Source organism: Hippopotamus amphibius, chromosome 7, assembly GCF_030028045.1.
Source record: "Hippopotamus amphibius kiboko isolate mHipAmp2 chromosome 7, mHipAmp2.hap2, whole genome shotgun sequence".
NCBI lineage: Eukaryota > Metazoa > Chordata > Mammalia > Artiodactyla > Hippopotamidae > Hippopotamus > Hippopotamus amphibius.
The window spans coordinates 22,775,531-22,919,709 of record NC_080192.1 but is presented as its reverse complement, the minus strand read 5'-3'; the positions used below and the strand labels follow the sequence as shown (position 1 = coordinate 22,919,709).

General features: G+C 39.1%; 1 protein-coding gene, 1 long non-coding RNA gene and 4 other non-coding genes across 11 annotated transcripts; 4 read left to right on the top strand and 2 right to left on the bottom strand.

Moving 5' to 3' along the window:
• Window positions 1-52,089: 52,089 nt before the first annotated feature.
• LOC130857016 (uncharacterized) lies at window positions 52,090-99,681 on the bottom strand. 3 transcript variants are annotated; one of them, XR_009054739.1, is made up of 5 exons: window positions 99,581-99,681; window positions 97,878-97,987; window positions 79,795-79,904; window positions 77,311-77,442; window positions 52,090-53,229 (listed from the first exon to the last, which is right to left on the bottom strand). It is a non-coding gene; the product is annotated as an uncharacterized LOC130857016 (long non-coding RNA). The 3 variants fall into 3 exon arrangements; XR_009054738.1 differs by lacking the exon at window positions 99,581-99,681 and adding an exon at window positions 99,080-99,217; XR_009054740.1 differs by lacking the exons at window positions 97,878-97,987; window positions 99,581-99,681 and adding exons at window positions 80,215-80,267; window positions 81,944-82,321.
• On the top strand, window positions 64,025-64,155 carry LOC130857931 (small nucleolar RNA SNORA18). The gene has a single exon (XR_009054925.1). It is a non-coding gene; the product is annotated as a small nucleolar RNA SNORA18 (small nucleolar RNA).
• Window positions 99,376-99,447, top strand: TRNAD-GUC (transfer RNA aspartic acid (anticodon GUC)). The gene has a single exon. It is a non-coding gene; the product is annotated as a tRNA-Asp (tRNA).
• Window positions 99,682-100,104: 423 nt separating the features above from the next.
• Window positions 100,105-100,176, top strand: TRNAW-CCA (transfer RNA tryptophan (anticodon CCA)). The gene has a single exon. It is a non-coding gene; the product is annotated as a tRNA-Trp (tRNA).
• Window positions 100,177-109,260: 9,084 nt separating this feature from the next.
• Window positions 109,261-137,083, top strand: TMPO (thymopoietin). 4 transcript variants are annotated; one of them, XM_057741850.1, is made up of 9 exons: window positions 109,323-109,843; window positions 116,523-116,649; window positions 119,327-119,485; window positions 124,965-125,062; window positions 131,882-132,001; window positions 132,101-132,196; window positions 132,611-132,721; window positions 133,725-133,813; window positions 134,804-137,083. In XM_057741850.1, exons 1-9 carry the CDS (start codon window positions 109,565-109,567, stop codon window positions 135,087-135,089), a joined length of 1,365 nt encoding a protein of 454 aa, XP_057597833.1. In that variant the 5' UTR covers window positions 109,323-109,564; the 3' UTR covers window positions 135,090-137,083. The 4 variants fall into 4 exon arrangements, with proteins under 4 accessions (XP_057597835.1, XP_057597833.1, XP_057597834.1 ...); XM_057741851.1 differs by lacking the exons at window positions 131,882-132,001; window positions 132,101-132,196 and having other exon boundaries at window positions 109,407-109,843; XM_057741852.1 differs by lacking the exons at window positions 131,882-132,001; window positions 132,101-132,196; window positions 132,611-132,721 and having other exon boundaries at window positions 109,261-109,843.
• On the bottom strand, window positions 134,130-134,233 carry LOC130857978 (U6 spliceosomal RNA). Its single transcript, XR_009054961.1, has one exon. It is a non-coding gene; the product is annotated as a U6 spliceosomal RNA (small nuclear RNA).
• Window positions 137,084-144,179: the final 7,096 nt, after the last annotated feature.

The following is a 144,179-nucleotide window of genomic DNA, read 5'->3' as shown; positions in this document are numbered from 1 at the left end:
GGTGAAGTTATCAGGCCTGAGTTTCCAAGGAATACTGGTAATGCTCTGGCTTTTTCAGAATCTCTCTCTCCTTAGCTTCCACACTTCACTCCTGCTGCCCTGAAAACACGAGCCACGCTTTTCATTGCTTTGTGCCTCTGCAGACACTCATACCCGCTCTGCCTGAACTTCCCCAGCTTCCATATTTCGAGGTGATCACCCCCTACTCTCTGTTTTCATGATCTTCCACCAGCTTATAGTACTATATTATAATGACTTATTTATGTCCCGGGCTCTCTCAATGAGGCTGGTTGTTCCCTGGGTCAGCAAGAATGTCTTATTCATCCCTACATCCTTAGCCTCTTTCAGATTTCCTGATATTAGAAATGCATTGACTGAAGAAATGAATGCATGAAAATATACAAGAAATCTAGTAAAAATGTGTGTTATAGGGAGACTAAAAATTATTATACCATATATCTAGTGCACTAACAACTGGTTTTGTCTCCATTCAAACATCATGGGCAATTTTAATTAATGGTTGAACATGTAAGGGTGAGATCTGCCTTTAACCAAGTCTGGGGACTTCCTAGGTGGTGCCACGCTCTGGGGCCACGCTCTGGGGACTTCCTAGGTGGTGCAGTGGTTAAGAATCTGCCTGCCAATACAGGGGACACAGGTTCGAGCCCTGCCCCAGGAAGATACCATATGCCACAGAGCAACTAAGCCCATGTGCCACAGCTATTGAGCCTGCGCTCTAGAGCCCATAAGCCACAACGATTTAGCCCATGTGTCCCAGCTACTGAAGCCCACATGTCTAGAGCCTGTGCTCTGCAACAAGAGAAGCCACCACAATGAGGAGCCCACACACCACAATGAAAAGTAGCCCCCGCTCACCGCAATTACAGAAAGCCCACGTGCAGCAACGAAGACCCAACACAGCCAGTAAATAAATAAATCCAATACATAAAGAAATAAATAAATTTAAAGCCACCTTCTGCCTCTCTTGTTCTTTCTTGCCTTTTGTTTCTTTACACCCCAGAAATAATCACAATTCATAACAATTTCCTTTTGTTACTATTTTTTTCTTGATGGCAGGGATTTGTCTGTGTTGCTCACTGCTGAGACATAGCTCCTGAAACACAGTCGATTTTTTTTTTAATTTGTTCAGGAAATGAGTGAAGCCAGAAAGTATGGAACAAACTATCATATAGAATCTCTGCATTCTATCAAGTTATTAAGTTTTCAAGATGATTAAGGAGAGTCATAATTTCAGCTTTGTTGGGACCTAACGAGAACCAAATAAATAGCACCCTTTCCCCTTTCTGAGCCAGTTAAGAATTAAAACAAAGGAGGCTGACAGCGTCAAAATTTTACTTTTATTAACAATCAAGCTAAAATTTAAACATCTGGCAAATGACCCCACGGTAGTAAACCTCAGAATCATATAAATTCAACCCCTAATCTCTCAGCAGTCTCTGCTTGGGGGTAGGGGAGCATCCCTGAAAAAATGATGTCATAGGCTACAACATGGATGAGTCTTGAGGACATTGTGCTGAGGGAAATAAGCCAGTCATAAAAAGACAAATAGTATGACATACAATAGAATACAAATGAGGAAATCCTACCATTTGCAACAACGTGGATGGACCTTGAGGGAACTGTGCTCGGTGAAATAAGTCAGACAGAGAAAGACAAACTGTATGATCACTTATATGTGGAATTTAAAACAAAGCAGAAAAAAGCAAACTCATTAAAAAAAAGAGAGATTAGGTATATGGATACCAGAGGAAGGCGTGGCGGGGCGGGTGGAGGGGAGGGAGAGTTGGAGGAAAGTGGTCAAAAGGTACAAACTCCCGTTCATAAGACAAATAAGTACTAGGGATGTAATGTAAACATGATGACTATAGCTGACACTGCTGAATGATATATAGGAAAGTTGTGAAGAAAGTAAATCCTATGAATTCTCATCACAAGGAGAAAAGTTTTTCTTTCTTTCTTTCCTTTTTATTGGATCTATATGAGAAGATGGATGTTAGCTGAATCTCTTGTGGTAATTATTTCATAATAAATGTAAATCAAACCATCATGCTGCACACCTTAAACTTATACAGTGATGTCAATTATTTCTCAATAAAACTGGGGAAAAAAGAATTTTAAAAAATGGCAAATTCTGTACAAGTCCACTTATATGAGGAAACTCTAAGAGTCAAAACCATAGAAAAGGGAAGTAAAATGGTGGTTGCAGAGGCTGGGGAGGAAGGGGAGTGAGGAGTTACTGTTTAATAGGCGTGGAGTTTCAGTTTTACCAGATGAAAGAGCTCTAGAGAGGTGGCGATGGTTGGGCATGAATATATTTAAGATCACTGACCTGTACACTTAGGATGGTAAATTTCTTGTTATGTGCACTTTACCACAATAAAAATATATGGGGCACTTCCCTGGTTGCACAGTGGTTAAGAATCTGCCTGCCAATTCAGGGGACACGGGTTCGAGCCCTGGTCTGGGAAGATCCCACGTGCTGTGGAGCAGCTAAGCCCATGCACCACGACTACAGAGCCTACGTTCTACATCCTGTGAGCCACAACTATTGAGCCCATGCACCACGACTGAAGCACACGTGCCTAGAGTCCATGCTCCTCAACAAGAGAAGCCACCCCAATGAGAAGCCTGCTCACCGCAACAAAGAGTAGCCCCCACTTGCCACAAGTAGTGAAAGCCCGTGCACAGCAACAAAGACCCAATGCAGCCAATAACTAAATAACTAAATAAATAAATTTATTTTTTTTAATGGGGGAAATTATGGTAGAAAATTGCAGAAGAGAACACAGGTTCCCTGTGGACAATTAATTCCCAAGAGCAAGGGTGGAAGAGTTTGGGCCCCAAATGCAGAGTTTCTTCATCCACTCACTGCTCAGAGGCAGCTCTCTGCCTCCCACAGGCAAAGGGAGCCAGGAAACAGAAAGGCCGGTAAACAAATGGGGCTCCCGGTCACTCCCATGGAGGAAGACACTAGAAATGGAGACGTCTCCCCATTCCACCCCAACTAGCCTTGACTCCAAATACACCTGTTTTCAGATGCTCTCTGCCAAGATTCTGAATTTGGTCTCGTGCATTGTCAACCAGGTCAGTGTTAATGGTTAGAAGAGACAGCAGACAGCATCACTCTCAAGTCAACCAAGTAAACAGAGACTCAGGCATCCCAGTTAATTTAGTCATTTTCCATCAGTTTTGGGATCCACAAAACTCCTGGGCAGTAATATAACTAAGAGGGGGAAAAACTTACAAAATAATACTATCACCTATTGTCAATCCAGCTTTGGTTTCATGGCTTGTTCTACAGCCTCCCAGCCAGTTTGCTCCCTGACTTGATCCAAAACACTCCCAGCCACTGAGCTGCCAGTGAAGATAAGAACCTTGCCTTTGTGTGCAGAAGCCACCTAGGATAGCCTTTTCTTAAATATTCGAGATGCCCTGTATTGAAGTCACTCTTTCCCCGGATGCCTAAAGGGCCTAAGGAATTCTCTGGAAGCAGTGCTCTCCAACTGGGAAAGCCAGATGGAGAAAGGCAGGTGGAGACCAAGGAAGAGACTCTTAACACTTTTCAAGAATACTTCTACGGGGATTTCCCTGGTGGCGCAGTGGTTAAGAATCCGAGTGCCTCAAATGGGTGAAAGACCTAAAGAGACATTTCTCCAAAGAAGACATATGGATGGCCAACAAACACATGAAAAGCTGCTCAACATCACTAATCATTAGAGAAATGCAAGTCAAAGCCACAATGAGGTATCACCTCACACCGGTCAGAATGTCCATCATCCAAAAATCTAGAAACAATAAACATTGGAGAGGCTGTGGAGAAAAGGGAACTCTTCTGCACTGTTGGTGGGAATGTAAGTTGGTAGAGCCACTATGAAAAACAGTTTGAAGATTCTTTAAAAAACTAAAAACAGAACTACCATATGATCCAGTAATCCCACTCCTGGGCATGTACCCAGAGAAAACCATAATCCAAAAAGAAACATGTACCATAATGTTCATTGTAGCACTATTTACAATAGCCAGGACATGGAAGCAACCTAAATGGCCATCAACAGATGAATGGATAAAGAAGATGTGGTACACATATACAATAGAATATCACTCAGCTGTAAAAAGCAATGAAACTGGGACATTTGTAGAGACATGGATGGACCTAGAGACTGTCATACAGAGTGAAGTGAGTCAGAAAGAGAAAAACAAATATCGTATATTAACACATATATGCGGACTATAGAAAAATGGTACAAATCCACCAGTTTGCAAGGCAGAAATAGAGACACAGATGTAGAGAACAAACATATGGACACCAAGTGGGGAAAGCGGGGAGGGTTGAGAGGGAATGAACTGGGAGATTGGGAAACCAAATTGTACGCTCTAAATATATGCAGTTTATTGTCTGTTAACTGTATCTCAATAAAAGTTCTTTAAAAAAAAGAAAGAAATATGTTAAATATAAAAAAAAAGATGTGGCATGTATATAAAATGGAATATTACTCAGCCATAAAAAGGAATGAAATGGAGCTATACATGATGAGGTGGATAGACCTAGAGTCTGTCATACAGAGTGAAGTAAGCCAGAAAGAGAAAAACAAATACTGTATGCTAACTCATATATACAGAATCTAAAAAAAATATGGTACTGATGAACCCAGTGACAGGACAAGAATAAGGATGCAGATGCAGAGAATGGACTGGAGGACGCAGAGTTAGGGGGGCAGGGGGCGAAGGGGAAGCTGGGACGAACTGAGAGAGTAGCATAGACATATATACACTACCAACTGTAAAATAGATAGTTAGTGGGAAGTTGCTGTATAACAAAGGGAGATCAACTCCATGGTGGGTGATACTTTAGAGGGCCAGGACAGGGAGGGTGGGAAGGAGTTGTGGGAAGGAGGGGATATGGGGATATATGTATAAATATAGCTGATTCACTTTGGTGTACTTCAAAATCTGGTACAACAGTGTAAAGCGATTATATTCCAACAAAGAGCTTAAAAAATAGAAAAAATAAAATAAAATAAATAAAATAATAAAATAAAATAAAGTAAAATAAAAAAGAATCCTAGTGCCTGCGGGGGGACACGGATTCGATCCCTGGGCCGGGAAGATCCCACATGCCACAGACTAAGCCCATGCGCCACAACTACTGAGCCTGCACTCCAGAGCCCATGAGCCACAACTACTGAGCCCACATGCCACAACTACTGAAGCCCGCGTGACTAGAGCCCATGCTCCACAACAAAAGAAGCCACCTCAATGAAAAGCCTGTGCACCGCCACAAAGAGTAGCCCCCACTTCTTCAAGATGCCAAAAAGGAGAAACTCTGAACAGCATTTTCCCCAGACAGTTCAGGCTACTGGGAGCAGAGCTTCTGTGGAGAGGTTGGAGAGAATTTATCACAAAACAGAGAGAAGGCCCCAAATGTAAATGTTTGAAGATTTGGTCTAATGCCTGCCTTTTGAGCTCAAAGAGGGAAAAGTACATGGGGGAAAAGGCCCTTAAAACTACTAAGTAATTTTTTTTTTCTGCTTTGCTTCTCCCTTGCGTAGAGCAAACTCTTGTGTTACCTCCTAGCCTGGAATAAATCTTCTGGGCTGAATGATAAATCAGGGATTGTAATGGAAATCACTATTGACCTTTAAAAGGGCACTGTCTTTATATTTTCACACTGTGCTGTTTGAAATGTCGACTCAGAATCAGGAAAATAATATGCCATCGATTTCTCTCCCTACCTCTTATAACAGAGCTTGAAATTGACCTGGGAAACATTGGTATGGGTTTTCTCATTACAGTTTCAGCATCATCGGAAATGGTGATTAATGATTCAGTCTTGGGAACAGCATTGTTAGGCCTTGTAATTACTTTGCGAATTGTGTCCAAACAGCAACCAGTTTAGCCTGTTCATACCACCCCCCAGAAATGGATGCATTTCAACCCTCATGTGGCAAAACTTTGTGGTTCTTGATTAAAAGCCTACATAAAAAAAAAAAAAAGCCTACATAAGATGGGAACACTATTTTCTTATATTATTATTTATCTTGTTTACTGTCTTCTTTTCCAATTATTTTTTTCATTTCTCCTCCCATTTCTTAATGTATTAGGCCTCTTCAGCAATTCATTAGCTTTTCATTCTTCATTCTTTTCATCTTTTACTTCCCTTTTTATTTTTCCTCCAATTTCATAATCTCTCTCTCTCTCTCTCCATATATATATATATAATTAATTGGTTTTATCTGCTCCTTTTTCATTTTTTCTATCTGATTTATTCATTCCATTTCTCATTTGCTCCAGAAGAAGCTTTTAAAGCCCTCCAGATTCTCTTAGCTTTGTCTATTTGGGCTGACAGCATGGAATGTCTTCCCTCACCTACTTTTAATCTTCACATGACCCGGCCCACAGAGGATGATGGCTGAGCTGCACACAGCCGGCCCTTACTGCCAGCTCTCTTAGCAAACTGCCGTGGAGAGGAATCTATAGACTTTCAATTAAACACAGAAGCTGGTGTGCATAAGCTCTCTTCATTTTAAAAATACGTAGGTAAAAATGACCAATATTTTTCTGTTAAAAAATTTAAATAGGTTTTAGATGACATGGCTCAGCTGAGTTGTTCTGAGGGTCTGTTGTAGCCTCTCTACAGAAGCAGGAGGGAACTGCACTCAAAATTTAGTTTGGATGTCAAGACTGAGAATGTCACACATATACCGAAAGGCTACGAAAAGGCTTATTATGTACGTAATCGAGGCTTTTCTGGGGAGATCAGGGCAGACCTCCCAATCAGGTCCAAAAAGGCTTGGAGACACAAGGAAAGGAATCTGGATTGGGTTATAGGTTGTAGACAGGGAATAGGGCCAGAGTGAGGGTATCCACATGCTGGCAGGGGCTAGCATCCTTTAAATCTCCCACCAGGACCAAAGGAGAGACCACTGTGGCTTTCTTACCAGCTTGACCAGACTTGGGGCAGAGAGGCAGAGAAGAGGTGAGGCTTAAAGGCTGTTAACAGTGGAGCATCAAATACAGAGTCAGACTCCTGGTGAGATTTCTGACCCAAGAAAACTTAAAGCAAGGTGACAGTCCCAGACCTAAACCACAACTGGGGAAGCCCAGGGAGAGAGGGAGAGAGAGTTCTACAGAGAATTTCTGGGGCTTGGAAAAGAGAAACATCACCCAGGCATGGGGAGCTCCTTCATGCAATCTCTTTGGCCAAAGGACCCACAGGAACCTAAAGTCTTAGCCAAATTAAGAAGCAAAGAAGAAAAACTCACCCTGTGTTTAGATGCAGACGTGGCCACCCACAGAATGTGATATGAACTTCACAAAAAAATATTCCCTTGCCCCAAAAGTCTTCTATCTCAGGGACTCCCTAAAGTCAGACACATTTCATCAGCCTTCCTTTAAACTCAGGGGTCAAAGACTCCCATAACATTCAGAATAACGTTGAAGAACAGATGGCCAACAAACACATGAAAAGATGCTCAACATCACTAATCATCAGAGAAATGCAAGTCAAAGCCACAATGAGGTATCACCTCACACCAGTCAGAATGGCCATCATCTCAAAATCTGGAAACAACAAATGTTGGAGAGGGTGTGGAGAAAAGGGAACTCTCCTGCACTGTTGGTGGGACTGTAAGTTGGTACAGCCACTATGGAAAACAATTTGGAGGTTCCTTAAAAAACTATAAATAGAACTTCCATATGATCCAGTAATCCCACTACTGGGCATATACCCAAAGAAAACCATAATCCCAAAAGAAACTTGTACCATAATGTTTACTGCAGCACTATTTACAATAGCCAGGACATGGAAGCAACCTAAATGCCCATCAACAAATGAATGGGAAAAAAAAGATGGCGGCGAAGTAGAGAGACATGGAGTGCATCCCTCTCCACAGATGCATTGGGAATGCACGGAAGGACACAGTCATTCCCACAGAGAACCAGCTGAACACCAGCAGACGGCCTCGGACACCAGAAAGGGCTGCGGGGAGCCTGACATAGCTGGTAGGGAGGCATCTACGAGGGCTCAAAGAGGGTGAAGCGGCGGAGCTGTGGCAGATGGGAGGGAGTGAAAAACATACAGAGGGTCCGCAGCACAGCTCAGCGTTCCCGGACCAAGACGTCAATCCGCGGCTGAACAGAGGGTCCGGGAGCGGGAGCGTGGGAACTGGAGAGCTGGTTCAGGGTGAGAAACATTGTTGCCGGTAGGGTGACGGACTGAGAGGACAGGAGGGAGGAGGTCCATGGAGAGGAGTGCCCATCCCTGAGAGCTGCCCGGCCATGATGGCGGCTGGAGGCTGCAGGCTCACGGGCGGGGGGGAGGAGCCGCCCGCTTAGTCTCTCCCTCTCTTTCGTGCCTCTGCAACAGGCAGTGGAGAGACGCCCTGTGGGCCACCTAAGGCGCTCAGGGATAACAAGCACCCTCAGGCACTCGGGTGGGGCTAGATTAAAACCCCTTGCAACGCCAGCAGCAGGGAGGCTGACGAGAGAAAAAAAAAAAAAAAAAAAAAAAAACAGCATCAAAAAGAAAAAAACCCCGAGAGAGGCCCAACTCTAAGACTTTCTGTTTACACCTGAGCCACCAGCGCCCTCTGCAACAGGCACCTCCAAGCCTGACTGAAACAACAGTGCGCCACTGCTCACTCACTCCCAGGAGAAGGAGGCACTATTGTACCCTCTCCCTCTCCACACACCGACGCTTACAGACGAACAATAAAGGAACCTCTGCTGGTCACAGAATAACGCAAAAAAAACCCAAGGCAAGGAGAAGGACACTTACAGCTGAGATGATAAGGAAACAGAAATAGTAGTATCAATACCTATTGAACTGGTCCATTCTGGAATCAGTTCTGGATTTTTTTTTTCTTTCTCTCTCTCTCTCTTTTTTTTTTTTTTTTTTTTTTTGATTTATTAAATATGATCTTAGCCCTAAGGGATCTACAAGTTTTATAACATACTTTTTTAATGATATTTTTTATTCTTTTTTTTTTTTTTTTGCCTTTTTATATACTTCTATATCTAGCTAAGTTTTTGGTAGTACGGACAAAATATCTCTCATACTTTCCTTTCATCTCTATCTTTTATACATTTCTATTCCTTTCTTTTTATTTGCATATTTCCAACCACATTACGCTCTTCTGTTCCCCTTTCTTCCAGCCTTTTTAAGTTTATTTTATCTTAACATACTTATAAGCAACACTATTGGTCTGCTCAGACTCCTTGCTCTATTCTCCAGATGACGCACTGCCTTGGTATTTAATATTAGGCTTTTGTCTTTATCTTAGTTCTTAGTACAGTTGTCTAATTACATTCTGAGAATCTCCATTCTCTCTGGTGGTACTCCAGCTCTTTTCTATATTTGATCCTAGCTTACAAAATCTCCCTGGATTGATGTTTGTATGTGTAAGGTGTTATTTGTTGTTTGTTTGCTTTTGCTTTTGTCTCTGATTTCTTCTGTTTCAGTTGTCAATTTCTGCTGGGTTTCTCTTTGAATATCTGATAGCACACTGGGGTTCTGTCAGGTCTTTCTAGAGCCTTATGTCCTAACGGATTCAGTAATTGTGTGTCTTATACATGTATGTGTTTCCTAGACTTAATATTCGTTTAATCCAATACTTGGACATTAGTCTGAGGCTTGGACAGTCTTCTATAAACACCTCTATCGCCAGGACAAGCAACCCCAAAAGTTTGGACAACCATGAGGAAACAAAGAAACACCATGCAGGCAAAGGAGCAGGAAAAAAACCCACAAGACCAAATAAATGAAGAGGAAATAGGAAAAATGCCTGAAAAAGAATTCAGAGTAATGATAGTAAAAATGATAGAAAATCTCGATAACAAAATAGAGAAAGTACAAGAAACAGTTCATAAGAACTCAGAAAAACAAACAGCAATGGATAACAAAATAACTGAAATTAAAAATACTCTAGATGCTTTAACCAGCAGAATGACTGAGGCAGCAGAACGAATAAGTGAGTTGGAAGATAGAATGGGGGACATAACTGCCACAGAACAGGAAAAAGAAAAAAGAATAAAAAGAATAGAAGACAGTCTCAGAGACCTCAGTGATAACATTAAGCTTACCAACATTCAAATTATAGGCATCCCAGAAGAAGAAGAAAACAAGAAAGGGTCTGAGAAAATATTTGAAGAGGTTCTAGTGGAAAACTTCCCCAACATGGGAAAGGAAATAATTCACCAAGTCCAAGAAGCACAGAGAGTCCCATACAGAATAAACCCAAGGAGAAATACACCAAGACACATATTAATTAAACTAACCACAATTAAACACAAAGAAAAAATATTAAAAGCGGCAAGAGAAAAGCAACAAACAACATATAAGGGAAAACCCATCAGGATAACAGCTGACCTTTCGACAGAAACTCTGCAGGCCAGAAGGGAATGGCAGGATATACTGAAAGTCCTGAAAGAGAGAAACCTACAGCCAAGAATACTCTACCCAGCAAGAATCTCATTCAGATTTGAGGGAGAAATCAAAAGCTTTCCAGACAAGCGACAGTTCAGAGAATTCAGCACCACCAAACCAGCCTTACAACAAGTGCTAAAGGAACTTCTCTAAGTAGGAAACACAAGAAAAGGAAAACACCTACAAATACAAACCCAAAACAATTCAGAAAATGGTCATTGGAACACACATGTCAATAATCACTTTAAATGTCAATGGATTAAATGCTCCAACCAAAAGACACAGACTGGCTGAATGGATACAAAAACAAGACCCTTCTATATGCTGCCTACAAGAAACCCACTTCAGACCAAGGGATACATATAGACTGAAAGTAAAGGGATGGAAAAAGATATTCCATGCAAATGGAAGTCAAAAGAAAGCTGGAGTAGCAATACTCATATCAGACAAATTAGACTTGAAAGTAAAGACTATTAAAAGAGACAAGGAAGGACACTACATAATGATCAAGGGATCCATTCAAGAAGAACATATCACAATGGTAAATATCTATGCCCCCAATATAGGAGCACCTCAATACATAAGGCAAATGCTAACAGCTATAAAAGGGGACATCGACAGTAACACAATAATAGTGGGAGACTTGAACACCCCACTTACATCAATGGACAGATCATCCAAACAGAAAATAAATAAAGACACACAAGCTTTAAATGACACATTAGACCATCTCGACTTAATTGATATCTATAGGACATTCCATCCAAAAACGACAGAATTCACGTTCTTCTCAAGTGCACACGGAACATTTTCCAGGATAGATCACATCTTGGGTCACAAATCAAACCTCAGCAAATTCAAGAAAATTGAAATCATATCAAGCATCTTCTCAGACCACAACGCCATGAGACTACATATCAATTACAGGAAAAAAACTGCAAAAAATACAAACACATGGAGGCTAAACAATTCACTCTTAAACAACCAAGGAATCACTACAGAAATCAAAGAGGAAATCAAAAAATATCTAGAAACAAATGACAACGAAAACACAACAACCCAAAACCTATGGGATGCAGCAAAAGCAGTTCTAAGAGGGAAGTTTATAGCAATACAGTCCTACCTTAAGAAACAAGAAAATGATCAAATAAACAACCTAACCTTACACCTAAAACAACTAGAGAAAGAAGAACAAAAAAACCCCAAAGTGAGCAGAAGGAAAGAAATCATAAAGATCAGAGCAGAATTAAATGAAAAAGAAAGGAAAGAAACCATAAGAAAAATAAATAAAACTAAAAGCTGGTTCTTTGAGAAGATTAACAAAATTGATAAACCATTAGCCAGACTCATCAAGAAAAAAAGGGAGAAGATGCAAATCAACAGAATTAGAAATGACACAGGAGAAGTAACAACGGACACCTCAGAAATACAAAAGATCATGAGACACTACTACAAGTAACTATATGCCAATCAATTGGATAACCTGGAAGAAATGGATACATTCTTAGAAAAATACAATCTTCCAAGACTGAACCAGGAAGAAATAGAAACCATGAACAGACCAATCACAAGTATGGAAATTGAGGCAGTGATTAAAAATCTCCCAACACACAAAAGCCCAGGACCAGATGGGTTCACGGGTGAATTCTATCAAACATTTTGAGAAGAGTTAACACCTATCTTTCTCAAACACCTCCAAAATATTGCAGAAGGCGGAGCACTCCCAAACTCATTCTACGAGGCCACCATCACCCTGATACCAAAACCAGGCAAAGATGTCACAAAAAAAGAACATTACAGACCAATATCACTGATGAATATAGATGCAAAAATCCTCAACAAAATACTAGCTAACAGAATCCAACAGCACATTAAAAAAATCATACACCATGATCAAGTGGGGTTTATCCCTGGGATGCAAGGATTCTTCAATATATGCAAATCAATCAACGTGATACATCATATCAACAAATTGAAGGATAAAAACCATATGATCATTTCAATAGATGCAGAAAAAGCTTTTGACAAAGTTCAACATCCATTTATGATAAAAGCTCTCCAGAAAATGGGCACAAAAGGAAATTACCTCAACATAATAAAAGCCATATATGACAAACCAAAAGCCAACATCGTTCTCAATGGGGAAAAACTGGAAGAATTCCCTCTAACAACAGGAACAAGAGAAGGGTGTCCACTGTCACCACTATTATTCAACATAGTTTTGGAAGTTTTAGCCACAGCAATCAGAGAAGAAAAAGAAATAAAAGGAATCCACATTGGAAAAGAAGAAGTAAAATTGTCACTCTTTGCAGATGACATGATATTATATATAGAAAACCCTAAAGACTCTACCAGAAAAGTGCTAGCACTAATTGATGAGTTTAGTAAAGTAGCAAGATACAAAATTAATGCACAGAAATCTCTTGCATTCCTATACACTAACAACGGAAGAGCAGAAAGAGAAATTAAGGAAACTCTCCCATTCACCATGGCAACAAAAAGAATAAAATACCTAGGAATAAACCTGCCTAAGGAGGCAAAAGATCTGTATGCAGAAAACTTTAAGACATTGATGAAAGAAATCAAAGACGACACAAACAGATGGAAGGATATACCATGTTCCTGGATTGGAAAAATCAACATCGTGAAAATGCCTGTACTGCCCAAAGCAATTTACAGATTCAATGCAATCCCGATCAAATTACCAATGGCATTTTTCACAGAACTAGAGCAAGAAATCTTACGATTTGTATGGAAACGCAAAAGACCCCGAGTAGCCAAAGCAATCTTGAGAAGGAAAAATGGAGTTGGTGAATCAGGCTTCCTGACTTCAAAGTATACTACAAGCCCATAGTGATCAAGACAGTATGGTACTGGCACAAAAACAGAAAGGACGATCAATGGAATAGAATAGAGAACTCAGAAGTAAGCCCAAACACATATGGGCACCTTATCTTTGACAAAGGAGGCACGAATATACAATGGAAAAAAGACAGCCTCTTCAAGAAGTGGTGCTGGGAAAATTGGACAGCTACATGTAAAAGAATGAAATTAGAACACTTCTTAACACCATACACAAAAATAAACTCCAAATGGATTAAAGACCTACATTCAAGGCCAGACACTATAAAACTCCTAGAGGAAAACATAGGCAGAACACTCTATGACATACATCAAAGCAACATCCTTTTTGATCCACCTCCTAGAATCAGGGAAATAAAATCAAGAATAAATGAATGGGACCTCATGAAACTTAAAAGCTTTTGCACAGCGAAAGAAACCATAAACAAGACTAAAAGGCAACCCTCAGAATGGGAAAAAATAATTGCCTATGAAACAACGGACAAAGGATTAACCTCCAAAATATACAAGCAGCTCATGAAGCTTCATACCAAAAAAGCAAATAACCCAATCCACAAATGGGCAGAAGACCTAAATAGACATTTCTCCAAAGAAGACATACAGATGGCCAACAAACACATGAAAAGATGCTCAACATCACTCATCATCAGAGAAATGCAAGTCAAAGCCACAATGAGGTATCACCTCACACCGGTCAGAATGTCCATCATCCAAAAATCTAGAAACAATAAACATTGGAGAGGCTGTGGAGAAAAGGGAACTCTTCTGCACTGTTGGTGGGAATGTAAGTTGGTAGAGCCACTATGAAAAACAGTTTGAAGATTCTTTAAAAAACTAAAAACAGAACTACCATATGATCCAGTAATCCCACTCCTGGGCATGTACCCAGAGAAAACCATAATCCAAAAAGAAACATGTACCATAATGTTCATTGTAGCACTATTTACAATAGCCAGGACATGGAAGCAACCTAAATGGCCATCAACAGATGAATGGATAAAGAAGATGTGGTACACATATACAATAGAATATCACTCAGCTGTAAAAAGCAATGAAACTGGGACATTTGTAGAGACATGGATGGACCTAGAGACTGTCATACAGAGTGAAGTGAGTCAGAAAGAGAAAAACAAATATCGTATATTAACACATATATGCGGACTATAGAAAAATGGTACAAATCCACCAGTTTGCAAGGCAGAAATAGAGACACAGATGTAGAGAACAAACATATGGACACCAAGTGGGGAAAGCGGGGAGGGTTGAGAGGGAATGAACTGGGAGATTGGGAAACCAAATTGTACGCTCTAAATATATGCAGTTTATTGTCTGTTAACTGTATCTCAATAAAAGTTCTTTAAAAAAAAGAAAGAAATATGTTAAATATAAAAAAAAAGATGTGGCATGTATATAAAATGGAATATTACTCAGCCATAAAAAGGAATGAAATGGAGCTATACATGATGAGGTGGATAGACCTAGAGTCTGTCATACAGAGTGAAGTAAGCCAGAAAGAGAAAAACAAATACTGTATGCTAACTCATATATACAGAATCTAAAAAAAATATGGTACTGATGAACCCAGTGACAGGACAAGAATAAGGATGCAGATGCAGAGAATGGACTGGAGGACGCAGAGTTAGGGGGGCAGGGGGCGAAGGGGAAGCTGGGACGAACTGAGAGAGTAGCATAGACATATATACACTACCAACTGTAAAATAGATAGTTAGTGGGAAGTTGCTGTATAACAAAGGGAGATCAACTCCATGGTGGGTGATACTTTAGAGGGCCAGGACAGGGAGGGTGGGAAGGAGTTGTGGGAAGGAGGGGATATGGGGATATATGTATAAATATAGCTGATTCACTTTGGTGTACTTCAAAATCTGGTACAACAGTGTAAAGCGATTATATTCCAACAAAGAGCTTAAAAAATAGAAAAAATAAAATAAAATAAATAAAATAATAAAATAAAATAAAGTAAAATAAAAAAGAATCCTAGTGCCTGCGGGGGGACACGGATTCGATCCCTGGGCCGGGAAGATCCCACATGCCACAGACTAAGCCCATGCGCCACAACTACTGAGCCTGCACTCCAGAGCCCATGAGCCACAACTACTGAGCCCACATGCCACAACTACTGAAGCCCGCGTGACTAGAGCCCATGCTCCACAACAAAAGAAGCCACCTCAATGAAAAGCCTGTGCACCGCCACAAAGAGTAGCCCCCACTTCTTCAAGATGCCAAAAAGGAGAAACTCTGAACAGCATTTTCCCCAGACAGTTCAGGCTACTGGGAGCAGAGCTTCTGTGGAGAGGTTGGAGAGAATTTATCACAAAACAGAGAGAAGGCCCCAAATGTAAATGTTTGAAGATTTGGTCTAATGCCTGCCTTTTGAGCTCAAAGAGGGAAAAGTACATGGGGGAAAAGGCCCTTAAAACTACTAAGTAATTTTTTTTTTCTGCTTTGCTTCTCCCTTGCGTAGAGCAAACTCTTGTGTTACCTCCTAGCCTGGAATAAATCTTCTGGGCTGAATGATAAATCAGGGATTGTAATGGAAATCACTATTGACCTTTAAAAGGGCACTGTCTTTATATTTTCACACTGTGCTGTTTGAAATGTCGACTCAGAATCAGGAAAATAATATGCCATCGATTTCTCTCCCTACCTCTTATAACAGAGCTTGAAATTGACCTGGGAAACATTGGTATGGGTTTTCTCATTACAGTTTCAGCATCATCGGAAATGGTGATTAATGATTCAGTCTTGGGAACAGCATTGTTAGGCCTTGTAATTACTTTGCGAATTGTGTCCAAACAGCAACCAGTTTAGCCTGTTCATACCACCCCCCAGAAATGGATGCATTTCAACCCTCATGTGGCAAAACTTTGTGGTTCTTGATTAAAAGCCTACATAAAAAAAAAAAAAAGCCTACATAAGATGGGAACACTATTTTCTTATATTATTATTTATCTTGTTTACTGTCTTCTTTTCCAATTATTTTTTTCATTTCTCCTCCCATTTCTTAATGTATTAGGCCTCTTCAGCAATTCATTAGCTTTTCATTCTTCATTCTTTTCATCTTTTACTTCCCTTTTTATTTTTCCTCCAATTTCATAATCTCTCTCTCTCTCTCTCCATATATATATATATAATTAATTGGTTTTATCTGCTCCTTTTTCATTTTTTCTATCTGATTTATTCATTCCATTTCTCATTTGCTCCAGAAGAAGCTTTTAAAGCCCTCCAGATTCTCTTAGCTTTGTCTATTTGGGCTGACAGCATGGAATGTCTTCCCTCACCTACTTTTAATCTTCACATGACCCGGCCCACAGAGGATGATGGCTGAGCTGCACACAGCCGGCCCTTACTGCCAGCTCTCTTAGCAAACTGCCGTGGAGAGGAATCTATAGACTTTCAATTAAACACAGAAGCTGGTGTGCATAAGCTCTCTTCATTTTAAAAATACGTAGGTAAAAATGACCAATATTTTTCTGTTAAAAAATTTAAATAGGTTTTAGATGACATGGCTCAGCTGAGTTGTTCTGAGGGTCTGTTGTAGCCTCTCTACAGAAGCAGGAGGGAACTGCACTCAAAATTTAGTTTGGATGTCAAGACTGAGAATGTCACACATATACCGAAAGGCTACGAAAAGGCTTATTATGTACGTAATCGAGGCTTTTCTGGGGAGATCAGGGCAGACCTCCCAATCAGGTCCAAAAAGGCTTGGAGACACAAGGAAAGGAATCTGGATTGGGTTATAGGTTGTAGACAGGGAATAGGGCCAGAGTGAGGGTATCCACATGCTGGCAGGGGCTAGCATCCTTTAAATCTCCCACCAGGACCAAAGGAGAGACCACTGTGGCTTTCTTACCAGCTTGACCAGACTTGGGGCAGAGAGGCAGAGAAGAGGTGAGGCTTAAAGGCTGTTAACAGTGGAGCATCAAATACAGAGTCAGACTCCTGGTGAGATTTCTGACCCAAGAAAACTTAAAGCAAGGTGACAGTCCCAGACCTAAACCACAACTGGGGAAGCCCAGGGAGAGAGGGAGAGAGAGTTCTACAGAGAATTTCTGGGGCTTGGAAAAGAGAAACATCACCCAGGCATGGGGAGCTCCTTCATGCAATCTCTTTGGCCAAAGGACCCACAGGAACCTAAAGTCTTAGCCAAATTAAGAAGCAAAGAAGAAAAACTCACCCTGTGTTTAGATGCAGACGTGGCCACCCACAGAATGTGATATGAACTTCACAAAAAAATATTCCCTTGCCCCAAAAGTCTTCTATCTCAGGGACTCCCTAAAGTCAGACACATTTCATCAGCCTTCCTTTAAACTCAGGGGTCAAAGACTCCCATAACATTCAGAATAACGTTGAAGAACAGATGGCCAACAAACACATGAAAAGATGCTCAACATCACTAATCATCAGAGAAATGCAAGTCAAAGCCACAATGAGGTATCACCTCACACCAGTCAGAATGGCCATCATCTCAAAATCTGGAAACAACAAATGTTGGAGAGGGTGTGGAGAAAAGGGAACTCTCCTGCACTGTTGGTGGGACTGTAAGTTGGTACAGCCACTATGGAAAACAATTTGGAGGTTCCTTAAAAAACTATAAATAGAACTTCCATATGATCCAGTAATCCCACTACTGGGCATATACCCAAAGAAAACCATAATCCCAAAAGAAACTTGTACCATAATGTTTACTGCAGCACTATTTACAATAGCCAGGACATGGAAGCAACCTAAATGCCCATCAACAAATGAATGGGAAAAAAAAGATGGCGGCGAAGTAGAGAGACATGGAGTGCATCCCTCTCCACAGATGCATTGGGAATGCACGGAAGGACACAGTCATTCCCACAGAGAACCAGCTGAACACCAGCAGACGGCCTCGGACACCAGAAAGGGCTGCGGGGAGCCTGACATAGCTGGTAGGGAGGCATCTACGAGGGCTCAAAGAGGGTGAAGCGGCGGAGCTGTGGCAGATGGGAGGGAGTGAAAAACATACAGAGGGTCCGCAGCACAGCTCAGCGTTCCCGGACCAAGACGTCAATCCGCGGCTGAACAGAGGGTCCGGGAGCGGGAGCGTGGGAACTGGAGAGCTGGTTCAGGGTGAGAAACATTGTTGCCGGTAGGGTGACGGACTGAGAGGACAGGAGGGAGGAGGTCCATGGAGAGGAGTGCCCATCCCTGAGAGCTGCCCGGCCATGATGGCGGCTGGAGGCTGCAGGCTCACGGGCGGGGGGGAGGAGCCGCCCGCTTAGTCTCTCCCTCTCTTTCGTGCCTCTGCAACAGGCAGTGGAGAGACGCCCTGTGGGCCACCTAAGGCGCTCAGGGATAACAAGCACCCTCAGGCACTCGGGTGGGGCTAGATTAAAACCCCTTGCAACGCCAGCAGCAGGGAGGCTGACGAGAGAAAAAAAAAAAAAAAAAAAAAAAAACAGCATCAAAAAGAAAAAAACCCCGAGAGAGGCCCAACTCTAAGACTTTCTGTTTACACCTGAGCCACCAGCGCCCTCTGCAACAGGCACCTCCAAGCCTGACTGAAACAACAGTGCGCCACTGCTCACTCACTCCCAGGAGAAGGAGGCACTATTGTACCCTCTCCCTCTCCACACACCGACGCTTACAGACGAACAATAAAGGAACCTCTGCTGGTCACAGAATAACGCAAAAAAAACCCAAGGCAAGGAGAAGGACACTTACAGCTGAGATGATAAGGAAACAGAAATAGTAGTATCAATACCTATTGAACTGGTCCATTCTGGAATCAGTTCTGGATTTTTTTTTTCTTTCTCTCTCTCTCTCTTTTTTTTTTTTTTTTTTTTTTTGATTTATTAAATATGATCTTAGCCCTAAGGGATCTACAAGTTTTATAACATACTTTTTTAATGATATTTTTTATTCTTTTTTTTTTTTTTTTGCCTTTTTATATACTTCTATATCTAGCTAAGTTTTTGGTAGTACGGACAAAATATCTCTCATACTTTCCTTTCATCTCTATCTTTTATACATTTCTATTCCTTTCTTTTTATTTGCATATTTCCAACCACATTACGCTCTTCTGTTCCCCTTTCTTCCAGCCTTTTTAAGTTTATTTTATCTTAACATACTTATAAGCAACACTATTGGTCTGCTCAGACTCCTTGCTCTATTCTCCAGATGACGCACTGCCTTGGTATTTAATATTAGGCTTTTGTCTTTATCTTAGTTCTTAGTACAGTTGTCTAATTACATTCTGAGAATCTCCATTCTCTCTGGTGGTACTCCAGCTCTTTTCTATATTTGATCCTAGCTTACAAAATCTCCCTGGATTGATGTTTGTATGTGTAAGGTGTTATTTGTTGTTTGTTTGCTTTTGCTTTTGTCTCTGATTTCTTCTGTTTCAGTTGTCAATTTCTGCTGGGTTTCTCTTTGAATATCTGATAGCACACTGGGGTTCTGTCAGGTCTTTCTAGAGCCTTATGTCCTAACGGATTCAGTAATTGTGTGTCTTATACATGTATGTGTTTCCTAGACTTAATATTCGTTTAATCCAATACTTGGACATTAGTCTGAGGCTTGGACAGTCTTCTATAAACACCTCTATCGCCAGGACAAGCAACCCCAAAAGTTTGGACAACCATGAGGAAACAAAGAAACACCATGCAGGCAAAGGAGCAGGAAAAAAACCCACAAGACCAAATAAATGAAGAGGAAATAGGAAAAATGCCTGAAAAAGAATTCAGAGTAATGATAGTAAAAATGATAGAAAATCTCGATAACAAAATAGAGAAAGTACAAGAAACAGTTCATAAGAACTCAGAAAAACAAACAGCAATGGATAACAAAATAACTGAAATTAAAAATACTCTAGATGCTTTAACCAGCAGAATGACTGAGGCAGCAGAACGAATAAGTGAGTTGGAAGATAGAATGGGGGACATAACTGCCACAGAACAGGAAAAAGAAAAAAGAATAAAAAGAATAGAAGACAGTCTCAGAGACCTCAGTGATAACATTAAGCTTACCAACATTCAAATTATAGGCATCCCAGAAGAAGAAGAAAACAAGAAAGGGTCTGAGAAAATATTTGAAGAGGTTCTAGTGGAAAACTTCCCCAACATGGGAAAGGAAATAATTCACCAAGTCCAAGAAGCACAGAGAGTCCCATACAGAATAAACCCAAGGAGAAATACACCAAGACACATATTAATTAAACTAACCACAATTAAACACAAAGAAAAAATATTAAAAGCGGCAAGAGAAAAGCAACAAACAACATATAAGGGAAAACCCATCAGGATAACAGCTGACCTTTCGACAGAAACTCTGCAGGCCAGAAGGGAATGGCAGGATATACTGAAAGTCCTGAAAGAGAGAAACCTACAGCCAAGAATACTCTACCCAGCAAGAATCTCATTCAGATTTGAGGGAGAAATCAAAAGCTTTCCAGACAAGCGACAGTTCAGAGAATTCAGCACCACCAAACCAGCCTTACAACAAGTGCTAAAGGAACTTCTCTAAGTAGGAAACACAAGAAAAGGAAAACACCTACAAATACAAACCCAAAACAATTCAGAAAATGGTCATTGGAACACACATGTCAATAATCACTTTAAATGTCAATGGATTAAATGCTCCAACCAAAAGACACAGACTGGCTGAATGGATACAAAAACAAGACCCTTCTATATGCTGCCTACAAGAAACCCACTTCAGACCAAGGGATACATATAGACTGAAAGTAAAGGGATGGAAAAAGATATTCCATGCAAATGGAAGTCAAAAGAAAGCTGGAGTAGCAATACTCATATCAGACAAATTAGACTTGAAAGTAAAGACTATTAAAAGAGACAAGGAAGGACACTACATAATGATCAAGGGATCCATTCAAGAAGAACATATCACAATGGTAAATATCTATGCCCCCAATATAGGAGCACCTCAATACATAAGGCAAATGCTAACAGCTATAAAAGGGGACATCGACAGTAACACAATAATAGTGGGAGACTTGAACACCCCACTTACATCAATGGACAGATCATCCAAACAGAAAATAAATAAAGACACACAAGCTTTAAATGACACATTAGACCATCTCGACTTAATTGATATCTATAGGACATTCCATCCAAAAACGACAGAATTCACGTTCTTCTCAAGTGCACACGGAACATTTTCCAGGATAGATCACATCTTGGGTCACAAATCAAACCTCAGCAAATTCAAGAAAATTGAAATCATATCAAGCATCTTCTCAGACCACAACGCCATGAGACTACATATCAATTACAGGAAAAAAACTGCAAAAAATACAAACACATGGAGGCTAAACAATTCACTCTTAAACAACCAAGGAATCACTACAGAAATCAAAGAGGAAATCAAAAAATATCTAGAAACAAATGACAACGAAAACACAACAACCCAAAACCTATGGGATGCAGCAAAAGCAGTTCTAAGAGGGAAGTTTATAGCAATACAGTCCTACCTTAAGAAACAAGAAAATGATCAAATAAACAACCTAACCTTACACCTAAAACAACTAGAGAAAGAAGAACAAAAAAACCCCAAAGTGAGCAGAAGGAAAGAAATCATAAAGATCAGAGCAGAATTAAATGAAAAAGAAAGGAAAGAAACCATAAGAAAAATAAATAAAACTAAAAGCTGGTTCTTTGAGAAGATTAACAAAATTGATAAACCATTAGCCAGACTCATCAAGAAAAAAAGGGAGAAGATGCAAATCAACAGAATTAGAAATGACACAGGAGAAGTAACAACGGACACCTCAGAAATACAAAAGATCATGAGACACTACTACAAGTAACTATATGCCAATCAATTGGATAACCTGGAAGAAATGGATACATTCTTAGAAAAATACAATCTTCCAAGACTGAACCAGGAAGAAATAGAAACCATGAACAGACCAATCACAAGTATGGAAATTGAGGCAGTGATTAAAAATCTCCCAACACACAAAAGCCCAGGACCAGATGGGTTCACGGGTGAATTCTATCAAACATTTTGAGAAGAGTTAACACCTATCTTTCTCAAACACCTCCAAAATATTGCAGAAGGCGGAGCACTCCCAAACTCATTCTACGAGGCCACCATCACCCTGATACCAAAACCAGGCAAAGATGTCACAAAAAAAGAACATTACAGACCAATATCACTGATGAATATAGATGCAAAAATCCTCAACAAAATACTAGCTAACAGAATCCAACAGCACATTAAAAAAATCATACACCATGATCAAGTGGGGTTTATCCCTGGGATGCAAGGATTCTTCAATATATGCAAATCAATCAACGTGATACATCATATCAACAAATTGAAGGATAAAAACCATATGATCATTTCAATAGATGCAGAAAAAGCTTTTGACAAAGTTCAACATCCATTTATGATAAAAGCTCTCCAGAAAATGGGCACAAAAGGAAATTACCTCAACATAATAAAAGCCATATATGACAAACCAAAAGCCAACATCGTTCTCAATGGGGAAAAACTGGAAGAATTCCCTCTAACAACAGGAACAAGAGAAGGGTGTCCACTGTCACCACTATTATTCAACATAGTTTTGGAAGTTTTAGCCACAGCAATCAGAGAAGAAAAAGAAATAAAAGGAATCCACATTGGAAAAGAAGAAGTAAAATTGTCACTCTTTGCAGATGACATGATATTATATATAGAAAACCCTAAAGACTCTACCAGAAAAGTGCTAGCACTAATTGATGAGTTTAGTAAAGTAGCAAGATACAAAATTAATGCACAGAAATCTCTTGCATTCCTATACACTAACAACGGAAGAGCAGAAAGAGAAATTAAGGAAACTCTCCCATTCACCATGGCAACAAAAAGAATAAAATACCTAGGAATAAACCTGCCTAAGGAGGCAAAAGATCTGTATGCAGAAAACTTTAAGACATTGATGAAAGAAATCAAAGACGACACAAACAGATGGAAGGATATACCATGTTCCTGGATTGGAAAAATCAACATCGTGAAAATGCCTGTACTGCCCAAAGCAATTTACAGATTCAATGCAATCCCGATCAAATTACCAATGGCATTTTTCACAGAACTAGAGCAAGAAATCTTACGATTTGTATGGAAACGCAAAAGACCCCGAGTAGCCAAAGCAATCTTGAGAAGGAAAAATGGAGTTGGTGAATCAGGCTTCCTGACTTCAAAGTATACTACAAGCCCATAGTGATCAAGACAGTATGGTACTGGCACAAAAACAGAAAGGACGATCAATGGAATAGAATAGAGAACTCAGAAGTAAGCCCAAACACATATGGGCACCTTATCTTTGACAAAGGAGGCACGAATATACAATGGAAAAAAGACAGCCTCTTCAAGAAGTGGTGCTGGGAAAATTGGACAGCTACATGTAAAAGAATGAAATTAGAACACTTCTTAACACCATACACAAAAATAAACTCCAAATGGATTAAAGACCTACATTCAAGGCCAGACACTATAAAACTCCTAGAGGAAAACATAGGCAGAACACTCTATGACATACATCAAAGCAACATCCTTTTTGATCCACCTCCTAGAATCAGGGAAATAAAATCAAGAATAAATGAATGGGACCTCATGAAACTTAAAAGCTTTTGCACAGCGAAAGAAACCATAAACAAGACTAAAAGGCAACCCTCAGAATGGGAAAAAATAATTGCCTATGAAACAACGGACAAAGGATTAACCTCCAAAATATACAAGCAGCTCATGAAGCTTCATACCAAAAAAGCAAATAACCCAATCCACAAATGGGCAGAAGACCTAAATAGACATTTCTCCAAAGAAGACATACAGATGGCCAACAAACACATGAAAAGATGCTCAACATCACTCATCATCAGAGAAATGCAAGTCAAAGCCACAATGAGGTATCACCTCACACCAGTCAGAATGGCCATCATCACAAAGTCTGGAAACCACAAATGTTGGAGAGGGTGTGGAGAAAAGGGAACTCTCCTGCACTGTTCGTGGGAATGTAAGTTGGTACAGCCACTATGGAAAACAATTTGGAGGTTCCTTAAAAAACTACAAATAGAACTACCATATGATCCAGTAATCCCACTCCTGGGCATATACCCAAAGAAAACCATAATCCCAAAAGAAACTTGTACCATAATGTTTATTGCAGCACTATTTACAATAGCCAGGACATGGAAGCAACCTAAATGCCCATCAACAAATGAATGGATACAGAAGATGTGGCATATATATACAATGGAATATTACTCAGCTATAAAAAGCGATGAGATAGAGCTATATGTCATGAGGTGGATAGAACTACAATCTGTCATACATAGTGAAGTAAGTCAGAAAGAGAAGGACAAATATTGTATGCTAACTCACATATACGGAATCTAAAAATGGTACTGATGAACTCAGTGACAAGAACAAGGATGCAGATACAGAGAATGGACTGGAGAACTCGAGGTATGGGAGGGGGCGGGGGGTGAAGGGGAAACTGAGACGAAGCGAGAGAGTAACACAGACATATATATACTACCAACTGTAAAATAGTCAGTGGGAAGTTGTTGTATAACAAAGGGAGTCCAACTCGAGGATGGAAGATGCCTTAGAGGACTGGGGCCGGGAGGGTGGGGGGGACTCAAGTGGGGGGAGTCAAGGAAGGGAGGGAATACGGGGATATGTGTATAAAAACAGATGATTGAACCTGGTGTATCCCCAAAAATAAAAAATAAAAATAATTTAAAAAAAAAAGAATCAAGCAAATAAATAGAGGAAGAGTTTTAATCAATCTTACTATCCACCAATGTGCTCCACCCAATTGATTGGAATTCCTGTCGTGTGTTATTTCTCAAAGTATGACCAAAAGATACATTTTTTAAATCAATTATTTTATTTTTTGGTGAAAACATTTAAGTTCTCTCAGAAAATTTTAATTGTATAATTCAATGTATATTCACCATGTTATACATTAGATCCTCAGATCTTAGTCCTCTTATAACTGAAAGTTTGTATCCTTTTACCAACTTCTCTATTTCGCCCATCAGATTTATCCCTGATTTTTTATTTTATTTTATTTTATTATTTTAATTGAAGTATAGTTGATTTACAATGCTGTGTTAGTTTCTGGTGTACAGCAAAGTAATTCAGTTATTTTTTTTTTTCAGATTCTTTTCCATTACAGGTTATTACAAGATATTGAATATAATTCCCTGTGCTATACAGTTAATCCTTGTGGTTTATTTTATATATAGTAGTGTGTATCTGTTAATCCTATACTCCTAATTTATCCCCCCTCTTTCCCATTTGGTAACCATAAGTTTGTTCTCTATATCTGTGAGTCTGTTTCTGTTTTCTAAATAAATTCATTTGCTTTATTTTTTAGATTCCACTTAAAAAAAAAATGAATGGATAAAGAAGATGTGGCATATATACACAATGGAATATTACTCAGCTATAAAAAGGGATGAGATGGAGCTATATGTCATGAGGTGGATAGAACTACAGTCTGTCATACAGAGTGAAGTAAGTCAGAAAGAGAAGGACAAATATTGTATGCTAACTCACATATACGGAATCTAAAAATGGTAATGATGAACTCAGTGACAAGAACAAGGACGCAGATACAGAGAATGGACTGGAGAACTCGAGGTATGGGAGGGGGCAGGGGGTGAAGGGGAAACTGAGACGAAGCGAGAGAGTAGCACAGACATATATATACTACCAACTGTAAAATAGATAGTCAGTGGGAAGTTGTTGTATAACAAAGGGAGTCCAACTCGAGGATGGAAGATGCCTTAAAGGACCGGGGCGGGGAGGGTGGGGGGCACTCGAGGCGGGGGGGAGTCAAGGAATGAAGGGAATATGGGGATATGTGTATAAAAACAGATGATTGAACTTGGTGTACCCCCAGAAAAATAATAAAATAAATAAATAAATAAATAAATGAATAAAAAAAAAAAAAAGAATAACATTGAAGAAACAGCATATTTTGTGGACCTGGATCCAAGTCCCTCTTTTGCCACATTTATGACCTTGAGAAATATATTCATGTCTGATCCCCAGGTTCTGCATCTAAACAATGGAGATAAAAATACCTACGCCATTTCATCAATTCTAAAATGTCTTTTCCTTGCATTTTATCATCTCCAAAAACTGGATACATTCGAGGGCTTCTTACAAATTGTAACTGGCAGCTTTTTTTCTCAGAGGCACATAAAATAATGGTGCATCTTATGATCAATGACATCTTAGATTAATGAAATTCCAGTTCTTCACAGGACTTAGAAGATGCAAATGTAGAAAGACTTTATTCATTATAAACTCTATATAAGTGCATTATATACATCTTGGAGCCTCAGTTTCCTTAACTGTAAAATGGAGGTACCAACTTTATGGAGTTGTTGTAAGGGTCAAGTAAGTTAACACAGAAAGTGTTCATGACAGTGTATGGCTGGGAGCAGGAGACCTTAGTATTATCATCATTTCAAGATCTCTCACTGATTTGAAGACAAGTTGGTTATTGATCTATTCCCCAAACCATTTGTGGGTACCAGCACGGCTCTAAAGACAAACTCAATGGTTCTGAATCTTGGCTCTGTCACTTACTAAATCTGGGCAATGTACATAGTTTCATTCTGCCTCCTCTTCAGCATCTATGAAATGAAAATTACGGCACCTGCTTCAGAAAGTGGGGGTGAGCCTTAAATGGGTCAGTCCTTAGAGAGAGCCTAGCATGGTGCCTGGCAAGTGGAAGTCCTCAATAAATGCTAGTTACCGTCTTTAGTAAGATTGATTCTGATTTGAAGAACATCTGGTCGAGCCCAGAGAGAGAGAATTACAATACCACAAGTGAAGGGTGGCCTGTCTTAATACACTGAACTTGTATAAGTCCTGTCAACATCCCCTAGTCAAAGACCATCCAGCAACACATCTGAGGTCAAATAGAGTTGGTGCTGCTCCCAGCTATGAGGCCACCTGACATCATCAGGAACCATGAAGTGTCTCAGAAAGAGGGTTATCAGTTGTGTATAAAATACACAACTGATGGGAACATACGATATAGCACAGGGAATTCTACCTAATGCACTGTGGTGACCTAAATGGGAGGAAAGTCCAAAAGGGAGAGGATGTCTGTATGTGTATGGCTGATTCATTTTGTTATGCAGTGGAGGCTAACACAACATTGTAAAGCAACCATACTCCAAAAAAAATTAATTTTTAAGAAAAGGAGGGTATCAGGAAGGGCTTGTTCTAGGAGTTGGGCCTGTGTTAGCTGATTTGCAGGAGGACTCAAGGAAGTGAATTGGGAGCTGTCAGAACGTAGGTAAATTTAATGAAGCTTAATTTTTCTTTAGCAGGCAGGAGGAAAAAAGCAGGGTTAGAGTTGTCACTGAAGAAGAAACAGTAGTCCCTCTTGTTAGCCAGGAGAGGGGGGTATTTGGTCATTTTTGCAGTTGCATGGAGTCTGTTTTTATCCCTGCTCAGGCATAATTTCAGAGTAGTCTTGTTTTTGTCTTGCTCCGTCACATCCATGAAAGTCCCCACCTGCTGTTGATATCCTGTGACATTGCTTACGTTCACCAGGGGCACATCCCCTAACTGTCAGCTATGGGGTGACCAACCATCCCAGTTTGTCTGGGACTGAGGAGGCCCCAGAATGAGGGGCTGGGACACAGGACTTTCAGGGCTAAGATGAAGAGAGTCACAGGTAAATCAGGATGCTCTGGTCACCCTAGCTCTCAGGGCTGCCTTCTTGTTTCTCAGCTCTCAACCCTTTTGAGAACATGTCCTGTGAATTACCTAGTTTACACCCTATTGATTGATCCATTTGTCTGCATATAAGGATGTACTTGGGAGGCAAATTCCCAGCTCTATCATTCTCCGGCCACAGGGCCTTGAACAAAGTACTCAATGCTTCTGAGTCTCTGTTTCCTCCTCTCTAAAACAGGTTGGTACATGCATCATGTGGAAGCTTAAGGAGATTATGGCATCTTCAAAAATGCCTCACATGTCGTAGGTGCTGCATCGATGTTACACCTCAGCCCTCCCCCAACTTCTACCTCTACCCCATTCTTTATCAGCTCTGCACCATTTCATGCAATGGCCTTGGACTGCCAATTACACCTTGGGAACTTTATTTTTATTGCTCTTAGTATGGTTCCAGATGTGTGTAAACACTTAAAAATCGATTTTAATTATATTATCGCTGTTCCTTTTCTTCCCTTCAGAACTTCACTTATTTCTTATACATCTCTATTCCCTTTTCCCACAGGAAACTTAGACCTGTAAGTAATGACAATAATAACAAGCCCTGCACTTCTAGAACACTTTTACAGATTATAAAATGCTTTTCACCAGAAAACAAAAACAAAAAGAAACCTGATAGGCAAGTATTATTACTCTCCTGTTTACAGATTAACAAACCAAGGCTTGGAGAAGCTGTGTGATTCTGATTCAAGATGACATGTCTAGTAAAGAAACAGAACCAACCTTCTGAGCCTCCACTCTACTCTAAAACGACTTTCCCCAGGGGCTCAAAACTGGATTCCAAGGCATCCCCTCCCCGAATAGTAGAGGCCCTGGCTGGGGCCTCTTGACCACATGTGGCTGTTGAGACAAGCAGCTGTCATTCGTAATTTCCTGTGTTATCCCTCAGAGTCCACAGCTTAATTTCACTTTAAATCCAGCGTGGCTCTTGCCAGACCCATGAGAAAATCCTATTTGAGATGGAACCACTGAAATCTGATTCAGAACTCTGCTGGAACTTAGGGTCTGTCATACAGAGTGAAGTCAGTCAGAAAGAGAAAAACAAATATATATTAACGCATATATGTGGAATCCAGAAAAATGGTACAGATGAACCTATTTGCAGGGCAGGAATAGAGACGCAGACATAGAGAACAGCCATGTGGACACAGGTGAGGGAAGGGGTGGGATATTAGGTCTGACATAACTACACTACCATGTGTAAAATAGATAGCTAGTGGGGACCTGCTGTATAGCACAGGGAGCTCAGCCAGGTGCTCTGTGATGACCTAGACGGGTGAGATGTGGGGGGAGGATCCAAGAGGGAAGGGATACATGTATACATACAGCTGATTCACTCCACTGTACAGCAGAAACCAACATAATATTGTAAAGCAATTATACTCCAATAAAAACAAACAAACAAAAAAAACCCAACTCTGGTAGATTTTCTTCTATCAATTCGACTTGGGCCCTGGCAGCTGGGCTCAGCTGGGACTGGTTAATTCTAATTTTCTTCGACTTGCCTTCCCCTTCCCCCCTACCCCAAGAAGGGATGCCAAATGGACTCACAACTGTTGCCCTTTGAAATCCTTTAAGTGTCTAGGCCCAAGCAGAAATTACAAATAGGGTTTGGCATGTAACTCAGACAGATTCCAAAATATTTCCCCATCTGGAGCTCTTCCGTGGAGAAAGCATTTGCAGTATGCAGATGCAGGGTGTGGGGCTGGAGGAGACCCAGGAATGCACGATCTACTAGCAGAATGTTTATGAACACAGGCTACCTTTCCAGGGTAACCAAAGCCAGTGGAATTTGTGATGAGGCAGAAAGAGGCCAAGTTTGGGTCAGCAGATCCAGGTTCAAATACCAGTTCCCATGCTCACAAGGTGAGTGGCCTCATGCTATGCACTCAGCCTCTTCAAGTATGTGCTCTCCTTTTTAACAAGAAAACAATATTGCCTGTACTGCCCTTCTCTTTAGGGTAGTCCTGAGCCAGTGGGTGTAAAAGTGCTTTAGAAACTGGAAATCGGTGGACAAGCATAGGCTGTTAATATCATAGGGCAGCTTTCTATAGTTTGCAATATATTTTTCAGGCAGAGCTTCACTGAGCATTCCAATTCTCTTTGGTCTTTGTTTTTTCCTTCTGGTTCCTTTGATCTCTCTGCACAAGCTCAAAGTAGCCAAAGAACAGATCTGCATTCATTTCATAACTCACACAGTTATTCAAGGCAGTATCTGGTATTCCATCCCACAAATATAGCCGAAGAAAGTTTAAGTGACTGAAAGGAGGGAAAAACACTTTTCCATCAAAATTTACTTTGTGTTTTTTGTTCCTCTGCTCTATAAGTTAATTTACATTGGGTTTCAGAGGGGAAAAAAAGAAACAGGAAAATAAGAAAACTTGAGAATTGGAAAGGGAAATTACATCTCTCACACTTAAGGATGATTGAAAAGAGATTGTATTTATAAATAATGTAGAGTCAAGAAGGAGTTGTGAATTCACAACACAGTGAGATAAAATCATCAAAGTAATTGTTCCAAGTATTTGCAAATCTTTGCTAAGCAAAGATGAATTTGCTTCTTACAACTCAAATCAGAAATCTAGTAGGGCTTTGTCCAGGGAAAGAGAGATTTTTAGAAAATATGACCCACCTGTTGTTTACATTGTAATAATATTTGTCTTTCCCCCACACAGGGGTTAATATGTTTTCTGAGAACTGGCTATATTGTTTATAAATAATTCATAAAGGACTGGGACTAGGAAAGTCCAGAAATATATTTTTCTCTGTGCTGTCCTTCCAATCTAGTCCTGCTTCTCTTTACACTACCCCATTGTTGTACGTTTCCAGCAGAACTTTTTTGTTTTAGAAACTTTCCATTTCAGCAGGATGATGGAAAGATAAGCCTAGCTGTGAACAGGTGACAGTCAGGACATGTACATACACATTAACCACATAGCATGAAATCCTTCTACAACACTCACCAGCCCACAAACGATGGAATTTAAATTTGGCAGTTGAATCTTGGACTCATTCCAGAAGATTTCGTTCAGGAAATACCAAAAGTCCTCACCACTGTGAAGCAGCCTCACTTTCAAGGTCCTGCCTCAGCATGAGGGGGTGCAGTGTAGAAACGCAGACAACACTGGGCGTCAGACAGCGGAAACTTTTCTAAGTGGCCACAAGAGGGCCTCACTATTCACACCCACGTTAAATGTTCAGGTTGCAGCTTCAGTCCTCAAAGCAGGGTGGCGGGCACAGAGGTATTGAAAGCTTGCCATTGCAATTGTGATCAGGAAGTGGCAGCTTTTCTTTTGGTCTCTGGAAACTTATCAGCTTATCTGAGAAATTATCAATAACAACATAGGTATAAAGTCTCCAGTGGAAGAAAATAGAATTTTATGTGTTTTTCACTCTGTTACAGCTAAAATACTATATATTTTTGTTAAATTTCCCTGGTACCTTGATGCACAGCAATGAATCCACTACTTAATTAGCATATTCCCATAATTTTTAAAAATTGATATACTGAGGACTCTTTATTTATTTATTTTTCCCTGAGGACTCTTTAAACACATCATAAATCAGTTCTGCAAAGGGTCATAAACAGTTTTAGGCTAACAGACAAGATGGGAATGTCCATTACCTGTACCTCCTCACCACTGAGTATATCATTTTTTAAATCTCTCTCTTGTGTCAGATGTTCTCCTCTGAGTCTCCCCATGTAATGCACTAGGGTTTGGGTGAAATTTCACAACATCCTGTGACGTGGGCTAAGGAATAAGCTTAATTGAATAGAGAAGCTTTCAAGGTCAGGTCAGCATGACAAGGACCCACAGTCACTCCATCAGCCCATGAAGAGGCACACGAAGGTCTGCTGGACCCATGCCCGGTTTCTTTTTTTTTTTTTTTTTTTGGCCACATTGGGTCTTCATTGCTGCACGCGGGCCGTGAGCAGGGAGGACTACTCTTCATTGTAGTGTGAGGGCTTCTCATTGCGGTGGCTTCTCTTGTGGAGCAGCGGCTCTAGGTGCTCAGGCTTCAGTAGTTTCAGCACGTGGGCTCAGTAGTTGTGGTGTGCCTTCTCTAGGGCGCACAGGCTTCAGTAGTTGTGGTGCACAGGCTCAGTAGTTGTGGCGCACAGGCTTAGTTGCTCCACAGCATGTGGTATCTCCCCAGACCAGGGATCGAACCCGTGTCCCCTGCATTGACAGGCAGATTCTTAATCACTGTGCCACCATGGAAGTCCCCTATTCTTTCTTTTATGACAAGCATGAGAGGGCAGCCTTACCAGCATGCCAAGCAATCTGGTTTGGGGTGCCACCTATTTACAGGAATAGTCTTGGAATGCCAGCTACCCAGCACCTGGAGACTCTGGAGCCCCAAGGATGTTTCAGTTCAGTCCCTCCCTTGGCAGGGGGAGGAAGCCCAAGTTCCTTCAGAAGGTGAGCTTGGGCACGGCCCCTCCAGCCAGCGGAAGAGCAAGGCCCTGAGTCCTGGTTAGCCTCTGGCCCGGGCAACTTAATTGTTCACTAGGGCTGCCACAGTCTGGAGTGCCTTAAACAACAGAAGTGTATTTCTCACAATTCTGCAGGCTGGAAGTCCAAGATCAAGGTGCTGGCAGATTTTGTTTCTCCTGAGGCCTCTTTCCTTGGCTTCCTCCTCACTGTGTCCACCAGTGGCCTTTCTCTGCACACATGGCTCCTGATATTTCCTCCTCTTCCTATAAGGACCAGTCTTATTGTGAGGGCCCCACCCTTATGACCTCATTTAATCTTAACTATCTTCTTAAAGGCCTCATCGCCAAATACAGTCACATGGAGGGTTAGGGCTTTAACCTGTGAATCTTGGTGGGGAGTGCAATTCTGTCTATAACACCAGGTAAACACACAGGATTATTTGGCAAAATCTTGCTCCTTGCATAACACTTAGTCAACTGATTAAGCAAAAAAGTGGTATGACAGAATAGCTTTTATTTTCACTTCTTTGATTACTAATGAAATTATATACCTTCCACATACTTATTAGCCAGTTCTATTTATGCACTTTGCCCATTTTTCTTTGGAGATATTAGTGTTTTACTCTCTAATTTTCCAAACATTTTTATAAAGAATGTCTTTTACTCCATTACAATGACCATGTGTTTTTTTAATTGAATATGTTGATGACATAATTTGCATTAATATAAAAGATATTTGTTGATATCCACACTTACCCCCTTCTCAGTAGCCTCCTAATGCTTGTCAGGGGATACAAGTGTTTCCAGAAAAACTGACTCCACCCCCCAACCCCAGCTGGGGGATAGACCTTGACTAAGTCAATCAGCATAAGCCATGCCCTATGATTGGTCCAGGGTGGGCATGTGACCCAAGTCAGTCTAACAAGGTGCTTTAAATGCTGACACAAAGACACCCCTATTCCTAAACAAGAACAGTAAAGCACATAACCTCAGGAGCTACTGCCAACCATCTCTGGGAATCCATTTAAGATAAAGCTCACAGCAAAGACAGCGGAGAGGAGAGCAATTTTCCCCAAACTTTACACTTGTCTCATCCTCTTTTCTTTTTTTTTTTTTCTTTTTTTTTAGTGACTCACTTGTGTTGAGTTCTCCCAATAAATTCAATTTAGCTTTCACAGGAACAATTCTTTTTTCCACACTCATATTTCATCAGTGTACACAAATGCTTAATTAGATTGCATAAATACAGAAACAAGTACAATTGACATAAACTGGTTTGGAAACATGTTATTATCCAAGCAAAACTGCAAGAACAGACCAAAGAAAACTGCTCATGAGCATTCGTCCTTCTGTGGTCATCAGTCGGTATGTTTTACAGAGGAAATGATGAACCTTTCTTAATCTAAATGAGGTCGTAAGTGTGGGGCCCTAATGATGAATTGATTAACTGGAGAGTGAGCAGCTGAATACAACTGAGTTTAATTTCTTTGTCATTTCACTTAGAAATTTCCCATATATACTTGCACATAAAACTATTCTATAGTTTGATGTTTTTGTTGTTCATTTATCAGGTCCTAGTGGTAAGGTTATGCTAAGTTTATAGAATGAATTTGATGGTATCATTTATTTTGCCATAATTTATAGAACATAAGAATTTGGTGTTTCTTGAAGAAATGCACTAATAAAATTATCAGATCTTAGAGTCTCTTTTGGAGGTAATTCCTTTATAATCTCTTGCAGGCTTGCTTTTCTTTCAGATTTTCTACTTCCTGAGTCAGTTTTAGTAACGTGTTTTCTCAGAAAACCATCTACTTCATTAGGAATATTTCCAAATGTATTACCACAGAGTCAAACATAGCATTCTCTTTTAAATTTTTCAACTTTTAATTGCAGAAATTTTTATGCACACATAAAACGAGAGAGAATATGGAATGGACCTCCACATTTCCATTACCCAGCTTTAAAACTAATCAACATTTTTGCCAATATTATTTCATTTATTCCTCAATCACCTTTTTTAAGTGCAGCCCTATATTTTTTCAGCTTTATTGAAGCATAATTAACAAATAAAACTGTAAAATATCTAAAGTGTACACAATGGTGATTTGATACACATACATATTGTGAAAGGATTCCCCCAATCTAGTTAATTAACACGTCCATCTTATCACATATTTATCTTTTTTTTTTCTTGGTGAGAACATTTTAGATCTAAAATTTAGCAAATTTAAATTATACAATATGGTATTAACAATCATAGTCCCCATGTTATACATTAGATCCTCAGACCTTACTCATCTCATAGTTGTGAAGCACTGTATTTTAAAACAAGTCCCAGTCTTCCTATCTTCCCATATGTATAAACTTCAGTAATTCTTCTAACAGAAAAGAACTTTTTTATATAAAAATTTAACTTATTCTATGCCTATAATTTTATCTCATTTTTTTTTAATTTTTTTCTCTTTCCTTCACTATTTTCCCAAGGTTTTCTTGGTTTTTCAGTGAATAGGCTCTTAGATTAATGTATTAATTCTACAATTTTTCTGTTTTCTAAATCAGAGTTTTCCGTTAGTATTGGGTTGGCCAAAAAGTTCATTCGGTTAGTGAATACATTTTTCAATAAAGGTCTTCGTGAAAATGAAAAATATGTCTTTTATTTTTACTTAAAACCAAATGAACTTTTTGGTCAACCCAATAGTTTACTTAATATTTCATTCTTACCACCGCTTTCCTTAAGTTGGCTCAGTTTGTATTTCTTAGGTTGACTGCTTGCTTGTCAAATAATGAATCCCTTGAGAATATCAATTTGCTGTACAATTTTGGCCTCATTCCTTATGATGTTCTCATTTCCCATATCTTCTAAATCATCTATAGTTGTAGTTTTTGTCTGCTTTAAACTGAGATATTTAAATTGTTTCTTCTTTTTTTTCCCATTTCTAAATGAATGTTTTTGTTTAGAGTGTGTATATTAATTTTATAGCATTTATTACCTTTCACCCACCTCCATTATTATATCACATATTATAATAACACTATATTTTAGGAAAATTATTTTTAAATTATATATATTCACTTTAAAGAGTGTTAACACATTCAGTTTTATACATGTCTACAATTAGTCAATTAATTAGATTTTATTTAAAAAATTTTGGCACTCTCCACCAACTCTTTAAAACAAAAATACTACAATATCTTAATACTATGACTTTCACTTTGATATGTATCTTGGTCATCTAGACCACATCTTTAAGAAACTTCTTGCCAAAATGACATAGCAAGTATATACTTTGAGATCCTCTCCTCTGCTCCTTTGTTGATAATAAAATACAGAAGAAAATAAAAGTCATAGCCATCTTAACTGGACATTGTGGTGGTCATTTTGCAACATATAAAAATATCAAATCATGATGCTGAACACTGGAAACTAATACAGTTGAACCTTGAACAATATGGATTTGAACTGCATGAGTCCACTTGTACACAGATTTTTTTTTTCAATAGCAAATACTACAGTACACTATCCACAATTGGTTGAACCTGTCGAAGCTGAACCGTTGGTTACAGGGAAACCGAGGATGCAGAGGTATCACAGACACCAAGGGCCGACTGTAAGTTATACACAGATTTTTCAGAATTTCAACATGTGGAGTGTCAGCACCCCTACCCCCTGAGTTGTTCAAGGGTCAACTGTGTAATGTTGTGTGTCAATTATACCTCAATTTTTAAACTTTAAATTTTATACTTGTTTAAAAAACAAAATGAACAAATACCCAGAACTGTAACAGAAATACAAAGCACTAAATGCAGCGGTGAAAGCTACGGGCCTACTGAGCTCCAGGTCAAGAAGCAATCTGAGGTGGCCAGAAACTTCGCTTCTGTGGGGTAACAGGTCAAGTTGATATTGATAATATTAATAACTAGCACAGCACAGGCACCAAACAGTGAGAACGGATGCAGCAACCACTAGAATAAACTCAGGTTTTAAGCAAACAATAGGACCAGCCCGGAGCATACAGGCTGACTATCGCCCTTGGCAACAGGAATAGGAAAACCCCTTGCGAGGCCAGGCTCCTGGCCTGAGACCAGGGCCTGTAGTGAGGCTCCCCAGCTCAAGAAAGGAAACTGAAAACAGCTGCTGCTGATTGCACCCTGCGACCTTGACCACAGCATCTGTGATCTGCAAGCTTGGGAGGGCATCCCTCAGCCTCTCCACTTGGCTGCCAGGCAAGCTGTCTATGGGTTCAGTGACCATATCTATGACATCCCCAACATCACTGTGAGGCAGGAGACCAAGCAGCCAGTGTAAGACTTGGGGATCCCATGGACCAGGTGGAGACAAACTTCAAAACCACAAGAATGGGGGTGCGGGGATCAGAGAGAGAAAACAGAATAATAAAGATACAAAATCTTCCTTTCAAGATGGGCTTGCAAACCAAAAGCCAAAACACAGGAAGAAAAGTGATGTTAAGAAAGAAAACCAACTCTATTACAATCAATGGATGAAATCACTATTAAAAGAAAATTTAAATGACACACTTTAAATTATTTTAAATAAATGTATGTGAGTATCCTCCAAAAAAAATTTTTTTTTTTTCATTTTTAAGTAGCCAGGGGAAAAAAAAACAAGAAATTATGAAACAGGGACTTTCTTGGTGGTCCAGTTGTTAAGACTCCACGCTCCCAATGCAGGGAGGCCAGATTCAATCCCTGGTCAGGGAACTAGATCCTGCATGCTGAAACTAAGAGTTTGAATGCCACAACTAAGAGTCTGCATGCCACAACTAGGAAGTATGCATGCCACAACTAAAAAAATAGATCCCGCAACTAAAGATCCCAAGTGCCACAACTAAGACCCACCACAGCCAAAATAAATAATTTTTTTTTAATTATGAAATGAAAAGAGGCAGAAGCAAAACAGGAGAAGGTTGATGTGAAAAGAAATATCAGCAAGTAACTTTTTCAAGAGCACTCTATGCATGGTATATTTCATGAGCCCTTACGCATCTGACATTCTGCTATATTTACACCTGAAAAACAACTTGGCTGAATAAAATTCTCAAGCTATACTTTTTATCCCTCAGATGTATAGTCATCATTCCATTTCCTTCTGCCATTTATCTTTGCAGGAAAGAAGGCTAAGGTCAATCTGTGTATTTTTCTTTAACAGATTTACAAGGGGACAAGGGGGACTGTCTGGATGCATCTGAGGTTATCTTTGCAATTTAAAGAATTTGTCCCAGTGTGTCTAAGTATGGTTTTCTTTTCATTCATTTTCCTGGTACAGACTGAGTCCTTTTCGTGTTTATCTGGTTATTGCTTCTGTATCAGCCAGTATGCAATTGTGGGAAACAAAACCCACAAGTTTGAGCCAAGAGATTTATTATGAGGTATTAAATTATTGACTAAATTACCAGGAAAATGGAAAAAGCAGACTCTATACCTGTGTTGTCCAATACAGGAGCCACATACAGGTACTGAGTGCTTGAAATGTGGCTAGTCTCAAGTGAGATACACATCAGTACCAAAAACATGTGATATCTTGACTACATGTGGAAATGATACTATTTTTGGATATATTGGGGTAAAATATACACTTTTAAAATTAATGTCACCTATTTCTTTGTACTTTAACTGCAGCTCCTAGAAAAGTTTAAATGACATATGTGTGTTCTCACATTTCTATGGGATAGTGCTGCCCTCGACTGGCCTTGCATGAGTGACTCCTAGAGGCACATCTGAGAGCTGGGCTGCCAATAAAGCCACTGCTCCAGCCCCAGTCAGGGAGTTTAGAGGCAGGAGGCTGCCTGCCAAGGCAAGAGCCATTGCCACACCTGCCGTCTCCAGAACTCTGCCGCCTCTGCCCCCATCAGGAAGCTGACTGCCGCGTTGAAAACTGCCTCTGCCGTGACCAGCACCAGCAAAAGGATGCCCTACGACCTCCCTCCCTGCCTCTCTCCCACGTGACTCACTTCTAAATCCAGTCCCACTTGAGTGCATCATCTTGGAAGAACCTAAATTACATTCAAAACTGCAGGCAATTCTGGGAAGAGTGGGACTTGGCTCTGCATACTGCTAGAGGGTTGGAATGCATTTTGAGCAAGCCAGTCTGCGGTAACGAGCGCTGCTTCCATTAAAATCGCTCATGTTTCTTCATTATGAACACAAATCCTTCTTGGATTGAATCACTTTAGGTCTACTATGTGCTTTCGCATTATTCTTTTCTTCAGTCTAGGAAAACCTCTCAAGTTTCCTATCAATGTTACCACTTCCATTTTCTACAGTATCAGTTTGGCTCTTTAATACTTCCAATTAGGATTTTAATTTTCTTAGTAAATATTAGTTTCCCTGGAATTCTATGATGAACAGTACAAAACTGGAAGTTACAGAAACATAGAGCTAGTGGCCCCAACCAAGTCTGTTCTTTTTTCCTTATTTAGCAGTATTTTTTTCCCTAGAGCCCATGTTTTGTTTCATTTTATTGTTTATCTATGAAAGAAGAGAGATTAACCCTTAATTGGTATTTACCAAGTACGTTTTATCCCATTCTCTGTTCTTCGCCCTCAAACCAAAGGCCAATCAGTTGGATTTATTACTAGTTGTGGTAAGAGAGAATTATGCCATGGGGAGCCATGGGGCAACTCAGTAAGAGGATGTAGAAATAATTTATTTTGGGTTCTGGGCTTTGATTGGGTGATGTGGCCAATTAGGCAGTGTCAGGAAGCGGGGACAATTTTGTAATTGAGTATCTCAGTCTGATTTATAGGGGGTGCAGAACAGAGCAAGGTAGAAGGTAGAACTGGGAAAGAGGCAGCCATTGCTCGTTGTGGCTGGCACAGGCTGCTTAGTCCTTAGTGGACAATGTTCACGTGTTGTCTATGCTCACTCATAATTACCAAGTGCTCTTGTGTTGGCTTTGAAGCATCCTGGTCATGGAGTGGCCTTGTCTGATGTTGATGTCCTGTGAAACTTCTTATGTCCAACCAGAGCACATCAAGACTTAACTGTGAGTGCGGACCAGCCGATAACGACACCAAGGGCTAGTTCCTGAATGTCAGGGACCGCTTTTCTCCTTCGCATCACTCAGGTGCTAGTATAATTCCACTCTGAAATCCACTGCTAGAGAGAGAGCTGTTGAGAGTTTCTTGGCCCAACTCCCAGGATCAAGCAGAAATTCATCTAGTGTCACTGCATTTCTGTGGTTGGTTCTCTCACTCTCTGAACAGATGCAAAGTGTTCTAGCCTTAACTCGTACTAGGGCTCATCTCCAAGATGAAATGCACCAACCCCAATGCTTTGGTGCTTCCTGACATTCATCTCTGGAAACTGTGAGAGTATGAGGAAAGAGAGAGACCCATGGGAATGGTGAGGAGAGGAGTACTCCAGGCCTCTCCTCCAGCAACATCCATACTGTGCAGGTAAGATCAGTACCCTGCATTTTGAACCAGGGTACAGGCAGTAGAAGACTGATAAAAAATGCTTTGAGAATTTCTAAAAAGATTTTTTCACTGAAGTATAGTTGATATACAATATTATATAATTACAGGTATACAGTATAGTGATTCACAATTTTTAAGGTTATATTCCATTTATAATTATTATAAAATATTGGCTATATTCCCCATGTTATACAGTATATCCTTGTAGCTTATTTTATACATAATAGTTTGTACCTCTTATTATTTTTAAACAAAAATGCTTCCTCTATTTCAGGCCACACTGTGTTTCTCAATCCATTTCCGCTGGCTGTTGAGTAAATGAAAGTTCTCCCACATTCTGCCAATACATTAAAAGTTTGTTCTAGTTTTTGAAAATGTATTGCCTTTTCTTTTTTGGAAAACATATACCATGAACTTCTAGCCAGGCACCATGATTTTCAATTGGAAACTTGCCAATCCAAATTTGTATTGAAAACATTCTTACCTTGTCCAGCTTTCCACACCCAAAGATATCTCTGAGAAAGTCGCCAAACTTGTCTTAGCAATTCACGTGGGAGCCTGGCTTACCCACTGAAGTTCACTGAAAATGGCTATTTAATTAGCATGTCGAACTTCAGCCTGCCTATCTTTATAAAGATGAACCAAATGTTAATGTAATCTTGGCCTGCAGAGATAGGACACAGAACATGGAGAATGATATCTGTGGTTCTCCTCTCTTCAGGCACCACATAGACAAACAAAGAGACCCACATCAGCATCTGTATATACAACTAGAGCTTGTTGGGGATACAGTGACCCGTGTGTGAGATGACTTAAAACCACATCATATGAGTTAACAAGACGGCCATCCTAAAGAGAGGATTTGGTGGCAGGAATGGGGGATGGGGCAGGGGGAGTAGAAATATAATGGTCTTCCAATATTTGAAGGCTGTCGGGTAGAAGGATTACTTTAAAGGCAAGGATAAGGTAAGAACCAGAATCAATAGGTGGAAGCTTTAAGAGAGCGAATCAAGGCTACGGACTTCTTTATAGAGCTGTGCCCCATTAAAACAGACTGTCACTGAGGGTGTCTTCTTACAAAAAAAAAAAAAACTGACTAACAGGGATTTTTAGGGGGGATTCAAGAATCCACAGGGCGATTCATCTAGAGGACCTGTAATGTCTTTTCCAATCTTAAAATTTAATGATACAAAGAAAAACTAAGGAGGAGATTATAGATAGTAAATGTAATATGGGATCCAAGATTGGATACTGACCAGAAAAAGAACATTCATGGCGAACCTGGCAAAACTCAATGTCTATAAATTAGTTAGTAGTATTGCATCAATGTCAATTTCCTGGTTTTGCTCATTATACTATGGTTATTATATGATTAGCGGAAGCTGAGGAAAGAGCACATAAGAACTCTGTACTATTTTTGTGACTTTTCTGTAGTTATAACATCATTTCAAAATAAAAACTTTTAAAGTATTAAACAGAAATATTAAAAACTTTAGAAAAACCAAGAGTCCATAATACCAAAGTTCCAGAGAATAGTCTGTTATTTACCTGTCTCTGGCATTCCTGTAATTTTCCTAAAATTATTGTTTATTTAATCAGTTTATTGAATGGGTTCAACTTGGTGGTGTATGCCAGATAACAGTTTTTTCTCTAATCCTTCCTTTCCAACATGCTCTGTCAAATCAGCCTTCCCCACCTCCAGGCAGTATCTCAGGCCTACCCCATAGGTTTTTTTTTTTAATAAATTTATTTTTATTTACTTATTTTCTGTATTGGGTCTTCGTTGCTGTACACAGGCTTTCTCTAGTTGCAGCAAGCGGGGGCTATTCTTCATTGTCGTGCGTGGGCTTCTCATTGCAGTGGCTTCTCTTGTTGTGGAGCACAGGCTCGAGGCACGTGGGCTTCAGTAGTTGTGGCACACAGCCTCAACAGTTGTAGCTCACAGGCTCCAGAGCACAGCCTCAATAGTTGTGGCACACGCGCTTAGTTGCTCTGTGGCATGTGGGATCTTCCTGGAGCAAGGCTCAAACCCATGTTCCCTGCATTGGCAGGCAGATTCTTAACCACTGTGCCACCTAGGAAGTCCCACTACCCCACAGGTTTTTAAAGCTACTTTCAATAATTAAAACTCATTAGGGAATTCCCTAGTGGTCCAGTAGTTAGGACTCTTCTGTGCTTCCACTGCAGGGGACATAGGTTTGATCCCTGGTCTGGGAACTAAGATTCTACATGCCACTTGGCACAGCAAAAAAACAACAAAACAAAACAAGACAAAACAAAACAAAACAAAAATCCTCATTAAAAAGTCCTGTTTAAGACTTCCTAGGTGGTGCAGTGGTGAAGAATCTGCCTGCCAATGCAGGGGACATCAGTTCGAGCCCTGCCCTGGGAAGATTCCACATGCCACGGAGCAACTAAGCCCGTGCGCCACACTGTTGAGCCTGTGCTCTAGAGCCCGTGAGCCACAACTACTGAGCCCATGTGCCGCAACTATTGAAACCCACGCGCCTAGGGCCCGTGCTCCACAACAAGAGAAGCCACTACAATGAGGAGCCTGCACACCACAATGAAGAGTAGCCCCCGCTCGCAGCAACTAGAGAAAGCCCGTGTGCAGCAAAGAGGACCCAACGCAATCAATAAAAAAAAAAAAAGTCCTGTTTAAAACCTCAATCACATACCCAAATCAGAGTCCCCCATCACCATACCCCTAGCCCCACCCTGACCTGAGGCATAGTGACTACAGCCTACAGCGTGGACAGGAAGTACTGTCTGCCCTTCCTCCATCTCCTTCACTCTCCTTCCCCTCCCGCTGCTGCTTCTGGCTTCTCGAGGGTCAAAGCATTGGCGGGGGGAAGGGGATGGGGGGGGTGAAGTGGGGGAGGTTACAGGAAAAGAGGAGCAAGTGTTTCTTTCATGGTTGGTAATGTTACAACACAGCAGACCCTGGTTTTGAAGTAGGAGCCCAGTGGCTGGCTCTCTCCGATGGGGTCATTTGTGGCACTTTCAAGGGCTCACTGTGGGAACTACCTGGCTAAAAAGCCCCCTTCGATGCAAATGCACTCTCCTACTTCTCCCAGAAATGTCTTGCAAACTGCTTAGTTCCTGCTCAGAAATATACCATAGAGCAGCTTATTGCTGGGGTCCCCTCAACCATCGGCAACCCTCCTGTTCAAGGCCAGTAATCTTCCATTGTAACTCCTGGAAGATCGATGTCCTCACCATTAGAAATTCTGGTGGTGCAGACACACCCACTGCTGCCCTGTTCACTCATTTAGGGATCTCTGGTTGTTCTGACCAGTCTCCCGTATTCCAGACTCATCAGGCAGGAAGCAAGCACCAGGTCCCATTCATTCACGTCCCTTAATTCCAGAAGACACATAACCATTTCTCCATGAATTCTCTCACCCTGCTCTATTTCAATCCCAGGGAAGCACTCATAAGAAGAGAAAGGGAAATGCCACAATACTGTCCACTACCCCAGAGAGCTTTTAATCAAACCGTTGCCCTGGCATCATCTAGAGGTGTGTGATGAAAGGTTAATACCAGTTTTGCTGTCTTATCACCATTTCTGCATGCACTTATCTAGTGCTAGTATCCCATTCAGAAATCTGGAGCTATTTCTCACTTTTTGTTCTCAGCATTGGGGCTTCAGATGAAATATCAAGACACCATGAAAAGTTCCATTTGATATCTTGTTACACTTAAAACACACCACGATGCCTTGCACCTAAACCCTCAGCCCTCATCAGGGCTATCTGCAGACTACACAATGGGGAACAGAGAAGCTGTGACTATTGGCACAGTTGTGCGTCTGGGCTGCTGAGATAAGACTTTTGGAAAAAGTCAAACCACAGCCTTTTGCAATTGTTACACAATCACTTCCGGCCCACCCTCATGCTGAATTCATTCCAGAAAACTGAACATTCCTTAGGAGGCTATCATACAAGTAAAGTAGAAAGGGTTATAATTGATGTGTAGGAATATCCTTTGGGGGACTGAAAATATATGAGAAGACTTAATTAGGACAAAATAGGTTTATATGGTTAAAAGCCATTCTGCAGAGGAGGGATCTAAATCATTAAAAAATCATTCTGAATCATCCCAAGGAAGCTACAGAGAAGCCAGTTTTAGGCCCAGTAATATTCGTTCATTCACTCATTCATTCATTCATTGAGTTCCTGCTTTGCTCCAGGCTCTGCATTGGGGTTGGTGTTGCTATGATAATAAGATTTGGTTCCTTGCCTTCAAGGAGCTCAAAGAAAATCTCCACAATGGAATAAAGTGAGCTGGGAAGCAGTACAACACCCCCTGGATCCCACCTTTGCATATCCTGGATGACAACGAGGAGAGATGATTTGAAATTCAGGAGTGGGAGGAATGAAGCAATGAAAGAGCTGATCTTCAGATTCCCTTCAACCCACCCAAACCCGAAGTTTCATCTATGCTCCGGAAGGCGTAGACCTAAGGCATGATGTCCTGCTGGCAATTTGCATAAAATAGAACAAGAGAGTGAAGGAACTGACTTGGTTGCAGAAATTTATTTCAGACCAGAAATAGGAGCAAAAATGTACAGAGCCCAACATGAGGGCTGTGTTCATCAAAATGCACAGGAAACTCAGGAACAGGATTTCCATTAAGGAGACCTAGTCCTGCAGAGAAATTTAGGTAGCTAGTGAGTAATGGAAATGCTTCGAAATGGTCTATATGTGCTTGTACTGAAACACAGAACAAGGGACAAAAGATTTACAAAACTTGTCCAGCAATGTTAAATGGGAGGTTTCCTGCCTCTACATTGTGACTGAGGGAGTGAAGGTGCTTAAAGAAGGTGCTGGATACACCAAGACATCCACCTCTAGCCTATATACAAGAAAGAGTGCCAACAAAATTGTCAGTCCCATGGTATAGAAAAGTACATCATTGCCCTCCCAAACTGTGTGGATCTTCCAGAAAAGCAACACTTTGTCATATGAGGTAACATATTCACAGGTTCCAGGGCTTAAGGCAGGCGCATCTGGGGGTGGGGGTGGAGGGGGTGGATTTTTCTGCCTGCCACAGGGAGTTTGATCTGTTCCCTGGAGTTTGGGGAACACAGAGACTGGTGCCTGATTCTCACCTAGTAAAGTCTCAAGGGGAGAGGCCGACTGGAGCTATCTATGATGGACAGCAAAGAGAGAACACAGTACCCCTAGGATTTAAAGAGGCAACATGCCAAGTAACCTGTGGGCTAAATGGATGTTGCAGAGGAGAGCCAGGCTAGAGCCTTCTTAAAAGGACCCCATCCAAGAACGCTGCCCACCAGGATCCAGACTGCCTCAACAGAAGGAGGTTACACAGTGTGAACTACAGGAGTAGGGCTGAGGCCATGACACAAGAGGGCAGCAAGAGAATACCTCTCCCATGTCAGGAAATGCTTCAGTGTCAGATGTTGCCAACAGGGTGTCCTTAAGGAACCCACAAAAGCACCCCATTTGATACAGTCAGTATTTGGATGTTGAGTATGCAGAAGGTTTTTGCAGACTAGCACCAACTAGGTTTATTAAAAAAAATGTCCCTCAACTTCTAGCCCCTGCTTAGTACCTAACCCTGGAGCATCTAGCAAGTAGGTGCAAGAGGGAAAGAAAGAAAGAAAGAAAAAGAAAGAAAGAAAGAAAAAGAAAGGAAGAAAGAAAGAAAGAAAGAAAGAAAGAAAGAAAGAAAGAAAGAAAGAAAGAAAGAAAGAAAGAAAGAAAGAAAGAAAGAAAGAAGGGAGGGAGGGAGGGAGGGAGGGAGGGAGGGAGGGAGGAAGGAAGGAAAGGAAGGAAGGAAGGAAGGAAGGAAGGAAGGAAGGAAGGAAGGAAGAAAGAAAGAAAGAAGGAAAGAAGGAAAGAAGGAAAGAAGGAAAGAAAGAAAGAAAGAAAGAAAGAAAGAAAGAAAGAAAGAAAGAAAGAAAGAAAGAAAGAAAGAAGGAAAGAAGGAAAGAAGGAAAGAAGGAAAGAAAGAAAGGAAGGAAGGAAGGAAGGAAGGAAGGGGGAGGGAGGGAGGGAGGAAGGAAGGAAGGAAAGAAAGAAAAAGAAAGAAAGAGAGAGAGATAAAGAAAGAAGAAAGAGAGAGAGAGAAAGAAAGAAAGAGAGAAAGAGAGAAAGAAAAAGAAAGAGAGAGAGAGAAAGAAAGAAAGAAAGAAAGAAAGAAAGAAAGAAAGAAAGAAAGAAAGAAAGAAAGAAAGAAAGAAAGAAAGGAAGGAAGGGAGGGAGGAAAAGAGAGAGAGGGAGGGAGGGAAAGAAGGAAAGAAAGAAGGAAAGGAAACAAAAGGTAGACCTTGCCTCCCCCCTTCCCACTTCAAGACTCTGGGAGTACAGGGAAGGAGAATTTTTTAATTACACATGTGATTAAAATCTTAATTAAATTTGGGTTGAAATTTTTAATATCTGAAACTGCTCTAATCCCCCACCTCCAGAAAAACAAAAACCTGAGACACCATCCAGGAGCTTGGAATGGAGTTTTATTTAACGGTTTTATTTGAAGGCAGTGGTAAGAAAGAATAAAGTGGTTTCCTACTGGCATAGCACCCAAAGCCAGTACGTCCAATATACTGATCGCATTTGGGGACGGGGCCTATCTATGATCTTTTACGAATCTGAATACTGCCCAACATATGTGCACTTGCTCAACAAAAACAAGTAGACACATACAGAGAACCACCAATCCATCTCTGGGAGGCTGGAGCAGTCTTTGATGGTAAGATTTTCCCCAGAGACTTACCTACGCAATGACACCTAAACTTCCCTGGGCGGGTGAGCTCTATACTGTGCTTTGTTTTGTTTAATGTCAGACTTGAGTTAGGACTTGACAAGTGAGTCTGGTTTGAAGTGAGGAAAGGAGGGCAAGCATTCCAGAAGGAAAGCATTAGGCAAAGAAATTGCTATAGACTGAATGTTTGTGTTCCCCCAAAATTCATATGTTGAAACCTAATCCCCAATGTGATGGTATCTGAGGTGGAACCTTTGAGAGGGGATTAGGCCATGACAGTGGAGCCCTCAAGAATGGGATTAATGCCCTTATAACATGACCCCAGAGAGCCCCCTTGCCCTTCCACCACGTGAGGACGTCTATGAATCAGCAAGCGGGCTCTCCCCAGACATCAAATCTGCCTTGATCTTGGACTTCCCAGCCTCCAGAACTGTGAGAAATAAATTTCTGTTGTCCATAAGCCACCCAGTCTATTGTACTCTGTTCTAGCAGCTGGAACAGATTGACAGAAGGAAAGCAACGGCATAGCAGGTGGGAATGAACAGGGCAACTACAAGGAAAAGAGACCAGAGGTACTGGACTAGAGCAAAAGATGAGTGTCCAGGAAGCAGGAAAAAGAAAATTACCTAAGTAGGGCAGAGTCTTTAAAGATGGAAAAGAGAGTTTGGGCTTCTTGCAATGCATAATAAAGAACCATTAGAGTTTCTGAGACTGAGAATTAGCAGACAAAAGTGTTTCGTTCTGTTAATGAAAATAAGCAATATGGTTCAGAAGAGAGGAGTGGGGTGAGAACAGCTCAGGATCTGTTGCCGAATTCCTATGGTGACTCTGCTTTTTGAACGGAAGTTGGGACCTGTGATCTGACAATTTGGATGCACCGTGGATCAACAAAACAGAATATCTGAATTGGGGACGTCCCAGAAAATCTTTGGTTATGGTATGTACAGACGTGTGGCGATGAGGAGGTGTGATTTCTTTTTTTTTTTAATTGAGATACAGTTAACAGACGATAAACAGCATATATTTAGAGTGTACAATTTGGTATCCCAATCTCCCAATTCATTCCCCCCCAACCCTCCCTGCTTTCCCCACTTGGTGTCCATGTGTTTGTTCTCTACACCTGTGTCTCTATTTCTGCCTTGCATTTCCTCTTTCATAGTTGTTAGCATTTGCCTTGTGTATTGAGGTGCTCCTATATTGGGTGCATATATATTTACAATTGTTATCTCCTCTTCTTGGATGGATCCCTTGATCTTTATGTAATGTCCTTTCTTGTCTCTTGTAACATTTTTTATTTTAAAGTCTATTTTATCTGATATGAGTATCGCTGCTCTAGCTTTCTTTTGATTTTCATTTGCATGGAATATCTTTTTCCATCCCCTCACTTTCCGTCTGTATGTGTCCCTAGGTCTGAAGTGGGTCTCCTGGAGACAGCATATATATGGGTCTTGTTTTTGTATCCATTCAGCCAGTCTGTGTCTTTTGGTTGGTGCATTTAGTCCATTTACATTCAAGGTAACTGTCGATATGTGTGTTCCTATTACCATTTTCTTAATTGTTTTGTTTTTGTTTTTGTAGGTCCTTCTCTTATGTTTCCCGCTTAGAGAAGTTCCTTTAGCATTTGTTGTAGGACTGGTTTGGTGGTGCTGAATTCTCTTAGCTGTTGCTTGTCTGTAAAGCTTTTGATTTCTCTGTCAAATATGAATGAGATCCTGCTGGGTAGAGTATTCTTGGTTGTAGGTTCTTCCCTGTCATCACTTGAAATATATCGTGCCACTCCCTTCTGGCTTGCAGAGTTTCTGCTGAGAAATCAGCTGTTACCCTTATGGGAGTTCCCTTGTATGTTATTTGTCATTTTTCCCTTGTTGCTTTTAATAACATTTCTCTGTCTTTAATTTTTGTCAGCTTGACTACTATATGTCTTGGCGTGTTTCTCCTTGGGTTTATCCTGCCTGGGACTCTCTGCGCTTCCTGGACTTGGGTAGCTATTTCCTTTCCCATGTTAGGGAAGTTTTCAACTATAATCTCTTCCGGTATTTTCTCAGGTCCTTTCTCTCTCTCGTCTCCTTCTGGGACCCCTATAATGCGAATGTTGGCGCGTTTAACATTGTCCCAAAGGTATCTTAGGCTGTCTTCAGTTCTTCTCATTCTTTTTTCTTTATTCTTTTCTGCATCAGTGATTATCACCATTCTGTCTTCCAGGTCACTTATTCGCCCTTCTGCCTCCGTTAATCTGCTATTGGTTCCTTCTAGTGTATTTTTCAATTCAGTTATTGTGTTGCATATCTCTGTTTGTTTGCTCTTTAATTCTTCTAGGTCTTTGGTAAACTTTTCGATCTTTGCATCCAGTCTTTTTTCAAAGTCCTGGATCATCTTCATCATCATTATTCTGAATTCTTTTTCTGTAAGGGTGCCTATCTCCTCTTCATTTAGTTGTTTTTCTGGGGCTTTATCCTGTCCCTTCATCTGGTACAAAGTCCTCTGCTTTTTCATTTTCTCTATCTTTCTGTGGCTGTGGTTTTCAGTTCTGCAAGACGAAATACTGCTGATACTGCTTGATACTGCTGTCTGCCCTCTTGTCGAGGAGGTGATTTCTTAACCCTTCCATTTTTGTTACAACATGTTGTAAGATGCGATCTCCCCAATCCTTCTGAAACTGGTCACTTTGGGGACAAGCAGGAAATTATTGAGCAACAATTGCACCATTGTGTGATTTCATTCTTTTCCGAAGCTATATAGTGTTAGAATTCTATTTACAACCATTCATCTCAAGCAACTAAAACAAAATAAAATTATTCTGAATGTGAATAAACAAGTTGGTTACCTCCCTGAAGCTAAATTTCTCAGGAAGTGTCATGCTCCCTTCTTCATTCTTACTGCACAGTTGGGTACAACAGGTACCAGCCATGAGATAGTATTAATACTTCTCAGGAAGGACAGTATAATTCCTCTATGGGAAAATGTTTCACACACAAACACTCTCTGTTTAAAAATACAACTATTGTATTGCTGTACTGTATTGTATTATATCATATTGTTATATTGTAATATAACCTTAGCACTATCTGTCTTGATTTCCTTACTCAACTTGCCCTACCATCAAGCTCCCCCATGCACTAGGGTCGCATGAAGTTTGACATTGTTTGACATAATTTTCTAACTTTTGAAACAATAGAAGAGACTACGTAGGAAAAATCATTTTATCATTAAAAATTCAAAATTTGTGCTAAACAAACAAACAAAAACCTAGGAAGAAATACAAGGGACAAAATAATTTATAGTGATTAAACAAGCAAAGGGTTAATACCTATATTAAAATGCACTTGTGAAAATTTCATAAGAACACTATGAAGGCTCCCTGGACACAAATAAATATAAGACATAATCAAAAAGTTTGCATCCAAACATAGAAATTATAATTAGTAGACACAAATATGGGGAAATGTTCAATCCACCTAATAATCACTGAAATAACAACGATGCATCATTTTATACCAATTTGATTTCAAATTAGAATACCCAGATGAGGTAGTGCACTTGTACCTGCATAGAATGAAAAGGTATGATAATTTTCTAAAGAAGAGTTAACATAGTAAAGAACTATTAAAATGCTAATGTCTTTTGATTCAGAAATCTTATTTCCATGGATTTAGTTTAAGAAAATAATGCAAAAGTTTTTCCTAAACTTGCATAAAGACTGGCAATATTATAATACTAAGACAAAACAAAACAAAACAAACCTGGGCTGTCTGCCTTATAGTTTGGAAATGGTGAATAAACAATGTTCTACCTAATAGAACAAAAGAATCCTTAAAAAAACACAAAAAATGAGAACAGATTGATTGTGGGGTATCAGGAATATGAGTAAATTTTTTTCTTTTATTTAAAGTTCCATTGATGTAGCTGTAATAATGTTTGTACAGTTAATTTCTTTCTTAATCAGTGTGCTACTATGGTACCCATGATAAAGAACCTTCTTTTCTTCTTTCCTCTCTTTTTGCCTTTTCCTGTAGCATTGGCAATTCAAAACAATCATTAAGTAATCCTCAGTTTACATTATAAATGCTCCATAGAAAGCCATTTCAAAACTTGCTATCTATTAATTTGTCCTTGGATTTCAACTTTCCAGACCAGACAATTTGGAGTTTCCTATGCCCAGCGAGACTCTTCATTTCTTTATTATCTGTCAATTTATTCCATTTTGCTTCAGGAAATTATCACACTGAAATAGCCTGTCTGTATTTTACCTCTAAATATAATAAGAAAACCATCTGTGAAAAGTAGAGGTATTTTCCTGAATCATTAGCACTTTACTTTGAAAATCAATATCCACTTTTTAGAGTGAAATTGATATTCTGGACTAAGATCTAAGCGCAAAGAACATGACACAGAGTAAGAAGTTTTTCAAATGGCTCCAGTAATATATAAAGCTGCTTTAAAAGGCATTCATTTCAAATCAAAGCAGATCAAAAGTACTAAACAATAGTTTGTTTTGTAAATCATCGTCTAAATTAGCTTAGAATTTCTCAAGGCAATTGTGCCATTTAAAACTGAATCATCTTTATTCTGACATAACGTATTCAATCAGGAGAGGTAATGTCCTTGAGAGACTCCACAGAGTTAAACAAAAATATCATTACAAGTCTCTTTATACATTTAATATTGAAAAAGAGTAGCAGAGCTGAGGCTTTTACATGAGAACACAAAATATTTTGAATTGGATTTTAAAGTGGTCTAAATAATTCAAAATTACAGTTCTCTTACTTGAATGCATTTTTTAATTCATGCAAGATGTCCCAATTTTAAAATATATTTAGAGCCCCAAATGTTATAGTTTCATATTATTTCATATAACATATGAATGTTACCACTAATTTCATCACATTACTGATTCCCTTCATCAAGGAAAGGGCCTCTTGGTTATTAAGAGGCCATGTCCATTTCACAGGCATCATGTTTCCACGAGGGAAATTCCACTGTAGCAGGGGATCTCAATCCTTGCGACATACTAGAAATATCAGGGGCTCTTTAAAAAAATATAAGGTTTTACCAAAAAACCATTCACTCTGAAGGGGAAGAGTGGAGAACTTGCATCAAACTTTATAAGAGCTTCCCGTGAGAGCCTCAAGATCATCCAAGGTTGCAAGTCACTATAGTAACTTCATACTTCTCTTCTCTCTCCCCACCCCTCACTTACTCATCCCCAAGTGAGAAATTTACCTGCCTTGCAAGTGTTTAGAGTATAGCAAACATTGGTTCATGTTCCACCACTGGGTGGAATTAATGCTTTAAAAAGCAGTACACCGTGTCTTACACAATAAACAAATACTTACCATGTGATCCAACAATCACACTGTTGGGAATTTACTCATGAGAAATGAATATATAAGTCCACACAAACACCTGCAGACAAAGGTTTACAGCAGCTTTATTCATAACAGCCAAAAACTGGAAACAACCCAAATGTCCAGCAACTGGCCAACAGATAAACAGTGATACATCCGTACAATGGAATACAACTCAACAATACTGACAGATGCAACAACATGGATGCTACATGCGGTACAATCCCATTTATATAACATTCTAGTAGCAAAACTCTCAGGGCAGAAATCTGATCAGGATTGCCAGGGTCTGGAGGTAAGGGTAGAAAGGAGGGGAGACTGACTGCAAAGGCATAGGAGGGAACCTCCTGGGGTGATAACAAAACTCACCCAACTATACACTGAAAATGATACATTTTTTCTGTATAAATTATACTTCAGTTTTTAAGTATCCAGTTATGTATTTCTTCTCTGTCTGCTCACACATTAGGGATCACAGAGGGTAAGGCAGCAATTCTGAGTACATGAGTCACTCAGAACACTCAAACTCTCCCTCAGGCAGGTTAACCCAAGGTCTAGAACCTGAGGAAGCCCAATGGTGGATCCAACCACATTTTCCAACCCACTTTACAACAAGGCTGATATGTCCCTCACCTGAATGACCCCTGAATCTACTTCTCAAATAGTTCTAAATTCAGGGGGTAAGAGAGGAAGGTAGAAATAATCATTACTCTAACTCTCCTCTCCCCAATATATTGCCATAGTGATCAGGAAATCTTGTGAGATCAATACTACACTTAATTAGGGCAATCAAAATAAGGCAGACAGAAGGCCTTAACCTCAGTACTTTTTTTATGAGTATTGACTGTTGTAAGCTGTAATACGTTATGCTTTGGCTGATGTTTCCAGACACAAGGCCAGTTTTTACTGGCATTAATAATAAGATTTTTCTGACAGACTTAGATCTAAGCAGGTGTGACTGAATCAAACATTAATTTGCTAGGGAAAAAAAAGTATTTTCATGCCATGTAAGATATACAAAACTTCATTATACAGGGTTATTAAGCATTGGTGGAATAATTTTTACTCTCTATATTTATTAGAAAGGACAAAAGACAGCTAAGTGCACATGGATCACAGAGGACTGGCCTTTTACTTAAAGCATCTGGGTATTAACAGGCGGCAACAGTTCAGCAGACCCAGGTTCTATTCCTCTCCATCTTGTTTTGAACTTCAGCAGTTCTAGGGCCAAGGAAAGAACTGAGCATAAATCTCTTGAAATCATTTGGCTTGTCCACCATAATTTGTTAATTACATAAGTCCACCATGGCATTTTTTTATTTTAGAGACTGAAATTTTGGTTCAAATGCAAAAGAGTGAAAAGTATTTCAATGGATAAACAAAAAGAATTGGAATGCAATACATAAAACTTGATGGTTCCCAAAAACAAAAACAAGAAAAGCAATAAAAGACATTTTGGAGAAGATGGGGGATATCTGAATATGAACTGAGTATCAGATGATGTTAGGAAATTTGTTCTTTTTTTTTTTTTTTGGTGTGATGATATTGTGGTTATGTAAGAGACTATCCTTATTTTTATGTGATATATGCTAAAATATTTGGGGCAAAGTGTCCTGATTTCCATTATTTGATTTCAGATGGTACAGAAAATTACATACCATACATTGTTTCATACACATACACACATTCATAAAGAGAAAAATATTTAAATATATGTATACTTATGCATATACGTACACACACACATGGATAGACATAGCAAATACAGTTAAATAATGTTGTTGAATGTGGGTATATGAGAGTTTATTGTACTTTTCTTTCAGCTTTTCTTGAAATCTAAAATTTTTCATAATAAAAATTTAGAGAAGAAAAGTATTCAGTCTATAGAGTACATAACATTTTCTTGGCTTTAGGAAGAGAAACAACTCAATGAAACTGTAAATTAAAGGTTAAGTATAATTTAAACACAACAATGTTATTAATTTTAAAAATGGTTAAGACAGAAAACCTTCTGTGTATTTTACTGCAATTTTTTTCTTTTTAAATTAAAAAAAAAAAATGTAAAGGCCTCTGCCTGGCACTGCCTCTGGGAATCAGTTTTGCTCAGGAAATAAGAGAAAAAAATGCATTGATTTTAAAAAGATATGCTTCAGTTTTACTAGCAGAGTGAGAACAGAGGGGAGAAAACAAAAAATAAAAGAACCCTAGCTGATCAGGTTAGGCTCTAGAGAAAGAGAGAAAATTCCTTAGGAGAAAGGAGAAGGACCTAGAGAAAAAGCTAAATCAATATAAAAAGAAGATAAGAAATCTTCAAAGCCAGGCTAGAACACCAAAAATTAAGAAAGGACAAATATTCCAATCTGTCTATAAACATTATACCAGGGACTTCCCTGGTGGTCCAGTGGTAAAGAATCCGCCTTCCAATCCAGGGGACGCGGTTCAATCCCTGGTCAGGGAACTAAGAGCCCACGTGCCTCGAGGCAACTAAGCCTGCGCACTAAACAACTACTGAGCTCTCACGCCTCAAATAGAGAGAGAGCCTGCATGTTGCAAACTACAGAGCCCACGCGCCCTGGAGCCTGCACGCCACAACTAGAGAAGAGAAAACCTACATGCTGCAACTAAGACCTGACGCAGACAATAAATAATATAATAATATAATATAATATACTATAATATAATATAACATTATACCATAAAATGAGAAGATGATACTAAAAGAGGGAGGATACCTGGGGTGCAAAGAAAGCTTACAGAGGAGGGGCCAAGATATGGGAGAGAAGCTTGGAGTGAATTGTGTCCCCCCAAAATTCATATACTGGAGTCCTAACCCCCAGTACCTCAGAATGTGACTTTCTTTGGAGGTAGGGTCCTTCCAGATGTAACTTGTTACATTAAAATGAAGTCACACTGGAGTAGGGTGGACACTTTATTCAATGTGACCAGTGTCATATTTGGACACAAGACACAAACACACTTAGGGAGAAGATGATGTGAAGAGACACAGGGAGAAGATGGCCATCTGCAAGCCAAACAAAGAGGCCTAGAGCAGATCCTTCCCTCACAGCCCTCAGAAGGAACCAGCCTTGCCAACACCTTGATCTCAGACTCTGGCCTCCAGAACTGAAACAACACATTTCTGTTGTTTTAAGTCACCCAGTGTGTAGTACGTACTTTTGTTACAGCAGCCATAACAAATCAATACACTCTTCAAAGGCAACCCAGGTGAGAAAACTGCTCGGAAGCACCCCATTAAAGCTGTTAAAAGTCAATCAGGAAGTGGGGAACCATCTTGAAAACTAGGAATGGTACACGAGGTCATTATAGACTATGTGGACAGATTGGAGGGGGAAGACTGAGGCTGTCAGGGCAGAATTCTTAAAACCTTATTAAGTTTGACAAGATGAAACAGCTGTTTTAAGAAGAGACACATAGCACAGGGAACTCTATTCAATACTCTGTAATGACCTATATGGGAACAGAGTCAAAAAAAAGAGTGGATATGTGTATATGTATAACTGATTCACTGTACACCTGGAACTAACACAACATTGTAAATCAACTCTACTCCCAGAAAAATTAATTTAAAAGAAGAAAGAGACACAGGTATTGCTTATGTCCTGAGGAAACAACCTGGGGAATTTTATAAAGTAAGGCCTTTAAGATGCAGAGAGAGAGAGAGAGACAGAAAGAGAGACACAGAGAGAGAGAGAGAGACAGAAAGAGAGACACAGAGAGAGAGATGCTAAGGGGGAGCCAGGCAGGACAATAATATCTTGAGTCCAGACCTAACCACGTGCTAGTCTTATGGGAGAATATCTCCTAGGTAGAAGGACACATTTTAGGAATTTGAAGGCAGGCAAGATGCATGTCAACAATGAATGCTTTAGGGACTTCCCTAGTCGTCCAGTGGTAAAGAATCTGCCTTCCAATGCAGGGGACGCAAATTTGATCCCTGGTCTGGGAACTAAGATCCCACATGCCATGGGGCAAGCCCGTGCACCACAACTACAGAGCTCTGGCTCCTCAACAAGAGAGCCCAAGTGCCACAACTACACAGCCCACGCTCCCTGGAGCCCAAGCGCCACAATGAAAGATCCCACATGCCTCAACGAAGATCCTGTGTGCTGCAACTAAGACCCGACGCAGGAAAGGAAGGAAAGAAGGAAGAAAGGAAGGAAGGAAGGAAATAAATAAATAAATATTAAAAAAAACAAAAAATAAAAATGAATGCTTTGGGCAAAGCCAGAACTCCTTGATTTCATCTCTCTCATTATGAGGAAAAGTCACAGCAGAAATATCTAATAGAGTATGTTAGGAAAAGAGATGTCTGGTGCACGAAAAATAAAAGTAAAGAAGTAAAGAAAAGTAAAAAAGACACTCAGATCCTTCAGTATTAGCCCTGTTTATGAAGAGAAGGAATGGGGCAAATTAAGAAATTAGGTTTTTTGTTTTTTTTTAAACTTAGCTGAGCCTTCTTGGAAGGATTAGAGGAACCATAGAGAAAAATAGACCAGTAGGTCATTTCCCATTATTTCAGGCAAAGGTGTAGTGAAGGAAATGGTTTTGTTTCTCTGAAGTATCAGAAGTTAGTCAAACCCCCCCAAAAAAAGTCAAAAAACAGGAAAGGTAAGGTCCAAAACAGAACCCACTGTAAAAGTTTTGACTGTCATCAGGCCCCTAGGAACACATCAGAGACAATAACAACAGTTTCAAGTCAGGGATTGACTGAAGGAGGCAAAACTTATATGTTTTAGGCTAGAAGTCAGCAAACTTTTCCTGTAAAGGGCCAGTTTTAATAAGTATTTTAGTCTTTGTAGGCCATACGGTCTCAGTTGCCACTATTCAACTGTGCCTTGGGGTGTGAAAGATGCCGTATGCAGTGCAGAAATGAACAGGCATGGCTGTACTGCAATAAAACTTGATATGCAGACATCAAGACTGGTTTTCATGTAATGTTCATGTCACAAAATAAAATTCTTCTGATTTTTTTCAAGCATTTAAAATGTAAAAACCATTACATTTATCACTGAATGTAATAAATTAGTATTATGCCTCATATAAATGTAAAGGTAAACCTATATTTTACCATTTTTTTAAAAAGGCAGTGGATTAGATTCTGCCCCGAGGCTATAGTATGCAGACCCCCTAGTCTAGGCAATTCCCAAACAAGAGCCCATGATAACAGCCACTGCATTAAAGGACTGGAAGTGCCTCTCACTGGAAAAAGCGGAGGCAATGCCCTACAGGGCTCACACTCTGTTCTACCCTGGTGTGGCAGAGATGCAGGCCTCAAAAGGCAGGTGGGAGGAAGGAGGTCTTAAATATGCAGAAAAGGAAAGAAGGGCATCTCAAATAACTGTCTGGGCACGACACTTTGGTAAATTTCTAAATTTTACAAAAGCCATTCTCTGAGACAGGAGGCATTAACGCATAGAGGAATTTTCCTCAAGATACCGTAAACCCAGGGCCTGGTGCCATAGTTAATACGTTTAATCTCTTAAGGAAGATCCTCCTCAGTTTCTTTTTGTTAGTCATGGTCTCCAAGCAACTGGCACAGACCAATGGATATCCTGGTGAGGCTGAGACTCAGATGACATTCTCTTTGCATGTGTGTGTTTCCACTGTCTCTCTCCTTCCTTCAAATACCCCTGAAAGTCTGGTCAGAAACACACCAAGTTAAGGGTAATGGGAAGATCACCTTGTTTGTGATAATTACTCAAGAGGCAAGGGATATGACTATGTTTTAAATTTTTTGCTCAATGATTGTATTTATGTGACCTATTCAGATTTTAGACTCCTTAAAAAGTGGGGCTTTTAAAAAAACTGTAGGCTGAGTTAATTCAATCTCAGTATTCCTGAGAAGGTGTATCAGTCAGGATGAACTAGATTATTAGGTAGGAACAAATAATTCCAAAACATAGTTTTGACAACAACAGTTTGTTCTTCCATCCACACTACACGTCTGTTACAAGTCAACAAGGGGGTTCCGCTCATCACAGTAAGTCAGGGGACCCCGTCCACTGCATGTTCCATCTCAAGCCAAAACTTTCACAAGTGCTGGAGCAGAAGGAATAAGCAAAGTGCACACAGGCTCACACATTTTCCACTAGGAAGTAACACATTATTCCCACTCACATTCCATTGGTCAATGTGTTTCATATATTAGGCATAATTTCAAAGGCAGCAGCAAAGTGAAATCCTATGACGTGCCATGAAAGAGCAAAGCAGGAAATATTTAGTTCACAGTGCTGATAATTCTCACAGAAAACCATATCCATCCCAACAGAAGAAGTCAGAGCTGCCGATGGTAAAGAACTTTTTTCTATCCAGGGTCCGAGTGAGACCCCTCTAAGATTTAGCAGAATGAGAAGTTAGTAAGAGCGCTAACTTCTTTGCACTTAAATTTATACAAAGGAAAGAGAATTTCGTTCTTGGACTTTCAATTTGAGGGATGTGTTTATATTTCTGATATGATGTTACTTGAAGAATTTTGTGTTGTCATCTGGGCTCACTGTCTGCTTTCTGATATACTCTATCAACAAACAGCTGAGCATAAACTGAAATGAGAAATAGAATGGGGACTTATTTTGAGCCAAGAATGCAGACCAGCCTTGCTGATAATTTAATTCATGTTCCTCTTCTGCCCCATTTCAGAGCCTTCTGGTAGCAAAGGATACACCTCCTACCTGTGGTCACAGGACGATACACAGAGGACCTGTGCTTGGTGTTAGGAGTGTGGTTTCAAGAATAAGGAGGAGGAGAAATTGACCATCTGCTCTACCAAGGGAAATCATCACACTGAGCATGGAAAACCCTAAGAATTAATAAAGAGCAAAAAGCTGGGACTATCAGGAAAGGGCATTACTCCCTTGGGTTGGCTGTCCTAAAGTGAAGGCTTAGAGAAACAATATTAGGAAAGCCGGTTGTTGCCATAGACCCAGGCTGCAATCACCAGTTGAGCTTTACCCATAATAAAGCTGATTTTTAAAAAGTCTCTGTCTAACCACCGCATCTACTTCTCAAATGGTTCGAAACCTGGAAGAGGAAAAGGTGTGATTAAAACCAGAACAGACACACTTAGAAAACCTTTAAGCAGAACACGTCTTTCGAGTATAATCTCAGAATCTGAAAATATAAAACGAATAAAATTGGAATTTTTGAGTGAAAGGAAAGGAAGTTAGGAAGCCCATCCACTCTGCATGCCCCTTACTTCCTACGAAGCCTCTGAGTGCTCTTTGGAGCACAGCTTGAATATCCCTGCCTTAAAGAATTAGAATCACGGGCCATTTGATGCATATGGAGAACTGGCCATTTTTAAGGACCCATAGGTTGACCAAGGACCTGTGAGCTGCCCTGGCTCAAAACCCTGAGCACAGCCAATCAGATTACTTGTGTCAGGAATCTGGGGAGAAAACACACACACACACAAGGAAATAAGGCTGTTAAATGTGTAGGTGACCCTGAAAGGGTACAAAGAAGGTCATGAACTTGAAAAGCATAAGTAAAATGAAGAAGCAAAAGCTGTAAGAGGGAAAACCTAAACCAGCAGTTAAGTCAGAAGGAAGCAAGACGTGCAGAAAGTAAGTTCCATTAATAGTGAAGCACTAGAGGAGAAATCTACCAGCAGTTGTAGCTGAGGTCCCTTCACTGGGCCTTTGGGGATTCCTTCCTCACCTGGCACACGGTAAGCACTCAAGAAATAGGTACTTTGAGAATTGAAAACAAAGGCCATTAGAGTCTTGTCCCATCCTCCAGTCCCTGCTCTTCTTCAAGTCCTGATGTTTGCTTTCCCCAGGTTCCCATGTGAGTCCTCCTCAGAACACGCTCCTCGTTGCTTGGCAGCTTGAATGAGAATTTATTCACACCAAGGCAAAAGAGTGCGACTGAAGCAGGGACATACCGCATTTAGAGTACTTTCAGAAAATCGAGGAATAGAGGACAGAACTTCTGCGAATACAGAACTGAAGCTCGGGACAGAGGCCAAGGCAAAGGTTGATTTGAAGGTCATGCCCATAAAAGCTCTACAAAGCAGATCACACAGAGAAAAGAGATAAGCATAGCCCTTGGAGGAAATGATTCATTTAGGGGAGGAGAAGAGACAGAGGAGGCAAAAGAGACAGAAGCCATACTTCTGGAAGGCCCCAGCCTGTTTTGCATCAGGCTCATATATAACCCTTTGCACTGATCATTCAAACAGGGCTGCTGTTATCTTATACCAAGCGCTGTATAGTAGGAGACCTCCTTCCCTGGCTTCACATTGTCACGTAGAGGGACCATCGCAAGAGTGACAGTCCTGGCTTCTTGCCCACCCCTTACTCACTCCTCCCCAGGAGAGGAGGAATGACTCACCTAACTGATGAACTGGTAATAGGAACAGCTATAAAATAGGCTTGGTAGGGCAGACTCTGAGTAAATGTAATTGGGAATGACATATGAGTGACCCATTAGGCTGTCAGCTGTGTTCTCTGGTCTTAGCTCTGCAATAATCAACCTAAGAAGATCTTTTGAACCCATGTGCCAATCTGTCAGCTGGTTCTAAAATTTGGGCAGGGCAAAGAAAGGCATTTTATATTAATTTTCACTCTATTACAGACTCGTTACTCAGAAGCAGACTCTGAGACAGAGGTCAGCATGCAGGAAGCTGGTTGGGGAATGAAGGAATACAGAAGAGGTTAGGCTGTGATGTTGCACAGGGCTGCCAGATTTAGCAAATAAACATGCAGGGTGCCCAGTTAAATTCAAATTTCAGAGAAATCGCAAAAAAGAATTTTAGCAGCAATATGTTCCATGCAACATTTGGGACATACTGATTCTAAAAAATTATTTGTTGTTTATCTAAAATTCAAATTTACCTAGGACAGCCTGTATTTATTTTATCTGGCAACCCTAAAGCCTCAGCCACCTGGCAGTGAGCTCCGGAGCTGGGAGAGCCCTTTCAACTTGCCCTGAGCTGGGCAAAGGTCCTGGGATGTTACACCTCCACACAGGGCTAGTCACTGGAGGCAGCTGCTCCTGGGAAGAGGGTAGAAGCTTGAGCAAAGTGGTTCTCTTCAGCCACAGGCAATTCCTGGAAAGGACTGGCAGCTGGAGAGTGTCAGCCAACTATGATCGCGACAGCTGGGGGATAAGTCCTTCAGTCCTGGAGGGGGGGATCTAGGTGGTGCAAAACAGCTTCCACGCCATACATCTCTCCTCAACAAAAAACCCTCTAACAATGACACATTATTTATTTAGCTCCTTCTGTGTTTTCAGCAGTGTGTTAGGTCACAGAGTTTTCTTTTTTCTTTTTCTTTTTTTCGGGGGGGTATTCTTATTGAAAACTGTCAGTTAATGAAAAGAGAGAAGCCAGTCTAAATATACATTTGGTGAATGAATTCTCAGTTTTTTATATTGAGATAGTGATATTTATGTTTTTCCTTGGTTTCTTGAGATGGGTGGACCCTGTTTCAATTTTTTGTTCAAAATTATTTTTTTGAAGACACATATCATTCTATTACTATCCCAAATAAAAAATTCACCATAAGCTAAGGAAAAAAGATACTTCCTTATTTTGAAAAGGAGTTTCTACCAAAAACCTAAAACGAGTCTTGTTCTTTTTTTTTTATCCAACTCAATTCTCACTTTTAATTTAACTCTTTATCATAGAAATTTTCAAACATTCACAAATATAAGGAAAATAGATTAGTGAGCTCCATGTACCATCACTCATCTTCAACAATTATCAACGCCTTGCCAATTTCCAAATATCATTCTGAAAAATAAAATATTAGACCACATCTCCATAAAAGTCAGGAGCAATATATAATGATGCCTATTTTTACGGTCAATAATTTTGTCCTGGAGTTACTGGTCAATACAAAAAGATTAGAAAAAAAGAAATAAGCATGAATATTGGTAAGGTAGACAGATACCTAGGAAATCCAAGGCAATCACATAATATCTATATGGACTAATTAAATTTTTTAGAAACAAAGAAACAAGATTAACATATAAAAATCTACAGCTTGGGACTTCCCTGATAGTGCAGTGGTTAAGAATCCACCTGCCAACGCAGGGGACACAGGTTCAATCCCTGGTCCCGGAAGATCCCACATGCCGCAGAGCCACTAAGTCTGTGTGCCACAACTACTGAACCCCCCGCACCTAGAGAAGCCAACGCACTGAAAAGCCTGCTCGTCACAACTAGAGAAAGCCCATACTCAGCAACAAAGACCCAACACAGGCAATAAATAAATAAATTTATTTTTTTAAAAAACTACAGCTTTTCTATAATCAACAAAAAGTAATTTGAAAATGTAATAGAGAAGAAAGCCAAATTCGATTCCAATAAAACCTTGAATTACTTAGGAAAAAACTTAAAAGTATGAAATTTATTGATGATAACCATATAATTTTAATGAAGGCTATAAAAGATATTCAATATTATACAGATATTAATACTCTCCAAGTTAAATTAAAAAATGTGATACAATTTTGGTCAAAATTCCAACAGGATATTTTATAGCACTGGCAAGCTAGTTTTAAAGTTCATCTGTGAGATATGCCAAAAAGTCAAGATTTTTTTCAGAAAAAAGAACAAGAAACAGGACTTACTTTACCAAGTATCAAAATGTATTATAAAATCACGATAATTGAAATAATGTGGTATTGTGAAAAACAGCCAGTGATCTTAGCATGGGATAAATGAGGCATTTAAAAATCATACAGGTAGGGACTTCCCTGGTGGCACAGTGGTTGAGAATCTGACTGTCAACGCAAGAGACACAGGTTCGATTCCTGCTCCAGGAAGATCCCACATGCCACGGAGCAACTAAGCCCGTGTGCCACAACTACTGAACCTCTGTGCCACAACTACTGAAGCCCGAGTGCCTACAGCTGGTGCTCCACAACAAGAGAAGCTACCACAATGAGAAGGCTGAGCACCGCAATGAAGAGTAGCCCCCACTTGCCACAACTAGAGAAAGCCCAAGTGAAGACCCAAGACAGCCAAAAAAAAAAATTTCAAATGCCTTGTAAACTGTTCTATAGGGACTGAGTAGAATTGCATGTAGAATTAACTCATGCTCGATAAGCCTGATTCTTGTATGATGTGTATCAACAATAAAATCTGTCTGTGGATAAATTTATTTTTTAAAAAATCATACAGGTACTGACAGATTATTTAATAAGTAGTGTTGGGACAAGGAGCTATCCATTTGAAAAAAAGGAAAATTAAATGCCTTCCTCACACCATACATAAAAATAAATTCCACATGTAGTTAAGATGTAAATTTTTTAAAGGATAAAAGAAAAATGGAAAAAAAGAGGAGAAGCTATCTTGACAAAACATAAAACCCAATGTACATTACGTTGGGAGAAGACAAAGTTGAAAAGCGAGTGTATCATGACAAAATATATTTGTAACTGATATAATAAAATTTTATACTTTATTTTACTTTGTATACATATATATCTCAGTTTACCTGAATTATCTAAATATAGACAAATGTTTTTTTCATACATATGGTATCTTCTTTTGTTTTTAATTTTTTTTTAATTTTTTTATTTTGGGGTCTTCATTGCTGCACACAGGCTTTCTCTAGTTGCGGTGAGCGAGAGCTACTTTTCGTTGCAGTGCATGGGCTTCTCAGTGCGGTGGCTTCTCTTGTTGCGGAGCACGGGCTCTAGGTGCATGGGCTTCAGTAGTCACAGCACGCAGTGGCTCAGTAATTGCAGTGCGTGAGCTCAGTAGTTGTCACACTCAGGCCCTAGAGCTCAAGGGCTTCAGTAGTTGTTTTGCGAGGGCTCAGTATTTGTGGCTTGTGGACTCTAGAGCACAGGCTCAGTAGTTGTGCATGGGCTTAGTTGCTCTGGGGCATGTGGGATCTTCCTGGACCAGGAATCAAACCCGTGTTCCCTGCACTGGCAGGCAGATTCTTAACCACTGCGCCACCAGGGAAGTCCCTAGACAAATATTTTAAATACATATATATTCATACAAAGAACCTATCAATCAGTAAAAAACAACCCAATAGTTGAGGTCTATCCCTATGGGGCTTTTCCTGTAGACTCACATTGTTGGAAATGCCTCACAGAGTAACTGTGTGGTTTTGCTTCACTCACAGAACTGTTTGTTAGGTCTCTGGAAAGAACTACAAGAACTTCTAAAAGTAGGAAAGACCTAGTAGTTAAACTTTTTTACCTTAGATACTGGCATATCCCTCAATCTGTATTATTCTTGGGTGTGACAGCTTTGGAGTGGATATGATTTGAACTCATTAGGTTTAGAGGGTGTCTAAAACTAAAAACCAGGCAAATCCATCTACTCTGACCCTAAAAGTGACCCTAGATTACTTAAAGAAATTAGATCCCGAAGATTCCAAGTGGGGAAATGTTTGATGTTATCAATGTGTCTATATTCAAGTGGAGATAAATCCAACTAAAAGGATTATGGGCTAACTGATAGTACAATTGTGGCTTAAGCATAGCTTCTTTTCAAAAGGGCTGTCTTGAAGACAAACCCTGACTCCTCGAGCTTTGGGGGAACTAAGGAGACCTTGATGGACAGTAGAAGCAATCACATGTAAAATTCTTTAAGTAAAAATGTATTGACTTTATTTGGGGGGAGGGATAAATCAGGAGCTTGGGATGAGCATACACCCACTACTATATATAAGATGGATAACCAACAAGGACCTACTATACAGCGCAGGGAACTCTACTCAATATTCTGTGATAACCTATATGAGAAAAGAATCTAAAAAAAGAATAAATAGGGAATTCCCTGGCGGTCCAGTGGTTAGGACTCTGTGCTTTTACTGCCGAGGGTGCAGGTTCAATCTCTGATCGGGAACTAAGATCCCACATGCCACATGGTGTGGCCATTAAATAAACAAATAAATAATAAAAAGAATAAATATATGCATTTAATATAAATGAATCACTTTGCTATACACCTGAAACTAATAATACAACATTGTAAATCAACTATATGCCAATAAAATTAAAATATTTTTCAAAATTTATTGACTTTAAATACTTTTGCCTAATGTTACAAATAATTTTTGAAAACCTTTTACACTATAAAAAAAATTGACCATCTAATTAAAAATTACCCAACTGAAAACAGGGAAAGAATATAAGCATACAACTTGCAGATGATAAGATTCAAACGTTCAAAACCACATATGAAATATTGTTCATAAGAATAAATTCAGGGACTTCCTAGGTGGCGCAGTGGTTAAGAATCTGCCTGCCAGTGCAGGGGACACGGGTTCGATCCCTGCTCCAGGAAGATCCCACATGCCTCAGAGCAACTAAGCCCATGTGCCACAACTATTGAGCCTGCGCTTTAGAGCCCATGAGCCACAACTATGGAGCCCAAGTGCTGCAACTACTGAAGCCCACATGCCTAGAGCCTGTGATCCACAACAAGAGAAGCCACGGCAATGAGGTGCCCGTGCACCACAATGAAGAGTAGCCCCCACTCGCCGCAACTAAAGAAAGTCTGTGCACAGCAAAAAGAAAGACCCAACACAGCCAATAAAATAAATTAATTAATTAAAAAGAAAAGAATAAATTCAGTCAATAAAATGAGATATAAATAAAGTTAATGAAAGTAAGTTAATAAATCAAGTTAATAAAATAACGAGGCGTCAGGTTTTGACCATCATTCTAAGTCAGAAACCATAAAGAGCCTGTGGTTTTACCCTACCTGCAAGCTAACAGATTAGCTTACCACAGTATAATATACTTTCTGAAAAAAGAATATAAGACTCTCCCCTAAGCAAAATAGATGCTCTGATCAGCAAATACGTGCATAAAATCTGTTCGGTGCTTATATTCCTAATTTTAAGCAATTGGCATTCTGGTATATGCATCAGTCTCTTAGAAGTTTGGTTAGTGTGAGTCAATCACCACATATATGATCAACTCTGAATGCTATTTAACTGATACAGTGATCCAGTATTAACTGATACCTGCAAGTCTGGAAACAGAGTCAGGACCCATATTGATTATACCAAGGTACTGTCAACCTACTGGACAATCAGCCTTTCCCAAAGACATCTATCTCTCTGACCCTTTGCAGGCCTTCAGCAAATCAAAACGTTTTCAGCTGTTCCTCTTTTGAGATCAATGCCAACCTCTCTCATTACAACAGTCATTTCTAGTTTGTTAGTACTGGTTAAAAAATATGATCCAAACTTGAACACACTACTCCAGATGCAATCTGGACAGCATAGAATATATCATCTGCACTGGACCCTATTTTTGTCTGAATGTGTCCTAAATACTAACTGGCTTTTTCACCAGCTGCTATATTTGTAGAATCTTTTCAAGCGTGTATTTAACCTCAACTCCCAAGTCTTTTTCACATGGGAAAGGAAGATAGTAAAAGCAGATGAGACTGTGGAATCAGACGTCCTATGTTTGAATTCTTGCTCTGCCATGTGCTGACCAGGTAATGTTGAGAAAGTCTTTAAACCTTAATTTTCCCACCTGTAAAATAGGAGTGATAACAAAAACATCCACCTCAAAGGGTTGTTGTAAGGATTAAGTAAGTTATCTCAGGAGAAATATTTGGCTATTTCCCATGCATCCCATATCGTACTGAATACATCTTATTTAATCCTCACAAGAATACTATGATGTACATATTACTGCATACATTTTACAGATGGGAAATCCGAGATGTATAGAGTTTAAATAGCTTGCCTAAGGTCAAATAGTTGCTAAGTGGCAGAGCCAGGGTTGCAATAAGTTCTTCCTGACTTCAAAGACTAAGTTCTTTCTCTTACACCATTTAGATGCATTCTTCCCCTTCCTGTATTTCTACATTTTTTAAGCCTTTACAGAGCATAATAAAGAGGCTAGGAGTACAAACTCTTGGGGCAGACTGTGTCATTTGATGAACTGGAACAAGTTACTTAATCTCTACTTAAATGATCTGGGATAAGTTACTGAACTCCATGCCTCAGTTTCCCCATCTGTAAAATAAGAATTTTATTTAGCAATACCTACCTCAGAGATTTCAAGGCTAGTTAAATAAGATAGCATTGTTGGGTAGCTTATCAATGTGCTACTCTTCTGCTGGAGTCTCATCATTCCTATTTTCTAGGGCCTTATCTTCAGTCAGTAAATCTCAACTTCTTCAAATTAAAGAAATTGCCTTTCAAAACAACCATTTGTGATCTGGACTCAAAAAGCCTATTTTGAAAATATTAAAAAAACAGAACACCAAAAAATATAATAATAATAAGAGCATTTAACACAGTGCATACCCACTGGCTAATACACAATAGACGTTAGCTGTGTTATTCCCACTCCAGGTCCCCTTGCCGATATCAACCAAGTCTGCTTAGGAAACCATCCTAGAGTATTTCCAAGGAACCACATCAAATTTACAAAGTTTCTCTGAACTTTCTCAAATACATACTCTCCTATATCTAAGATATATTGGATTATATTTAGAGTTCTTTTACTCACTTTTATGAACTCCAAGATGATAGGGTTGAATAAGAGGGAGAAATAAAGGCCATCATAACTCATAAAATGCACAATAAGGCCCAGAAATAATAGAAAGTTGGCTTCAGCCATGACTCATCAAGGGCTACTTGCATCAGTTCCTCCTGCTTTACCACAACTCACTTCTCTTATTGCTCAGCCCTATATATTTATCACCCACAACTCACATTTGGGGGTACTGATTACAAAATATTCTTTTGTACATCAGCCCAGCTGCCAGGAGACCCCAACCCCACACTCAGCAAAAATGGGTTCAGATAACTAAGCTTTCAGTATCTCAAGACTGAAGGAAAAGGAACTCGTAAATCCCACGTAAATTCTGTAAGATATTTATTACTGTTCCCATTTTACTGCTGAGGAAGATGGGGCTTGTCAAGGCCATTATTCGTATCTTACCCAAATCACAGAGTTGAATAGGGGTAGAGATATAAGTTGACCAAGATCTCCCATAATGCCACTCTAGGTGAAAGGAGCCTGTGGGTTGCCAACAGCAATGCTTTCCAAATTGGTCTTCCATCCATGTGGCACCTACATCAGTTTTGCAATACCTTCCTACCTCCTATTGGATTATTTACTTAATTATTTTACATCAATGCACTTTTTGCTACCTAATTAGGGAATTTCAGTCTAAATAATAACGATTGTTAAATAACAGGTTTTATACACCATGTATATTTTATATAATACGTTTTAAGTGTATTCATCTCCTAGGGCTGCCATAACAAAATATGTAAAACCAGGTCGGTTAAAACAACTGAAATTTATTCTCTCACTAGTCAGTAGTCAGGAGGCCAGAAGTTCAAAATAAAGTTGTCAATAGGGTTGGTTCCTCCTAGAGAAGAAACTATTCCACATCCCCTCTCCTAGCTTCTTCTTTTTTTTTTTTTTTTTGGCTGCATTGGGTCTTTGTTGCTGCACACGGACTTTCTCTAGTTGCAGAGAGTGGGGGTTACTCTTCATTTGCGGTGTATGGGCTTCTCATTGCAGTGGATGGGCTTCTCATTGCAGTGGCTTCTCTTGTTGCAGAGCATGGGCTCTAGGCACTCGAGTTTCAGTAGCTGCAGCACACAGGCTCAGTAGCTGTGGCATATGGGCTTAGTTGCTCCACAGCACGTGGGATCTTCCCGGACCAAGGATCGAACCTGTGTCCCCTGTATTGGCAAGCAGATTCTTAACCACTGTGCCACCAGGGAAGTCCCTCTCTTAGCTTCTTGATATTCCTTAACTTGTACACACAGCATTCCAATCTCTACCTCCGTATTCATATGAGATTTTTCTCTCTGTATATCTCTGTCCAAATGTCCCTCTCCTTTCTCTTATAAAGACACTAGTCACTGGATTCAAGGCCCATTCTAAGATTATTTCATCTCAAGATCCTTAGCTAATTACATCTGCAAAGACCCTGCTACCAAATAAGGCCACATTCTGAGGTTCTGGGTGAAGTTCTGGAATTTTGAGAGAGACACAATTCAACCCACTACAAGTGAACAATGACTACAATTTTATTGAAAGTTTATCCACACACCACTGAAAATCATCTTGCATTCTGACAGTGGCTTGCAAATCACACTAGGGAGACACTGATGTACACAACATTTGGAGGTCCGTGGGCACCTCCCCCAGCTTTAAAGGCAGCAGGTTTTATAGTTAAGGTGGTTGCACTTTCTTCACGATATTTGAACCAATGTATGTTTTGGTTGGTCAAGAAGTTGGTCCCCTAGGTAGAGCTGATCCTCTGATTTTGAGATCTCAGGAAATATTATTAATAATAGATTGTTGCAAGTGCTATTTCAAGAAGGTCAATGAATACTAGCTTACTGCATGATTCATTGTTTTCTGAAATCAGCACCTGTGCACGTACAGGTCTCTGTGGGGTTGTATTTGGGGATTTATTGTCTTCTCTCCACAGAGAAAACCAAAGGCAATTTTAGAAAAGCCATCAGACAACACTGGACATTGTGAAATTCCATTCTGTGCAGAAAGGCAAGATGCCTGAGAGCATCGTAATCAGGAACCCAGAGTAAGCCCAAATTTCCAGTCTAGAGAAGAAGGTGGGAAAGGGGAATTTTATTATCAGCAGCCTTTATGTGACCTACACCTCCGTGTAAACCACAGGCTGAATAAACTTGGGTTTTCCCATTTCAGATATAATATTCAGAAGACCTTACTCTTCTAAATGCACAGACTTCAGCTCTCTCTGAAAGTATGCACTGGATAAAGAAAATTGAAGATCTCAGGGAAGACATTTTTCTGATCATTCTTTTTAACTGTGATGCTTTTTTGCTCCAAAATATTAAAATTACCCTTTAACAAAAACATAAGAGGGAAAACTGTCTTAAATTAAAAATTATCAGATGGTGGAGATCAATTATTGTATGGGCTTGAGGCAAAATATTATAAAAGATGCATAAGAGCAGATGCTGTGCTTGGAAACATCTCAATCAGCACATTTCCATAAACACATATGGTGTAGAAGCTTTCACATACATACTACCTTAGTGAGTATAACTGAGTTAAATAATTCAAGATGGTGTAACCAGCTTAAAGAAACGTGACAAAACACTTTCAATATATTGGGTTGTTGCCATAACAAAGAACCTAAACAAAAGAAACGAAAACCAAAAAAACCCACTTAAGACAAGAGGAGGGGGAGAAGGTCTCAAAACTGTAAGGTTCAGTATCCGTTGGCAAAAACTCAAAGTACAAGATCTGACGAATCCACACCCTGTGTTTACACCAACAAACACATCTTAAAGAAGCCACCCAAACTTGCATGTACGAATGGCTGCTGGCCTTCAAACAGTGTTTGTCACTATATGACTCAATGTCACCCAACACCATCGCTGACATAGGGAGCTTTGTAAAACTTCTCTGCAGAATTTCCTCAGAGGTTGTCCACTCACCTCACACACACACACACACACATACACACACACGTGTTCCTTTACTTTTTAATCACTCTTAGATTTTCATGATGTGCATTGCCCAAATCAATAGGAAGATTTCGGAGGATCAAGGATGAGCAACTCCAAATGAAAATGTATTGCTTTGCCAGAAACATACATTTTTGACACGAGAGAGGCAGCATTCTGATATGCTTTGAGAGGGAAGGAAATAGGGGTGTGGGAGGGCAGAGGGCCCACTGGAGGAAAAGCTGGAGAATGAAACAGAAAGTGTGGTTTACTCTACCTTTCTTTCAGGAATTCAAAGCAGGTCTCAATGTACCAAAAGCTGTATGGAAACACTGAAGGAAAGAAACCGGTTTAACTTGGTTTTATGGATCCTTTCTCAAACTGACTTGACTGCAAATCCACTTCTTCATGTAACGACTTTTAACATCCCAGGTCTTCAGGATGTGTTTTGAGGAATGTGCTAGCCTAAGACAGCTCCAAGGTGGCCTCACTGATTCTTACCTCCTGGGATTCACACCCTTGTATAGTCCCCTCCCACATTTTTCTAACATTTTATTTTATTTTTGGCTGTGTCAGGTCTTCGTTGTGGCACATGGGCTCTTCGCTGCAGCATTTGGGCTTCTTTCTAGTTGCGGTGTGTGGGTTTTTCTCTTATATAGTTGAGGTGCATGGGCTCCAGGGCATGTGGGCTCTGTAGTTTGCAGCACGCAGTCTCTCTAGTTGAGGCGCGCAAGCTCAGTAGTTGTGGCATGCAGGCTTAGTTGCCTCAAGGCATGTGGTATCTTAGTTCCCTGACCAGGGATTGAACCCATGTCCCCGGCATTGCAGGACAGATTCTCTACCACTGGACCCCCAGGGAAATTCCCCACTCCCACACTGAATAGAGCTGACCAATATATAGAAAATAATATTGCAGAAATGATAGAGTGTGACATCCGAAGCTAGGCCATTAAAGACATTATTGCTTTCACTTTGCTCTCTCTAGGATTGCTCATCTTGGGAAAAGCCACCATGTCATAAGGACACACAAGCTGCCAGTAGACAGGACCACATCTAAAGGAACTGAGTACCATGTGAGTGAGCTGTCGTGGAAGCGAATTCTGCAGCCTCAGTCAAGACTTCAGATGACTTCAGCCCCAGCTGACATCTTGACTGAACCTCAGGAAGGACCCTGAGCCAGAACCACCCAGCTAAGTCAGTCCTGAATTTCAAACCACAGAGACTATGTGAGATCATAAATATTTATTGTTGTTTTAGGCCACTAGTTTGGAGGTAACTTATGCAGCAATAGATAATTAGTACATGGAATATTAACCTAAAGTATTTGGTATTAATCGTTTTGGTTTGTCATTTACCTATCACGAAGCAGTAGTGTAGAATATGTTTTTATTTATTCTATTTGCATATGAAATATTTACATATTCTACCTCTCTTGACACAGTTAATTGGTTAAGGGATGGACTCATACCTAAAGCCAAGCCAATCAGGGTCATTCCTTAGGATTTTTGTAACTGAATCTGGACAAAATGATTTATTCTCTCATGGTGAAGCCAAGAGATATGGGACTCAGGAGCTGCCAGTGGCCATATTTCAAATTTCAAAAATGTTTTCCTAAGGAAGAGAAGTTGACAAAACAGAGAAAAGCAGGGTTGAGACTGAGAAAAAAATACCTAGCAGGATTCAAGTCCCTAGTTCCAGTGACCCCTGATACTACCTGCCCCTTACCCTTCTCAGTGTAAGGCTTCCAACAATTTCCCCTGTTTGCATAAGTTGGTTTAAGTTGGGTTTATAAACCTTGCCTCCAAAAGAATCTTGACTGATACACCCCCACACAACTTCATGCTTCCCCTAGCGCAGCACTGGTGACACTGGGCTGTAATTGCTTTTGCTTATCTACCTCCCTGTCCGCAGAGAGTGGCCTTCAGGTTCACAGCATCTGCCCTTCTCTGAAAACTGCACTCAACAGCGTAGGCTTCTGACAATCACGTCTGTACTTCATCACCTTGGGCCCATAGTTGATTCACTCAAGGTAGACCAATCAGATTTTCCCTCTAGGAATTTGGAACTGCGACCCACAGAGACTGGACACAGAAACCTCTTCACACCAACAACAGCACTCTCAGAGAAGACTGTTAACCTCTAGCCAGTAAGCTGCCGTAGTCCCTGCTCCTTCTGTGAATTCTCTAAGAACCTTCAGTATTCTTCTAACAAGTCTGCAGGGTCAATTCCGTTCCCCAAAGCCAAGAGAAACTTGACTAATGCATGCCCCCATTACTTAACACTCCATGCAAGCAGGAGAGCTTGCAAGTTCACCACTGTATCTCCAAGGCCAGCACAGCCCCTAGAGTGGAGTCAGAACTCGCTAAATACAAAGCTGAGTCAATAATTATCTGCACTCTAGCTGTAGAATTTACAGAAGATTGAATACAACCTGAGTGCGGATAATTTTTGACTCACCCTCATATTTCATGAATGACTGAAGCTCACTGTACTCAGTGGTAGATACTCTTCTTCCCACCTAGATGGAAAAATCTCAATACTTCTGTCAGCTACAGGAACCAGTGAGTCCCTTGTAGGTAGCATATCACATCACATCCCTGGTCAAGGATATATGTTAGAACTAGAAGTCCCAGGCCTCCCAGCATCCAAGAAACTTTACTTCTGACTGCACACCCAGGGTCACGAGTCCTATCACCCTACTTGTACTGTGCACCTTGTCTGTGCTGAGCTAGCGCCATGCTGACCAGATGATTTCCATGGCCAGTGCAGGCTTGATCCTGACAATGCCATGTTTCCAGAAGGCTCCTCTGGTTCTTGTTCTCAGCACTGTAGAAGGGACGTTTTATCATGACCTCACTGTTTTGGGTGGCAAAGGATGAGTTCCAGGGAAATTTCCACCTTTCCATAAAACAGACTTCGTGTATGAATAGAATGAGAAGACTTGGTGGGGAATGGGACAGAGCATGGGGATTATAAATCAAGTTCAAGAACTTCCAATTGCAAGAAGAGGAGCTAAGAAATCATGACTAACAGAGGATAAAGAAGCAAACTGTAGTGGGCAATTGTTGAGTTGAATACCTAAAATTTCCCTACTTCCTCACATTTCTAAAAGTACTCAGAGTTCCTTCGTGGAGCCGCCCCTCCTCTATGTTTAGTCAGGGGTGGAATTGATACCCCTTTATCTCCAGATCTAAATAGCCTGAGACAATCACTTTTACCTCAGTGATCTATTATCATGTGGCATTTCTCTGGTCACAGCAACTGGTGACATGACCTAAACTGGTTTAATCAGAGTGAAGGCTAGCATTTACTTTGATATTTGGAGGAGAAAGTCTATCTTTCTCTGGCACGGAAGAAGTATGTAGACCCAGGAGCTGTTGACCGCCATCATGTGCCCATGAGGGCAGGAAGCCTTTGGATAAAACTGGCACTTCGAAAGGCAAACTTGAAAAATGAAGTAAGTCCTGAGTGACATCATTGAGCTCCTAGATCAAACTAGCCCTGAAGGCCATTCTACCTCTCAACTTTACAGTGATATAAGCCAATAGAAGCCAATAACTTTCTAATGGGTTAGATACATTTGAGTTCAGCTTTCTGGTACTTAACACCTGAAAGGTATGAACCAATACACAAGGGCTAACTAGCAGGCGCCACACCCTAGAGTCTGCACAGAACTACAGGAAAGGTTTGCTATAGTCTCTCAGCCCTGCCCCTTAGTGGGTATAAACCTACTGGTTTTAAAAGGGTGGACTCAGAGCCACTCTCTCAGTGTTGTGTTTTGTATAGGCTCTTTTAGCAAAGCTAAAAAATGATTCACCCCACTGAATCAACTATACTTCAATTTTTAAAAAAGATGTGGTATGTACATGTATACAATGAAATTTTATTCAGCCATAAAAAAAAAGAAGGAATTCCTGCCATTTGCAACAACAGGGATGGTCCTTGAGGGCATTGTGCTCAGTGAAGTAAGTCAGACAGATACAAATACTGTATGATCTCTCTTATATGTGGAATCTATAAAACAACAACAAATAACCAAGCTCATAGATACAGAGAACAGAATGGTGGTTGCTAGAGGCAAGGGGGCTGGGGGGTGGGGTGGAAGGTGGAAGAACTGGGTGAAAGGGGTCAAGAGGTACATACTTCCAGTTATAAAATAATTAATTCCCAGGTATGTAATGCACAGCATGGTAACTATAGTTAATAATACTGTACTGCATATTTGAAAGTTGCTAAAAGAGTAGATCTTAAAAGACCTCAACACAAGAAAAAACAATTTTTTTAACTATGTATGGTAACAGATGTTAACTAGACTTATTGTGGTGATTATTTCACAATATATACAAATATCAAATCATTATGTTATACATCTGAAACTAATATAATGTTTACTTACATATGTCAACTATACCTCAACAACAACAAAAAATTTAACTAAAAAAATATCTACTCTGCTACTGCAGCACAGTGGAAAAAAGACAGTCCCCTCCCCACTGGAAAACAGAGATCTTTTGCAGTTAACAATGGTACAAGGAATCACAATGAAATTTCCCCCTTAGGGGCCTACACTGTAAACACTGACACTAGAAAATTCTCATTAAACTTTGTGTTTCCATAATGCTGCACACTTAAGAAATGCACGAGTATAAAAAATAATTGAATTAGTTTACTCAGACCATTTTATATTGTACTATCAAAACTTGAGAACTGTATAAATTCAATAGATTTATTCAGAACACTATTTCTTTATTATTGATACAATAAAAATTGGGTTGTGTTTTCACATTTTTGAGAATTTGAGGTGGGAAAAATATTAACAAACTGCAAGGAAATTATTGTAATACAATTTCTTGCAACTGATTTTTATGATAATGAAAATGTTTCTACCCTGCTCATTACTGAAACTTAACAATCAATGAACATAAACCTTTGGAAATCAAAATACTATTTAAGTTTTGTTTTGATACACAGGTCTTAAGATCCTAGAATAAAATATATATATATATATTTTTAATATCAACACGTTACTTAAGAAAAACACATCATCTGTTTTTCCTCTCTAAAAGGTTCACTCTTAGATGACTTCCATGGCTTACATCCTGGTAATGTACTGATTTCAGCAGTCTGGAAGCTTCCTCTGACTTTCCCTTTATTTAAGCTTTCCAAGTTTTACAACTTGGTTTAAAACATAAAATCAAAACCACACATTCTCCTTTCCCAGAGCTCTCCTAATTATCTCATTTATCTTCAAGGAGACTGGCATCTCCAAGGGCATCTTCATTTTCCTCTATGCTCAGTTGTCCAGGAATGCCAAGCCCTCCCTCATAGATGATACTGGACATGCTCGTCAGCCTGGTGTCAAGAACACGCTCTGGGCTGAAGAAACTTCCATGAGGCTGCCAAGAAAAACAGCACTCCCATCTCCCCTCCCTCCAGGACTCTGTGAGCCAGAACCAGACTTGTAATCTGGACTAGGACCTAAACTTCTAGCCTAGAGCAAATCAATTACTCCAGGCCAGGCGCCAAAGATTCTTCCCACCTAGGAGTGACTCAGGAGAAGGCAAGTTAAAATCCACAAACCTAAGCTAACCTAAACCAGGGGCTGCCTCTGAATCAAATCAGCATTTACTCTTTGTCCAATGATTTCGTTAACCTCTGATAAAATTAATCAAAGACGTTCTACTCTTTTAAATATACTCCCTAAATATCCTATTGCCAATCTATACTAATATTTAATTGAGTGCTATTGTATTACAGTAATTGAAGTTATATCCTGGGATTATTTGATATTTTTTAAAATCTCAATTTGCTACATCTGGATTATATAGACCAAAAATTTTAATCCTATAAGTAAATTATAGTTCTTTAGAGTATAAAGCTCAGAAATACAGACAAACAAAAAGAAATGGAAAAACATTCCCATAATTTTCTCACCATCCAGATGTACATTGTTCTCTTTCCTATGCAATGTAGCAGGATGACATATAAAATATTAATTGCTTTGCTTTCTAAGACTCTGTGTTTGTTGCTCCCCCGCCCCCAGCTAGATGGGTGGGTACCCATTACTTTAGAGATTTTTAGCAGAGGTACTAAAAAGAACACACATTTCTTTTTTTTCTTTTAAGACCAAAAGCTGCACTGCAGTGTAAAACAGAAAGGATTGAGAAAGATATGAAAATAGTTGAAAACAGTTTTTCCTGGACCCTCCCCCACTCTACCTCCCACTCCCTGAGTGGTGAAGAACCTCTGAGTTGGGAAATGGGAGGAAAAGTCAGCAGAGGAAGCAAGAGGGTCAAGTGCAGAGTGTGGTGGGGGCACTGGGCCCTGCAACAGACTCTGATGACTGCGCCCTGGTATCCATCTTCCTCTTTCTATCCTACTCTCAGAACCCCAATTTTGTTTGGGTGCCATTTTCCCAGCCTTCTTTGCAGTAACGCACAGCCAGGTGACACAGTACTAGCCTATGAGATATGGGCAAAAGTCTGCTAGAGATTTCTAGAAAATATTTCACTTTCTGGATATAGATGTCATCTTTTCCTTCTTCCTTCCTTAAGTGCAGAACTGATACCTAGTGTGCAGCAGCCAGTGTGTAACCATGAGGCAACAAGGCAACAGGCTAAGACAGGTTAGCAAACAAAAAGATAAAGGCCCTAGATGTACACCATCCAATAAGTAGCCACTCGTTACATGAGTCTATCAAGCAAATAACGCAGGGAGTTCAAACAGATGTGCCATAGGTATAAAATACATAGTGAATTTTGAAGAATTAGTGCCCCTCAAATGTAAAAATGTCTCCTTAATAATTTTATACTGATTGCATATTACAATGAACATTTGGGGATATAGTGGGTTAAATAATATATACTATTAAAATCAATTTTACCTGTTTCTTTTGCTCTTTTTAATGTTGCTACTAGAATTTCTTAAGTTATGTATGCAGCTCCCTTTATATATCTGTTGGACAGCACTGCTCCAGAACATAGAGGACATCACAGAGTCACTGCACAGCTCTCGCCTGTGAGAAAAATAAAGACACTGATTTAAGCTGCCGTGAGACACGTGCTCTGTTTCTTGCAACCAAAAGCATTCCTAGCAGATACAAGAGTCCTTAAAGTGGAGTTTCGGAATGGGTGGAAATTTTTAAAACCCTTTAAAATTTGGGGGAGCCCAGAGTAGAGAAGATCTATAAGTTGAGTGTAAGCTGGTGAGGTATAGAGGAGCAGCAATCAGAGAGAAGGGACAGAGGGGCATGTCCACATATTAAAGTAGCCTAGTCGGCCCCAGATCTGCATGGCTCCCAGGTTGTCCTGCAAGAGCATCCAAAATCTCCCCAGGGCTCAAATGGTGCTCGGAAATAAGCTGAGAGAGGAAAAGAACAGCCCCGAAGAAAAGATCATCCTTCCGCCCAGACAAGAAACCACTACAGTGGAAGGTTATGACACAGACTCGCTGCCCTGGGGGAATGTGGAGGATGAGGCCCCATCTCCAGAGAGACCCAGCATCAGGAAACCAGGTGGAGCCAAGCCAGGGCCTTCAGGCTGACAGGTGGGCAGAGAGACATCTGATGCAGGATGTCATTGGCAAGATGAAAAAGTAGGCACCCCCTTCCTGTTGCTGCTAAAGTGGTATTTACACAAGCTCCCATTAAATCAATTAAAAGAGGAGGCCATTAGGCTGAGGTGGCTCTAAAGTTGTGGTGGTCGATGTAAGCAAACCAAAATCTAAGCCTGTAAATGCCTCAAGGTTACGAAATCAAAACGCTAAGGACATGCAATCACACACAGCCATCTAGGCTTTAAGCTGTAGCCAAATACTTTCCTTCCTTTGCTTCTGTATCTTCTCTGTATGTCGTGCCCCTGGCTCCTGTCTGCAGAGCACTCTTAACCACTTCCGGTTTGGCACTGCCCCATTCAACTCAGTTTTTGCTCAGATAAACTCTCAGAATGTTTAACATGTCTCAGTTTTTCTTTTAACACCCCCCAGGGGTAGCATCGATTCCAGGGGGCAAGAGGAATACAGAGAGGAAACAATCCTGAATCTGTCAGAACTTTAAGACTGAAGGGACTGAGAAACCACTGAAGTCAACTGAGTTCATCTGGAAGCAACTAACTACCACTTTCTGTATCGGGAAGAATGGGCAGGATGGACAACTAAGTACCACTTTCTGTATCGGGAAGAATGGGCAGGGATGGACTCTGGGGGTGGACAACTGGGTTCATCTGGAAGCAACTAAGTATCACTTTCTGTCTCGGGAAGAATGGGCAGGGATGGACTCTGGGGGTGGGAGTATGGAACTAGTAGTCAAAAATTGAGTTTTAGAAAATAATTGTCATATTTCTAGCACACCCAATTTCTGTGGCCTTGATATATTATACCCACTATAGACATATACATGCATGCATTCATGCACATATGCACACTCATACAGAGTTTTGCACATATATGTGTGTGTATGCGTGTATATATGTGTGTGTGTGCGTTTATATGTGTGTGTGTGTGTGTGTTTTTTTTTTTGCTGCGCCACATTGTATGCAGGATCTTAGTTCCCCAACCAGGGATTAAACCTGCTCCCCCTGCATTGGAAGTGCAGAGTCTCAACCACTGGACCAACAGGGAAGTCCCTGCATATTTTTTTTAAGCTCTTTATTGGAATATAACTGCTTTACACTCTTGTACCAGCTTTTGAGGTACATCAAAGTGAATCAGCTGTATTTTTACATATATCCCCATATCCCCTCCCTTCCGCAACTCCCTCCCACCCTCCCTGTCCTGGCCCTCTAAGGCATCACCCATCATCAAGTTGATCTCCCTTTGTTATATAGCAACTTCCCACTAGCTATTTATTTTACAGTTGGTAGTGTATATAGTCCCTGCATATTTTTAAACAAAAATAGAATCGTGCTGTACATGCTGTTCTATAATCTGCTTTTCTTGTTTAATAACATATCTGGAACATTTTCACATGGACCAAACTTTCCTGCCAGGCTAAAATGTGCTCTCTCATCTCCTATCCCACATGCTCTTCTGCAATGTGACCCAGTCACTCCACCATCAGGAAGTGGAGCCTAATTCCCTTCCCCTTGAATCTAGGCTGGCCTTGGTGATTCACTTCTACCAATAGAATGTAGCAGAAGCGATGGCTTTGTGACTTCTAAGACTAGATCAGAAAGGCTATGCAACTTTCCCCAGTACACTTGGAATGTTCGCAGTCTGGATGCTCTGTCTTGGAACCCATTCACCCCGCCGTAACAAGCCCAAGCCCCAGGGGGAGGCCAAGTGTAGGTGCTCCAGGTGACAACCTCAGATAAGCCCAGCCCAGATACCACACATGTAAGTAAAAGGTCTCCAGATGATTCCAGGCCCTTACCTTCTGAGTTATCCTTAGCTGTTCAAGTCTTCCCACCTGAAGCCCCAGGCATTGTGGAGCAGAAGCAAGCCATCTCTATGGTCCCCTGTTGTATTCCTGACCCACAGAATCTGGAAGCATAATAAAATTGTTATATCACTAAGCTTTACAAAGGTTTGTTCTGCAGCAATGGAAAACCAGACCACAGGTCCGACAGTATCCAGGGGGCTATAGATAAAATGCTTGTGTTCCCCCCAAAATTCATATGTTAAATCCTAACCTCCCATGCAATGGTATTAGGAAGTGGGGCCTTTGGGAGGTGATTGGGTCATGAGGGTAGTGCTTTTACAAAAGAGATCCCAGAGAGCTCCCTTGCTCCTTCTACCGTCTGAGGACAGAGAGAGAAGACAGCCATCTATGAACCAGGAAGAGAGTTCTCACCAGACATCAGATCTGCCACAATCTTGATCTTGGACTTGCCAGCCTCCAGAACTCTGAGAAATAAATTTCTGTTGTTTATAAGCCACCCAGTTTACAGTCTTCTGTTATAGCAGCCCACATTGACTGAGACACAGGGAAAACTAAAGTAATGTTGCCAGCCTAACACTAATTAACAAAGCAAATTCTTCATAAACAGCTGATGCAGTACAATGAAAGTCAAGGCCCAATTTAATTTTTTAAAATTATTTCTGCTACCTTTCCCCTTTGTCAATGTACTTCTTCGTCATGTGTGTCAGACACTTTACTAACCATCAAACATACTGAATCCTTCGTTTAATTCACAAGAACCCTGCAAGAAGCGTATTTTATTTCCATTTACAGATGACAAATCTGAGGCTCAAAACGGTTACCCAGCTAATAAATGGCAGAGCAGAGACGAGCTTGCCAACCCTCTGACTCCAAAAGAATGCACTCTGCCCACTACACTCCAAGAGGGTTAGCTGTGTAGCACATGCAGAAAAGCTTATGTAGCATAACAAAACCATATTTTCACCATTCATCTAAAAATAGAGGGAGGATTTCACTGAAATCTGGTCACAGAGAGGACTTCTTTTTTATGACGGTATACTCTTGCAATGTATCCACTAACCTTTTATTTCACAGGGGTGTTTATATACGTTAACATCCTTTTCTCAGCCAAAATTTTTATCAAGCCTGTTTGATATATTTGTCAACATATACACATATAAAAGACCTCCTTTACCAAGAAACACCAAACATGACATTGTCAATATCAACGTACATTGAGCTGTTCTTTTTTTTTTTTTTTTTAACTTTTTCTCTGCGCCACATGGTATGTGGGAATCTTAGTTCACCAACCAGGGATCAAACCCACGCCCCCTGCTTTGGAAGTGCAGTCTTAACCACTGGACCACCAGGGAAGTCCCTATACTTTGATTTTTTAAGAGGGCATGTGCTGACTTAAAACTGGCATTCTGTGATTGTAACAGTGGACAAATAAAGGAGTGAGGGGGGTGATACAAGAAAATGGTGAGAATGACAGAAGCATTTATAATTTATCAGGACATTCGTACTAACCCCTCTTGGTTGTTTTTGTTTTTGTTTCTGTTTTTTTTAAACCGGAAATGGGGCATGTAAATCTAATACTGAAACTAATTCCTGGGACAGAAACTATCAAATGGTTTCTACAAAGATTCAATTTTATATCCTCAGCTTTGATTGTCCCTACATCAACAATAATACCAACAACATCAGCAAAAACAATATGAACCTGTAATTAGTGAGTGTCCACCATGCACCTGCACCAGACATTGGGTTAGATGCTTTAAACTTTCCCTCATTTAACCTTAATAGCACCAGTGTGATGTCATCACTATTATCTGTATTTTACATATGAGGAAACAGGCGTGAGTAGCTGACCCAGAGTGAACCGTAGGGGAAGCTCTGGAGCTCTACTTGAACTAAGTAAGGTCCATCTGACTCCGGACCCCATGCTCTTGGCCCCATCTGTCCTCTTTGCATCTGGCGTATGTGCTGTCACAGAGGCCCAGCATCTATTGTACATTATTCCCATGTTTGGCAAATTTCCCACGTTATGAGTCCCACTCTCAAAGGTAGAAATCAGAAACTCGGCTTCTTGGCCTCTCTTGCAGCTAAGCTCCTGACATGTAACGTAGGCTCCACTAATCAGATACACCCATATATTTACAGAACAATTAGAGGAAACCGGCAGCATACAGGAACTACTCTTCTGGGAAGGGTGGAGTGGAGGCGCCCAACTGGGGAGGCGGCAGACGTCCCAATGTGGGTCTTCACTGCAGACAGCAGCAGAGGGCGCTCTAACAGGGTCTTCAGTGGCTGATGCTGTGACGGAGTCTTCAGTGTAGCCACCTCATCATTTGTTTCTGGTTGTGAGGCCACCAAGCCCTGACTCTGACCCTCCCAGAGTTTCTCTGAGCTATAAGTTAGACCCTAATAAATTATGTTTCTGTTGAAACTGGCTAGAGTAAATTCTGTTACGTGGGACTAAAAACCCAACTGGCACAATTCCCTCAGAACTTGAGAACAAATATTTCAAAAGGAACTCCATATACCTGTTTGTTTGGTTTTTCACAAGGTACAATCAATTTTATTATTAATGATTTATTGTAAATGCACACGGCTTTTTCTAAGTGGGTGAGTCTTCGAATAATTCATCACAAGCAGCAGGACTAGCTAACCTCCTTAGCTACATCGAGAGGTCTACTGACTTTTTCACTGAGAACCATTTCTTTCCTAAGTAGAAATCCCCCCAAAAACTTCAAATGTGCTATTTTCCTCTTTGGAAATATTTTCTTTCTTGTCTTTTTTTCTATTAATATCAATGTGATATATCTGGTTCTAGCTGTGAATTTAATCAAACTCTTACTCCATTATCTTAACTTTATTCCTAAAGCCAAACTCTGAAACTTTTGCTAAGTCTGGTCAGACATTTCATTCCTATAAAATATAATCCTTATCCTCTACCTCTGTTCTCACTTTTAATCTGATTTTGCCTGATTGTCACTAATCAATAGTCTTCAATGTTACATGTGGTGTGCTTGTATCAGAAACATGGCAACCAATGTTGATTGCCTACTTAACAGCCCTTTTCCCATATTACTTGCTTACAGAGCCCCTAGTTTGTGCAGGCATATGGCAGAAATATGCTCTGAAATGGTGGGCTTTCCTCCCAGCCCCAACTATTGAACCCTAATGGTTTCCCTTACCTTTTGCTGTGATTGATTTAGGGGTGAGCATGTGGTGAACATACAAATCTGACCAATCAGACTGAGGGGTGGTCTAACTTTGGAACAATTTGTCTTCCTGATAAAAACTTCCTTCTTCCTTTTTTGAATGCTATAATGCATGGATGTGATGTCAGGAGTTGCAGCAGTCATTTTGTGACTGTGAAGGTCTTTAAAAAAAAAAAAGACATAAATCCACAAGGTCTGAAAGAACAAAAGAAAAGGAATAGCAAAACAACAACAAAAAAAACGCTGGAAACTAGAAAACAGATGGATGAGGGGTAATCAATGGCAGACCAGAGAGAACTGAATTCTAAGCTGGCAATGAGGAAAGCTAAGAAACAACACATCAGAATCCTCAAAGGTTTTAGGAACTGGTAGTGCCAGGGACCTCTGGAACTGGGATGAAAGATGATAAAATAAGGAGGCAGCAGTTAACCCCCTGGAACGCTTTATTCATTCTATACAGCTAGATCAATGCCCATTTCCAACACCACAAAAAACTGGTGGTTTGGGCTTCCGAGATAGCGCGGTGCATAAGAATCCACCTGCCAATGCAGGGAACACGGTTTTGATCCCTGCTCCAGCAAGATCCCATATGCCACAGAGCAACTAATCCCATGTGCCGTAACTATTGAGTCAGCGCTTTAGAGCCCATGAGCCACAACTGTTGAGCCTGTGTGCCACAACTACTGAAGGCCATGTGCCTAGAGCCCATGCTCTGCAACAAGAGAAGCCATGGCAATGAGGAGCCCACACACCACAAAGAAGAGTAGCCCCAGCTCACCGCAACTAGAGAAAGCCCGTGTGCAGCAACCAAGACCCGACACAGCCAATAAATAAACAAATAAATAAATTTTAAAAAATAAAGTGCACACTGTGTCTCTACCCCACCCACACTCACCACCTTTAAAAAAAAACAAACTGATGGTTTATTCCCTAGAGAAGGTAAAATAGTGTTCTCTGGACTTGAAGACTGTTTAAATTATGGATACTGTACTGAAATCAGGTGTATTAAGTAACACTATGCTCACTGAAAGCTGAATGCGGAGACCCTCAGCTCTCTTTTCTCATTTGGCTCCCTAAAACACTGGCAACTAGATCCTAATCCTCCAGATACTCGTAGATAACTGAAACACTTTCCAAGTAATTTAAGTAGCCTAAGAAGAAAGAACTAAAGATACCATCAAGGGGATAGAGGTTAGTCATTCAGGACACCTACAGTGGGGCTCCTAAAGTGAACAAGTTTACCCACACTCTCAAAACTGCAAATTATCTTTTGGGTTCTCACTCTTAATCAGGAGCGGACAACCCAGGATTTCCAATCATCTGAGAAAAGCCCCTAACATAGACACTGGAAACCAAACAAACAGAAGGAGAAGCAACTTGAAGGAAACAGAAAGGAGAGGAAAACTTCTAAGCAACTCTCTAATATTCTCAGAGAGAAAAGAAAATATTTTGTTTCCATAAAACAAGAACTAAATGCTACTTTAAAAGTATAATCTGGGAACTCACTGGCAGTCCAGTAGTTAAGACTCTGAGCTTCCACTGCAGAGGTGCATGGATTCAATCCCTAGTCAGGGAACTAAGATCCCACAAGCCTCAAGGCATGGCCAAAAAAACACAAAAAAAAACCCAAAAAAGTATAATCTGAGGGACTTCCCTGGTGGTCCAGTGGTTAAGACTCTGCACTCCCAATGCAGGGGGCACGGGTTCGATCCCTGGTCAGAGAACTAAGATCCGGCATGTCAGAGGGCACAGCAAAAAAAAAAAAAAAAAAGTATAATCTGATTATAAGAATGAGCACTTGATGAAGTCGGAAAGAGAAAGGCAAATACCATACGATATCACTTACATGTGGAATCTAAAATACAACACAAATGAACTTATCTACAAAAGAGAAACAGACTCACAAAGAGAACAGACTTGCTGTTGCCAAGGGGGAGGGGGAGGGATGGCTTGGGCATTTGGTGTTAGCAGATGCGAACTATTATACATAGAATGGATAAACAACAAGGTCTTACTGTATAGCACAGGGAACTATATTCAATATCCTGTGATAAACCACAATGGAAAAGAATGTATGATAGGTATAACTAAATCACTTTGCTGTACAGCAGAAATTAACTACATTGTAAGTCTACTACGCTTCAATAAAATACATTCTTTTTAAATGAGTATTTGAAAATTGTAACATATGCTAACAGAATTAAAAACCAGAGGATAGGGAATTCCCTGCCGTCCAGTGGTTAGGACTCCAAGCTTCCACTGTAGGAGACACGGGTTTGATCCTAAGATCCTGCATGCCACATGGCATGGCCAAAAAAAACCAAACACAAAACAAAAAAAACAGAAGATAAATTTGTAGACATCTCCCCAAAATGAAGCAAAAAGACAAAGCTATGAGAAAAATTTTAAATTAGAGAACTAGCCCAAGAAGTCCAGCATCCAGATAAGAGGAGCTCCAGGAAGATAAAACAAAGAAAATAAATAGAAGAAAATAATTCAGAAAAATGTCCTAGAACCACAGGGCATAAAGCACCAGATTGAAAGGACTCTCTGGAAGCCATACCCCATGGATGAAAACAGAACCACTCATGACACACCACTGTGCAATTTCAAAACAATGAGGGTCAAAGAGATGATTCTACCAGCCCCCAGAGAAAAAAAAAGGGATCACATATATTCGATATTGGAATCAAAATGGTTTCAGATTTCTAAACAGCAATGCTGAAAGCAAAGCAACTGTACCGGTCAGGGTTTGGCCAAGAAAACAGAATCCATTCTAGGTACACAAATAGAAGCATTTCAACAGAGGGAATCAGAGGCTTATACAACGAAGGCTTGGGGGTGTGAAAGTCAGGGGAGGAGCCTCTGGAAGCCGTGATTCACAGGACTTCACCTGCAAACCATGGAAAAGCTCAGCACCCAAAATGAGACAATGCCTTTAATCCCAACTGCTGGAGGACCTGAGGGCCACCTCTGAGAGTTGAGAGCAGTCCCCACTGACAGCCAGCAAGCCAATGGGAATTTCAGTCCTACAGCTGCAAGGAAATGAATTCTGCGAACAACCTGAGGGAACGTGGAAATGGAGCTTTCCCCAACCAAAGCCTCCAGGTGAGGAGACAGCCATTTGACACCTTGATTTCAGCCTTATGATATCGCCGAGCAGAGGAGCCAGCTAAAATGTGCTGGATTCCTAGCCTGTGGAAATTTGTGGGATAATAAATGTGTGTTGTTTTAAGCTGTTGCATTTGTGGGAATTTGTTACATGACAACAGAAAATGAACACACTCACCATGGTCTGCAGTTTGCATGAGCTGAGGAAATTCCCTTCACCGCACAGAAGGGGTCAGTTTTGATTTCCTCTAGAGAGTAGGAGAGGGGCCTTAGAGGCAGGAAAGCACCAGACAGAGAGCCATCCATCGCCTGACTATATTTCCGCAGATGTCTGTCACCTGACCCAAACTACAGCTCCACCAGATGGTCCAACTGTTCCATATCTTGTTTCCCAGAACTCACTCTTGATCTGACCCCTGACTTTCCAGAAGGAGCTCTTGGATTCTCTCAGAAGTGCTGAAGACAAACTTGACCTGGGGATCTGTTCAGCTTACCTTCCGAGAACCTGCCACAATGGTTGTGCTTAATACTCAGTCGTCAAAAATTTGAACGATATATTACCTAACCTAAGGATACTTATAGCTGGGAAAAGTGTAAAGCAAAGCAAGAAATAATTACATATATATATGTCATTATATATATGTATCAGGCTAATGGTTACCTCTTGAGGATGGGGTGGAGAACTTGATTAAAGAAGAGCACACAGAGAATTTCACATTGTTGCAATGTTTCACTTGCTAACCCAGGTAACAGGGACACAAGTATCATTTTATTGGTATTCTTAAACCCTACATATATATTTCATACAGCCTTCTGTGTGTATTACCCTCCACACATAAGTGTTTAGCAAAAGGTAGTGTTATTATAAAATGAACAGGTATAAAGACATGAAACTAAAGATTAAATTTTCATCCTGACTGCTTTGCCCTTGAATGCCTTTCCCTAAATTTTACCAGAATGTTAAATGGATTCCATAGGAAATGGAGTCCCTAAAATCCAGAGTTTCCATTATGAGAAAAAGGTGGAATACTCAATAAACAATATTAGATTGGATCCATACCTGCAATATTATGATTTACACTTCTCATATATATTTGGTCTTCGTCCACAGTTCCTGGCTTACAGATTTCAAAACCCTTGGAATTTCCTGAGCAGCAAGAGCAATGGGATATTTGGTCTCTGGTCCTCAGTCCCTGAAAAGGCTTCAGGGTAGGTGACTTCTGGATTCCTCCCAAGGGTGGGGGCTGCTTGTCAAGAGAACCAACCATGTGCTTAGAGGGTTGGAACTTTGTCTCACCCACCTGACCTCCCAGGAAGAGAGAGGGGCTGGAGGTTGAATCAATCACCAATGGTCAATGATTTAATCAGTTGTGCCTGTGTAATGAAGCCTCCATAAAACCCCAGAAGGACAGGGTTTAAAGAGCTTTGGGGTTGATGAACAGGGGGAAATTGGGGAGAGTTGCGCCCCTGGAGAGGGCATGGAAGCTACATGCCCTTTCCCCATTCCTTGCCCTAGGTATCTCTTCATCTGGCTGTTGATTTGTATCCTTTAATATCCTTTTATAATAAATTGGTAATGTAGTGAGTAAGTGGGTTTTCCTGGGCTCTGTGAGCCATTCTAGCAAATTAATTAACCCTGAGGAGGGGGTCATAGGAACCTCCGATTTATAACAGTTTGGTCAGAAGCAAAGGTAACAACCTCGATTTACATCTTGTGGGAATGAGCCCTTTACCTGTGGAATCTGCTTCTGTCTCTAGGTCAATAGCGTCAGAATTGAGTTGAATTCTCAGACACCCGGCTGGCATCCAAGAATTGCTTGTTGATGCGGGGAAGCCTCCACACACAAATTGGAATTAGATCTGGGAACTCTTTTGGAATACCTCAAATCTTACACCAAAATAAACTCCAGGTGGATCAAGATTTACATGTGAAACAATGAAAACCTAAAAGTATGAGATGAAAATACAGGAGGATTATTTTGTAATCTGGGAGTAGGGAAAGCTTTGGTGAGCATGACATAAAACATAGGAGGAAAGGAAAAGGAAAGCTATGTCTGAATACATTTTTTAAATTCTGCTCAGGAAAAAAAAACACAAAAAACCAACTCAAAAGACATGAAAAACTGGGAACAACTATTTGCATTCCTACAAATTGATAAGAAAAAGACCAATAACTCAATCGAAAGTGGGCAAACAAAATGAACAGACAGTTCCCAGGAAAGGAATTCCAAATGGTTTTTAAACATATGAAAATATGCTCAACCTTCTCCATAATAAGGGAAACGTAAATTAAAACTACCAGATTGGCAGATACAAATTTTGATAACACCATGTGGATGAAGGTTAGAGAAACAGATGCTCTCACATACTGCTGGTGGGAGTGTAAACTGGCTCAATCCCTGTAGAGAGCAATTTGACAATATCTATCAAAATCTAAAATCCATGTTTTGGCAGGCACCATTAGTTTACACCCGATAATCACTCCTCCATGTTCCTTGCTAACAGAGTCCAGGTGCTCAGGTGGCAATGGGCCAAGCTCCAAGCACTAAGTTTATTTACTGACTCATTCATACTTACTCTATACTAGGCACTGTTCTGGGCTCTAGGGATACAGCAGCGAATGAGGCTGACCAAACTCCAGCCTTCCTGATAATCCTGCACCTACTGATTGAAAGTCCAGAGCAAAATGGTAACTGTGGCGTTTTGATGTATATTTTAAGAAATAGGTAGCCATATAATTTTTCATCCAAATCGAGACACTTTTGAAAGTGAGTGGAATGCTATTAATAAAATACACTGGGACAAACAGGCACAAACTAGGACTGTCCCAAGCAAAGTGGGAAATATGGTCACTCCGAGTAATCCTGAAATCATGATGATGTCACAACCATCTCAGTCGCTGTTCCAAAATAATTCCACCAGGAAACTCTGGCAGAAAAGTCAGACCCAAACGAGCTATGGAGAACGTACAAATGACAAATACATATGAAAAGACACTCAACCTCTTTAATTATGAGGAAGACTGGAATTAAGTCAGTAAGATACCTTGAAAGAACTTGAAATAGAAGAAGGATGTAGACAGAATGCTCTCAAAACATCTGCACCTTTGTTTGATCTGAAATTTTAACGCAGTGTATCATTTTCCAGGCATATCTCCAGACATAAAACTGATTAAAACATATTGTTAAATTAAAGAAAAACAGTATTATACTAACAGATTTCAGTTCTTAAAAACAGCACAGAACACTAGAATACTAAAACGAATATTGTAATCACTACCCATTTTTGCTAGATAGTTACTTTCCTGGACTGCTGGTGACCTAATAAAGACACCTGGGGAAACAATGGCCAGAGTGCTTCTGGAGAAGCTTTCTTAAGGCACAAATTCAAACGAAGAGTTTACTGGAGCTGCCTCTCCTCACGCTCCAGCCTTGAAAGTGGCCATAATGCCCAGAGCTGCAGCAGCCATGTTGTAACCGTGAGGTGACAAGCATGAAAAGAAAAATCAATTTGCTAAAGATTGCAGAAAAGAAGACCCAGAGGAAAGAACCTAGAGCTCCTGACAACCTTGTTGAGCTACCAGACCAATCCTAACATCACTTGAGAATTATAGCTGTGGGTCAAAGATGGGAGAGAGATTTTCCTCTGTATACCCTTTGGAACTTTTTAAATTTCCTACTATGTAATTTAATACTATTTCACAATATGCCAGCCCAAATATGTCACTTTGGCATAAGTACTATTTTGAGATTTTTACTTGAAAAACAGCAGGGGAGAAAGGAGCTCTGACCTCTCCTTTCTTCTTCTTGAAAGCAAGGGATAAAATTCCACGTGAAAACATGTCCTCCCTATACCAGGAGGAAAGAAACATCCTTATCACCAGTGGTGAGGCGTCAAGACCGAGAAAATTCTGTACAAATAGACTTTGTTAAAATAACTCCCATCTTTCTTTGGCCTCCCCATGTATTTTGATTCCCTGTCCACAGTTGCCTCTCTTTGTTCAACCTAGTATAAAAATATTCAGATTTTGCCGCTTCCATGTTCTTCATTTTCCTATGCGGGTTCCCAGGTACATGTAAAATCTGTATGCTTTTCTCCTCTTAATATGTCTTATGTCAGTTTAATTCTAAGGCCCAAAAGAGACCCTAAGAGGGTAGAAGTAAAGTTTTGTCCTCTCAACATCTATTCAAATAAGACTGTAAAGCCTGGGACCCCATCAATCCTTAAACACCTAACACAAAAATATTCTTTGTCTAAATTGGTTGGTTGGTTGGCTTGCTTTTTAATGGAAATATACTTTTTAAAAACATGTAGTTTGATGTTTACAAAGAAGTAAATTATAGATGAAAAGGACCTTCAGTATCAACTCTCACATTATGTTGACAAACCTCGAAGTGGCAGAAATCATTATGTGGTCAAGCTGAAGCCCAGGTATCCAGACCCCTTTCATCTAACTTATTTGCACTCAACCCAAAGTACTGACTTAGGTTTTAATTATAGAACAAAATTTGACTTTCTTAGTCTTAGAACACAGAAACCTGTGCCAAATGCTTTGAGAATTTACTTTATTACTAGATTTTTAAAAAATACCCAGATACACTACTTTGTTTTTTAAAAATCACTTTCCACACCAATGGTTTCAAAGACTAAACCTGCCAGGCTTGTTGGTATGTGATTCCTTCCTCTAAGATTCCAGACATTCTCGTCTGCAGCATCACCCTGTGGGGACAGCACAATGTGAAATGGCCGTGATCTTTGTAGGTTACTGTCGGGCTATACCTCACTGGGACACCAGAGGGCGCGCAGAGGGTTGGCACTTGTTTTTCTTTAAATCCTGAATCAAAGTCCTCACAGAGAACAACAAAAGACTGGGAACACAGGGGCCAGGAGACAAAGGGACAAGGGAAAAAGGCTGCATGCCTTGTTTTACTGGCGTTGAAGTTTGCTTCCTCATCCACCCACCTCCCCGCCTTAAGGAATTATATATTAACAACTTACACTGCGAAATAATGAAATCTTGGGCTGACAAGGAAAATCAGAGAATGGATTATCACCCTAGTTCTAGGAAAGACTATCACAGGTGTGCGTTTGAGCTATTTGCTTTGCCTGATATTAGTAACTACCCCCACCAAAAAAATTTTTTTCTTTCTTGTTTTTCTGCATTCATGAATAATATGGGCACATAGTAGAAAATTTAGAAAATATAGAAAAGCAAAAAAAGAGAGATCATCAACATACTCTAACCTCAATATAATCACTTTTAACATTTTCACATATTTCTTTCCAAACTTTTTTCAGTATTTGGAAACACACAGAACAATAGTACACTTCATATTATTTTGTGCTGGCTTTCTTCTCGTTTACTATATCATCAACTTCATTTTTATCAATAAATTCTGATAACACAACCTTCCTAATCACATGAGTGAATCACAGAAGAATAAGAAATGTCAGAAGTGCTACAGCTTTTTCCCTAAGATAGCAACTTCAATGCCAAACCCGAGTTGTGCATATGAAACAGAAATTTTTCGTTGCTTTACATTTAGACGAGGAAACAGGTAAAGACTAAAGGAAAGAAGTAAAAACTATTTCATCCCACCCCAAAGAAGTGGAATGAACTCGTCCTTCCCAGTTGTCTAAGGATGACTCCAAAGGGACAGGGAAGAGTGTCGGTCCAGTGGTCCTCCCAGTGGGGCCAGCGCATGCCTTAGGGTCAGACAGATCAATCCACACAGCTACTGACCAGGAGGTCAGCAGGTGGCCAGAAAGACTGGAAAAAAAGTTAGAAACAGGAAGGTCAGTGACCTTCTTGGGGCCGGTGCCAGCAGGTGGTTTCCTTAGAAATTGGAAAGGAAGCTGAGACCAGCCCTGGGGCAGATTACCACAGGGAAGGTGATGCCAAGATCTGATGCCCTGGAAACCACCCCTTCACCTTGACACCTAATCACTCATCCCGCAGAATCCCTTACATTAGTACAACAGAAAAAAAAAAGGAAAGAAAGAATGGTGTTCTCAGCCTAGGGAATTTAGGAAAATCACTGGAGCTCTCTGGGTCTCAGTCTCCTTACCTGTATAAGTGAAAGGGAGGAAAAGCTCTACGGTTCCTGCCAGGCCCTCAAAGTCTCTGATTTTTTTTACTATCCCCAACTGTGCATAACAACGAAAGATGAAGACATTCTCTGCCTCCTGCAACCCAGGAGCAGCAGCCCCTCTACTTGCTGTTTCCCAGATCCCCACATTCACCTTCACAAGGTCTGTGCCTTAGCATGAGTGCTTCCCCTTTGCAGAAGTGCTGGAAAACTTGTCCCCTTCTCTTTCAAAGTTCATTGTCCTTTGAAAGCCCAGCTAGGTTTTCTTCAAGCACCTCAGGCAGAGGTAGTCCTTACTTCTCAGTAATTCCACACTATTTTGCACATACTTCCATCACTTTCTACCTGCATGACTATAACCTTCCTGTGCCTCAGCTTCCTTATCTGTAAAAGGGGGACAATTATTGAACCAAACTCAAAGGATTGTAATAGGATTAAATGGTTAACAGGTGAAAAGCACTTAAAGCAGAGTCGATATTTATCAGGTTCTCAATAAGCCTGGACTATGCCTCCACAATAGCACTTAAATTGTTCTATAACTATCAGTTGAAGGGTCCCCCTCCCCCTGATCTGAGTCCTCAAGGCAGGAAGTCTTACCCATATCTGTGTCCCCAATGCCTAGCTCCAAGCCTGGCACAAAGAATAAATCAGTAAAGTTTTGTTTGTATTTTTAATGAGAAGGAAAAGAAAAGACTGATAGGTTGATTGAATTAGAAGTGAACACACTTCTGCCTCTGTTTTAACTTTGGATTATCGTTTAAATTAATTAGGCTGGGAAACAGTGAAGTATGATTTTTTTTTCATTTCAGTAATCTAAACATGTACCCATCTAGGTCTGTCTTTCAGGTCTAAATCATAAACATTCACCTTTGAATGTTAATGTTTATGGAGTGTTAATTCCCATATTTGCAGCGGAAGTTTGGTATTTTAATAGATATAAATAATGTGTCTGTGAATGAATGATTATAGAATCCAAAAACTACTCAGGAGCAATTTAGGCTCTTCTTTAATTATGGGGAAGAGGGAAGGGAAGAAGGAAGTTTGGGTAGTGAGCTAGCCCAAGTTCTTGTTTACATTATGTTCAAAGGCTGGGTTGAGGAAGTGAGCGTAATAGAGAAAAAAGGGAAGAGACACGAGAAACCAGGTCATGCATGCTCTGATAAAAACAAAAAGTTATTTAAGATAATGAAAAGACAAGACACAGCTTGGGAGAAAATGCATCTCCCAAAATGTATATGTAGATTTATATACATATATATTTTACATATGTGTTGATATATCCCAAGATATATATCAGATATAATACATCTGATAAAAAGACTAGAAATCAGAATGTACAAAGAACTGCCAAAATTCAATAATAAGAAAACAAAACAATTTTTAAATGGGCAAAAGATTTGGATACTTAAATAAATCCATGAAAATATGCTCAGCACCATTAATTATTAGGCAAAGACATTAAAACTACAGTGAAGGGGGAGGGGCAGGGGAGTCTGAATTGGGAACTTGGGTCTAGCAGATGCAAACTATTATATATAGAATGGATAAACAACAAGGTCCTACTATATAGCATAGGGAATTATATTCAATATCCCATGATAAACCATAATGGAAAAGAATATGAAAAAGAATATATACATATAACTGAATCACTTTGCTGTACACTAGAAACTAACACAACATTGTAAATCAACTATACTTCAATTAAAAAATATATATATATATCACTGGCATGGCAATAAATAAAACAAAACAAAAAAACAAAACCTACAGTGAGATCCCTCTACACACCTATTAGAAAGGCTCAAATAAAAAATACAATACCAAGTGCTAGCAAAGATATGGGACAACAAGAACTCTCACACATTGTTGGTAGAAATGCAAAATGTTATAGCCACTTAGGAAAACAGTTTGGCAGTTTCTTATGAAGGTAAACCTACACTTACCCTAAGACTCAGCAGTCTCAGCACTCTTGAGAAGGAAAGACGGAGTTGGGGGAATCAGGCTTCCTGACTTCAGGCTATACTACAAGGCTACAGTGATCAAGACAGTATGGTACTGGCACAAAAACAGAAATATAGATCAATGGAACAGGATAGAAAGCCCAGAGATAAACTACGGTCAACTAATCTATGACAAAGGAGGCAAGGATATACGATGGAGTAAAGGCAGCCTCTTCAATACGTGGTGCTGGGAAAATTGGACAGCTACATGTAAAAGAATGAAATTAGAACACTTCCTAACACCATACACAAAAATCAACTCAAAATGGATTAAAGACCTAAATGGAAGGCCAGACACTATAAAACTCCTAGAGGAAAACATAGGAAGAACACTCTTCGACATAAATCACAGCAAGATCTTTTTTGACCCACCCCCTAGAGTAATGGAAACAAAACCAAAAATAAATAAGTGGGACCTAATGAAACTTCAAAGCTTCTGCACAGCAAAGGAAACTAAAAGCAACACGAAAAGACAACCCTGAGAATGGGAGAAAATATTTGCAAATGAATCAACAGACAAAGGATTAACCTCCAAAATATATAAAGTTTATCCAGCTCAATATCAAAAAAATAAGGAACCCAATCAAAAAATGGGCAGAAGACCTAAATAGGCATTTCTCCAAAGAAGACATATGGATGGCCAAGAGGCACATGAAAAGCTTCTCAACATCACTAATTATTAGAGAAATGCAAATCAAAATGACAATGAGGTATCACCTCACACCAGTCAGAATGGGCATCATCAGTAAATCTACAAACAGTAAATGCTGGAGAGGGTGTGGAGAAAAGGGAACGCTCTTGCACTGCTGGTGGGAATGTAAATTGATACAGCCACTATGGAGAACAGTATGAAGGTTCCTTAAAAAACTAAAAATAGAACTACCATATGACCCAGCAATCCCACTACTGGGCATATACCCAGAGAACACCATAATTCAAAAAGACACATGCACTCCCATGTTCACTGCAGCACTATTTACAAGAGCCAGGACATGGAAGCAACCTAAATGGCCATCAAAAGATGAATGGATAAAGAAGATGTGGTCCATATATACAATGGAATATTACTCAGCTGTAAAAAGCAATGAAACTGGGACATTTTTAGAGACATGGATGGACCTAGAGACTTTCATACAGAGTGAAGTGAGTCAGAAAGAGAAAAACAAATATCATATATTAACACATATATGTGGACTATAGAAAAATGGTACAAATCCACCGGTTTGCAAGGCAGAAAAAGAGAAACAGATGTAGAGAACAAACATATGGACACCAAGTGGGGAAAGCGGGGAGGGTTGGGGGGGAATGAATTGGGAGATTGGGATACCAAATTGTGCACTCTAAATATATGCAGTTTATTGTAAAAAATTAAAAAATTAAAAAATTAAAAAAAAAAAAGACTCAGCAGTCTCACTTCTAGGTATTGACCCAAGATAAACGAAGATATACATCCACACAAAAACCTGTACACTAATGTTTGCAATAGCTACTTTTATAATATCAAAAACTGGAAATAATACAAATGCCCATTAACAAACATCCATACAATAGAACACTAATCAGCAATTTAAAAAAAAAACTACTGATACACACAACAATGTAGAAGACTCTCAAAAGCATTAAGTGAAAGAAGCCATATTCAAAAGGCTACAAACAGCACGGTTCCATTAATATGACATTCTGGAAATGGAAATCAGATCAGTAGTGCCTGGGGCTGGAGGCAGAGGACTGAATGCAAAGGGGCATTGGGGGGACTTTGTAATGAAAGTGATGGAAATTGTCCATAACTTGATAATGGTCAAAGTTCATGGAATGCTATGCCGAAAAAAGACTGAATTATACTGTTTGTAAATTATATCTCAATAAACCTTAAAAATAATAAATAAATAAATAGTAATGAATAAGAGGCCGAAGTTCTTAACACAGCCTGAGAGATTCTGTCCCACTCCTGTTGGCCTTTCAGACTGGTCTCTTCCATGACCTTCCTCACGTTCCCTAGTCACGTCAGCCTTCTTTCAACCCCTCTGTTCACCACATTTCCTCAGTTCCTATAACCTTTGCACGTCCAGTTCCAAAGCTCTTCCCTGTGCATCTTCCTCTTAGTTACTGTCACAGCTGTAACTTTACATTTTGTTGTTGTTGTTGTTCTGTGTCTCCTCCACTAAGATGGAAGCTCCTTAAGGTCAGGGTCCTTCTTTTTGTTCATCACTGTATCTCCACCCCCCACACTGTGCTGGTACCATGACCTGTACAATGAATACTCAACTATTACATTCAACTGCCTTCTCTATGTCTCAGTCTTCACACATCCCAAACTGAAATGCTTCTTATCCCCCCAAAATACTGCTCCACATGCAGAGCTGCCATGTTGCACAATTCAAGGAGTGCTGGCCACAGAGCATCCGTGGGAGTGGTGCCCTGCCTCCTCCCCAGCTGTGCCCTTCATGTGGACTCTCCACATGGATGGTGTGCTCTGAGCATTATTCTTCTCCACTTCAGTTGATGGCAACTCTATCCTTCCAGTTGCTCAGGCCAAAAATTTTGGAAGCAGCTATGATTACTCTTTCACTCTCACACCTCACAGTCACTCTATTGGGAAATTCTATTGGCTCTACTTTCAAAATATATCAGCTCCTCTCACATTCCTGTCCACTCCCATTCCAGCCTGAACCACTGTCATTGTTGCAGTAGACCCCTTTGGTCTCCCTGCTGCTGTTCTTGTCCACTAGTCTTCTCTCAACCTAAGGAGCCAAAAGTCCTTTAAAACATAAACCAGGTCATGTCATTTCTCTGTTTAAAGCCCTATAATAGCTTCCTATTCCCCCTCAGAATAAAAGCCAAAGTCTACAATGAACTTAAGCCCCCACAGGCCTCCCAGATAGTTATATGACTACACCTCTTACTTCCCTCAAGTCTGTTAAATGCCACCTTCTTAAAATGAGGCCTACTTTGACCATTCTATTTACCTAACTTGCCACTCTCCAAACCCAGTTACCATGCTATTTTTTTTCTATTTCCACTCTTGTCACCATCTAACATATTTATCTGTGACCATCATTTTTTATGGTCTGTCCTCCTTCTGTTAGGATATAAGCTCCACAAGAACAAAATTTGTTAACTGAAACCTCTTCATGCATCTAAAGCAATGTCTGGCATATTGTAGGTTCAACAGTGAATGAATAACTAGTGTCTGCTACGTAATTAGAGATTAATAAATATTAGTACAGGAACAAGTGTGACACATACAAAGTGATAAAACTTTTCCTCTCCATAACTCATATTTCTTTGTTAATATACACATATGTGTAACTGTGCAGCAGGGTGAAAACTGCACAAGATTTGCAGTCAAGGCTTGGATGATTCCTGGCCTCTCACCACTTCCTACCTGTATAACTACACAAAATTCTTGTATAGGGATAAAACACTTGCCACGTTGACCTCACAGGGCTGTTGGGAAGAGAAAATGAATGTGAATGGTTTTGCAAGCTGTAATAGGCTCTACAAACAGTTGTTTAGGTAAAGCAAGATTTGAAACTTTCAGTAACAGCGATTGCCATCATGCTGTTTACCTCCAAAGAGAGTTCTGTGCCCTCTGCACTGCCAGTCTGATTTTAACCTTTACTTTTTCCCAGTGCTGACAGTGAGGAATCTCTGAGCTCCCTTACCCCGTTCAGGTTAGTTACCCTCCTTTCCTTTCCATTTTAGGAAGATGGACAGCAGGTGTCGAATTCCCTGCTCCATGATCTCTGCTGACTCAGGCTGCTTCTTCCGGTCCCTAGGGAGGATAAAAGAGGAGCAGTAACAACACAAGTATGGCCACTGGCATAACTTTACCAGAGCTTAGGTGGAGAGGATGGTGTCTCTTCTGAAGGGACAAAGATTAAGCCTCTTCTCCCACAGTGTGGAACCCAGTGCAAACAGTTCAAGAGACCTGGCTTCCTACTGCCCTGCAGCCTCTCCAACTGAAAGACCAGAGGCAAGTCCCTTCAATCTTACCTGGAAAAGGACATCATCATAGTTATGGCAGCGCCCTTTGAACGTCAGAAGAGTTATTGGAGGGATAGAAGTAGGAGGAGGCCCAGGGACATTGAGTTTTATTGAGGCTTTGGGTGTATTTAAGAGTGGAAAAAAAAAAAAGTGCCAAAACACGTTTCAGAAATTTCCATTTTTTTAAATGTCTGCATTGAAATCCAAAATCACTTTCATCAGATGGAAAACACCATGTAACCTATGATCTATAAAAATATATTGATTCATACTACAAAGAATGGATTTCTTAAGACACAAGTTTAAGTTCTATAATAAAAACTTCTAATCATGTCAGCTTGCTACTATAAATTAGCTTGTTTATAGTTAACATTAGAAGTTGGTAAGTGAGGCCCTCTTTGTCCTCCTGGGAAACAGGCTTGATCCTGTTTATGACAAGGCTCAGGATAATACAAAGTATTATATTAATGTACTTTCCTAACCCTATGTTTAATCAATAGCACATCCTTGTTTCCAAATATTTAAATATATTATTATTTAACCATTTAACTGTTTGTCATTTCCAAGTAAACTGTAGATGCCTCAGGAAAATGACCTAAATACAGGAAAGATCAGCTGATAAAATTTCATTTGGCCTCCATGAGCCCTTTTGTGTCTGGAAAGCTTACAAATAGCTTGAAGAGGCACTGGACTGCGGGGCAACTCTGACTGCCCGGGACATCTGGCAACCATATGATATCCTTGAACTTCAACTAAAGAAAGAAAATACAAATTTGTGAAAGTAAAGTTCTGCTTCCTAACACAACATTGTAAATCACCTACACCCCAATAAAATTAAAATTTAAAAAAACAAAACAAAAAACCCTCTCCTTCAACTCACGTGTTCTTGGTCACTTGTTAAAACAAAAATCTCCCGTCAGAAACCTAAATTATCTGGAAAGCATGAAAAGTCCCGGCAAACTATGTTCAGCAATTCACCATCACTAAAAATTTGGAAGCGCCTTTTGTTTCATTTATTCTAAACCATTAACTGTTTTCACTGACGCAAAGGCGCCCACAATGAACAATGTGAAGAGCACCAGGCCGAGTACTTTCACACATGCAGGTGACGGGCAGAAGGGAGGGGAAATCTTTCATTGGCTTGAAGTAACACTTGAGAGGACACAAACTACCAGCTCCTCGTTAGTATAGTGGTTAGTATCCCCGCCTGTCACGCGGGAGACCGGGGTTCAATTCCCCGACGGGGAGGTTGGCATAATCTTACTAACCACTACTATTTTCCCCGAAATTTAACTGCCGAACATGGCTAACAAATACAACGTGCTGATATTTTTTGTAAGTGCGTCTTCTCAAAAGGGTAACTTTTAAGCTTTATGCTCACCATGAGATAAAAGCCAACTCTGAGAGTAAACGGTTTACACTGCTGTCAGGAGGATTAAGAAGCAAAACAAAAAAACGTTCCCATAAGACCCACCGCTCGCCGCCAGCCTCTCGCTGGCAAAGACTTACGCATGCGCAGTAGCGCCCCGCCAAATTCCAAATGGAGGTCAGGAACTCAGCTCGCGGAACTGGGAGGGGGTGGGGGGAGAGGGCCGAGTCTCCGCCCCTGACCGGGCTGGTGAGAACGGAAATCGCTCGCTGAAGAAGAGGAAGGACCGGTTTCCTCTGACCCTGGAGGCTCGACTAAACGGGAAACTCCCTTCTCCCGCCTTTGCTAGTCCCATCCCATCCTAGGTAGGAGGCTAGCTGTGAGGAAGATCTTGGCGCTAAAGGAATCGGTCTCCAGCTCCGACCTAAACTGGATGGAGGGGCAGGGAGAGAATGGAAGAAAAGGCGAGGTCTGGGTCCAGAAGAGACGCCATGTTACCGGAGTCCTAAGAAACTGCGCGAGCCATAGCCCAGCAGGACCTCGTGGCGCAACGGTAGCGCGTCTGACTCCAGATCAGAAGGCTGCGTGTTCGAATCACGTCGGGGTCAGGGCTTTTATTTTTAGGCTCACTGGTTTCTATAAAGCTAGATGTATTCCCGCCATTTTTGAAAATGCCTTTGATTTTAGGATTAAATCTTTCTCGTTGAAATGTTATTCCAATAATCCTTAGTGTGCAGAAAGACAAAGCTCACTGTATATTATGGAACCTTAAGGCTGGTGTGGTTTTGTTTTTTACTGTTTGGCCTTGTGAGTTCTCTGTCATTCAAGGTGCATAATGCATAGAGATGTGGGCTCTTAACTGTTGTGTATTCGTGGGCGTATCAGCCCATGGTGGTCCTTAACAGGAAACGTACAGTACATATACTGTACAAGCTGTTTTTCGAAAAACAATTTTAGACCCGTTTGCCTTTCGAAAGCAAGTCCAACGGGGTACAATTTCTAACTTCATGTAATAGTTTATATACTTTAGCCCATGTGCCAGGGCACTGTAAACAACCCTGCAACGTGTGCACATTGCACACGCTTGCAGATGAAACTGTGGCACGCAGGAGGATAGTGAGGCACCCAGCTGAACCGCGTGACTGACTCCAGATCCCACTCTTTACTAAATATTCTATAATAACAGGCTGTTGGGAGAACATACTAGAAGACATTGGACCTAACTGATACCAATGCATCTTTTATATTTTCACCAGTTTGTGCGAGTGGTGGCAAATCAGGTACCAGTTTCAACTATTAACCTCTCCCAGCCGGGATCAGAGCTTCCTCATTCACCTCTGTAAGCTCCAGGACTCTTAGTACTGAATAGTGCCTTACAGGCATGTGTCAAATATTTGTTGTACAAAAAATAAATAGCAAGATTAGGAGAAATAAATAGTATTTTTTTTTTACTGGATATGTTCCATGGAAGTCATTAAGTTTTCCTGCTCAGTATTTGAAAGTGGCAAATATTAATTTCTTATGTTTTAACCTAATATACCATTGGACATTGTATTTTTATTCTGTGTACTTCGTTCTTCCCTTTCTTTTTTGGTTGAATTGAGATTAGATCATCCATTTCAAGAGATATTTATGGACCACCGATACTGTGCTAAACACTGAGGAAAAGGATACACTGAGTAAAAGTGGGGTTTTTTGGAGCAGCAGGAAAAAGATATGTTAAGTAACCAAACACCATAATATGTTGGGGTGGTGCCATGAGAGTAGCATGAACAGAGTGGTGTGAGGGTGCTAAAATAGGAATATTAACTCTGCCTTGGGTAGTTCAAAAAGTCCTCATAAAGGAAGATCTTGAAAAATAATGAAAGTTTCTATGTGACTTTAAGGCATTTATTCATCCAGTGGACATGTGTGAATGCCTTCTATGAGTTAAGCACTGTCACTTAATATCCCTGTGATCTGACTTCTTCAAATATAAAAGTAGAGATTTACATGTATTAGCTTGCCGTGGCTGCCATAGCAAAATACGACAGGCTGGGTAGCTTACATGACTGAAATTTATTTTCTGACAGTTCTGAAGGCTAGAAGTCCAAGATCCAGGTGACAGCATAGTTGGTTTCTTTTAAGGCCTGTCCTTGGCTTATAGATGGCCACCGTCTTGCTGTGTTCTCTCATGGTCTTTCCCTTGTACATACACATCCCTACTGTGTCTCTGTGTATCCAAGTTTCCTCTTACAAGGACACCAGTCAGATTGTATTAGGACCCATTCTAATGCCTTCATTTTAACTTAATCACCTCTTAAAAGGCCTCATCTCCAAATACAGCCACATTTTGAGGTAGTAGGGGGTTAGGGCTTCAATATATGAATGAGGTCAGGGGACACAATTCAGCCCATAACAGAAGTTATATTCCTTCTTCCCCCTGGTAACTTTGCCTATACAGCATATATCTGCAACAAGACTTACTTAATCTTAGCTTGGACCAAGCATGTTATCTCATTTGTACAAAATCATACTCTTATGAAGCTGGCAGAGCAGTCTGTATTACCTTGTTAATCATTTTGTTTTGGCAACCCTAGCAAACTAGTACATCTTCTTTGGAGAACTACCAGTTCTCCAGTACCACTGGAGAGGAAGAGAGAGGTAAAGCTGTAGAGGTAAATGGGAGTCAGATCACTCAGGACCTTGTATGCCACTCTAACTAATTTAGATTTTATTCTGGGCAATGCAGAGCTATTATTTAAGAATGTGACAAGGTCAGCTCTGGCTTTACAAAGAATGTAAAAAATGGCCTGGAATTGCTGTTGCTGGACCAGCATCCTGGGAACAAGTTAGGAATGCAAAATTTCAGGCCCCACTCCAGACCCTCAGACTCAAAACACTCTGTGGGTTGGACCTACCAACCTGAGTTTTAACCAGGCCTTCCAAGTGATTGTGACATAAGCTAAAATTTGAGAACCACTGGCCAACAGAGCAAGACTGGGCTGGAGGCCCCACTTACCTCACAGGGTTGTTAAGAGACTCAATTAAGATAAAATACATGAAAGTGTCTTTGATGTTGTAAAGCTATATATAAATATCATTATTAATAGTGCTATAGCTCTAAAGTTGTCACTTCACAGGTTCCAGCTTCTTTCCCAAGGCTAGACATTTGTAATTTCTCAGAATTGCCCATTTGCTGACTTGCTATAACTTTGAAATGACCCAAAATCCAACACATCATTTTAACTGAAACTTCTACAATCATTATATAGTAATGATGTAAGGAAAGAGGCTCTGGAATACACAAATTCATATTTGAATTCCCAAATCCTGACACTTCTTAGCTCTGTGATTTTGTTCTGTTTCACTAAAAATTTTCTAGTTTATCATTTATTCTTACAAGTGGATTTATCCACGCATGTAGAATGCACCAAGCATTTATCTCACCTGTTTAATAAGCTGGCTTTCTCTTTTGAATTATTTTTAATCAGTTACCTAAGAGTGATGTACTCTGGATAAACTGATAAAATAGAGCCTTTGGAAATGAAAACTGAAAAACAGATTCTGAATTCTGATAAGCCAAGTGATTCCCCAATTTCTCACACTGCGTCAAAGTAGTTATGATTATAAAGTAGAAAAGTATTTATGATTATAAAATCATGTGTTCATTGTAGAAATCTTGGGAAATACAGAAAAACATAAGGAAGAAAAGAAAAATCACCTGTCCCCATCACCTAGAGGAAACCACTACAAACATTCTGGTCTATATTCATTTAGTCCATTTAAATATACACATATCCACGTAGGTCTCTTTTTCTATCTGTACTTTACTTACTGCTCTGTTTTAAACATTCTCTCATATCCTTAAATGAATGTCAAGAACATGATTTTTATGACTGTAGTATTTCATCATCTACTCTGTGAGGTGACATGCTTAAATTCACAACCAAGTCCTATGCACAACAGGATAATGAAAAATAAAAATGTCACCTGTATGTTAATAACGTTAAGAACTCCAAAAAGGGAAATGAAAGCAGTTATCCAAGTGTTTTAGGGGAAAAAAAAAGTTTTGGAAGTTTTCTGACAAAGTAATAGCATTTTTTTTTAATCTGTGGCTTCACATAGAAATATCTTTCCACTGTTTCCCAAAGTTTTGGGTACCAGAGCTGTGACATTTTAAAGATTTTTTTTTAAAACAATCCTGTTTCAATGTAAGAGATAATTAAAATGTTTTCTATATTGGATGAATGCAACATAAAATAAAACATCGTCTTTTTTTTTTTTTTTTTAAGTTTAGAAATTTCACAGATGACTGAAAGAATCAAGTCCTTGAGAAGAACAGAAGGGTGAGATCCAGAGTACAGCTGGTGGAATTCACTCTGATAGAAAGACACCACTTCAATTTAAACAAGAAAGATGCAAGAGAAAATGAGTGCAGATTTGATTGTCTGAAATTGAGGCATTCCCCACAGATGGTTTCTATTTTCTCAAGTATGAAGCAAGGTCACAAGCTGAAAATGGGGAGAGGTGTGGGGAAGGGATGTGAGCAATCTGAGGACAGAAGTGAAGGTATGAATGGTTAATGCAGAGAACGAAGAGCTTTGTCAGCCAGTGTCGAGTGCTCCTGTGAGGTCTGTCACGAATTAAAACCAGTTGTACAATAGACCTAGAGTCTCATACAGAGTGAAGTAAGCCAGAAAGAGAAAAACAAATATTGTATGCTAACACATATTTACGGAATCTAGAAAAATGGTACTGATGATCCTAGTGGCAGGGTAGGAATAGTGATGCAGATGTAGAGAAGGGACTTGAGGACACCTGGGGAAGGGGAAGCTGGGACATAGTAAGAGAGTAGCATCAACATATACACACTACCAAATGTAAAAAGATGGCTAGTGGGAAGCTACTACAGAGCACAGGGAGACCAGCTTGATGCTTTGTGAAGACTTAAAGGGGTGGGATAGGGAGGTTGGGAGGGAGGCTCCAAAGGGAGGGGATATGGGATATATGTATACATGTGGCTCTTTCACTTTGTTGTATAGCAGAAACTGACACAATACTGTAAAGCAATTATATTCCAATAAAGATTAAAAAAAAAAACAGTTGTACAATTTTTCTCCAGCAATCTTTGCTACTTGCACACAAGCAATGAGAAAGTTTGTTCCAGCAAGGTTCAGTCCAAGCAAGGCTGAGGTTCTTCCAAGCAAGAGAGAGACATTGGAGTAAGAGAGTTGAAAATGTTTGCAAAAGAGTGATTACAAGGATTGATCAGGGAATCTGTCAGTTGAGTTGGAATGATTATATGATGGCAGGAGCAGGATAATAAGGTTTTTTTTAAGTGTTGGGGTTAATGAATTGGAGGTCAGTGAGAATATGATAAATGAGCTGAGGAAAAGAGGCTAGTGATTGACAATTTGGATGCTTGAAATTGAGATTTAGAAGGTAAAACAGTTACTGATGACAGGGTTCAGAGTCTTACCACTGGAGTGGATGGATGAGATGGAATAGAGGAACAAGCTGTTGGAGATGAGGATGTCAAAGACCTAAGAGGCCCAGTGTTGGTGTTACATGGGTCGTCTTTAAGAATGTTGACTTTAAAAAAAAAAAAAAAAAGAATGTTACACAGAACATAGACAAAAGAGATGGTGAGAAAAACCTAGAGCAAGGAACAATGGTTTAATTTCTGAGGGAGAATGGCCCAGGGTTGATAAATTATAGCAGTAAAGGTGATAAAGTGTGATTTATGATGATATGAACTTCAAACGTTTTTGAAGGAGGAAAGATGAGAAATAGTTTGGAAGTAGTAATCAGGAACAGAGTCCATCCAAACTCTGTAGCCCAACCTTAAGGTACATAGGGTATGAAAAAAAACTACTTCAGAGCTCTACAGCAGAGTTAAAAGCAAAATTACCTTCATCACTAAAAATAGTGGTGCTGGGGATGTACCTGGATGCATCTAGGATAATTCCAAATCTGAATTTGATATCTCATGACTGTGGATGATGTAGAAAGGCAGTCTCACTGTCTGATAGTTGATGACATCAACCATGTCTCCTGAGAAATGTAGAATCCTCAAGTAACCTCCTGTTGATAGTGTCCAGGGATAAGAAAAAGAGAGATAATTAATGAAAGGGAATGGAAATTATGTTTTTGCTCAGGGAACACTGATTTCGGGCATCTAGAATGCAGTTCTTTGTGAATTATCTTTAATGTTGGCCTGTAGGGCACAGTACTCTGTCTATTTAAAAGAACTTTCAGGACTTCCTAGGTTGCGCAGTGGTAAAGAATCCCCCTGCCAATGCAGGGGACACGGGTTCGAGCCCTGCCCTGGGAAGATTCCACATGCCACAGAGCAACTAAGCCCGTGCGCCACAACTATTGAGCCCATGTGCCGCAACTATTGAAGCTCACACACCTAGGGCCTGTGCTCCACAACAAGAGAAGCCACTACAATGAGGAGCCTGTGCACCACAATGAAGAGTAGCCTTGCTCTCAGCAACTAGAGAAAGCCCGTGTGCAGCAACGAAGACCCAACGCAGCCAATAAATAAATTAAAAAAAAAAAAACTATCAGAAGACATACAGATGGCCAAAACACACACACGAAAAGGTGCTCAACATCACTAATCATTAGGGAAATGCAAATCAAAAATACAGTGTGATACCACCTCACACCTGTCAAAATGGCTATTAACAGAAAGACAAGTATTGGCAGGGATGTGGAGAAAAGTGAATTCTCGTGCACAATTTATGAGAAGGTAAACTGGTGCAGCCACTATGGAAAACATGAAGTTTCCTCAAATAATTAAAAATAGAACTACCGTATGATCTAGCGATTCCATTTCTGGGTATTTATCTGAAGAAAACAAAAATACTAATTCAAAAAGATGTATGTACCCCTATGTTTATTGTAGCATCATTTACAACACTGAAGATATGGAAGCAAACTAAGTATCCCTCCATAGATGAATGGATAACGAAAATGTGATATAGATTGATATAGACAGACACACACACACTGAAATATTACTCATCCATTAAAAAAAACGAAATCTTGCCATTTGCAGCAACATGGATGGACCTGGGGGGTATTATGCTAAGTGAAATAAGTCACATAGAGAAAAACAAATAACGTATGATTTCATTTATATGTGGAATCTAAAAAACAAATGGACAAGCAAAACAGAAACAGACTCTAAGATACAGAGAACAAACTGGTGGTTGCCAGAGAGGAAGGGGATGATGAGGTACAAACTTCCAACTCTAAGATAAATAAGTTATGGGGATGTAACGTACACAAAATGGAAGAGTCAAAAATATTTTAACAACTTTGTATGGTGATCATTTCATAATGCATAAAAATATAAAATCACTGTCCTACACTTGAAAGTAATATAATATTGCACTGATATGTTAATTGTAACAATCAAAAATGAAGGTAAAATATAACAACTTTCAGACAGCAGGTACTTGTTTTTTGGTTTGCAGTAAAAAATAGGATTAAACTGCCTGGAAAATTTCTGGTACAAAGGCCCTATGAAAAAAGCAAGAGCTCCAGTGCTGCATCCTCAGATGGCTCTCCCAGCGGCTCTTTGATTCCAGCAGTGTACTCTACACGCATCAAATTTTGGTAGATTATTATTCTCAGAGTGTCAGTGATGCCTCCTCCTCTAAGGATCCACTTCAGGAACCTAGCTGCCCAGGTATCCTCAGACCACACGGTAGCTGTCAGAGCCTGGAGAGCCTTCTTTGTACTCCACCCGTCAGATCAAATCTAGCCCTGGTAACTCTGACCCTTTTCAGTTAGAGCAGCAAAACCCACCTCTTAAAAACTACGAGGCTGAGTCAACAATTATCTGCATTCTGGCTGTAGAATTTACCAAAATGTTAAGATAACCGGAGTGGGGATAATTTTTGACTCACGCTCGTATTAGTAGTCAGGCCAGAGCCAACCCCTTCAACTAGCAAGGTAACGATTTAACAGGATAATTTTCTAAGTCAAATAGGGTAGAATAAACCCATTAACTGTGGCCTTGCAGAGATTATGCTCAGGACTTTGCGCATTAAGTTTGAGGCTCTAATGGAAGAAATAACTAAACTGTGCCAGGCACACTGCAGATTGGGACAATCCCACACTCACTGACTACATTTGTGCGGCTACCAGTCACTGCAAAATCATGGTCGTTTGCCTGTCAGTTCAGTTCAGTCTCTGAAGATAAAACCCTTGCCTCTGTACCCACTGAAGTTGGGGGCAGGGTGGGGGGGGGGGTGCACGGGTGGGTAGGTAAGGGTTAAGGTAACTCTTACGTGGCAACCTGAAGATCTAGGAAACAACCTGCTAATTAAAATACAATTTTTAATTTCAATTTGATCTAAATACTATTGCTCATATGTAAACATTGAGATTTTTAGATAAGAGTTAGTAAAATTGCCTCTAGGAAAATAGACTGTCAAAAGAAATAACATCTCAATTTCAACAAAATAAAATGGCTTAATTCATAGGAAACATTTTTAGTGAAGGTGTTGTAAATTTACTGGAACTTAACTATGCAGAAATCGCATAAACTTTTTTTAAGCAACTTATAAAGCATAGCTTGGAGGTCCGAATCTGGGGAAATGATTAAGACACTCTAAATCCAAGGTCAGCTTCTTTCTTTGCTCGGAAGAAAGAATCTTGAAACATATATAAATTCGTGAAGGTATACAAATACTTGTCATCGATGGTATTTGTTTTCAAGAAGACATCTTTATTGTTACAAATTGCTGAGACTCCACCAGGTTTTAACTTGGATCCGTAACATGGGTTTGATTAGGGTTTCCGGCCTAATTATTAGTCACTAGGCTTCCCCGCCTAATTATTAGTCACTAGGCTTCCCCTAGGATTAAAATCTAGAATGCACCTGTCTCGGTTATCGTAAGGAATTGCCCGTTAAGTAATTCCTAAATCATTTAATTTCATTGTTTATTAAGCATTAGGTTTAAGTTACGGACGGGTGGAGGGATCCAACTCAGAGACGGCTCTGAACAAAAATGCAGCTGAGCCCCAAATAACTAAATGAAATAATCTGGAAATGCCTCAACCTTCTTCAGGGTAAGAAGCAAGTGCAATATTTGGCAATACAATTTCGTCACAAATTCAAGGGCAGTTTAAAGTGCCCCGTAGTCGACGTCTGGCTTTTCCCGAATTTCGGGAACAAAAGAAGCGTTGGTAAGCAGAGACAGGGATTTAACTGCCCGCTCTGCCCTTCCCTCCCCCAAGTAAATCAAGGCGAGGAAGATGAGCGTCCACATGCACGCCTCGCTCCTTTTCTTTCCCTTCGGGGCTAGCGTTTGGGGAGGAAAGGCTGAGGCTATTCTTCGGTGAACCACTGTCCCGGGATGGAGAAGGGCCCAGCCCCGGGTCCTCGCAGCTGCCGTGAAATTCGGCCCGTTCGCGGGAGACCGACCCGGAGAGAAAAGCCGCTTCTCCCGCAGGCGGAGGGAGAGGAAACGGCACACAAAGAGCAGTACGACTTGTCTCTTATCGCCATCTAAGCGGGACGGTGGGGAAAAAAGAAACAGAAACGGGCCGCGCACGTCGGGGCTCCTGCCCGAGCGGCTTTTAAACTGCGCTTCCACCACCTCTCGCAGGGCGCCGTGGCTAATGGAACCCGCGCGAGGCGTCCCGCCAATCACCGCCGCGCTTCCTCCGGCCGCGGGCCAATGGCGGCGCGCGTTCTTGGGGCGTGGGCGAAGAGGCTGCGCTCCCTTGGCCGTGGTGTGTGGGCTGGGGGTGGTGCGGACTCCTGGCTTGGCCGCCCTGGGCCGCGCTTGTGCCGCAGGGGCTTTTGTGTCCGGCGTTGGCTTGGCTTTGTGTGCGCGAGTTTCCGCCGTGCTCCGCGGCACCAGTCCCGGCCGGCAGCTGTGAGGCTTGGGGGTGGCAGCGCGGCCCCCCCGCGCCACGGGCGAGGAGCAAGCGCGCCGGCGTGAGCGGCGGGTGTGAGGGCTGCGGGGAAGGGGATTCGCCGCCGCCGAGATGCCGGAGTTCTTGGAAGACCCCTCGGTCCTGACGAAAGAGAAGTTGAAGAGTGAGTTGGTCGCCAACAACGTGACGCTCCCGGCCGGGGAGCAGCGCAAAGACGTGTACGTGCAGCTCTACCTGCAGCACCTCACGGCGCGCAACCGGCCGCCGCTCGCCGCCGGCGCCAACAGCAAGGGGCCCCCGGACTTCTCCAGCGACGAGGAGCGCGAGCCCACCCCGGTCCTCGGTTCCGGGGCCGCCGCCGTGGGCCGCAGCCGCGCCGCCGTCGGCAGGGTAAGGAACGCCTGGCCGGGGCTACAAAGGCGGGCGTTTAGCGGTGAGCGTCCCCCCCCGACGCGCTCTCGGGCCTCCTCGGCGGCGGGGGGCTGTCCCCTGCGTTTGCGGACACAGGACTCGGCCCCTTCGCCGCGGGCTCTGGGAGGGAAGGGCGCCGGAGAGGACAGCCCCGAAGTTGGGGCCGCGGGGCGCGCGTTTTGGCCGCGGTGTGTCGGGGTGGCGGGAGCGGTGCGAAGTTGGCGTTTGCTCTCGGGTTGCGCGCGGGTGATGGGCGCGCGCAGACAGCTCGGTGTCCCTAGAGCGGCCCCCTGCCGCCGGGAGGGGGTAGTGGGACGCGGACTTCCCTGCCCTTTTCGAAAGCCCTAAGGAGGGTTAGCCCGAAACGGCTACAGGTTCCGTTCGAGCGTTTTCCCGCTTTATTAACCGAAATGACTAGTAACCGGGTGGCAGAGCGCTCCCTGGAGGGCGATTGGTGACATACTGATATCTAACCAAAATTTGAAATAAAGAAATTCCCGCCTTTTTATGTGTATTTTGCATATGGAGGGCTTTTTGAACAGTTTACGTTTTTCTCGTTTGTGTTACTCCTTTCCAGCAGCAGGCCGTCTTTTGGCAGGGCAGCGTTACTCTAAGTAAACGAGCATTTTAAAATACATCTTTGAGTGGTTATCATAGACACTCAAATATTTGAAAATTCTAATTATTTAGGGCTTGGGTTTGGGGGACTTTTTGGTTGCTTTTTCTTTTGGTGTATTTGCATGAAGAAAGGAGAGGCTTCGGAACCAGGAGAAATGTTTATTTCATGACATGCTGCTCTCAGTGTTGCAGTTTGGAATAACTAGTCCTGGGTAAATCTCAGATTGGCTCCAGCAAATGCTTATTTTGTTTGAGAATAGTTTGGGGTTTGTTCTGTGGGTTTTTATGTGCTATTTTGTTAGTATGAATCTGCCTGGTTATCAGGCTTCAAATCATAATGGAATGTAGTTAAAACCAGTGAATGGTGTAAAGTAGTGCTTAGTAAAACATTGAAAGTGGAATTGGGATTTGTTGGTACTAATATAACCCAAAAGGACTGCCTCTTTCAAAGTTAACTTTAGTTTTAAAAAATTTTATCCAGTGTGTTTTCTGGACCACCGAGATGGAAATGAAGGAAAGGTATAATAGACACATGTAGCTTTAATTAAATCTTAGCCTGGACTTTAGAGAAATTGAAAATGTTGTGTTTTAAATCAGTGCCTGGCACATAGTAGTGCCAAATAAATATTGATTTGATAAATAAAAGATCAATCACACCGTACTGTTTTGCATGTCTTGTTTTTGTGGATTTGAAGAAAACCATATTAAGAAATTTATTTTTGAATAAATTTTTGAAAGTATATCCCTTACCTGTTTTTCCCCAACCCCTCTGAAAACGAAAGAAATAGTCAAACTACTTTAGTAAAAATTTGGTTGAAAATGAAGTATTTTCCATTTAAATCAGCACACTTTTTTTTTTTTAAAGTCCTTTATAGAACCTTATGTTGGTCTTCTGTGCAGGTGTATCATTCTTGAGCCGTGGAAGTATTTGGTTGTATGTTTATGATAGGATTATTTATTCTTGTTTATTTTGATGATGGTTCGTTGTCAGCAGAAACAACTATCTCAGTTTTGATGTTTTTTCTTTAGCAACTTTTTCAAAGAGGGCACGTCCCAATCTACCCTGTGTTCTTTGGGGTGTTAGAAGACCTGAATGTAAAATTTTAAATTTCAGTTCAGTTATCCAACATTTTTGAGTTCCTATCATGTGCTGTTAACTACAGGAGTTTGATTTCTGCAGACCTGACAACCCCCGTAATTAATTTCTTGTGTTATCTCAATAAATTTCCCACATTATCCAAATTAGCACCATGCAAATAAACTCTGGGTTAAAGGAATTAACCTTTTTATTTATTGGCTGTGTTGGGTCTTCCTTGCTGCACACGGGCTTTCTCTAGTTGCTGCGAGCAGGAGCTACTCTTCATTGTGGTGCGCGGGCTCCTCATTGTAGAGGCTTCTCTTCTTGTGGAGCACGGTCTCTAGGCGCGTGGGGCGTGGGCTTCAATAGTTGCGGCATATGGGCTCAATAGTTGTGATGCATGGGCTTAGTTACTCGGTGGCATATGGAATCTTCCCAGAGCAGGGCTGGAACCTGTGTCCCCTGCATTGGCAGGTGGATTCTTTACCACTGCGCCACCTAGGAAGTCCAAGGAATTAACTTTTTAAGGGAACCTCCTGTGTCCAGTAGCATGTGTCTCAATGTTTCAATCCATATAGCTTTAAGTTTTTTCTACCTTGTGCTTTTAAAACTCAAAAATGTGTACCCTAGGCTGGGCACAATGGTGTCAGCAACATGGAAAAGCTAATAGTGTTGTTCAGCAACATCATTTTCTGCTTTAAAGCACATTAAGTAAAAATGAGTTCTAATTTAAGGAGTCTGGTATATTTTTTTATCAGGCATAGGAAAATATACTGAATTTGTAAGAAAACAACCTTAGGCCATTTATAATAATTGGTATATAAAATTTTTCTCCTTTTATATGTACAGTGGTTTATATTCTTTTTTTTTTTATGGCGCACAGGCTTAGTTGCTCCGTGGCATGTGGAATCTTCCCAGAGCAGGGCTCGAACCCATGTCTCCTGCTTTGGCAGGCGGATTCTTTACCACTGCGCCACCTAGGAAGTCCCAGTGGTTTATATTCTAGTCATTGTTAGCACTATGAGTAATAACAATATAGTCACATTTCTTAAAGAATATTTATAATCTAGGAGAAAGCCAAATTGTGTTTGACAGTTTCAGATATAAGGCAGATTTTTTTAAATGGTGAATTTTTAACATTTTAAAACAAATCAAACATTAAGGTAGATTTGGCCAAGGACATAACATATACCTTCAATTTAAACATGGGTTTATGAGGAATATTTTTAATTAAAGAAGAAATTGTTTCATTTCAGCCATTGGCATGGTTAGGTTCGCTTGGTGTGATAGGACAAATATTTGCATGTTCAAAACTTGGTTTCAGCTTTTAAGTTTTCTTATTTCTACACTTTTTATTTAATGCATCTTGGTGATAACCAGTATTTTCTGGTGACGAAATTATCAGCATTGTTGACACAAATAAGCATTTACATACAGTGTTGATGGTCTGCCTTTTAGTTCCAAGCAGTGTAGCTGTTTGGAATCCATTGGAGCACAGCATTCTTGAGTGGTCTGATGTGGTGAATTTATGAATTCTTAACAGGAAATATTTAATGACATGGAACAGAGCAGTAAAGAGTATGTTGAGTAGTAAATGTTAAATCATAAATTGACCACCATACTCTACAGTAAAGTGTTAATTAAGTGTATGGACTTCTGAATCAGAATTATAGATTCAGATTCTAGGTCTGCCCTCATTCAGATGACCTCAAACAAAGAACATTGCCTATCAGATGCTCGTTTTTCGTCTGAAATAGGAATAGTCTTAACAGCTACTTAAATTGAGGTTTACACGAGGTTGCATTTGTGAAGATGTCTAGTGCTCAGCAACTATAGCACATGTTAACTATTATTACATGTGATTTCTGAATCTGTTGTCTTTATTTAATGCCAGAGCAATATAGTGTTACCATAATGTATTCGGAATTGGATGATGTAAGTTTGTGAAAGTCACATATGTGTAGTTTGCTCAAATGTTACCGTGTAGCTTAGCATGCAGATTGCCTGAGTGAGCTGAATAACTTTGGATTTCAGTTTCCTCTCTTCTGAAATGGCGATATTAGTATCTATCGCATAGGATTTTTAGAATTCAATAAGTTAATACATATAAGGCAGTTAGAACACAATTTGGCATATAAATGCTCAACAGAATCTGTTTTATAGTAATAATTGTTGTACTTCAGCATCTTGCTGCTAATGGTAGAGTTAAATAAGAGTGGCTTGTAGGTGATATCGCAGAACGTTAGAATTTTAAAGTTGAAAAAGACATTAGAGATCATATCGTAGTTGGGAAGAAACTGGAGAACAGTGCCTGGCATATAGTTGGTACTTGGTATTTTTGACCAAAGGAAACTAACAGATTACATGATTTACTCAAGGGAATAAAGCTCTCTGGAGGCAGAAATCATTACAACTAATGGTTCCTTCTTCCTGGTTGAAACTGCTGGCTTGATAAATATGTATATGCCCAATTTTTATTCTTATTAAATTTGATATTTCATAGAATGACATTACTTTTCTGGAACTTTTCTCCATAAAAATAAAACTCAGGTGGCCTGTTATGAACACCTGCTCTATTTGACTTACCTTATGCCAGCTTATTGGCCTTTACTTAAAATTTCTTTGTACAGCTGTAGTTTTTCATTGTGTTTTTAAAGAAATGTGAGGGAGTTGGTTTCCTGCTTGGATTTACTACGTCTTTGTTTTTTCTTAATAAGAAGTAGGTTTTTAAAAATAAGTGACTTATTTCCCCCTCATCAGATGGCACTTTGAAGCATTCATTCAGCAAAACATCTATCTATTCCTGTGTCAGGCACTCTTTTTAATTTTAGTTGCTTGGGATGCAGTATGACAGTGCTCCTGCTTTGTGTTACCCTCTTAAATGCTACATCTAAAAATCACCTGAGCTGCACATTAAAACACACATTGTCAAACCCAAAATTAGGACTCAGAATGGGGTAAGACTTTTTAAAATAGGGGCAACTATTCCAAAAGTTTTGAGGTTTTAATAACAGACCAGACTTAAGGACTATTGCTCAAGGAGTTTACCATCTGGAGAAGATAAAGCACATGTAGAGATAACTAATAAAAAGTAAGAATGTAGTGAGTGCCAAAGACAGAGATTTCTTGAAAACCTCAGGCTGCTTCAAGAAGTTGAAATTCTTGGATGTTTGGTTAGGAGTAGAATTTGAACATTCTTATGGTTAGAGTTTTCTTTCTACAAGTAGTCTGTACCTGATTTCTTTTGTTTAAAGTATTTACGTTACACAACGGAGTTTTTCTTCCCAACCTGTCCACACTCTTTGGAAAATGCAAGTAGGTCACAGGATTGTCTCTTTCATTACGGGAAAAAAAGTCTTCTCTCAGGAATTCAAAGATTTGATGTACAGAACTCTTAGACTCTAGGCAGCTATTTTGACATCAAGATGTGAGTTGCTTAAGATCTGAACTTGATGATCCTAGATTAATACAATATTAAAGTCTCCTGAAAGTACCCTCAGTAACTTTTTACAGACATTTAAAAAGTTGTATTAAAAACTTCTCATGAATTGACATCATTGTCACATCTTATTGTGTTTTGTTTGTTTTAATTTATTTTTGGCTGCATTGGGTCTTGGTTGCTGTGTGCAAGCTTTCTCTAGTTGTGGCGAGCAGGGGCTATTCTTCATTGTGATGCACGGGCTTCTCTATGCAGTGGCTTCTCGTTGTGGAGCGCAGGCTTCAGTAGTTGCAGCTCATGGGCTCAATAGTTGTGGCTTGCGAGCTCTGTGGGCCCAGTAGTGGTGGCGCACAGGCTTAGTTGCTCCACAGCATGTGGGATCTTCCCAGACCAGGGATGGAACCTGTGTCGCCTACAGTGGCAGGTGGATTCTTAACCACTGCACCATCAAGGCAGTCTCTTATTATGTTCTTTATATGAAGTATTTCACATTCTTATTTGCCTGGAAAACAAATTCTAATACATGACCAAATAATGCCTGATTTTTCCCCCCTCAGCATCATTGGAAAGTAAACAGCTCATACAACTTTGATTTCGCCATTTTGCATAAAATATTTCTAGGATGCAGTATTGACTTTTCTGCCTTAAATAGTAATTTGGGCCTACAGTGATATTTGTGGCCATTATTTAAACAGCTCTTTATATTCAGTACTCTGATGCTTTCTAGGATTACTGAGACATTTGTAAATCTATTTGCTACAACCCTAAAAGGTAACTATACTTTTGCTCCCTTCCCCTGTTTAACCTGGGAAGTTTATATAGTTTTTCCAATAAATAATGCCATTGCTTAAATTATTTTAATAACTGCCTGTAAAATTTTTCTCAAGGCTTGTTCCACATTTTTCAACTAGTCTTAGTGAAATGGTCATGTAGACTCTGTGTGGCAACAAAGCTGTGTCAGAGGTGATATGTAGCCATAAAGTCTGACTTCTTTCATGAGTCAGAAACTGGCTACTAAAGTCGCCATATTACAAGAAGAATATTCTTTTGGGCTTCTTAAATTTTGATATGCTTGTTTAAAAGAAAGCATTTTTATACATAACATGTATAAACCTTTACAGTGAAGTCTTAAACTTTCCTGAATTAATTTAAACTTTCTAGAATTATTGAAAAGCAGGTAGTAAATTGTATTTATGATTATCTGTATGAAAATGTTTAGACTCAGACTTTTGCTCTTTTGAATTTTTGATGCCATCACCTCTTTAGGTAGGTTAACCAAAATTGACTATTTTAACGGTAATATCTAAAATTTGAGTTACTGGGTTGGCTTATTAGGTTTGTATAATTATAATTGAACTTAGAAAATAATGAGTTGCTTTTAATTTAATCAAATTGCTAAGTCCTACTGTAAGTCAACTTGAAGGTGAGTTTGCATGTTTATTGTATGCAGTGTTATTTATATAGTGTCAATAAATGAACATTTTTAAATTCATGTGGAAATGATAACTGGCCTTTGTTTACAGAAAGCCACAAAGAAAACTGATAAACCCAGACTGGAAGATAAAGATGATCTAGATGTAACCGAGCTCTCTAATGAAGATCTTCTGGATCAGCTTGTGAAATATGGAGTAAACCCTGGTCCTATTGTGGGTAAGCTGATAAAATTTCAAATATCTTTTCATGAAGCAGTACCCTAAACTGTTTTCCCCTCTTATCTAGCAGGTAGTTTTCGTTCTAAGGGCCAGTCTGTCAGTAATCATTTATATGACCAGGACTTCAGTTTCCCTAACTATAAATGAGGGAAATAAAATGAGAGAATTGAACTAAATAATTCCCAGGATTACCTCTGTTGAGATTGTTTCGTATTGTGCCCATGTCATACTATTTGATGAGACATACAGGTCTTATATGACAACTGAGGAAAATCTGAGATAACATAGCTGGCCAGATTAATCCAAATCAGAAAGTTATTGACAGACTTGTTAATATAACTCAAGTTATTCAATTCCCAGCATAGTACCTGCTTTCAGTTATCATTAAAAGTACTTTTTATAAAGTCTTGTCTTGATTGGAATTCAAGAACAAATCGAAAACTAAAGAACAAACTGAAAAAAGAAAACTTAGAAGTGAATACCCTGGATTTCCATCATTTGCTTACTGTTAAGTCAGTGAATTTGCAAGGCTGATTGTGCCTTAACTTTGGAGGGTCTTGGCAATAACCTCAAGGTGAGAAATTTCTATTTGATCTAAGTTATGTATTAAAAAAATTTTTTTTTTTTTTTTTCTTGGACTACGTTGGGTCTTAGTTGCAGCACATGGATCTTCATTGTGGCACGCGGGCTTCTCTCTAGTTTTATGGCAGCATGCAGGCTCAGTAGTTGCTGCACCAGGCTTAGTTGCCCCGCAGCTTGTGGGATCTTAGTTCCCTGACCAGAGATTGAACCCACATCCCCAGCTTTGAAAGGCAAATTCTGAACCACTGGACCACCAGGGAAGTCCTTGTAAAATTTTGAATACTGTAGATTTGGGGGTTGTTTTTTTTTTTTTTATTTGTAGGTGTAGTTGCCAATAATAATTTAGAATATTGTCTTTTGTCTTATTTAATGTACTGCTTCCAAAGAGATGATAATAAGCCTATTAGTATAATTACCAACAGATTTGATACCCTTTTTGTATTTTTCATTTAAAATTACAAGAGGAAGATGCTGAAAACTGTGCATTATGTATCAGCGTATTAAATTACATGTTGATATACCAGTTTATTTTTTCCCCAGCATTATTGAGGTATAATTGACAAACAAAAGTTGTACATTTAAGGTGTGCAAACTTGCTGTTTTAAGATACATGTACATTGTGAAATGATCACCATAATTAAGCTAATTAACACATCTCTCACTTCACGTAGTTTTCTTTTACATGTGTATGTGTGGTGAGAGCACTTAAGATGTACCTTCCTAGAAAATTTCAAGGATGTAATACAGTGTTGTTAACTGTAGCCCAAGCTATACTTAGATTTCTAGAACCCACTCATCTTGTATAACTGAAATTTTAAGACCAGAATCTTCGGGGACTTCCATTGTGGTCCAGTGGTTAAGAACCTACCTTCCAGTGCAGCCTACCTTCCAGTGCAGGGGATGTGGGTTTGATCCCTGTCAAGGAACTAAGAGCCCCCATGCCACAGGGCAGCTAAGCCCATGCACCACAGCTAGAGAGAAGTCTGCACACGGCATCAAAAGATCCCTCGTGCCGCAACTAAGACCCAATGCAGCCAAATAAATATATATTAAAAAAAAAAAAGAAAGACCAGCGTTTCCTTATTTCCCCCTCCCCAGCTATTCATCTTAAGGCTACTTATCTGTAACATTCTGAGATATGTATTGTTTTTTTTAAAATATGTTTGTCATTTTATTCATCTTATAGAAATCAGAAAAAGACATGTAGCTAGTGTAAAACAGAAAGTAAAAGCTGTTTTTGGTTTTAAATTGTCAAATCAATTTTACTTTGCTATCTCATTGGTATATCATTTCTATTTGTACACGTTTTTCCATAAGAGGTCATTTTTACTGCAACAGTATATTGAAATGTGATTTAACATCTCAAATTTACTCAGTGTTATATGTCAAGTATATTCCGTTTTTTTAAAGGTGACTTATAGGGCTTTTCCCATAACTGAATGGCCTTTATAGGCATATTAATCTCTTAGAGTTGTGGGATTTTAATCACAATAATTCAGAGGAGTACAGTCTGTTTATAAAGATGATTTTTCTACAAAGGCAAGTACTATTACATAATACTAGAGAAATTATACACAGTTCAAAACTTTTCAGTCAGATACTCAGTCATACATGGCTCTTCAGTAGGTTATCCATAAGAAGACCTAAGTCAGCCTATTATGTATTCCATGCTACTAAAAAAAAATGTTATAATCATTTATTAACATCCCAGAAAAACACCTGCTTTGGAAAAGAATCCATTATATAGTTTGGTTGTTGTTGTTTTAATTTATTCAATATATACTTATTTTGGCTGCGCCGGGTCTTAGTTGCAGCACATGGGGTCCTTGCCGTGGCAAGGCAGGCTTCTTAGTTGCAGCATGCAGGATCAAGTTCCCCAACCAGGGATCAAACCCTGGCCCCTTGCATTGGGAGCACCTAGTCTTACGCACTGGACCACCAGGGAAGTTCCATTGTCTAGTATTTTTAAGCACTTAAGTTTAAAGAAGGAAACAGTGAAAAGTGACATTTTAATGTTTCTAAAGCTAATGTCTGAGCTGGGTCTTAAAATAAGACAGTGCAAGTAATAAAGCAAGTTCTTGACCTCAATACAGGAACAACCAGGAAGCTATATGAGAAAAAGCTGTTGAAACTGAGGGAACAAGGAACAGAATCTAGATCTTCTACTCCTCTGCCAACAATTTCTTCTTCAGTGGAAAATACAAGACAGAATGGAAGTAATGACTCTGACAGATACAGTGACAATGAAGAAGGTAAAATTTTATATGATGTTAATAAAGTATATAATCAAAAAAATCAAAATTTTTTCAAACTCATGATATATAGTAACCATGAAGAAAATAAAATTTTAGATAATATTGCCAAGCTGTATGTAAATTTTGTTCACATCATTAGAGTAGTCCTCCAAGTAATTTGATTTAAATACCTTTTGTTGAGAATTCTGAGAAACAGAAAAGTACAAATGTCTAATTTTTTGTCACATAAAATTGCCAGGTATCTTTATCTTTTTTGCTGCAAATTTCATCTTTCTAAGAGAAAAAAATATTACAAGTAGAGACCAAGTTTCCCCCACTTATCCCTTTCCAAGTATCATCTTCACAGAAGCCACTGCTATCATTAATTTGATGATTATCTTTCCAACCTCTTTTTAAATACTTTTTCATATGCATCTGCCTAATACATGGTATTATTTTGTATGTTTAAAAAAAATCTGTATAAGTGATATCATGCTAAATCTTATCACTTGTTTTTCTTTATTACTCTCATTGATTTATTACATGCCTGATTTATTTCTTTTTAACATATAGCAGTAGTATTTACATAAGGCATGTTTTCTCTGTTCTCTGTTGATAAGCATTTAAATTCATAGTTTTTGCTAGATCTCATTTCAAGACTTTATAGTAAATATTTTGACATGTTTTAAGTAGACTATTTTAAGAAAATTTGGCCATGGTATATAAATATTTTTCAAGTAGTACATGAAGTAACAACCTTTAAAATTTATTATAAGAACAACTTGACATAAATTTTTAATTCATGTGACTTGTTAATTTCATGACTTATTTAATGACTCAAATTGCTTATATCTCCATAAGCATTGCCTGCCAGGGCATAGTCTGTCAAATTGGTTGTTCAGAATATGAAATATAGTCTTTTCCTTCAACAGCACTATGTTAGCAAAGAGGCAAAGAATAGAATCAGCTTAAACACAGGTAATGCTTAAACTTCCTGCCTCTTTTGCCTCTACAGGAAAGAAGAAAGAACACAAGAAAGTGAAGTCCGCTAGGGATTTTGTTCCTTTTTCTGAACTTCCAACTACTCCCTCTGGTGGATTTTTTCAGGGCATTTCTTTTCCTGAAATCTCCACCCGTCCTCCTTTGGGCAGGACTGAACAACAGGCAGCTAAGAAAGTACATTCTTCTAAGGGAGACCCACCTAGGGAACCTCTTATTTCCACAACCTTGCCTGGCAGGGAACAGTTGCAAAAGTTAGCCTGTGGAGGGAATTTGTTTGTTTCCTCCAAGTCTAGCCATGATAGTTGTTTAGAGAAAAGTTCTTCGGCATCTCCTCAGCGTGAACTCGCTGCCATGTTGGTCTCTGCTGCAGCTTCTCCTTCACTGATTAAAGAAACCACCAGTACTTGCTATAAAGACGTAGTAGAAAATATTTACTGTGGAGAGAAAAGTGGAATTCCACCATTATGTACCAAGAGGTCCCATGTTTCAGATAAGTCAGTTCTCTCCAGTGAAAGGAAAACACTAGAAGAGTCTGAGAGATCACAAGTAATTTCTCCACCACTTGCTAAGGCAATCAGAGATTACGTCAGTTCTCTGTTGGTCCAGGGTGGAGTAGGTAGTTTGCCAGGGACTTCTAACTCTACACCCCCACTGGATGTAGAAAATATATGGAAGCGAATTGATACATCTAATTTTCGCGAAACTGAATCCCTGTCTCCTCCACGAAAATTACCTAGACTCAGTGAAAAGTCAGTAGAGGAAAAGGATTCAGGTTCCTTTGTGGCATTTCAAAATATACCTGGATCTGAACTGATGTCTTCTTCTGCAAAAGCTGTTGTCTCTCACTCACTCACTACCTTAGGCATAGAAACGTCTGAGCAATCACAGCATGATAAAATAGATGCTCCCGAACTATCTTTTCCCTTCCATGAATCTATTTTAAAAGTGATTGAAGAGGAGTGGCAGCAAATTGACAGGCAACTGCCTTCATTGGCATGCAAGTATCCAATTTCTTCCAGAGAGGCAATACGGATATTATCCGTTCCAAAAGTAGATGATGAAATCCTAGGGTTTATTTCTGAAGCCACTACACCAGCAGGTATTCAGGCAGCTTCCACTGCGTCCTGTGATAAACAGTTGGACTTAGCACTTTGTCGAACGTATGAAGCTGCAGCATCAGCATTACAGATTGCAGCACATACTGCCTTTGTAGTTCGGGCTATGCAGGCAGACATTAGTCAGGCTGCACAAATTCTTAGCTCAGATCCTAGTCACATGCACCAGGCACTTGGGATGCTAAGCAAAACATATGATGCAGCCTCATTTCTTTGTGAAGCAGCCTTTGATGAAGTAAAGATGGCTGCCCATACCATGGGATCGTCCACTTTAGGTAGCCGATATCTCTGGCTGAAGGATTGCAAAATTAATCCAGCTTCTAAGAATAAGCTGGCTGTTACTCCCTTTAAAGGTGGAACATTATTTGGAAGAGAAGTGTTCAAAGTAGTTAAAAAGCGTGGAAATAAACACTAATAAAATTAAGAATAAAGACATCTATCTTATCTTTGACATGGGGGACTTGGCAGCTTTTCTAGGAATTTGAAGCACTTTTATGCCAAAATTTTAAGGTCTTTTTAGTCTCCAGAATAGGCTAATTTCAAAGTGTCAAACTTCTGCCAATTAAATTGCAGTGTAAAAGTAATTGCCTACGTGTAACTGCCTTTTTTTAAAGTTGCACAGATAGAAAACCTGATACTAACAATTTAAAGCTTTTCTAGGTCAGATTTTTTTCTCAAATAATTTAGTCATTCCTATTTTAAGATTTTACAGCTATTCAAAACTAAGAAAATTCCATTAACTATTATAAGTTGAGTCTCCATGGTTTTAAATGTTACTAAATATCTTACTACTTTCCAGAACTCGTCTACATATTTTCTCTTATCTTCTCACTTGTGTTGCTTTTTACTCATGTCTACAGTACCGTTCATAATATTCCAAGTCAGTGCAACTCAAAGTGCCAGTCTACAAACTGTTACGGATCCACAAATAAGCATGTACCAGAATTTGAATCTAGATCAATGACAGGGTTTATTTCTGTGGTAAAATTTTATTGATAGAGGAAAACAGTGTTGTGATTTACATTCTAGCTGTGATGCCTCATTTTTTTCGTGGACTGGTAGCAAACAGTGGACCACACTTTGAGAAATACTGCTCTAGACCATAGTATTCTGGGATAGTGCATTCTCACCATCACTGTAAAACTATAGTCAGATGAATAAAGAAAGATGGGACTTTTTTATAAGTAACACTTTTAAGGTATGTTGTAATTCATGGATGATTAGGCGTAATCTAAACTAAGTTCTAAAAACAAATTTATTCCTTTTTTTTTTTTTAGGTCATAAGAAATCATACTATATCCCAGTTTCTGTGTGTCTATATAAAGCAATGTATTATTCTCTGTTTTCATTTCTATGATTGTAAGATGAGAGAGTCTAACTGTAGAGGCACTTGATAATCGAATTTCTTTGTATTTTTATGGAAAATAGTAGTATGAAGTATAAGCAAAATATAGTCGCTTGGGACTTATAGCCATTACTATATTCTTACACTAACGTGTCCATATTTTCAGCTTTCTGGGAGTAATTCAATTTGTTATTTGTCTTTTGAAATGTACATGTATACATGTACCTATTAAGTACTATGTGATTTTTTTTAATGTATTACTGTAGAATGCTTTTGCAAATTCAATAAAGTTGTTAAATTTGAACAGTTTTGTGTGGTCTCCACAAACATGTTGTATGTGTGTTTTATTCTTGGAGTTGCAACAAGTTAGATATTTGTGGATGAACATCCCTTTTCTGCTTCATCATTGAAACTCACTTGACATTCCAATGGTATAGTTGAAAATATTCAAATTATTATTAAATGGTTTTTTCCCCCTATTTGAGGACCATGATTTTTGGGGGTTTTTTTTGTTTTTTTATTTTTTAATAGAAGTATAGTTGATTAGGACTATGTTTTTATTGGCTATTGGAATTTAAGTTTGTAAGAGGAGTTATTCTGTCAGCAGGTATCTTATTTGTTTAATCAGTTTCTGCTCAACTACTGTTGGGTTCTTTATTTTGTGCTTTCTGATTCTTAGGTTCTGAGTTAACAGACGTAAGACTTCATAATGCTAAAGATTGTCCCATAGATAAAAGAGCCATTAACAGAATTATTGGAAAGTGGGGGATGGAGTTGATACCTTAAACCTAAATAAAGATGGAACTATTTGAATTAACATGGTTTTAAAAAAAAAACCACTGTTTATTTATGGGAAACCTGCAAGTAGACTGGACTGACTAGTACTAGGCTATTTAGCAAGACACATAACTATCTTGACTACTTTTTAGCACAACTGCATTGAATTCATGCAAAACTAAGCTTTTGTTGAAGAGTTGACTCCATTTCTGTCTCTGATAAGAAAGTAATCTAACAACTTTTTGGTAATAGAAGTTTTAGAAATGACAACTGACATTAATTTTTCTCTACTATGATAAATGACCACAAAAATGTGGAAGCTAAAATTTTTATTAGGTCTCTTGAAAAATCTAACCCTTCAAATGGTGATAAAGTCAAGACTAGGGGAATGGGATATTGCAGCCTATAAAAAGATATATTTGAGTTGTTATGGTAGTAACCATCATGGTGATACACTGAGTAATACATGCAGGTGAGTCAAAAATTATCCGCACTCTGGTTATGTTAAAACTTTAAATTCTACACCCAGAGTGTGGATAACTTTTGACTCACCCTCGTATATACATTAGCATCTCTTCAAAGAAATGGTATTTTATCACGGGGAGGTGGAGGAGAAGTGACCCGTGATTGGTTGTACTTTTCTATGAACAACATTCCTTCTTATCTCTTCAATTGTACCCAGGGTTTTTATAGTTACATCAAAAAAGGACAGACTTTTAAAATGCACTTATTAACATCATTGTACTTATTTAATTATATTAGCAGCTTGATACCATACAAGTTTTTTCCATTCTTAAAATTCTCTGTAACTTTTCCCTTCTATATTCTAAATTTTAATTTCATAACTAACCTTTGTTTATATAGTAATAATGCACTATATGGACAAAAGAATGGTAACAACTATGTATTTTAATGTACTTTTCCCACTTCTACATTGTTTTCAGTGAAAAGTCTCCATGGGTTTTTACTTTGTTTCAGGCTATTAGTCCTAGAAAAAAGAAAGAATAAATAGAAAGAAGTTGTGATTATATTAAAGAGTGGGGGAGATACACAAAAATGGAATAAAGTAAGAATGGAAAAGAAAAGTTTTTAAAGACAGAAATTGCACTTAACCAGTTTGGGTCTATTGAGGCAATACTGATAGACTTGTTTTACGTATCAGTGTGCCTAAAAACAAAGGTTCCAGAGTAATGTTAGGATGACGTCATAGTTTATTGTGTGTCTCAGAGAATAATGGTTTCTCCGATGTTATTTCCAGACTCTAAAATAGAGCTCAAGCTTGAGAAGAGAGAACCACTAAAGGGCAGAGCAAAGACTCCGGTAACACTCAAGCAAAGAAGAGTTGAGCATAATCAGGTATCTTTAGTTTTATGGTCGCTGTATTCAGGTATAAGTAATCTTCTGACAACACTAATTTGCCTGTGTCCCTGCCTTTAGTTAGTAGTTGATACCCAAAATCCAGCACACTTGATAGTGTTCATTAAGTAACATTAGAAATCTAAACTTTGTGTGTTTTGTCAGTAGTGTAGCCTGTGTTTTCTGTGAAAACAAGTATTAATAAATGTCTCATGTGTGTTTGATTCTGTGCTAATAAGCATGGTTCAGAGCCAGTCATACTGCTTTTTAAGAGAAATATTTCAAAAGGTGGCAATACCTAAGCAATTGTGATATAATAAAAGGCACAGGAATAGTTTTGTATTTGTGTTTTTGTCTGTAGATTTTTGACTTTGCTTTTGTTTTTGCCTGTCTTATATTCTCTGGCTTTTCCCTTAACTCTGAAGCTAGTCTGGTCCTAAAACCACGCTGTTTTCTTTCCTTATTCTGGATGAAGAGTCACCTTTTTATGGGTGAGGCAAGATACAGTTTTCCAAAAGGAAAAAGTAGGAAACTAAGGGAAAAATAAGCACAGGAATAAATGAACTCAGTTTACAAAGCAAGTACTGACTAATCAAGCATTGATTTGGCTGACACTTTACAAGTCAGCTATCCCTAGAGTCATTTTCCTTACCCTTTTTCTATCCAGCTAGATTTGTCTAGTTGGCTGCTTATCTTTTTCATTTTTATCTTTGTCATTTTAAAGTCACACGTCCTCAGTGGAAGTGTTCTTGATTTCTTAAGCCATGTGTCTCTTAGTTTGATGTAGTTAAGTTGAATTTCAGAACTATTTGTTAGAGATGAGCTTGGTGACTGTATGGAGAATGTATAGAGCTTTGAATGAAAGAAGATTTTATTTAATATTGAACCAAAGACTGGAATAAATATTGTTCTTTTATCTATTATTGCCAGAGAAGAGCTGCAGAAGAATAAGGAAATAACAGAGCAAGAAAAACTAGGAAAATCTGGTGGAGGACACTGAAATAGATTGACGTGGAGAATTTTGGTCCAGTTTATATAGGCAAGATAGTATAGTGCTGGCAAGAATGCATTGACTTGTCAAATAACAGGTTAAAAGGAGGGTGGGAAGAGTGGTATTAAACATGGTTTAGGGGTAATTATTTGACTTGAGGAATCTAAACCATGGGACAGTATAAATAGTCAAAGGAGAGAGTAGATTTAGGAGATGACAGGCAGGATTAGACAATGGCCTTATTATACAGATTTTTTTTTTTTTTTTTTTTTTTTTTTTAAATTTTAGCTGCGCTGCCTCCTCTTTGCGACGCGTGGGCTTCTTCTCTAGTTGTGGCACACAGCATGTGGGATCTTAGTTCTGTGACCAGGGATTGTCCCCTGCATTGAAAGGCAGATTCTTAACCATGGACCACCAGAGCAGTCCCACAAAATTTAAATCATATAGAAAAGTAGAGGGAAGAGTTTATTGACCTTTCATTCACAGAACCTCAACAAGTGTCAACATTTTACCAGTTTTGTTTTATCTTCACCCACACCCTGCAGCATTTTTAATTCCTTTGGTTTTGTTGCTTGTTGCTGAAGTATATTCAAACAAATCTCTGCTATCATCTCATTTCATACAATAAAATGTCACTATTTCAGTATATATCTCTAAAAGATTGGAGCTTTTTTTTAATTTATATATTTAGATGTATATGTTAGATATGAAAGAATTATTCATTTTATTTGGAGTGATAGTGGCATTGTGTGTGCGTGTATAAAATAATTCTTTCATATCTCTGTTCAAAGCTCTATGCATTCTCCATATAATAACCTCCAGTATCAGAAATGTCTCTTTTATGATTGAATTATTCAAATCAGATTCCATACAAACTCCACATATCATTTGGTGTCTTTGGTTTTGTTTTGTCTTTTAAGTCTGTAGGTGTTTCAACTGTAGCTGTTTTCCTTCCCTCCATTTGGTGAAGAAACCAGGTTAATTCTCTACAGAATTTTTTACGTTGTGGAGTTGGCAGATTGCTTCTTCAAGGGTCATTTAATTTGCTCTTTTATACCCTGTATTTCCTGTAGACTGGGAGTTAGATCTATATTGGGGCTGGGCAATAGACCTTTCTGTGATGATTGAAATGTTTTATACCTGCTATTTATTAAGTAGCACTAGCCACAGTTAATACTTGGAATGTGACTTGTATGGCTGAGAAACTAAAATTTTAATTTTATGTAATTTAAATTTAAATAACTACATGTGGCTAGTAGCTACCATTTTGTACGGCACAAATCTAGAGGATTGGTTAGATTCAAGTTCAGTTACTTTGACAAGAATACTTCATAAATGGTGTTGTTGTAGCTTCACATTGCATCATTTCAGAGGCACATGATGTCCTTTTGATGATGCTAAAATTAATTAGTATAGGTTCAGATGTTGAAAGCCTGATTCACCCATTATAAAGTTCCACATCGCCCTTTCATTTAATGGTTATGACAACCATTATAATTATTGCCTAGATGCATTTTTTCATTTGAGGTTGTAAGATGGTGATTTTTCTAATTCTCTCATTACATCTATAACTGGAATTCTTTTATGAAGAACTTTCTCTTGTGAGTTGCTTAGTTACCATCAAATAAAATTCATACAGGAGAGCCAGGACAAATGCTTACATGCCTTTTATTTGCCAGTTATCAAGTTAAAGTGCCCTAGTCATTTTGAAAGGTGATCAGTAATATCTTTTTACTAGTATGGTTTTTATATATTTGCTTTATGATCAGTTACAGTCATTATTCTTTTTTCACATTCAAGTTGTACCATCTTTAGCTGCTGGGAATTACTAAGTTGTTTCCTCTATCCCTTTATTAACCCCATTTGTCTCCAATACTTTCTTGTTTTCTGGTACAGTAAGTAGTTCTGGGCTCCTGTATATTTCCTGCCTCTTACCAAATCAGCCGTTTTCCCAGAGAACCCCTAATCCTTTTATATTATTTATATAGAAAATATTATTTGGAAGCTACCTACAATCTGGATGTTAGGGTGTTCATTCCTACCAGGTTGTCATTGTTCTAGGCTTTTTCAATAGGTAAAGCTAGGAGTACTTATTTTTTAAAAAGAGAAGATAGGTCAGGAATTGCTCAAATTTATGAATGCAGGCTAACTTCTAGGTGTAAAACTTGTATCTCTTTTCTCTTATGCTGAGTATCTTGGTTCTTAAAATAATAGTTTCTTACATAATTTTCACTATATATATGTTTCTAAAAAACAGTAATACTAATAGTAAAGCTGCTAATTGCAGTTTCAGATGGGGGGGCAGTTTTTCTTAAGGATATAAAATCAAAATACTGTTGCTTAAAGTCACTTGAAAGAATTTTTTTCTTTCATATTTAATTATTGAGAATATATATGTGGGTTTTTTTGGGCAAAAGAAGAGTCAGAAATCTGGCTTCCATCTTTGTTCCTTCCATCCATAGGTTATATTTTTATTAAGTTTTGGTTTATATTTTGTTTCTTTTTGAAATTGTAAGTAAATAATAGATTTATATATTTATTTATGCTCCCTTCCTTATATAAAAGACAGCCTACATTGCACATTTCTATTTTTCTGTTTTTAATCTAAACACATATCAAGATATATTATAGCCGTCTTCCTCATTGCTTCCTCATTGCTTTATAGCCATCTTCCTCATTGCTTTGTAACACTGCACGGTATTGCGTTTTATGGATTTACTGTAATTTATTCAGCCGCTTTCCTTGTGGTGGATATTTGGATTATTCGGATTAGTTTCAGCTACATGCTATTCTGAATAATGCAAAGGTGAACCAATGAGCAGCCTTTTTTATTACATGTGTTGTTTCATGTTTTAGCCAGTTTATCATCAGGAAATCTAGAAGTGAAATTGCTGGGTAATTTTGCTAGATGTTAGCAAATTCCCCTGCGTAAGAGTTGAAGCATTTTGCGTTCCCACAAGTAATGTATGGGAGTACCTTTCTCTAATGGAGGAATATGATGCTGGTTTTTTTGTTTTTCTGAGTTAATCTGAGTAGCCATATTGGTCATATCTTACCTAAATTAATAGTTTTTCAGAGTAAAGTGGCTTTTAATTATCCTGATTATTTCTTTTTTATAACCTAGTTACAAATTTTTTGTTTAGAGCTTGTATTTTTACTGAATGGGATTTATAGCCTCTTTTAATAACGCAGCTCCTGCATTCTTATGTGCCTCAACTGCCTGATGTCTTCTGAATAACTTTTTACCTGATAGGTTTTTTTTGCTTCTTCCTCCTGTTGTCTCCATGATAAATTGAGGACTTTCTGTAGAACATCTTGCTGAAAATAGGTGACACTACAATTCTTGCTTTGGCCACAGAGCATATAGCAGTCACGTTAACTACTATTTTTACATAGCAATGAGTTTCTTTTCAGTCAATAATTGCTTGGTCCATCTTAGTCTAAGTAGTTACAACACTGAACTGTAATTTTGTTTTTTTATTTATATTTTCTTCTCAAAGTCACTTGTTTCATAGTGGATTCTGGTAGAAAAATTTTTTTTCAATCTTCAAGATAACTTTTTGATAGTGTGAAAGCTTTCTGTGAAAATGATTAATTCTAAATTAGGTAATGATAGTCAAGAACTAATAAAATTGGTTAACAGTCCTCAAAACCTGAGCAAAAGAAAGCATAATGATTTATAATAAAAAGTGTTCTTCCTACCCCTGTTCCCAGCTATTCCCACAGGCAACCAGTGAATTTCTTGTTTTCTTCCATGGAACTTTACCTTTAATGGCACTTTACCTTTAATGTCAAAGATAACTAATAAAAATGTAAACTTTTTTTTATATTAACTGTAATCATTTCAATAGATGTTTGGTAAACTTTTTGATGAGATTATTTCAGAGTAATATTTTATTCAGAATAAAACATAACAAATGGAAAGTCCTGGAATTTGGTAGATAACCAATTTTTAGGGAAAAGTTTGTCTCTTCTTCTGGGCATAGGTAAAATATCTAGTCTTTATATTGTATTAGTTGCATAACTGATAACTTTATTAGCCCTTTAAAGTAATGTTCTTTTTAATTCTTTGAAGAGTTTTTAAATACTGAGTATATATTGATAATACCAGGTAGATTATCAAACTTGAATATTTGTAAAATACTTAACTCTCATTATTTTTATTGGCATTGAGCAATTTATTAAAGAGGAAGAAGCAGCGCTGGAAGTAGTTTGAAAAAAATACTTGGCTTTAAGATGCATTATAAGTCAGTTACGTTATTCTCAACCCTGGCTGTACATTAGAATCCCTTCAGGAGCTACAAAATTTATTTAACTCCAGGCCAGTCTAGAAGAGATTCTGACTTTAATTGGTCTAAGGTGGGGGCTGGGGGCACTTAGTATTTTTTAAAAGCTTCGCGCATGATACTGTGCCACCAGGATTGAGAACTTCAGATTAAAACTAGTATTCCCTTCTACTCAGATAATCAGGAATTTAACTATTAATAAGCATCTATCACATATGTGTAGAATTTGTTTACAAATTTGTCTTTTGACTAACAATGTTTACATTCAGCACATTTTTCCTAATTGATGGCAGGAAAAGAAACCCAGAGATTCAGATTGTGAGTCAAAGAGGAAGCTCTTGGAAAGTCAGTTCCAAATATAGATAAATACAAAACAAGATGTATGAGACTGTGTACCTGTGGTGTTTTGGTAGTAATGCTTCCAGCCAAATAAGCATACTTATTGGATGACTGCTCTTGTCCTGAGAGAAGAGTAAAATATATCTATCTTTAAAATTAATTGACACTAGCTTGGATATAAAACATCACTATCTACATAAAATGTTAGCTTGAAAGCAAAAGTGACAATATAAGCATCCTCCAGTACAACTAATCATTGATGGATGTCCTCTAGTGAAAAGAATTTAAAAGAATTACCTGGTAATAGAGGTTTCAAAATTGAATAACTTGATACTTGGAATGTAGACTCTCAGGTCTCACCCTGGAGCTCCTGAATCAGAATATGCATTTTAACATAACTAGTCTAGTGCTTTTCAAACTGTTACATAGGACTGCTAAATTATTTTTTAAATGAAGAAAATCAACTTTCCAGGGAGAAATAAATCTTGGACTGGAAATGAGCAGTGGTCTATCCCTATTGCCATTTTTTCCCTTTTTTGGTAGTGAAGAGTGAGTAGCACTGAGGCTTGGCAGTGACATTTTAAGCTTGCCTGTTCACTAAAGAGATGACCATCAAGTTTTTGTTGCTGCTCAGTTTTATTATCTAAGATGAGTTTGACACTTGGGAACTTTTAAGATCAGATAGCTGTGTAGGGATTATTGAAACTGATTCTATTTAAATAGTCCTAACCACACGACAAGAATAATGTTTAATCTATGCTAACAATTATAAAATTTGTATTTTGTTTTAAAAGGAAACTGACCTATTATATATAACAAATGACTTTCTTACAAGTCATGATCAGCCTGCTTTTTTGTTTAGATAGCCAGAGATGCAGCTATGATAGTGGAGCCACATAGCAAACAGCAAGTCACAGAAGGAGCCAGTGATAAATTGATATGTTTTTTTCCCCCTCTCACTTTTATTATAATATGTGAGCTCCTATATTTGGACTCTAATGTATTTTACCACATTTTAAGTATTTTCTGATGCCTACATATCTGTTCAGTCAGTACATTTAGAAATATTTTGAGGGTGTAGCATTATTTTCAAATGCTGGCATTTGGAAACTTTTTGCAGATTCTCAGTATGCTAATATGGCCATCATTATTAAGGTGTCTGATGTTAGAATATGACTTTTTAATGTGTCGATGCTTGAATAGAGCTATTCTCAAGCTGGAGTAACTGAGACTGAATGGACAAGTGGATCTTCAAAAGGCGGACCTCTGCAGGCATTAACTAGGGAATCTACAAGAGGGTCGAGAAGAACTCCGAGGAAAAGGGTGATGCAAGGCTTATTGCTTAGAATTGGGTTTTCAGATTGGTAGGGTTTTAGTAGTTATTTTATATTTATTGTTTTTGTTTTGTTTTCAAACTAACAGGTGGAAACTTCAGAACATTTTCGTATAGATGGTGCAATAATTTCAGAGAGTACTCCCATAGCTGAAACTATAATGGCTTCAAGCAACAAAACCTTAGTAAATATGTTTCATAAACTATACAAGTGGTATTCTTTATAAATCAGCCTTTAATTAGAATTGGGGAGGTGGTGAATTTTGGCAAACCTCAAACTTACATGTTTTTAAACATTTTAAACTTATTTTCCCCATATAATTCTGATTTTTAGAACTTTTCAATGTAGCCACTTAAATATATATATAATTCACTGTGCAAGAATCCTTAGTGTTAGGAGGATACTCTTTTGCTAATGTGTTTAAAGAATGATAAGGCTTCCTTCACATAAGAAACACTGAATTTATTTATAGGTTCTTATGCCTAAATTTTTATTAAGGAAAAGTTTCAAATATTACAGAAATCGACTATCTTTTTCTTTTAACGTGTCTTTGTTATGTTTGGATAATTCTGAGTCTGAATAATTTGAATCTTGGCAGGTTGTCAATAGGGTGACTGGAAATTTCAAGCATGCAGCTCCTATTCTGCCAATCACTGAATTCTCAGACATATCCAGAAGAACACCAAAGAAACCATTGACCAGAGCTGAAGTAAATGAATAAAATTTAGATCGATGCTATCATTGATCTTTTAATGAAGAAATATTTATATTTGTTTTTTGGAGTGGGAGGGAGCAGAGCTTTCTTTGTTGGGTGGGTGATGTGTGTGTATATATGTGCATATATTAAAGACACTATTAGTGACAATGGAAAGTAACTAATATAGTATGACATGCTAATGCTATCCTCTTGCTACTATGTGCCTCTTTAAGTTCCAGTTTTCAAGGGAGTGGTCATTTGTGTGCTGCTTGTAATATGCTCTCTTTGTTAAAATGGGTGTGAGTTGAAAGTTACTTGGGCTGTGGGGGAAGCTATACTATCTTTCATTGAAAGGTCAGATAATGGGACTTTAAAGTGACTTTGTATGATACTTGAATTGATTAACTCCTGTAAAATTAAGCTTTAAAGTACTAACTGCATGGATACATTATAATTGTAATGATTCTTTGTCAAAGATTATTTTGATCTGGGCATAAAGGTAATTTAGGAAAGCAGTCAGGTTGTTTAAAAAATTATTTTATATTTCTTAAATTAGGAAGTTTGGATTGATTATAGTTAAAAGCATATACTAAAATTTGTGAAAAGATTCATCTTAATTTGATATCATCTATTTTGATCATTTGTTTTGTTACAAAATTAACAGAGGAAGAAACAGTGTACTTGTAATGGTAATGCAAAGCATCAGAGGGAACTTACACTGCCATATTAGCTGTACTAAATTTTATTTTTTTGCTTTTTGGGGTTTTTTTAACTTATTTAAATGTGTGACCCCTCCCCATTACAACATTAACATATCTGCACATTGAGAAAATTTGAAGAGAGCCTTGGAAATGTATGCATAATTAAGCAATAATGAATTTAGAAATGGCAGTTGTAACAGTTGGATAGATTTAAATGCATTCTGTTCTCTGAAACTTCTGTTTAAAATTATGTTCTAATTATTGCACATTTACACTAAATTTTAACTTGTGGTTGTTTGTTTGTTTCTTATTAGGTGGGAGAAAAAACAGAGGAAAGAAGAGTAGAAAGGGATATTCTTAAGGAAATGTTTCCCTTCGAAGCAGCTACACCAACGGGAATTAGGTATTCAGATACACTGAAACAAGTATTTAGTGTATTCTGTTAGGACATTTTTATTTATTTGTTTCCACCTTTGTTGAGGTATATTTGACACATTAAAATTGTATATGTTTAGGGTGTACAACATAATTATTTTATATATACATACATAGGAATTTTAATTTTTAATTCTTCACAAAATTATTGTATTTCTGTTCTCAGAAGTAAACTGTTCTTTTTGAGAGCAGTTTTTTTTTTAATTTTATTTATTTATTTATTATTTTTGGGGGGGTACACCAAGTTCAATCATCTGTTTTTATACACATATCCCCGTAGTCCCAAAAATATGGAATGCTTCACGAATTTGCGTGTCATCCTCGCGCAGGGGCCGTGCTAATCTCTGTATCATTCCAATTTTAGTATATGTGCTGCCGAAGCGAGCACTTGAGAGCAGTTTTAATTCTTCTAAGCACTAACTTTTATATTCTTAAAAGTTGAGTCAGTTTCAAAATTAACTTTGTTAAGCTAAAGGGTTGTAAATAAATTATTTACCTACTATTTAATTCTTATTTTTAAATCTAAACTGAAACCTAATAAGAAGGAAATCTGTTTTATTCCTGAGAGGTTCTCTTTTCTAATTGGAAAGACTGTTTTTAAATATCTGTTGAATTGGTTCCTGACTGAAGGAATCACAACCAAACTATCTTATTTTTTCCTATTATCTCCTAAATATATTAGCTCTGAAAAACCTTTAAGAAGGCAAATTTAGCAAATATTTATAATACTCTAAGTATTAGTTTCTAATAAAGATGTGAATCTAACTCTTTAAATGAAAAATGTATATATAGAAGTTTTAAATAGGTTGACTGATCTCACTGTTTATATTATATGACAATTTTCTACTATTACCTCAAGGAATGTGTTTGGAATTAGGAATGATAATGACATTTTATGTTATTTAAGTCATGACTTTATCTAATATTTTTTTTCTCTTCCTCCTTTCACTTCCAACAGTGCTAGTTGCCGCAGACCAATCAAAGGCGCTGCTGGCCGGCCATTAGAACTCAGTGATTTCAGGATGGAGGAATCTTTTTCATCTAAATATATTGCTAAGTATGTTCCCTTGGCAGATGTCAAATCAGAAAAGACAAAAAAGGGACGCTCCATTCCCATGTGGATAAAAATTTTCCTCTTTGTTGTTGTGGCCATTTTTTTGTTTTTGGTCTATCAAGCTATGGAAACCAACCAAGGAAATCCATTCTATAAGTTTGTTTCTAATGACTCTAAAAATGTCAACTGAATGATATATCTTTGGCACATTCAACTTGGTCTCCTGTTTTTAATAACTGTATAAAAAGACATTTGTGTACACTGTTGACTCAAGAACAAACAAAAATGTGATTTCACCTCAATAAATGTAGTATTCCATTGAAAAACAAGGAAGATATATATAAATGGACTTCATTTAATGTTTTGGACTTTGGACTAGTAGGAGATCACTTCGTGCCATATGAATAATCTTTTTTAGCTCTGGAACTTTTTTGTAGGCTTTATTTTTTTAATGTGGACATCTTATTTCTTTTTTGAGAAAAAATGTATATTGTTTTTGTGTATTTGGGAAACAAGAAGGGCAAAACATGATAGTATAATGTGAAGCTACACATTTAAATACTTAGAATTCTTACAGAAAAGATTTTAAGAATTCTCTGCTGAATAAAAATGTGAAACGTGAAATTCGGTGAGAGAAAAAATAACATGGGATTGTACTTTTTGTAACTGCAACCAAGTTTGATGGTGTTTGTGGGGGAAAGTACAGCGATAATCTCTTCTGTAACCTTTATTAATAGTAATGTTATTGTTGTAGCCCTATTGTACTCACTTTTTAAAGGATATCTAGTATCATGAATGTCCTACTTCAGTAAGATCCATTTAAATGCAGTTGATTTTTAGCAGGGATCTATCAGTGCAACTTATACATGTTTTAAAGAACTGTTAGCTGGCTAGCATGTTTTTAAAGACTGTTTAGCTAGCTATAAGGCTATAATTGGAAACTTGTACTTTTTATTTACAACAAAACAATTACTCTATCAATCTAATTTGTTACCAAAATATTTTTTAGATATATAAGTGTGTGTGTTTAGAAGTTAGAAATTTTAAACACCAGTCTTAGGTACCATCTGGATTCATTATTGAATTATCTTCTGTTACCAAAAACAAATTTTGCCAAGGTTTTTTTGCCCTATTTTCCAACATAATTTGATTTGAAAGTGCAAAAAGTATGTGCTTTTAAATTACATAGTAAACTTTCCTTGGCTACATAGTAGTTAATACATAAATTTATAAACTCTGAAATTGAGGCGGGCATTATGATTTTTGTTTACTCTCAAAATGGTTAACTTTATCTTTGTGGTTTTTTTTTTTAAAGCTAAAACTTACCTCGTGTATAACTTTGTTCAGTAAAGTAGTAGGTGATTGAAATTGCATTAGAATCAAGTAAAACAAAAATTTTGAATTAATCATTTGAGTTTCAACTTTACAGTCATTGACAATAAAGCACATTAAAAATGTAAGTTATTTTTAAATATCTTCTGAAATAAAAGATGCTTTTTAAAAAGGAAAAGCTGAAGATGTATATTTAGACCAGCACACAATTTTTATTTGCATCAGCAGTAGTCTGATATTTAGCATTTAGATATTTTGTAGACATTTTTCACTTACTTTGCAATTGACCAGAAACATTGGTAGGTCTGATCTCTGCAAAGGCAGTGGGAAACTTATTCCTAGACCAGAAATGCTTGCCTCTCCAAGTAAAAGTGTTTTGAGACGAGCCACCAAGGGAGCACTTTTTACTCAGTGTTGCCTGTACACAGTAATAGCAGTCTACTTTTACTTTCTTTGCTTTTAAACTATTTCCCATATTGTTTTCAGTCTTTTGCTTATAATTAGAACTTGTGAGAAACTGCATTTAATGTTCAGAAATGTGGGAAGATAAATCAGACTTAATATGTATATGAGATCAGTTTTCTTATAGGAAAGGTATGGTCCAAAATAGCAAAGTAGAACCAGGTAAAACATGTAGTCTTTTTTTTTTTTTTTAATGTGTACTTGGTCCTTTGTCTGTGTCTGTTTTATTCCACTTAGAATAAATGTGTCCTTGATGTAAATGCAAAGCATTTCTTCCTGATTAAAAATGTAGATGTAGACTTTACAGTATAATTCAATAATAAAAAAGTAATTAACCTCTAGTTTTGTCATTGCAATAAATACTTTCCAAACTGTAAGTTTTCCTGATAACATTTTGTATGTGAGATTTATGGATTATTGAGTTTTAATTCTCATTCAGTCTACTCCTTTATGTTTTGCTGCTAATCATTGTAACAGTCTGGCCCTCTTTTGTTTCTAGATAAGCAGTGTATAGCCATTATACTTGCAGAATGATGTAAGGAAGCTCTCAGAGGCACCTCTCTCACTTTTTACAGTATAGCAACTACTTCTTTTCAGTCTACATTTCCTTTTTTCCCTCACTTTTCTTGTCTTTGTACTCATCTGTGGCACTCAGGATTGTTAGTCTTGCTTTGAGACTAAGCAAAGATGTTGCCATATGTTCATCATGGAGCTTTGTTCACATGATGAAAATGCCTTTATCGCTCTCATTTATGTGTCCCCCAAAGGTGATTTTATGTAAATTAGTGATTCTCAAAGTAATATGTATGCTGTGATTAATTAGAAAGCAAATAGCATCAGAGGCTTAAAATAACAAAGTATGCTCTTTTGCATGCTTACTTGTGTGCTAGATACTGTTCTATGTACTTGATATGTATTGACTCAACCCTCAAGATAGTCCTATGAGTAGGTATTTTCTTATTGTCTCATTACAAATGAGGAAATTGATGCTTGGAGGGGTTAAGAAATTTGCCCAAATTTGCACAGCTGAGAAATGATGAATCTGGATGCGTATGGTAATGGCAGAGAGGACTTTACAAGTTCCAGACCTCTTTAGGGGATCTCTGAGGTTCACTTCTAGTTTTAATCTTTGTGTGTAGCCGTTTAACTTTGAGCCTTCTTACCTTTAATTTGTTTTCTATGTATTAATCTTTTTCATCTTCATATAGTTTTTTGCAATATGTTGTCTTTTGATGTCTCACTTCTCTTCCATTCATGTGGTCAGTTTGTCACTTTGAATTAGCAGTCACTGAGAGCTATCCAGAGATCACATAGCACCTTCCCACCAAAAAAATTAGGAAAAAAGCAGAGGAGACATGGAATTTTTAGTGGAGGGAGACCCAAAACAGATCAATTCTGTTACATTCTGGTATAAAATCATTAGTTGAACTGACACTTCATGACATTTATGCTGTGTTCACAGCTCTTTGAAGTTGCTTGTAAAATTTTATTGGCCACCTGAACAAATATTTATACAGTGCCTCCTCTGCACCAGGTATAATGTTTGGCAGTGCATCGATGCAGTTTTAAAAACATCTTTGGGTATTCTTTGGAGGAAGTTTTTGGGGTCAAAAAGATTTGACTATCCCGTTAACTAATAGCAGTATAGGTTTATTAGCTGTTCAAATATTGTATTAGTTGGGGACTTCCCTGGTGGTCCAGTAGTTAAGACTGCACTCCCAGTGGTGGGGGTCTGGGTTTGATCCCTGCTCAGGGAACTAGATCCTGCATGCCGCAACTAAAGACCCCACACACAGCAACGAAGATCCCATGTGCCACAACTGAGACCCAGCACAACCAAATAAATTTTTTTTAATTGTATTCATTGTTCTTTAGCTAATTAAGAGGAATTAGTAATGTTTAACCCTTGTAAATTGAAGAATCAAAAATTTGTCAGCTTATTTGGAATAAATCAAAGTTGACTGCAAATACAGTCCTAATCAAATACATTTATACTAGACAAGTACTGACTTTAACACATTGATCTTGTGTAAGTGAGTAATTTGAAATTGTGAAGCAGTGTAAAGTGTACTTGTTTTATTTGTTCTAGTGACAGAAATTGTAGTCAGTTTATGGTTTGGGAGAAGAAATAAGTTATCGCTTAATAGTAATTAAGCAACCTCAAAACTTAGCAGCTTAAAATAATTATTGCAGTTTCTATGTGTCAGAAATCAGGGAGTGATTTAGCTGTGTGATTCTGGCTCTAGACCTCATGACTTTGTATTTAATTGTCAACGAAGTCTGTGATATAATCTGAAGGTTCTTCTGGGGCAGAATGTGCCTCCAGGCTCACAGTATAGTTGGCAGGAGACCTGAGTGCCCTCATGACATGGCAGCTGGCTTCTCCCAGAATAATCCAAGAAAATACACCTGTGATTGGAGCCACGACATTTATCCAACCTAATCTTGGAAATGGTATACCATCACTTTTGCCACATTCTATTGGTTTTACAGGTCAAATGGGCAAGGGACTACAGAAGAGTGAATACCCAGAAGGCAGAGATGATTGGGGCTCCCCTTGGAGTTTGGATACCACAACTATCTTAATCTGAGGGGTTATATAGATATTTAATTTGACCATTCTATAGCATTTGAAAACAATGTTAAGTATTGCTTTGGAATGTATAAGGACATTTCTTTGGAGTGTTCACTTTGATCTGTTCATCATTCCAAAAGATTATATGTAAAATTAAATATGAATGTATAGCAGTGAGACTGAAGAGAGGGGTTGATTTGAGTTGTCTTGCAGAGGTAAATTTAACAGATTTGATTAATAAAATGTGGTCAGAAAGATAAGTTAAAAATTACCTGGAGGTTTTTTACTTGGCTGGTCTAGTGGAAGGTGGTACCAGGCACTGAAAGAATTCTAAAGGAAGACTAAATATGGGAGAAGGAAGATAGACAGTTTGAATACATTGAATTTGATATTTCTGTGAGAAATTGTAGCAACAATATTTGACTTATAGTAAGCACTCAGATATTGTGTGAATAAATCCAAATGATCATCTGTTGGCAATTAGGTAACTATCTGAAGCTTAGAAGAGAAACTAGAAATAGTTGGAAGTCCTTAGCAAATAGATATATTCTGAATGGTGGAAATACATAAGATTATACACAGACTTGGAAGTGAGAAAGAGCTAAGGATGAGTAATTTAAGGGATGGGTAATTAAGGAAAATCAAGAGAATGTAGTGTCATTGAAGAGAGCATTTTAAGAAGAGTGGTCAATAGTTACACTAAGTAAAATGGGCATAGAAATGGTGTCCACTAAATTTACAGTCAGGTGACGTGAGAATAGTTTCAGTGTTAAGGTAACAGTGGACATGTAGACAGCTCTAAGAGAATAGGGCAGTAGCTTGAGAGTTGGCAGCATGTCAAGGAAGGCATTTGTTTCTAAAATGAGAAACCATGAAGCCATGCATAGCTTAAGAAGCAATATTACCAGTCCTCCAGGATTCTCTTCTAGTTTCTATCCCTCTCCAACCCTCCACCTAACCACTATGCTAACAGCACCATGGATTTTTTTGTTGTTGCTTTGTTAGTATCATACATTATTTACTCCTTTGAGTGACTTTCACTTTACATTGTGAGATTAATCTATAAAAGTATATGTAGCAGTAGATTGTTGTCACTGCTATATTTCATTTTGTGGATATAGCATAACATCCATTTAACTTACAGTGGGCATTTGGGTAGTTTGAAGGTTTGGACTATTACCAAAAATGCTGCTGTAAACATTTCTGTACATGTCCTTTGGGTGTATATATGTGTAGTTCTGTCTCTTCAGTTTGATATATTCTGGATTCTAGCCCTTTGTCATTGTATCAGATTCTAATCAGAAGGTAAAAATTACATCAGTTATTTGAACAGAAATAATTTAAAGAATTGTTAACCAGTCATAAAGTTAGGTAACTGAAAGAGTAACAGAAGAATTTTGAAGTATTATGGAGAGAGCACTGCAGCAACTATAAAACCTAAGATCAAGAGAAGAAAGAGAAGAGGTTGGAATTAAAACCTAGAAGCTTGGGGCAGGAACCCCTGGGGCTGAAACTCAGACCTCTGAAGAGGGATTGCTGCCAGCTGAAGGGAGAGGAGAGGCACAAAGAAACTCCACACTGGATTCTGCAACTGATACAAGAAACTGTAGCACCACAGAGAAGAAGCATCACTGGGTTGATACTGAGAGGAGCTGTGAGAAGATAGTCCACAGGAAGGACAAGTCTCCTTTCAGTCTTTAACCTTTCAATCTCCAGCAACCACTATCAGCAGAACCTAACGGAACCAGCCTGCAAAGTAGAAATGTGGTTGCAGAGTCCTAACCTCAGCATCACAAAGCAGAATATGTAAGGGGTTGCTTTTGGAGCCAAGAGATAAGAATTGGTATAAGGCAACTAGCCAAAATTAACTCAAGAAAAAATAATAGTATTATATCTATTAAATAAATTGAATATGTAACTTTAAACTCCAAAGAAAACTCCATGATAGAATTCACTAATGAATTCTATCAAAATATAAGGAAGATATCATACTAATCTTATACTCCCAAAGAACAGAAATAAACACTTCTCAACTTGTTCCATGCACTTCTGTCAGTGAAAGGATGATTTTTAAAATAGTGCTGGAGAAATTAGATCTCCATATAGGGAAAAGATTAACCTTGACCCCTAACTCACACTGTGCAGAAAAAATTAATTTGAGGTGGATATTGACCTAAATGTGAAAGCTAAATCAAGCCTCTAAGTAGAAGCCATGAGAATATATTCTTGACCTTAGAGTTGGCAAACATTTCTTTTAAAAGACCCAAAAAAGCACTAACCAATTGGTAAATTGGATTACATACTAAGAAGTGTGAATCAAAAGACACTTAGAAAACAGGTCAAAGATTGGCAGAAGATATTCCCAATACATATATCTGACAAGGGACTTAATCAGAATGTTTTGAAAAGTCCCACAAATCAATATGAAAAAGACAACTCAAACAACTAACAAAAGCCTGAAAATCTCATCACAAAAGGAAATATTCAAATAAACATTTGAAAATGTGATTAGAGGCTGACAGCAGCTAAGTGTGAAAAAGTTAGTAGAGCAACAAATTGCAACAGCATTACACTGGAGTACTATTTGGTGGTATCTACTAATGCTAATCATGCCTATCCTGTGACCTAGCAATTCCACTCAGGTATTTACCCAAGAGGCATGAAAACATATCCACAAAAAAATAAAATAAAAAAATAAAAAGACTTGTTAAATGCTCATGATAGTTTTTATTCATAATAGCTCCTAATTGGAAATAGTTCACACATCCATCAACAGGAGAACAGATAATCTGTAGAATACTCTTACAATGCAATACTGTGTTACAATAAGCAAACTACAGCTACATGTAACAACGTGGATGAATTGCACAGACACAATATTAAAGAAAACAAGCCTGCGACAAAAGTATTTAGTGCATGATTCAGCCCCAAATTCCTAAAGTAGGAAAACAGGCAAAGATATTCTATGGTGATAGAACCAAATTTGTGCAATTTACTGTGTTTTAAGCCTCAATAAGTAAAACAAAAGAATATTTCTTATCAAAGAGATTGAGAAAATTAATTTAAAATTAATGCAACTTTCATCTATTAATGGTCATTTAATCTCATTTTTATTCATTGTCCATTTGTACTTTTGCCCACTTTTGGTAGTTGGGAATCTTAGATCTTATTGACAGGTGAAATCATTTTAATATTTTGTGTTTATGTTTCAAGTTTTTCCTAGCCTCTTTCAATTGGTTTATAGTATTTTCATCTATTATTAGATAGTAGAAAACATTGCTTTTCACATCTGTCCCTGGACATGACAGAATGACCAGCAACAGACTTGTCCTTCCATTGTAAAAAGTTAGAAAATTAAGCAAAATATCAATATATGAAACAACTGCTTTCCAAAATTGGATACAGACACTATGTGACTGATTCCTGAAAGAAGTGAAATAGAAGTGAGCCATACAATTGTACTTTTTCCTATAGCACTTTCCAGCTGGTGACAAAAGGTGGGTGAGTCTAGAGTGGAGCACAGGGTCTCTGGTTAGTTGAGGACACAGAAATCAAAGTTCAAGGAAGCTGAGGCAGTTAGAGCATCCAGGAAAATATTAAGTAACTAGAAATGCAAAGGAGCAGGAAGATGTAACCCATAAACAGAAAATAAGTCAATAGAAACAGACCAAGAAATGATTCATTACTAAATTTACTCAAAAAAAAAAACATGAACATAATGATGAAAGTAATGGGAGCTACAAAAAAGAAAAACTGGAGATGAACATTCACAATATCAAAACAATTTTATTGGAAGGACTTAGCAGATTAGACAGTGCAAAAGAAGATAAATGAACCTGAAGACAGCAATATAATTATTCAAACTGAAACACAAAGGAAAAGCCTGTGACCTGTAGGGTGATATCAAGCAGTCTTTCATACATGTAATTGGAATACCAGGAGAGAAAGCAGAAAAAACATTTGAAGAAATGATGGCTGAAATTTTACTAAATTTCACGAAAACTATAGATCCAGTCATGTAGATAGCACCAAAGTCAAGATATAAAATATTTCTATCACCCCAGAAAGTTCCCTTATTGACCCTTTGTAGTCAATCTCTCGTCCCCAACCTCATACCCTGGCAAGGACCGCTTTCTGTTCCTACAATTTTGCCTTTTCCAGAGTGACATAAATTAGCCATACAGTTTGTAGCCTTTTGAGACTGCCTTCCATCACTTAGCACAGTGGTTCTCAACTAGTGATTCTGCACCCCAGGGGACATTTGGCAATGTGTGGAGATATTTAGTTGTTACAACGTGGTGTGTGTGTTAGGGGGTGCTAATGGATAGAGGCCAGGGATGCTGCTAAACATACTACAATACACAGGACGGCCCCCATAGCAAAGATTACCAGGCCTAACATGTCAGTGCTGAAGCTGAGAAACTTAGCCTAAATCTTCTGAGCATTGTCACATTTAATTTTTTCCTTTTACTTCGGAATAGGATTTTTATGTCCTTATTTTCAACTTACATGTCTCATTTGCTCAAGTGTCTGTTCAAATCTTTTGACCATTTTTAAATGTAGTTGACTGCAACTGTCAAAATTAAAAGAACTCCACAACCTAACAGGGGGAGATTTCCTGAATCTAAATTTTGCATCAACACCTGGCATTTTAAAAAATACCAATCTGTCTACAAAGCACTGGCATTCCCTGGAGGTCCAGTGGGTAAGACTCCGTGCTCCCAGTGCAAGGGGCCTGGGTTCAGTCCTTAGTCAGGGAGCTAGATCCCACATGCATGCCACAGCTAAGTTCCTGCATGCCTCAGCAAAGACCTGGCACAGCCAAAATAAATACATAAAAATTTTAAAAATATACAAAGCACTATCTCCATTCGATGTGAATCTAACTTCATGGGAATGTATTTTAGAGTA

Coding starts and splice junctions, on each gene's coding strand:
- TMPO (XM_057741849.1), top strand. CDS start 109,565: ATGCCGGAGTTCTTGGAAGACCCCTCGGTCCTGACGAAAGAGAAGTTG. Junction 116,650..119,326: donor AAACCCTGGTCCTATTGTGG/GTAAGCTGATAA, acceptor ACCTCAATACAG/GAACAACCAGGAAGCTATAT. Junction 119,486..120,482: donor ATACAGTGACAATGAAGAAG/GTAAAATTTTAT, acceptor TTGCCTCTACAG/GAAAGAAGAAAGAACACAAG.